Source organism: Cervus canadensis, chromosome 19 (assembly GCF_019320065.1).
Source record: "Cervus canadensis isolate Bull #8, Minnesota chromosome 19, ASM1932006v1, whole genome shotgun sequence".
In the NCBI taxonomy this organism is placed as follows: domain Eukaryota; kingdom Metazoa; phylum Chordata; class Mammalia; order Artiodactyla; family Cervidae; genus Cervus; species Cervus canadensis.
In genome coordinates this window covers 51929283-52051178 of record NC_057404.1, presented here as the reverse complement: position 1 = coordinate 52051178, position 121896 = coordinate 51929283, and the positions used below count along the sequence as shown (strand labels likewise).

Sequence of the window (121896 nt, the reverse complement as noted above, 5' to 3'; positions counted from 1 at the left end):
AGCAGTAGTGAGTGAACTCTCTGGTGCACACAAAAGCTTTTTTGACACATACTCTTGCCCTCTGAGTGTCCCCACAGAACCCTGTGCATATATTGACTATAGGTGCCGGTATTTTATAGTTACCTATATGTCCATGTCTCCCAACAGATCACAAGCTCCTTGAAGGAGACTGTCCTTATCATCTGTAAATTCCCCTGGTATCCAGCTTATTGTCTGGAAGAAGGTAACAACCACGGAATATCAAACAATTTCTACCCCTACCCCTTCACAGCAACTCCTAAGTTCTGGTGGATAAATATTCTTTCAATTCACTACAGACGTGTATTTCAGAGGAGGTACTTACCGTTTATAAATAACAATGGTCCACAAAATTTTCACAAGCAGCTGAACATTTTTTCATGTTAATTTCACTGCAAGTTTTATGTTCCATAATGTTTAATTATAATGTCTAATATACTTAATTGCTGGGCTTCCCAGGTGGCTGGGTGGTAAAAAAAAATCTGCCTGTCAATGCAGGAGACAAGACGCAAGAGAGGCGGGTTTAATCTGTGGGTCAGGAAGATCCCCTGGAGGAGGGAATGTCAACCTACTCCATATTCCTCCAGCATGCCTCAGAAACCCCACGGACAGAGGAGTCTGGTGAGCCACAGTCCATGGGGTGGCAAAGAGTTGGACATAACTTAGCGACGGAGCATGCAGGCATGTGAATCTAATAACAGGCAAAGCTGGGAGTAGGGCACTGAAGCAGGTCATCTGGGCATAAATATTCTCATAGTTTCGGCAGAAACAGGATATGGGCGGGAAAAAACCAAGAGGTTCGTCTTGTCTCAGCAGCACCTCGCCACTGCTGGTTCCTAGCAGCGCAGGACGGCAGGGGCAGGAACCAGATCACATGAAGGGATTTTTTTTTATTTTGTTTTTAATTGGAGTCCTCAGAGGATCCAGTGTGGTGGATTCCAGGACAGCTGCAGAAGGGTGCTGCATATCACAATATGGAGGGGGGGAGGTGGCAAATATGTGGTTGGGTAGGAGAGGTTCAGAGGTGACTCTTTTAAGGACAATACTCTCAAATCTTAGTTGATAAACATCAGTGGAAACTTTACCAGAAAATACCAACTGTTGTACTTAGGAATCTGAGAATGCCCCCAGATTGTAATACAAAGTGTCTACATCCTCAAGAAAGAATCTCCAGCTTTCTTCAGTCTTAATCATAAACCACTGCTTTAACCCAAACATTGCTTCCCTCCAATCCTGGACATCCAAACTCTGCTTCTATGTCAATGTGGAGGGATATTGAAACTTATGACTTGAGAGGAAAAATGATTGATGTCTTAATTCTCATTTGCATTTGACAAGATGATGACCAGTTATAGAAACACTTGCAGAGGTTTTTTTAAAAAAATAAATGAATAAATACCTTCATGAAAACTTTACTTTATTAGAGAATCTAGCCCAAGTGTGGAAAATTTAAAATCACTCTATTTACCAAAACTGGCTAACAATAAGCTTACTAAAAAAAAAAACAACAACAATGATCAGTAAATACCTACACTTAACATTCTTAATTATGGGACAGTTTTATGATCCATGTTGATGTATTTGTAAGGTAAATCCCTGTTTAATAATAATTAAAAAAAACATTCTCACATGTAACACAATGTTTTCACACTCATATACACATATAAAAGTTGGGAGACCTGTCTCAGAAACATGTTTATAATGGAGATACATAATATTGTGAAATAAAATCTGAATAAAAATTTTATTCCAACAACATTTCTCTATTTTTAAATCATGTTTATTGTTTAAGTTCTTATCACAGTGGAGATTAACTTATGCTTAATCATCCAGTGAATGCCTACTGTCAACTTCATCCAATTCCAAAAAAGCAAAATCAACTCAGTCATACACTCTAAGTCCTGTTGCCATCCCACCACTCATTGCCTGTGTTTTTCTTTCCCTTTAACGGCAATATTATAAGATTGTGAAAAGGTATAACTAATAGGCTTATATGTGTAATACCATTTCTTCAAGTATTCAGAGAACAATGTATTTGCCTGCATTGTACATTAGAAAACTACTTGTGGCATTATTTCTAGGTACAGGAGAGTGGCTCCTGGTGGGAGTGTGATGAAGTCGTATGTCATAGTGTATGACAAGGATTTACAGCATTCTAGAATTTTCACAACTCTTCCCATGTTAGTGAAAGTCATTAGGTAAATGCTGCAGTTTTCTACTTTCAGCTGTCAGACATAAGACTTCGAACTACAAATAAATAAAGCATACACTCAACATGTGCAGTGCAAATGCTAAGTAAACAGAATGACATGGAATGAAGTCCTAGATGCCAGTGAGTGCCCGGTTCAGTGGGGGGGTCCTGATTTTCTGATGTCTGCGACTTGCACCCCATTCTCAAATGAACACTGTCACTGTCCCACGGCAGCCACAATGGACCGCAGAGCCAGAGCAGAGGGGAGAGAGGTGGGGGGGGGGGGTAGGTGGGGCTCACTTTCACAAAGAAGTGGGACAGCTTCTCTGTCGCTTCTGTGTGCCACGGCAAGTTGGATTTGGTAACCAGATCTCAAACCTCTCAGACAAAGCAGGTACCGATATGGAGAAAAGCAAATGATCCAATGAAAAGAATGAAATGTTGGCACCGATATAACAGATTGTGTGGCCCAGACACCAAAAGGGGATGAAGAAGGTGGTTTTTTAGTTAAAACTTTGGAAATATCACATCTGAACATTCAAAAATTACATTATAGAAAAGTCATCAAACAACGGCCCTGTTTAAAGATGCCATATAGGCAGTAGTCTTCAGTACTTTGAACAAAAATTAGAGCTTTGTTGCTTTGTCTGAATTATATAGTTAAGATAATGTTAGTCGTTAAAATGAAATAGAAAAAAAAAAAACTATAAAATTCTCCCAGAGGCAAATTATTGGTAGGGGGGAAATAAAAATAAACTATGACAACAAATTTATACATTTACTTAATTGTACGTATTTTTCCCCCCAGAAGAATCCACAGTCGTTAAAAAAAAGAAAGAAAGAAAACAAACCTAAAAACCCAAAAGTACAAAAACAGGTGCCATTTATCTTTTGCGTTTTCTTCCTCTGCATTCACTTTTAAGTGGTACTGTTTCTGAGTCCCCATATATTAAGTTCTAGAAGAGAAACATCTGGATCCTAACTGTCTTTCTATTTCATTCTTAGATGTGCTGTACCGTCAACAAATCTAACAAGCAGCTGGCTGAAAGTCTGTCAGTTAGGAAACATACGCACACACAGACATACACACAGACACACACAGACAAACCTTCCTAAGAGAAAATAAACCATTCCTCATCTGGGACACACGTATATCAAGACTTAAAACTAAAGTCTGACATAGTCACTTAATTGATTTAAATAATTAAGGCTTCTAAAAGGTTCAGTGCCAAAACTACCTGTATCAGTATTCGAATAAAATACATTTTTGCATTTTAGGTTTGTGCTTTTTACAGCCATCTTAATCCCACAGAATTTCATTAATAAGATCAGATAAGGGAGTGTTAGAATTGTTTACTGAGGTTTGTAATTTAGTAGTTGTTAGACTAACTTGTAGCAATAAAAATTCAATGACGGGATCGATTTGTTACTATCAGGCGGGCTGCTGGCTCATTTCACCTTCTTTTCGTGTTTAATGTGGCCATTTCTTTTACACTTGCCATTGAGGATTCCATTATGGTAATGTCCGTTCACTGTGCTGTGCTTACTGCTTGACCACAGACTTTTGACTCTTCTGCAGATAAACTTTGTCACCCATGACAAGACGAAGTAAAGCAAGGCAGCACCAAGCAACAGCACGAAGACGATATCCAGGAGAAAATACTGACAGAAAGAGATCTGATGGACGGCGGCACGCAGGTGATGGGCTCCATCGTGGCGGAGAATGTAGTCGATCCAGTAGACAGTCCGGTTGACGGGGTGACCAGGTTGATCCTTGTGGATTTCTGAAAGCTTCTGAGCCCTCTGACGGTAGCTATGGATTGGAGGCAAGACACACATGTCATTTTCCATAAGAACATTACATTTTGAAAAACATTATACTTTTAAAGCCTTGATGTACTCCAATACTTTGGCCACTTGATGGAAAGAACCGACTCATTGGAAAAGACCCTCATGATGGGAAAGATTGAACGCAGGAGGAGAAGGGGATGACAGAGGATGAGATGGTTGGATGGCATCACCGACTCAATGGACATGAGTTTGAGCAAGCTCCAGGAGTTGGTGATGGACAGGGAAGCGTGGTGTGCCGCAGTCCATGAGGTCGCAAAGAGTTGGACATGACTGAGTGACTGAACTGAACTGATACTTTTTAAAAGGCTTCCCAGATAGTGCCAGTGGTAAGGAATATGCCTGCTAGAGCAGGTGGATGCAAGAGACATGGGTTCCATCCCTGGGTCGGGAAGATCCCCTGGAGAAGGAAATGGCAAGCCACTCCAGTATTCTTGCCTGAAGAATACCATGGACAGAGGAGCTGGGTGGGCTAAGTCCACGGGGTTGCAAAGAGACGGACACAACTGAGCATCTGAACACAGTTTTCAAAGGAAAGTTATAGAACACAGACAACGGGGTCCCCTACTCCGACACCTCGGATGATCAAATGTATTGCTCCAAGTGCCAAGAATTACAACCAAGACCCTGGATCCTCTAAGGGGTCAGTGCATAAAGGCTGCCTCTGAGCTCATATAGCAGCATAAAGAACCCCAGGGCACTTGAATTCAGTCTTTTACATAAAAGAAACATTATTTTATATGAAAGAGTTTTTCTTTATTGTGCATTGTTTCTGAGACTATAGCAATGTTTCTCAATCCAGTGTTAAGCTATGTTGTATCCTGGGTATAAAGAGGAAAAGCTCACACTCTTCCAGACATTAATGCCATTGGAAATGCAGGATCAATTAAATGTCACATAAAAATGGGACAACCTATGCTTTGTTTTAAAACTATGCAGGCCAACTCTCTACCGTTTGAGGCTCAGTTGTGAACTGGGTTAACTCAAGACACATCAAGAATTTAAGAAACAAAATAAGATAAAAGGTTCTGACCAAGTCATTCACCTGAGTAAATATATCTTGGCATTTCATTGATGCCCAGTGCTAGGGAAACCGAGCACCCGGCAGTATTAAGAGCACCTGTTTGGAAATCAGACAGTCCTGGTTCAAGTTCCCTACTCCAAAGCTGTGTAACTAGGGGTGTATTACTGAAGCTCTCTGAGTTTAAGTGCCTCATCTCTATAATGGAAATGAGGCAAATAGTGATATAAAGTTTTATGAGCATTAAAATGAGATAAAGGACACAAAAATTGACAAACTCTAGGGACCCAAAGGTTCCCATGGTAGTTTCTCCCCCAGTTTGGCAAACTTTGGTGGAATATTATTCGGGGTCATACATAGCTGGCCAAATGATTGCTATTTTTATTTTTCAAATGACATTACACACAGGAATCTAAAGGATATTTCTATATTTAGTTTATTGACGACCTGCTGGCAATTATCAGCTATTGACAATATGCTGTGGTAAATATAGTTTACCTGCTTTAATATTAGTTGAAACCTTACCTGGGATTATTGATAACTTTCACTAGGGCTTCATACAGCTCTCCTTCAGTTACCGTCTTCCATTCCAGCAGTATCCCCATGCCTTTGGCCTGTACCCGGGTCATAGTATCATAATGGTCTCCAAAGAGTGGGATTCCCACCACAGGCACACCATGATACATAGTTTCAAAAATGCTATTCAAACCACCATGGCTCAGGAAGGCTTTAATATTGGAATGCCCTAAAGAAGGATTAAAAAAGAAAACCACTTAGAATACTGTCTATTATCCTAGGAAGATGTTTTCCAGAAATTTCTTAAAAGTTGACATTATAATAAACATGCATTTCAGATATAAGATTTTTTAAAGACACAGTTTCACTGATTCCTACTCTGCGCCAATTACAATGTTTATTATAAGCAAAATTATCAGATTTGTATATATCAATTAAAAGCCATTTTAAGTAGCTAACATTTATAGCTTTAAGAAGTATATTACAATATCTTCTCTCAAAACACAAATACCAACTGCATTCAAATAGCCAGTAATTAATAAGAGGTCAATGAAAGCAAGGAATAACCAAAAATACCAGAGTATAACCACATTCTACTAAACGCAGACACCCACTCTGGCTACTCAAACATTTATCTATGTTAAAGTCAAACACACCCTGTAAAAAAAAAATGTAAAAATGTGAGGCTGGACTCCAGATGTCCAAGAAACATTTCTGTGCTATCCAAGGGGGAAGATTGCACAGTGCTCAGTATTCACAACATCCAAACCATGTCTGCAGGGTCTGCACTTCTCAATCTTAGGGTCCAACTCTACATTTTAGGAATAAAAACAAGCAGGGACAGATAAATACAAAAATTAGTTCTAAGAGACAGGACATCAGGTAACATCTGCTTGGCATGGAGATAAAAGAGATAATTTATCAAAGTTAGTGAGGTATTTCAAACTCCAGATCTCCCTGTGAGCAGAGAGACTTGCATAAAGAACATAAGACATAAAACACGGCACTTGAGATGGGTGTTAGATGGCCAGAGAGAGATTACAGCTTGCAAAACTACGAGCCTTTAAAGACATGTCACGTATGAACCTAGGTCTCAAAGGGGCGCCAGGACTCTCCACCCCCAACATCTAGCAGGCTGGTCACTTAGTCTCTGGCCCTGATCCGCAAGGGGCTTCTCAATTCAGCCCAACTAAGCAATCTGCCCTGGCAGTGGATTTCAAACTTTCTTTTCAGCAGTAGAACTCTCTTTCTTTGAGTGAAACCTGACCACCAGCAAGGTCAGCTGTGAAAAAGTAAAGAGAACTGGTGTGTGGAGGGCAAGGGGCATGCGCTGAGAGAGGAGGGGACACTGATTTGGTTCCTGCTTCTGTTCCTAGAGGAATCTTCTGAACATAGTTAGAAACCAGCAGAGGATCCACAGAGGTCATGGCTGGAGTTGAAAGGATGCTAATCTCAGTAAAGGCAGGGAGCTGAGATTCCGAGGAGCCTGGAGGAGATGGGAACTTGGGAGGCCCTGGGTGCGGCTGCACCTTGCTGTGTAGCCTCAGAGAAAAAAACGGCATGGAGCCAATTCTGATGATCCCAGATAGCAGCGTCTGCTGCTGCGGCGAGATGGCTGAGGGTCAAGATATGGAGATGTTTAAATTTCCTGCTTCCTTCCTACTTCCTATGGCATCTGACATCATAACAGTAAAGATAAGAAACAGAAAAAAATGCAAATATCAAAAAAGGTAAATTGTCTTTTTTCCCATCATTTTTATAATTTATAGAATAATATTTATAATAAACTAGATGAAAAGGAATTATTTATACTTGCTGTTTTATAGTTACAAAATTCAATTTGCAGGGTTTTAGAGGGTCCATTCGGCTTCTAAAAGATACTCTCTAAAAGTCTATTTTTAAGAATATAGCTTTCACCTACTTTCACATAATCTGTTAAGATTAGTACTACTGAACAAATAAATGAGTTGATATTGCCAAAATCAATAACATTTTTATAATTTCCTTAGGAAGTATTATCTTAAAGGATAACATGGCATTATGTTTTCCTAGAGATTTAATGAATAAAGCAAGTTACATTTTACATTTATCAAAGAGAATTAAATTGTTTAGATTCAAATCTTGAGATATGCATATAATTGTCATTTTAATTTTGAGTTGAGGATCAGAACCCCAATAAATAAATCAATCAAAAGAAATAAAGTGTTCAAAATTGCCCAGTGATTTAGGAGTAAATTTAGTCAGACGATTCAAATAAAGTTGAAATAAATTGACTGTTTTTTGGCTTTCTGCTTAACTGTGGTTTAAAACAAATGAGTAACTTCAGCTTTCTCTGGTTTCTTAGATACAGCTATAATAAAACTATAGGACAAACAAATTTTCACTGTTTTTAATTTGACTACTTTTAGCTGATCAATCTAGGTATAGCTTTACCCCTACTAGTTTATGTAGTGTTAAGTATATTTTTCAGAAAGTCAAAATTGTGACTGGTCTAACCATTTTAATTTATAGGCCTAAATGGTTACACTTTAAAATGATTTGCCAATAACTGGAGATCTGACTTGTTGATCTGAAATCTAGGACTTAGCACACAAGAGAATATAATGATTCTGTTATAAACCACACATATACTATCGAAGCCACTCAAGTGTAAAATTCACATTTACACAATTAAAATCAAAAAGCCAAGCAAGCACCCAGGGGTCACTGACTTACCCAGCAGGTCATTTTGCGGTAACCATTCTATGAGCCTGGTGTTGTTTCCCAGATTCTTTGGTTTGGTTCCAGAAAACCTGAAATGTATACCAGACAATGAATCTTTCAACAAATCAAACCTGACTCTTGGCATGAGCTGTCTGGTTAAACTTCTAGGTTTAAAATAAACGTTACATGATCTTTTGCTGATATTCTTAAGAGAGAAGCCATGCTTCAATAACAACAAACATTTTAGTTACTTTTTCACATTTTCATTGATTGAGGGACAATTACGAAACATTCTGGATTATACTGAGATCCATGTTCCTTCAGCAGTTCTCACAGAACTGCGGAAAACAGCAACCACATGGACCTCTGCTAGAAAGTCAACTTTCTACCAGCATCCAGAAGGTGAAAGAGGAAGGCAGGGACGGTCACCCCTAGCAGTCACCACTTCCCATCCGGACACCCAGAACCCGAGGACAGGCTCGAGAGCTAGGAGAAAGTAGGAAGTACTCCTCTGGCTGGGCCCCAGAGATGGTGCTGTGGGGTAAAGATGCAGGCTGTTTCCTGCCTTGGTCTCTGAAACACAAACCATAACAAGCTCATCAACTGAGCGAAAGGCACAAGGCTGCAATGGGCAGATACAGACTGGCCCAAATAATTAACAGCAGGGGCGCTTTCTGGGTTAAGCCTAACACAGGAAACCCAACATCCACTTCATAGCTTAGCCAGGAGGAAATGAAAAGTGTCAGTCCCTCAGTCGTATCAACTCTTCCTAACTCCCAGAGACTGTAGCCTCTGTCCATGGGATTCTCCAAGCAAAAACAGTGGAGTGGATTGCCATGCCCTTCTCCAAGGGATCTTCCTGACCCAGGGATTGAACCCGGGTCTCCCACATTGCAGGCAGATTCTTTCCCATCCGAGCCGCACCAGAAGTGGGAACTGATTCTCCCGCAGTCTGTACAAGGGAGAAAACCACATTCCTTACAGCATACGTGTAAAGGCTCGACAGTGTGGGGCTGACCTTGTTGACCTCTGTATCCCTAACGCTCAATGGTGGGGGCAGGCACTAAATAAAAACGCACTAAGTGAGCGCTCAGGGCCACGTCTAGACACTGGGTTAGAAATTCCAGAGACCAGACTGCCCCGCTGGTACAGTGGATTAAGAATCCGCTTGCCAATGTTGGGGACGTGGGTTCAATCCCTGGTCCGGGAAGACTCTGCATGCCCCGGAGCAGCTAAGCCCGTTCGCCGCAACTGCTGAGCCTATGTTCTCGAGCCCGGGACCCACAGTGAGCCCGCGTGCCACAACTACTGAAGCCCGTGTGCCCTAGAACTCATGGGCGCGCCCCAAAAACAGAAGCCCGCACAACGAGAAGCCCGAACACCACAACGAAGAGCTGCCCCCGCTCGCTGCAACTAGAGAATACCGGAGGGCAGCAACGCAGACCCAGCAAAACCAAAAATAAAAATAGGTAAATAATTCATTAAAAGAAAGAAATTCCAGAGACAGACATGTGTTGGCAGTGCCTCCCAAAAGAAGCGGGGTCTGTTTTGACCAGCACTAACGGGCAAGTCACGGTATTTTTAAAGGCCTGGTCTCTTGGATGAAAGGAATCGAAAGCATTTATAAACAAAGTGGGAGCCCAAAAGGTTCCATGAAATATTTTACCTATTTAATCATTCATCTATCAGTTTCTAATCTCATTCCAACACTGATTTGAAGGAATATATAGAAATGGCTTCTCTGGTGGCTCAGACAGTAAAGAAAATGCCTGCAATGCAGGAGACCTGGGTTTGATCCCTGGGTCGGGAAGATTCTCTGAAGAAGAGAATGGCAACCCACTCCACTATTCTTGTCTGGACAATCCCATGGACAGGGGAGCCTTGTGGGCTACAGTCCATGGGGCTGCAAAGAGTCGGACACAACTGAGCGACTAACCCACACACACATAGAAATGCATGCAATTAAAATGCATGCATCATTTTAAATGATGATAAATAACAGAAGGGTCCATGGGGTCGCAAACAGTCGGACACGACTGAGCGACTGAACGACAACAAAAGCAGGGTAACGTAAAAATGCACATCAACAAGGACACATCACTATGCACATATCTTCTTTTTATGCGATAGACTAGATGTCTCTATCCATCACAGAGTACTGTATAAATTAATCCCTAGATTTCAACACACTATGAAACAAAATGAAAAGTCAGGGCATCCTGCTGATGTTGCCAGGGTATCAGTGTGTTGTGGTTATTTATACCTGCGGACTAAGCAAGAGGATACAGAAAATCAGTGGTGAAGAAACAACCTATATTATTACTTTACCTCCAAATCACTTTTTGGGGCAATCTCCCCAGAGCTCCGGCCAGTTTGGTAGCAATGTCTTCTGACAGATACTTGACGCCAGCTCCAAAAGACACCAGGACAAAACCATGCTCATTAGCACCATTTACCCACCTTTGGAGATCCTGCAAGTCAAAACACGGCTGTTAATTTTATGAAGGAGTAATAGAGTTTATAATCAGTGTCACCACAGCTCTGTTCTTAAAAAGCATTCAGATAATTTTCTTAAACAACTAGAACCTAAAGAGGATATAATACTTTCCTTTAAATGCTTTTCTTTCAAATATTTCACCTGCTGATGCTAACTAAAATAAGGAGGACATATAGTTAATTTGGTAAGATTAATAAACAACAACAAAATATCAGCAATTAATGGCCTAAGATCTCAGACAGAACTAAAGAAAAAAATGAAACTTATGTTTAAAACATGGCTAGAGATAAATCTGTATGAGGATATACCTAAAAGATTAGACATAGGACAAAAATAAAAACTACTACTGCCACACCAATCCAGGGAGAAGCTCCAATACTCTGGCCACCTGATGCGAAGAGCTGACTCATTGGAAAAGGCCCTGATGCTGGGAAAGATTGAAGGCAAGAGAAGGGGACGACAGAAGGTGAGATGGTTGGATGGCATCACCGACTCCATGGACATGAGTGTGAGCAAGCTCCAGGAGTTGGTGATGGACAGGGAAGCCTGGCGTGGTGCAGTCCATAGGGTCACAAAGAGTCGGACACAACTGAGCGACTGAACTGAACTGATCTGAACGGAGGCTGATTTTACTTGGTCTAAGCTTGCTAATTTTCATTTCTGCAAAGTGTACTGTATTATATGACGGAGAAAGAGAAGGAATTAGCTGATAGGGGCACAGAACCATAGGCCTAAAAAGTTTTACTGTTTCTCTAATTATTTCTTCAAGTTCCACTCATACAGAACAGAAATCATATGTACTATATACAGAGGCATCCCAGGGTTCTGGAAATCTTTGAGCAGAAGCTTTCCCTTGTTGTGTGGAAAAACACTAAATTCTCAAACATGTCCATCTACAGCTAATAGATACAGGGCCATAGCAAATCTGACACTAAATAAGGAAACTGTCAAACTGCAGGAATTACATTTCATAGGAAGACACATTAACACCCTTCTGCCAGCATCACTGATTTGTGCTAAAGATGAAAGCAGTTTGTTTTAAGGAATACTACCCTGGCAGCATTTTATTCTGTAGGCACCAGCTTGTTTTTAGGGCACCCCTCTGACTAAGTCTTTTGTCACTGAGCTTCAGTTTCCCATATGAAAATCCATAAAGCCACAGTGCTTTGAAGAACACGTAATTCCACAGTAAGGAAAACAAATATCCTGCCCACTGGCAACACTTAGGCCCTATTACAGTCATGGAGACAGGGGACAGTCCCACGTTGCAGTCACAACAGGCAGCGTGAGCTGTCTCAGTTACGTCTTGCAGACCTGGGAGGTCTCTGGTTCAGGACGAAGAAGTTATTGAGATGACTGTGTCGTCTGGGCTCTTTCATGGCACACCACTTCCTGGCATAATTTGACTTGCAGCTGAGAGGTAAAAAGTACAGTATGAAGTACCATCACAATGGCATCACCATGGAGCTCAATACGAAGCATTTATCAGGAATGTTAGGCCTCTATATGTTCTGATTTTTCTCTGCTGTCTTTCCTGCCTCTCACTTAATGAGATCTGTGTTAACTGGCTCTATTACACTTTTTCTTAGCAGGGAAGAGGGGACTACATTTTATGCCCCAAATGAATTAGTGAATAGTGTCATTATATGACCAAGAATGAAGATGGAAAGGAAGTACATCCTTCCAGCTACTGAATGAGTAAAATAGGCTATCATTATTCGGAAAGGAAGAAAATCTTATCAAAATACCTCATTTTCCAGGAAACTCTACTTATTAATGAATATATAAAAGAAACAGAATATATCAACTGTAGATTAAAGCTTTTAACTTATATGCTACCACATTTATCAAGAATGTCACATGTGCCAAAAATTTAACAGTGAAATTTGAAGATTCAAAGTACGAAACACCATAAACTGATTCAGAATTTACATTTTATATACAGTCTCAAGCTAGAAGTACTTAGAACAAATATAAACATAGCACAGTAGAATGATCTGCATACATATGGTGTTTTCTCCCTATGGTTTGTCTTCAAATAATTTTTCACCAACTATCCAGTTCTCTAAAGCCAAAAATTTCAGGGCCAATGCTATTTACAAAATGTTTACATTCAAAAATACTAAACCTTATAGGAAAAATAACGCAAAAAAATAGAGGAAAACAACAGAATGGGGAAGACTAGAGATCTCATCAAGAAAATCAGAGATACCCAGGGAACATTTCATGCAAAGATGGGCACAATAAAGGACAGAAATGGTATGGACCCAACAGAAGCAGAAGATATTAAGAAGAGGTGGCAAGAATACACAGAAGAACTATAGAAAAAAGATCTTCATGACCCAGATAACCACAATGGTGTAGTAACTATGAACAAAGATAGTGGAAGTGATGGAATTCCAGTTGAGCTATTTCAAATCTTAAAAGATGATGCTGTGAAAGTGCTGCGCTCAATATGCCAGCAAATTTGGAAAACTCAGCAGTGGCCACAGGACTGGAAAAGGTCAGTTTTCATTCCAATCCCCAAGAAAGGCAATGACAAAGAATGCTCAAGTGAAGTGAAGTGTTAGTCACTCAGTCCTGTCTGACTTTTGTGACCCCATGGACTGTAGCCCACCAGGCTCCTCTGTCCATGGAATTCACTCATCTCACACACTAGCAAAGTAATGCTCAAAATTCTCCAAGCCAGGCTTCAACAGTACGTGAACCGTAAACTTCCAGATATTCAAGCTGGATTTAGAAAAGTCAGAGGAACCAGAGATCAAACTGACAATATCTGTTAGATCATAGAAAAAGCAAGACAGTTACAGAAAAATATTTACGTATGACTACGCCAAAGCCATTGACTATGTAGATCACCACAAACTGTGGAAAACTCTTAAAGAGGTGGGAATACCAGGATACCTTACCTGTCTCCTGAGAAATCTGTATGCAGGTAAAGAAGCAACTTAACCAGTTAGAACTGGATATGGAACAACAGACTGGTTCCAAACTGGGAAAGGAGTATGTCAAGGCTGTATATTGTAACCCTGCTTATTTAACTTAAATGCAGAGTACATCATGTGAAATACCAAACTGGATGAAGCACAAGCTGGAATCAAGATTGCTGGGAGAAATATCAATAACCTCAGATACAGAGATGACACTACCCTTATGGCAGAAAGCAAACAGGAACTAAAGAACCTCTTGATGAAAGTGGAAGAGGACAGTGAAAAAGTTGGCTTAAAACTCAACATTCAGTGTGTATGCCCAGAAGTGGGATTGCTGGGTCATATGGCAGTTCTATTTCCAGTTTTTTAAGAAATCTCCACACTGTTTTCCATAGCGGCTCTACTAGCTTGCATTCCCACCAACAGTGTAAGAGGGTTCCCTTTTCTCCACACCCTCTCCAGCATTTATTGCTTGTAGACTTTTGGATAGCAGCCATCCTGACTGGCGTGTAATGGTACCTCATTGTGGTTTTGATTTGCATTTCTCTAATAATGAGTGATGTTGAGCATCTTTTCATGTGTTTGTTAGCCATCTGTATGTCTTCTTTGGAGAAATGTCTGTTTAGTTCTTTGGCCCATTTTTTGATTGGGTCATTTATTTTTCTGGAATTGAGCTTCAGGAGTTGCTTGTATATTTTTGAGATTAATCCTTTGTCTGTTTCTTCATTTGCTATTATTTCTCCCAATCTGAGGGCTGTCTTTTCACCTTACTTATAGTTTCCTTTGTTGTGCAAAGCTTTTAAGTTTCACTGAGGAAACCAGATCTGAAAGAGACACATGCACCCAATGTTCATTGCAGCACTTGTTTATAATAGCCAGGACATGGAAGCAACCTAGATGCCCATCAGCAGATGATATGATAAGGAAGCTGTGGTACATATACACCATGGAATATTACTCAGCCATTAAAAAGAATTCATTTGAATCAGTCCTAATGAGATGGATGAAACTGGAGCCCATTATACAGAGTGAAGTAAGCCAGAAAGATAAAGAACATTACAGCATACTAACACATATATATGGAATTTAGAAAGATGGTAACGATAACCCTATATGCAAAACAGAAAAAGAGACACAGAAATACAGAACAGACTTTTGAACTCTGTGGGAGAATGTGAGGGTGGGATATTTCAAAAGAACAGCATGTATACTATCTATGGTGAAACAGATCCCCAGCCCAGGTGGGATGCATGAGCACAAGTGCTCGGGCCTGGTGCACTGGGAAGACCCAGAGAATCGGGTGGAGAGGGAGGTGGGAGGGGGGATCGGGATGGGGAATACGTGTAAATCTATGGCTGATTCATATCAATGTATGACAAAACCCACTGCAATGTTGTGAAGTAATTAGCCTCCAACTAATAAAAAATTAAAAAAAAAAAAACTATATGGATAAAAATATGTTCAAAAATGTGCCAGCAATAAAATTATATTGAATGTGAAAAAAAAAAAAAAAAACTCAACATTCAGAAAACTAAGATCATGGCATCCAGTCTCACCACTTCATGGCAAATAGATGGGGAAACAGTGGAAACTGTGACAGACTTTATTTTTCTGAGCTCCAAAATCACTGCAGATGGTGATTGCAGCCATGAAATTAAAAGACGCCCAACCTAGACAGCATATTAAAAAGCAGAGACATTACTTTGCCAATAAAGGTCCCGTCTAGTCCATCTAGGTTTTTCCAGCAGTCATGTATGGATGTGAGAGTTGGGACTATAAAGAAAGCTGAGGGTGGAAGAATTGATGCTTTTGAACTGTGGTGTTGGAGAAGACTCTTGAGAGTCCCTTGGACTGTAAGGAGATCCAACCAGTCCATCCTAAAGGAAATCGGTCCTGAATATTCATTGGAAGGACTGATGCTGAAGCTGAAACTCCAATACTTTGGGCCACCTGATGTGAAGAACTGACCCGCTAGAAAAGACCCTGATGATGGAAAAGATTGAAAGCAGGAAGAGAAGGGGACAACAGAGGATGAGATGGTTGGATGGCATCACCGACTTGATGCACATGAGTTTGAACAATCTCCAGGAGTTCCTGATGGACAGGGAAGCCTGGCATGCTGCAGTCCATGGGGTTGCAAAAAGTTGGACACAACTGAGCGACTAACTGATGGGAATAACATTATTTAATTTTTGTCTCCCAAGGACTTAGAAGGTCTTTAAGTTTCAACTGACTCTATGGATACATATAAAATTACAGATACTTCTTCAGTTGTTTGTTCTCTGTTTTGCTTGATACACAATGAAATCATAAACCTATTTTTCCAGCTTTTCCTATCATAGTCATTAGCCATAAGAAGAATATATTCAAGTATATTGTTTTTTTTTGGTATGTAAGGGACTAGAAAAACTTTTATTCATTATGGTTCACTCCCTCCAGGGGAAATACTCAGAAGTTTTAGAAGGTAATACTGCACTCCGCTTGCGATTTCCAGGTGGCATTAGTGGTACAGAACACTCTCGTCAAAACAGGAAACGTAAGAGCCACAGGTTCAATCCCTGGGTCAGGAGGATCCCCTGGAGAAGGGTGTGGCAACCCACTCCAGTATTCTTGCCTGGAGAATCCCATGGACAGAGGAGCCAGGCTGGCTACAGTCCATGGGGTCGCAAAGAGTCAGACCCAACTGAAGCAATTTACGTACATGCACCGACTGCCCTTGGCTTAATGTGGGGACCGAGGCCCAAGGTGGTTTCCCAAATCTCTGTCCTGAGCGGGAGGAGAAGAGGACAGTGAGAGATTGGAGTGGAGAGAGGGAGGGGCCAGGGCCACCTGGCCACCAGGGGATGGAACCCCTCCCCAAGGTCTCCAATCTGCCACATAAATTCAGAAAAGGTTTGGTGTGACTGATGTCCTACAAGTACGCAGAAGGGGTTGGGTTTGGGGTTTGACTGGCTCAGTGACCCTCAGGTAATATGAATGGATGCAGGAGCCAGACACTGAGGGGGTCTAGCATTTGCTCAGCTCATAGTGAAGACTATGGAACTGAAACGTCACTGAAAAGTGTGCTTAGGTTGCCAAAGAGCTCGGAGGCCAGGCAGCATCTTAACTCTATGTACACATACTGCATTTTCTAGAATTTAAGACCCCGTTGGTTATAACATGTATATTGTTTTAATAACAGTTCTTCACAAAACGCTCTCCACCCTTCATAATAAATGTAATCAATGTAAAAAAAATTCCAATTCCAGAAACTTTACCGTTATTAAAATTATAGATACTTTAGAATCCTCCTGCCTGTGGCAAACACTAACTTAAAAAACTGGACTAAAAAAAAAAACCCTCAAGATATCAACAAAAATAATACACATTTAAGAGTTAGAGTGAACTTATTAATAAAATATACAAGATCCACAGAAAGAAAACAAGAAAACTTTACTTAAGGGCAAAAAAGAAAATCTATTCAAATGGAGAGATGTAACATGGGCTGGGAAGGAACATCAATGTTATTAAGAGGCTGATCTTTTATAAAATTTAGTTCAATGCATCCTCAGCCTACATTCCAAAAGGATTGTTACAGAACTTAAAAATCTGAGCCTACAATTTATTTAGAAAAGAAAATGTATAAGAAAGGCCAAAAAAAAAAAGGCCAAAAAACTTTTGGAAAAACAAGAGTTTACCCTTCAGGATATTAAAATGCACTCTAGAATCTAGAAGCATCACAATGCATGTCTCCAGTATTAGGAGAAGAGAGATCCATGAGGTGGCAGACAAGATAGACTGCCTTGTGCATAGGGAGTCAGCATCTTTATCAGCATGGAAATGAGGCCTCCAGCCTCAGAAAAAATAGTGAGCTAGATCCTTCCGCTAAGACAAATCGGAGAAGGGTTAAAAAGTTAAATTAAATTAAAATAGATGAAGTACTTGAAAAAACCCCAAAGATAATTTTACTGTATTTGGATGGGGAAGGCCTTCCTGGGCCAGTCACATACCCCAGAAGTCATAAAGAAAAGATGGACAGATACGACCACAGAACAATAGCCATCTAGAGAATGGAAGACATTTTATCAATAAAAAGCCACAGAACCATAAGTAGATGCAGAGTATCTGTAACACGCAAAATAAAGAATTAATACGTAGGACAAAATAGTGAGGAAATGGGTAACCCACAAGAGCCCAGGGAACTCTGCCGGTGTCACCTGGCAGCCTGGACGGGAGCGAGGCTGGGGGCAAATGGACACGTGTGTGCGCAGGGCTGAGCCCCTCTGCTGGACACTGGAGGCTACCACAGCTTTGTTAACCGGCTATACTTCAAAACAGAATAAACAGGTAAAAAAATACATAAATAATGAGGAACACCCCACGCCAAACAACTTGAGAAAACACCTATTCCACAGAAGAACAGCTGACGGTATAACACAGACAGCTGCTTAGCCTCAGATGGAAAATCAGAGAAACACAAATTCAAGTCGCTTTCATCTCTTGTTCTCCAGCATTCTGTACAGTACTCTTAGCAGATGCTGCCAACGTAGCATCACTTTAACTTCAGAACTGAATGTGGCGTTTCTCTTTAAGTATTCTGGCTTTATAATTTCCTGTAAACTATTTTTTTTTTTTTTTTTTTGCCAGAAGGATAAATGCCTTCTCCTAAGTAGTCTCTGAGTTTATTCTCAAATTATTGAGCAAATGTTTCCCACTTTAAGACTATCTTTTAAATAGCTTTTCCTCATTTTAGTAATTTTATATTGTTTCTTTAATTTTTAACCTTTCCTCATCTAGATATATTTTTTTTGAGGAAAGAATGAGACTGGGATCCATTTAAACCAAATATCCAGCCTTTTCAACACTCCTAGGTATTTCACCTTGTTCTCATTTATTTGAAATGTCACCCTCTCAGTCAATTTCTAAATTCTATTTTTTTTTTTTTTTTGGCCATGCCTCATGACTTGTGGGATCTTAGTTCCCTGATCAGGGATTGAACCCACGCCCTCGGCAATGAGAGTGCAAAGTCCTAACCACTGGATTGCCAGAGAATTCTCTCTAAATTCTATTCTGTTCCACTGACCTATCCATCTATTTCTGTGCCTGTGTCAAAGAGTTGTACTTACTGGTACAAAACATTTTAATATTCGCACTGCTAAATTTCTTACTACTTTCCATGTAAGGACTTTGCTTTCAACGCATGCAATGCAGGAGACCCCAGTTCTATTCCTGGGTCAGGAAGATCTGCTGGAGAAGGGATAGGCAGCCCACTCCAGTATTTTTGGGATTCCCTTGTGGCTCAGCTGGTAAAGAATTCACCTGCAATGCAGGAGACCTGGGTTCGATCCCTGGGTTGGGAAGATCCCCTGGAGAAGGGAAAGGCTACTCACTCCAGTATTCTGGCCTGGAGAATCCCAGGAACTGTCACATGGAGTCCATGGGGTCTCAAAGAGTCGGACACGACTGAGCAACTTCCACTTTCACCATTTATTAGCAGTGCCACTTTCTCATGTATGTTATTGATATTTATGCATATATGTACAGCATAAACACATCATTTCACATATCCTATGAGTGTAGAAATGCATTCGGTCCCTTATACTTAACTGAGCAGGACTGCGGCTTCCTGGGTGGCACTAGTGGTAAAGAACCCCCCTGCCAATGCAGGAGATGTAGGAGGCTCGGGTTTGACCCCTGGGTCAGGAAGATCCCCTGGAAGAAGAAATGGCAACCCACTCCAGTATTCTTGCCTGGAGAACTCATGGATGGAGGAGCCTGGTGGGCTAAGGTCCACAGAGCCACAGAAAGTTGGGCATGACTGAAGTGACTTAGCAAACACACGGCCAGCACTGCATGCATGCAGCTCCACTAGATGGCAGGGCAGGAACAGAGCGTGGATGTGTGGGCTCTGCAAAGGCCCAAACCCACAGCCTATCTCTATGGTTTTTCCTGCTCATTTGTCCAGGGGAAGAACTCTGTGATTTCCACAATGTAAGTAAAAGCACAGTCCTCACAGTACTAGGTCAAGTACTGAGCAGAAAAAAGCAACAACAGTCACAGGTCTCACTATATTACCACGTGGTGGTTTAGTCGCTAAGTTGTGTCCAACTCTTGTGGCCCCATGGACTGGAGCCTGCCAGGCTCCTCTGTCCATGGGATGCTCCAGGCAAGAATACTGGAGTGAGTTGCCATTTCCTTCTCCAGCTATATTACCATGAATAATTACATTTCTATGCAATTTAACCAATTTAGATACATACTTGTATTTTGCTATAATTATAATATACAATATATTAGCTTTTGAAAAGACAACCTTACAATAAGAATAATCATTTTATCTTCCTGTAGCATTAAATAGGGAAGGTGTCTTAAACTCTTTGTGGAAAAGGGTAGCATGATAGGGAAACATGGATAATATATTTATCATATTCAAGTGCTACATATTTACATATTTGCTAGTTTTTTTTTTTAATAAAAGACCATTACTGCTACGCATGATGTTTTCTGGTATGGCCAGATTCTTTTCCCGAGAGTAATTATACACCACGTGCCTTGATTTGGTTGCCGGAAGAACAAGGCGACACAAAGAACATTGTCCTCGTGGAGTGCTGGTCGGGCGGGCGGGTACACAGCCTGGCCCGGGGAGACCGCAGGTGGGTGTGAAACAGGATGTACAAGAGAAGTACCAGAGTTACACTGAGGCAGCAAACGCTCCCAAAGTGTAAAAATTCCAGTAACTTCAAGTAATGTCTTGACATGGTGAATGTCGAGAAACGGAAGAGAGTGGACCAATGGAACACTCAAAGAAGGAGCAGAAAGCAGGTTCTGAGACTTCTAGAGAAGGCAGTCACTCAGTGACCCCCTTTTCACACAGTCAGGCCTCCTATCCAAAAACGAGAAACTACAGATGCAAAACACAGCCCAGTTCAGAAATGCAAAAGTAGATCTTTAAAGGATAATCACTTCAGAATCAAGGGAAGACTATCCAGTGCAAAGGTGGATGGTGCAGGCCCACCTCTCTCCTGTCTAGGGTTCACTGTGAGGACACAGGATGTGGAGAGACCCCCTCCTCCCCAGAGAAGTCTTTCACAGTTTCGACCCTGGGGACAGATGGGGCTGCCGAGGTGAGGACCAGATCTGTCCTGACGGCAGCCTATGACCCAAACCTACTCCCTTCTCCCCACAAAATAGAAGCCTTGAGAGGGGGCCAGTGCAGTGGAGACACCAGAAACACTGCATCCTTTGTCAGCCCCATGCATTCTGAGGCAAAGAATGCCTGGCCTGTGAGAGAATCCCACACAGAGATGGTGACGGGAGAAGAGGGGGGTGGGTGTTGGGACCTCTGTTCTCGTTTCCAACACCAGTATCAATAGCTCTCTTTTCCCATTTTCAAGGGCCTGATACAAAGAATGTTCCGATTGGGTCAGGTGGGCTGCACAGAACTGAAATACTCATTCTGCAAAATCCAGTACAGATAAGATAATACTGAACATTTCTAATATAAAATGTTTTAGAAACACCATGGGACATCAAACGTGATCATTTGACTGCTGCTAAGATAGTTAACCAAGACACAGTAAACAAAAAATAACAAAAAAATACCACCGAGGATACAGAAGATACCATTCAAAATGGAAATGCACCAACCATTGCTGTCACTGAATTAACTGGGAAAGCATTTGGTTTAAATCTCCAATTCCATGGTTTGCCATGTAATCTCCATCAAGTGTCTAGTCTCTCTGACACCCAGCTCTCTCTTCTCTAGAAGTTCTGATAATACTTCATAAGGACATTGGAAAGATTACATGAGATCAAATATATAAAAGTGCTTTGTCACATAAAAATCACAATGTCATTTTCCCAGAGCAGGAAGTCTGAAAAACAATATACAGATGGTGGACTGAAATGATTAGCTACACTGAGAAAAGGAAGAAAAAAAGTCATTTGCACGAACATATTTTCTCTCAATTATATTACTCTCCTCGTCATGTTTTTTATTCTTCAGAATAAAGCTTACTAAAACAAACACATAAACAAGAAATAACACAAACATGTTTTATATCTAGTTGTCAGTTTTTCAGAATATTCAAATGATTTCTGAGATGATCCAAAGAGGTTCTGTCACAACTAACCTGAAGAATCACCAATGTCAGTGACCAATGTCAAGGTGATGGTTCTATTAAAAACAAAACCCAAAAAAATCTCTCAGAAGATGCCTTCATTAGCACAGTGAACATCCAGGAGAATGAAATAGGCACCTAGAAGGGTGTATTCACTTCCACTGAGATTCTGCAGTATCTTTTTTCTTTCTCATAAGGCTTTTAAATTTTTGCCATTACAGTTACAATGAAAAGAAGTAAGCAAAATTTGAAACCCTGATTTGACTGTGAAGAGAGTTAAGTTTTCAAGGTTCTTAAGACCTTCAAGAAACCACACACAGTCAGGATGTCCCAAGGATGCGATTATGGCAAGGGATTCAGGCATTATGGAAAGTACTGGATGTCCTTTTTACTGATTGTAAAAAGATGAAAATCTCACCCCCCCAAAAAAAAATCAGCCCCCAAAATGACATCTAAATCTTTCTTATGTTACCAAAGGAAATTAAGAATGCAGAGGTTTGGGGAGAGATCCGAACATGCTGATCTGTAACTGACAAGGAGGATGGGGATGGGGGGGGGGGGATAAAGATGCAGGAAGGGGGGACACTTTTCCTTGCACATGTGAGTGTAATGTTCAGACCTGTGGTCCTGGAGCATTCTTTCCAAAACACTCTGCTGTCAACTAAATATTCACATTTCTGCTGGAAAAAAGGGGTGGGTGCAAGGCTATCAAATACTTGTTTGTTAAATAGTGTCCCAGCAAGTGAGGAGGGTTTCAGAGTCTATTCATGGATTCGGTAAATATTATTGAGTACCTGCTGTGTACCATACCTGGCATTCGTCCAGACATTTGAGACATATCAAAGAATAAATTTATGACAGAAAATTCCTATCAAGAGAGTTTACATTGCCAACAACATGGCCATAACCTAACTTCCTACCCTCGCCTCCATCAGGTTTCCACAACGCATCTACTCTTCACTCCTCAGACACAGCCTGCCCGGGGGTGCTGGCCATTTCCTCCTCAGCCCATAGTTACTGTCAAAGTCATGACAAAGGATGGGCTTCCCAGGCTGCACTAGTGGTGAAGGATCCGCCTGCCAGTGCAGGAGGCGCAGGGGTCGTGGTTCGATCCCTGGGTCGGGAAGATCCCCTGGAGGAGGGCAGGGCAACCCTCTCCAGTGTTCCAGCCTGGAGAAGCCCACTGACAGAGGAGCTGCGGGCGACAGCCCATGGGGTCACAGAGAGTCAGACACGACTGAAGTGACTCTGTGCTATCTTTTCTGTGAGATGTGCCATCTCCCAGGACACACAGCACACAGCTTGCAGTGTGTGAGTTTAGGCACAGGATTTTCTGTCTTGGGTTGTGAGACATAGTAGGTGCTCACTACTTATGTCTTTGAATAAATCAAGAAAGCCAGTAGTAACCTACAGCCTTCAAAGTATAAACAATAAATAGCTTTAATTTTTCATTCAGTAACACTGTCCCTCCCCTAGAATTTGAGCTAACAGAATGTTCAGTATTTTAAAATCAAGTTTAACTACATGTCCTGCCTCGAGAAAATAAAGGTGGGCTTGCCAGATGTGTACCTGTCTGCCTTCTTTTCTTCTTGGAAAAACAAAGTGAAACTTTCTTTGTGATAATCAGAATGCTATGCCACAAAGATCATGAACTCCTTATTGCCAAAATCAGACTTAAATTGAAGAAAGTAGGGAAAACCACTAGACCACTCAGGTATGACCTAAATCAAATCCCTTACGATTATACAGTGGAAGTGACAAATAGATTCAAGGGATTAGATCTGACAGACAGTGCCTGATGAACTATGGACAGAGGTTCGTGACATTGTACAGGAGGCAGGGATCATGACCATCCTCAAGAAAAAGAAATGCAAAAAGGCAAAATGGTTCTCTGAGGAGCCCTTACAAATAGCTGTGAAAAGAAGAGAAGTGAAAGGCAAAGGAGAAAAGGAAAGATATGCCCATTTGAGTGCAGAGTTCCAAACAACAGTAAGGAGAGATAAGAAAGCCTTCCTCAGTGATCAATGCAAAGAAAGAGGAAAACAATAGAATGGGAAGACTACAGATCTCTTCAAGAAAATTAGAGATACCAAGGGAATATTTCATGCAAAGATGGGCTCAATAAAGGACAGAAATGGTATGGACCTAACAGAAGCAGAAGATATTAAGAAGAGGTGGCAAGAATACAAAAGATCTTCACAACCCAGATAATCACTATGGTGTGATCATTCACCTAGAGAAAATTAGAGATACCAAGGGAATATTTCATGCAAAGATGGGCTCAATAAAGGACAGAAATGGTATGGACCTAACAGAAGCAGAAGATATTAAGAAGAGGTGGCAAGAATACAAAAGATCTTCACAACCCAGATAATCACTATGGTGTGATCATTCACCTAGAGCCAGACATCCTGGAATGCAAGGTCAAGTGGGCCTTACATAGCATCACTACAAATAAAGCTAGTGGAGGTGATGGAATTCCAGTTGAGCTATTTCAAATCCTAAAAGATGATGCTGTGAAAGTGCTGCACTTAATATGCCAGCAAATTTGGAAAACTCAGCAGTGGCCACATGAATGGAAAAGGCCAGTTTTCATTCCAATCCCAAAGAAAGGCAATGCCAAAGAATGCTCAGACTACGTATAATTGCACTCATCTCACACACTAGCAAAGTAATGCTTAAAATTTCCTAAGCCAGGCTTCAACAGTACGTGAACCGTGAAGTTCCAGATGTTCAAGCTGGATTTAGAAAAACCAGAGGAACCAGAGATCAAATTGCCAATATTCGTTGGATCATCGAAAAAGCAAGAGAGTTCCAGAAAACCATCTATTTCTGCTTTATTGACTATGCCAAAGCCTTTGTCTGTGTGGATCACAACAAACTGTGGAAAATTCTTCAAGAGATGGGAATACCAGACCACCTGACCTGCCTCTTGAGAAATCTGTATGCAGGTCAGGAAGGAACAGTTAGAACTGGACATGGAACAACAGACTGGTTCCAAATTGGGAAAGGAGTACATCAAGGCTGTATATTGTCACCCTGCTTATTTAACTTATATGCAGAGTTCATCATGAGAAATGCTGGGCTGGATGAAGCACAAGCTGGAATCAAGATTTCTAGGAGAAATATCAATAACCTCAGATATGCAGATAACATCATCCTTGTGGCAGAAAGTGAAGAATAACTAAAGATCCTCTTGATGAAAGTAAAAGAGAGGAGTGAAAAAGTCATGTATGGATGTGAGAGTTGGGACTATAAAGAAAGCTGAGCACCAAAGAAATATGCTTTTGAAATGTGGTGTTGAAGAGGACTCTTGAGAATCCCTTGGACAGCAAGGAGATCCAACCAGTCCATCCTAAAGGAAATCAGTCCTGAATATTCATTGGAAGGACTGACGCTGAAGCTGAAACTCCAATCCTTTGGCCAGCTGATGCAAAGAACTGACTCATTGGAAAAGACCCTGATGCTGGGAGGGATTGGGGGCAGGAGGAGAAGGGGACGACAGAGGACGAGATGGTTGGATGGCATCACCGACTCAATGGACATGAGTTTGAGTAAACTCCAGGAGTTTGTGATGGACAGGGAGGCCTGGCGTGCTGCAGACCATGGTGTTGCAAAGATTCGGACATGAGTGAGGGACTAAACTGAACTGACATGCCACAAAGACACAAGGAAGGAGGCAAAATTTATATCTAGTGTGAAGGCCAAGAATACTGGAGTAGGCAGCCTATTCCTTCTCCAGCAGATCTTCCCGACCCACGAATCAAACCGGGGCCTCTGGCATTGCAGGCAGATTCTTCCCTACTGAGCCATCAGGGAAGCTCCTAGTGTAAAGGAGAGGACGGGAAATGGCTATTGTAAAGTGAGATTCATATAGGAGAAGGTTATCCCAGGACATTTCAGAGGAGATGGGAGACAACCGTGAGGAGACTGGGAGGGGACAAGGTGAGGGTCTAAGGCTGAGAAGAGGAAGGAGGGGGTGCAGGCCAGTGTTTATTAGAACCAAACACTTAGTGAGGGGTTGGGAGAATGTGGGGCTAGCATGACTTTCATGTTTCTGGCTTGGAATAACTTTATAATCCACCAAGAGAAGTAACCTATAAGGAGAGGCAGATCTGGGGGTGAGGGGAAGAAGAAGAGTTTTTATTTGAACATAATGAACCTGAGATGTCTGTGTAATATACATGTGGAGCTATCTAGAAAGCAGGAGGAAACAGAAAACTTGGCTGCAGATACAGCTTTGGAGAGCACTTGGCTGCCTCAGGGGAAGCATGTCAGCATTATGGACAAATGGTGACCAGTGGCCTCGTTAAAGGTAAGTGAGAAACAGAGGTTCTGGGTCTCGAATACCTGACAGAATAAATTAGTTACATTTCTGCTCAGAGCACGGGTCAGAACGTGGTCCCATAGTTCAGTAAGCAGGAGGCAGAGAACCCACAGCACCCCACCCAGGGAACCCCACAAGAGGGCAGTTGGGCCCTAGAGTCAATCTGGTTCCTTCAGGGAGGATCCCAAAGCAAGTCAAAGGCATGGAATAACCATTACTCCCACTCCAGAACGAGTCCTCCTTCATCTGCTGGCTTTAATTCACTGGACGTTCCGGCTAGGCTCTCCAGACCCTCTTTCAAGCCGAGAAGCAACTGGGCTTACCTCTAAGTCACTGAACTCAGCGCTGATAAAGAAGGAAAAATGACTACCTGTTGAGCAAAACCAGCACCTGGGCTAAAAGGAGGTGACATAAAACAGAAGAAGGAGGCTGGAGAAAGGGAGTCCCCATCTATTTTTATTTTTCTTAGAATGATTTTCCATTGAGAAATTCCTGCATGAGATATCTGTATAATTCCCTGTGCTATCACAAAATATAGCTTAGGACCATAAGGAAATAGACATGGTGGCTCGCTGACAAGTATGTCTTTGCTATATACCTGAATTAAGATAAAACTGATTAAAATTCAAGGCAAGAGAAAAGTGAAATAGCATATAGCAAAAAGAAACAGGAAAAAGTTACCTAGAACCCGAGTATTCATTATTTACTTGTGCAAGAGAAGGATGGGATAGTTTTATTCCTTTTACAATCAAATTTTATTATAAATCCTAACTGCTCTCCAAAGTATTAACAAACCTGTAACTGCCTCACTGGGAAATACAAATAAAAAATTCTAGATGATCTAGTCATTTTTATTTTTTAAATTTAAACTTCCCTCCATCAATTTCAATATCTGATCAACACGTGCATGCATGCTAGGTTGCTTTAGATGTGTCCACCTCTTTGCGACCCTGTGGACAGTAAGCTCTAAGTCTCCTTTATCCATGGGATTTCCCAGGCAAGAATACTGGAGTGGGTTGCCATTTCCTACTCCAGGGGATCTTCCCAACCCAGGGATCGAACCTGCGTCTCTTGGGTCTCCTGCATTGGCAGGCAGATTCTTTACCACTGTGCTAACTTGGAAGCCCATGTGTTTTCTGAACCTCACTACTCCCCACCACAATGGGTCTGTATCCACACCCCTTGGTCTTGGGCAAGCTTGTGACTCTCCTGATCATCTGATATAGTAGAAGGTCAAAAAAAGGATACACATGCCACCTGCTTCTCTCTTGGAACATGGAACCTTGATAGTCAATCACCATTCTATAATAAATCCCCACCACATGGAGAGGCCACAAGTAGGTGTTCTAACAGCCTCAAGTAGGGTCTCAGCCACTCACCAGTACCAAGAGTCAAACATGTGACTGTCTGTACCTACAATGATGCCACCTTCTAGTTTTCAAGGTGTCTAGCTGAGGCCACAGAAAATGGAAGCACTGGAAAGCCCTTCCCACTATGTCCTTCCTGAATTCCTCATCTACAGCTTCTGTGGGCCAAATGAATGGTTGTTTAACTGTCACTAAGGTGACAGTTAAAGGTGTCCTTACACCTCCAATAACAGGAATGTCTCAACAGATCTTCATTTGGTTAGTTTTTCTCAAGAGTCGCAGGTGGATTCTAAAAACAGGGCTAAGAGATCCACATGAAGCTCCTAGCATAACATATTTTTCTCAGAAAAGACTGGGAGAATAGGGATTAACTGTCCATCACTGAATACCTACTCTGTGATTATCAACCCATCTAAAATTATTTCTAAGAAAAAGAGATAATGAATAAAGGTGGGGCCCAATAATAACAAAAGAACCTGATTCTGAGTCATGGACTTGTGGTACTCATCAATAGTTCAACTGAAAAAAAATATATTTACCTTGTATTTTTCCAAAGTAACCCTTACAGCCACATTCCCTTTTGATGTGTATCGATACTGACAAGGGTCTGCGTGGAGTGCCCTTAACTAACCTGCAGGCATATTCATGTCATCAATAATCAGATAACAGTTAAACCATTACTGATCACTTTCTATGCTCCATGTAACAGGGGCCCAGAATACAAAAGAGCAAGATATGGTTCTCTGCCCAGAACATCACAGTCCAGCACGGACTCGTGGACTTCATTCACTATCGTGAGACGACAGTGTTCATTCATTACATGAATACAGCCTTTGCCCCATGTCTTCCTTCCATGCAGGGGAAATGGAGACTCAAGAAATAATTTCAAAACATTCTTTTACATTAAATTTCTGTAAATTATAAGTTAGTTTTCTCTTCATTTTAGAGTTGACTTTCCAATGGAAGAGTGTGGCAATAAGCAATGAAAAGCTGTATGCTAACAGTTTCAGTAGAATGGGAAAGACCAGAGATCTCTTCAAGAAAATTAGAGATACCAAGGGAACATTTCATGCAAAGATGGGCACAATAAAGGACAGAAATGGTATGGAACTAACAGAAGCAGAAAATATTAAGAGGTGGCAAAAATACACAGAAAAACTATACAAAAAAGATCTTCACAACCCAGATAATCACTATGGTGTGATCACTCACCTAGAGCCAGGCATCCAGGAGTGTGAGGTCAAGTGGGCCTTAGGAAGCATCACTACAAACAAAGCTAGTGGAGGAGATGGAATTCCAGTTGAGCTATTTCAAATCCTAAAAGATGATGCTGTGAAAGTGCTGCACTTAATATGCCAGCAAATTTGGAAAACTCAGCAGTGGCCACAGGACTGGATAAGGTTGGTTTTCATTCCAATCCCAAAGAAAGGCAACAACAAAGAATGCTCAAACTATCTTATAATTGCACTCATCTCACAAGCTAGCAAAGTAATGCTCAAAATTCTCCAAGCCAGGCTTCAACAGCATGTGAACCGTGAAGTTCCAGATGTTCAAGCTGGATTTAGAAAAGGCAGAGGAATCAGAGATCAAATGGCAACATCAAACTGCCAGATTGTTATGGAACAAGAGATTTCCAGAAAAACATCTACTTCTGTTTTATTGACTATGCCAAAGCCTTTGACTGTGTGGATCACAACCAACCGTGGAAAATTCTTAAAGAGATGGGAATATCAGGCCACCTGACCTGCCTCTTGAGAAATCTGTATGCAGGTCAGGAAGCAACAGTTAGAACTGAACATGGAACAACAGACTGGTTCCAAATAGGGAAAGGAGTCAGATGACACCACCCTTATGGCAGAAAGCAAAGAGAAACTAAAGAGCCTCTTGATGAAAGTGAAAGAGGAGAGTGAAAAAGTTGGCTTAAAACTCAACATTCAGAAAACTAAGATCATGGCATCTGGTCCCATCACTTCATGGCAAATAGATGGGGAAACAGTGGAAACAGTGGCAGACTTTTATTTTTTCGGGCTCCAAAATCACTGCAGATGGTAACTGCAGCCATGAAATTAAAAGACACTTGCTCCTTGGGAGAAAAGCTATGACAAACCTAGACAGCATATTAAAAAGCAGAGACATTCTTTGCCAACAAAGGTCTGTCTAGTCAAAGCTATGGTTTTTCCAGTAGTCACATATGGATGTGAGAGTTGGAATATAAAGAAAGCTGAGAACCAAAGAATTGATGCTTTTGAACTGTGGTGTTGGAAAAGACTCTTGAGAGTCCCTTGGTCTGAAAGGAGATCCAACCAGTCCATCCTAAAGGAAATGAGTCCTGAATATTTAATGAAAGGACTGATGCTAAAGCTGAAACTCCAATACTTTGGCCACCTGATGTGAAGAACTGACTCATCTGAAAAGACCCTGATGCTGGAAAAGACTGAAGGCAGGAGGAGAAGGGGACGGCAGAGGATGAGATGGTTGGCTGGCATCACTGACTCAATGGACATGAGTTTGAGTAAACTCCGGGAGTTTGTGATGGACAGGGAGGCCTGGCGTGCTGTGGTCCATGGGGACACAAAGAATTGGACACGACTGAACAGTTGAACTGAACTGAACAGTTTCAAAACCAATTGGAAATATATTGATAGTTCAATAAAATACTATGTCAAAAAAATTCCTTGGAAACTAAAGAATCTCTCCCTAAATAAAAGAAAAAAATCTCTTTTTATGCTATTGTTAATACTGATATTAGTTTCTAGATTATAAACCTAATAAAAGAACAGTAAATGCAAAAACTAGCTAAAATCAGTCTAGTTCATTTCACTTGCAGCATAAATCATTCGATTAGATCCTTCCAGGTCAACGACAGTATCGGAGTGCACTGGAGGCAGCTCCTCCCAAATGCTTAAAGAAATAAATACGAAGCTAGACAAAGACCAACATATGCAATAAGCTGCAAGTAGTACCTATGGATATTTCCATTAACTCCTGTGTCTTCCCATGCTGACCATAAATGGTGCACATGGCCAGAAAGAAGGCAGGAGGAGTTTTTGGTTTACTTTTACTGTCAGCTTGGGGTAAGAGACTATACAGACTAGAAAACGAAAAACGGACCCACCTCTTTCCCTCCATCTCTCTCCCCCTGTAGATAATCTATTTCTATAACTCGTCAGGAAGTACATATCCGCCTATGCAACAAAGCCAATGACCCAGAAGGGCCTGGGCAACAGTGCGCTGATCCTCAGATGAGGAGGTGAGTCATCTCAGGGAAAGCATTTCTACCTGGGGCAAGAGCATGCAGAGCCACGGTAATAGTGACTGCCAGACTGTATAATCTTCCATGTATTTCCACGTACTACCCTACATAAAGACAGTTTACAAAATAAATCTCACTCTCTGCTTGGGTAGAGAACAGGAAGATCAGAATAAGATGAAAATCCTGCTGGGCCCAGCAAAGGCTATGCCAAAGAAGGAAAATCAAGGGCAAGTTGAGTGGGGTTGCTCTGCCCCTCAGCCTCCCTCCAGGCACTGCTCTGACAGAAGCACTCCCTCAGGTCAACTCTGTGGAACAAAAACTTGGATTGATCTGCTTGTCCAATTCACCAATGTCATGAGCTCCTTCAACTGATACAGTTAACTACTGGGCTTCTAGAGAAGCCTGCACTGGAAATATCTGAACAAGCAACTCCAAATTCCCTTTCTCACCAATTTTCTTTTTATCCTAATGCCTGGGCCCTCTCAAAACTTTTCTGCCCAACCTGAACCAGTATATTTTAAAAAGTCTTATACAAGTACTCTCCATTCAGGGCTCAAGTTCTCACTTTCTCTTAACTTTACCCATAAAAATCTTAAAATTGTCATTGACAATGCGAGGCCAATCTGTTTCTCACTTCTAACATTGAACCACATCAGATCATTCCATATTCTCTTAGCCTCTTCCACCCTGCCCACACTGGTAACTGGGTTTTCTGTTCTTGCTGCATCAAGGTACTTTGATTTATCCAAATTCAGCATATCTTTAAGCTATCACCTTCTACATCAATCTTTGATCTTGCCAAGTTTAAGAATTTATTCTTTATTTATCTTCTTTGATAGTGCTTTATATCTCTGGTATGGTACCGTTCACATCTGAACTTCTTATGAAATTATTTGTATATATATGTAATATCTTTTAGCAGACTATAAATTCCTTGAATATTAAAGTAACCAAAATAGTGTATTTCTCATAACTCATCTAAACTCAATAAACATTCATTGAATATATATCTATCTGATGAATTACATTATATTTTCATTACTGTTTTGCTAAATCAAACCCATGCAAACATCCATCAGCTTATAAATGGGTTTATTCTTAAGGTTCGTTTAGAAATTTTTTTCTGAAATCTATTCATTTTCACAAAATGCTATTGTTATAGGTGGTAATTTAGGATAATTGAAGTTGACTTCAGTACTTCAAAGATATTATGGATCAACTATTAATTTAAAAGACAGTTGGGAGATACCAAAAGAACCTAGCTGTGATGGATAACATTTTCCAATGGGAATTTTGGGACAACAAATTTACATTCTCTACTCCTATTCTGGGGCACCAGTGACTGATGGACTTGCTGTATCTGCTTTAAAAACAAATCATTTCTCTGTATATTTTAAAAGTATCTTAAAGAGTTTATGACTCTGAAATATGTTTGTAAGAGAGGGGATATGAAGGAAAAGCATAACAGCATTTTAGCAAGATAGCAGAAATGACGTATATATGGAAAATCAGCCAGTTCTTGTTTATAATTTTGGAACTGTCTCAAATTTTACATAAAATTAAAAGATGTGATACTTTTATCTTATAAAAGAAAAACATAACTAAAGAAAAGGGGTTAAGTAATACTTCTCTTAGATGTAGGTTCTCCTAGCATTCTCAACTGAGAAAAAATGGAAAGAATAAAGACTTACCAAATCTTTTAAGGCAAATTGTTCACATATTTTCCTGATATACATGATTTAGTTCACTATGTGACTCCAAAAGAAAATCTGTATGATGATTATCTACTAGAATGAAAAATTAGAAAAGGGGTAAGCAACTTTTCCCTCCAGATTAACAACTTCAAGGAAGTTTGCTGGCAGAGATCTCAACTATCTTATCTAAGATTGGGCAAACTGAGAACGGAAGTACAGAAGAAATGCTGAGTGAAGCAGAGATCAGATTTTTCCAGGATCAATCAAATAATATTATGATGAGTTCATCCTGGATTCCTATTACCTGACAGTTGATTCTGACTGAATAACCCTCAAAATAGGTGAAAAACCAACAACCAAAAGTCACAAAACAAAACTAACCAAACAAAAACACAAAGAAAGAAACTTTTTTCATGGAATTGGAGATCACAGTCATAGTATCAGACGAAGTATGACAAAAAAATGAGAATATACATATATTAATTTTGTACACCCATGGCTGATTCATGTCAATGTATGGCAAAAACCATTACAACATTGTAAAGTAATTAGCCTCCAATTAAAATAATTAATTAATTTAAAAAAATTACAACAAACTTAGGAAAGAAAAAGGATGAATTAACTTTAATTGTAAGTAGCAGCTGCATACAGACAGCTTCAAAGCATAGCATCCTTAATAAAAAGTAGTTCATACATAAGAGAAATGTGAATGTAGGGATATTACCAACAATTGTCATTTGTAATATTGCAATCTGCTCCAGGAGAAGATGTAAATAAGCTGATAAGAAAAAAGGATTTCAAGGCTGGCCAATTGCCAGTCACTTGGAAATAATACAACTCCAGAGGTAACTAATATGACCACATAGCCGGGTCACAGTGAAGAATTCAGCACCTGGGAGAAGAGGAACCAGTGGCCCCCATGCACATCAGGTCCTCGGGGCAAATGCAACCTCCAGCTCAGCCTGGGAGAGATCTCTGCAGGCCAGCCCAGTGAGGTTAGGAAAAAACAAACAACAACCAAACTCAGGACCCACTGGTCCAAAACACCGCTGCTTTTAATTAACAGTCCACCCATCACTTTAAGTCAGTGTTTACTGAATTTAAATACTCACATAAAAATCTGTACTTCTCAAAGTGAGGAAACACCCAGGTGTAGGAAAGAATACACACATCATAAAGCCATAAAATAAAGACAACATCCTGGAATGTTAATTTTAATCACAAATAATATTAAAGTTTTTTTTAAAAATAATAAAACAAATGAAGGTATAAGATTGTAGGAGAGACTGCTAGTTGCCTAGCAATATCTATTTTCTCAACTTCCTTAGTAACAATCCCCAGCTTTTAGCTGGGCATATTGTAGCCCAAGTAAAGAGGACACCTTTCAGCCTTAGCTGAAGCTGAGCAGGAACAGGTGAGCAGCCAATGTTCTGGACAATGAGATGTATGTGGAAGTAAGGGGCCTGCCAATGGCTGGATCCCTGCTGACCGCTCACAGTAGCCAACCTAGAGGTTCCTTTTTGTGACACAAAAATAAACTTCCATTGGGTCTATTTATTTGTCTTCTGCTTTTGCATTAAACTATAAATATAATTAGAATATAATTTTTAAGTAATCTAACTATGAAAAAGGCAAAATAGGAGACTTCAAATAAATGTCCATGCTTCTGGCTGACTGCACATGCTTTCCCAGCATCGCCCGGTGCACAAACTCGTGACTACGGCGTAGGTTTGAGAAATACTGCAGTACAAATGATTATAGAATGCTAATTCCTGGATCATTTGGGTTGCTTTAAAACCAGAATGTTCTACCTGTACTATATTATCAGTCTCTGGTACCACAGTGAACAGGAATTGCACCTGAAAATCAAACATCATGCCAGCATCACAAAGTCTGAACAGCTAAAACTCATGTCATCCTACTAAGCTATTTTACAACTGAAGAAACTGAAGAAAGACAGAAACCAACGGCAGGAAATCAGAAGCAAGCTGGAACTGAGTTCCAGCCTTAAGTTCCAGTGCTCTCTATTATAAAATCGTCGTACGGCCATTTATTCTATGAGACAATGCAAAGACTATTTTAAATTCCTCAGAAGAACAGTGTTATGTAAATCAAAGGTATTAATCCAGGTAATCCATAAAGAAATTTTTTTAATTGCTCAATGAAAAGATACAACGCTGTACTATGTCCTCCAAAACTGCATTTTATCTTCCCTTTTGCAGTGCAGTGGAAGGCAGTGAAAAACAGGAAATGGAAAAAAAAACAAAAAACAAAAAGAATTTTCATTTTGCTACTGGTAAACACTGTGTTTCTTATTTTTCACATTTAATTAGTTTTTTCTTTAATTTTTTTTTTGGCTTTAGTGCATACATATTAATCCACCTGAAGCACAGTCAATGAAGCTTTTTAAAATGTTCCAACTGCTTCTTCTTCATAAGAAAGGCAATGCCAAAAAATGTTCAAACTACCACTCAACTGCACTCATCTCACATGCTAGTAAAATAATGCTCAAAATTCTACAAGTGAGGCTCCAACACATGTGAACCAAGAGCTTGCAGATGTTCAAGCTGGTTTTAGAAAAGCCAGAGGAGCCAGAGACCAAATTGCCAACATCCCCTGCATCATTGAAAAAGCAAGAGAGTTTCAGAAAAACATCTACTTCAGCTTTATTGACTATGCCAAAGCCTTTGACTGTGTGGATCACAACCAACTGTGGAAAATTCTTAAAGAGATGGGAATATCAGACCACCTTACCTGCCTTCTAAGAAAACTGTATGTAGGTCAAGAAGCAACAGTTAGACCCAGACAGGGAACAATAGAGTGGTTCCAAATTGGGGAAGGAGTACGTCAAGGCTGTATATTGTTACTGTGCTTATTTAACTTATATGCAGAGTGCATCATATGAAATGCTGGGCTGGAGGAAGCACAAGCTGGAATCAAGACTGCAAGGAGAAATATCAATAATCTCAGATATGCAGATGACACCACCCTTATGGCAGAAAGCAAGAGGAACTAAAGAGCCTTTTGATGAAAGTGGAAGAGGAGAGTCAAAAAGCTGGCTTAAAACTCAACATTCAGAAAACTAAGATCATGGCATCTGGTCCCATCACTTCATGGCAAATAGATGGGGAAACAATGGAAACTGTGACAGACTTTACTTTCTTGGCCCCCAAAATCACTGCAGATGGTGATTGCAGCCATGAAATCAAGATGCTTGCTCCTTGGAAGAAAAGCTATGACAAACCTAGACAGCATATTAAAAAGCAGAGACATTGCTTTGCAAGCAAAGGTCCTTCTAGTCAAAGCCATGGTTTTTCCAGTAGCCATGTATGGGTCTGAGAGTTGGAGTATAAAGAAAGCTGAGCACTGATGAATTGATGCCTTTGAATTGTGGTGCTGGAGAAGACTCTTGAGAGTCCCTTGGTCTGCAAGGAGATCCAACCAGTCCGTCCTAAAGGAAATGAGTCCTGAATATTCATTGGAAGGACTGATGCTGAAGCTGAAGCTCCAATACTTTGGCCACCTGATGCGAAGAATGGACTCATTGGAAAAGACCCTGATGCTGGGAAAGATTGAAGGCGGGAGGAGAAGGGGACAACAGAGGAGGAGATGGTTGGATGGCATCACAACTCAATGGACATGAGTCTGAGTGAACTCCGGGAGTCGGTGATGGACAGGGAAGCCTAGTGTGCTGCAGTCCACAGGGTTGCAAAGAGTCAGACACAACTTAGGGACTCAAGTGATCGGAACTTCATAATAAAATTGGACTAAATACATGGCAAAATTGGACTAAAAGTTCACATATGTCAAATCTCAGTCGTGTGTCATAATGGAAAGATTAAAAGAAGACCTTTCCCCAAAACTGTTACATACAGCCTAAGTATTACCTTGGATTTGATTTGACTGAAAAGTATAAAGAATACAAAACAGGTTATCTGTGTGCCTGAAGATTCATGTAAGCATTCATGTTCATGACACCATCCTGCTTCCTCACCACAGATAGGAAGTGCATACTCTCCCTTTTCACATCCTGTCTTATATAATGAAGATAAATAAAGGGAATCAAACCAAGAAATGTTCTGTTCTAAATGCCCAGGTATAGAATAGGCAAAGGACTTTGGAAGAATAGTTAAATTCATTATATTTTAGATTTTTCATGGTAGAAAACTTCCCCAGTGGGCAAACCAGTGACACTGACCTGACGAAACTGTAATCATAAGTAAGAATGTTACACTCTGCATGACCTGGGCTATCTGCTTGTGTTCATGTGTCTCCCACAGTTCTGTCCTGTAATAAGCATGAAGATGAAATGAAATGGTGCCTGTAAATCACTCACCACCATGCCTCTTCATAGTAAGCCCACACCAAGTGACATCAACCAGTATTATTTTCAAGGAAACTTCGTAGTGAAATTCTTGATGTTTACTCCCATTCAAGACATTCTACAATGTGGTTTTCCTAATAATTTTGACCAATTCACAGACTTGTTAATTTAACTGCTCATTAAATTTAATTTAATTGCTCCTTAAGTTTTTTTCCTCTATACAGTCTGAATTCCTCCCACAAAGTCTCCTTTTTCACTTTCAATTCTTAAAGATGGTTAGCAAGCCTGTATCTCTGAGCCTCGTGTACTCTGCTCAGTTGCTCAGTCAAGTCCGACTCTTTGTGACCCCATGATCTGTAGCCCATCAGGCTCCTCTGTCCATGGGATTTCCCAGGCAAGAATACTGGAGTGGGTTGCCTCTTTCTTCTCCAGAGCCTTGTATACAGTGGGTGTTTTATAAATACTTAGTTACAGCAGAAGCTGAACATGACTTTAATGAGCTAATAACCACATTAGCAATATTAATATGTAAATATGTGTTAGTTGCTCAATCACTTCCAACTCTTTGTGACCTCATGGACTGTAGCCCACCAGGCTCCTCTGTCCATAGAATTCCCCAGCAAGAATACTGGAGTGGGTTGCCATTCCCTTCTCCAAGGGATCTTCCTGACCCAGGGATTGAACCTGAGTCTCCTACATTGCAGGCAGATTCTTTACCATCTGAGCCACCAGGAAAGCCCGTATGTATTATGTGTTAAGTCTCAACAACTAGTGGTTTTCATCTAAACAACTAACATAAAAGTTACAAATGCATTCACACATCCAATGGAGATTCACCGAGGACCTACTGTGTGTATGCCAAATACTGAGCTGTCAGAAGGAAATAAATTTGAATGATTGATTTGTTTCTGAAATGGTGCATTATTCTACAATAATGTCCCAAAGAAGCTATTTAAAGGTCAAGAAATATTAACCTCACTCAGGAAAATCTGATAACATTTTTTTCTAAGCCTTACAAGTACCTTTTTATCAGTACTGAATGGAATACCCAAAACTACTTCTACCTGTTATGATATGGCTTAAGACTTTCTTTGGCCCCCAAGAATTTTTCCATCTAATTGTGCCAACTGTAGTTAGGTGTTACCTACCGTACTTAGGAGCTTTATCACTCACCAATACGGTGTAACTATTAAAATTTAAACTTAACGTTTGCAGTGTTTGTTTCCATCCTCCGGAACACAAGTGCCTAACGGCCTAGAAGCGGCTTTCAATGCCACTGCCTTCATCCTGCATCCAGAACTGTTTTTACAACTTAATGTTTAAACCAAAAAGTCAGAGAGAATGTGACTGTGCATCTTAAGTACTGGGCCCTGCCATTTCACAGTTTTTACCTCGGACCTTAAGCCAAAATTTTACAAACCAAAACACCATTAAAAGAGAAAGAATGAAACCCAAGCTTCTCTGTTTTCCTTTTAAGCACCCCCGCCTCAAATTGATTTTCCATCTTGGAGGAAAAATAACCCTTTAAAGGGCTACTTGTTTCTAATTTTATTCTGATTAAAGCATGATGATTATCAGAGATCACATCTTATCTCAGAGGCACACATGTAATATGCAAAAGAAAAGCACTATATTTTTCATTAAAAATAATTTCTCCAAATGCAAGGGGAAAAATAGTGACTTTAGAGAATTTCATTCTATTAATTTTTTCTATCTTTTTGCAGGACTTTAAAACAGCATAAGTTTTTTTTTTTTAAATAAATACATTTTTCTCTTACAGCAACAGAAAGTCAAACAGCAAGCTTAGATTCTGTTGCTTACAAACTAAAGCAGCTGTGAGAAAAAGAAAAGAGAAATAAATAAAATGATGTTTTATTTACTGACTTGTTGAGTGCTAGTTTATTCAGCTGTCCATACTGGGTGAGTCATTACAGCTGCTCCTTCAACTGAAAATAGAGAAGTGGATTCAGGAAGCAAAATATTCATCGTCTAGTAAGTTGGTAAAAAGAATAGGTTTAATTAAAGAACCTCATATTGAAAAGAACACATCAATACAATTCTAACTAAAAATATAACAGAATATTTTCCTTACTATGGCATTAAATAATGTGTTTTACTTACTCTACTGCCCTATTTAAACTGCAAAACCTAAAACTATAAGGTAGACAGTTTCCCCTTTATATAGACGAAATACATGCCGGCTCAAAGTCCCAATATCTTGAAGATACAAATGGCTTAAAAAATTCCAACAAGGTTAGAGTAAGTTTTGAAAAAGTTCATGAATATTCTGCCAGCCACCAGTGTACCTGGTCTCACAATCCTATTTAAATCCATGGGGTCATGTTAATAACTGACACTACTCAGCGTAAAGGTAGCAGTAACCCTCATATAGATTACCTTATAAGACATAATGAGTCCACTTCCTCCTCTTATTGATGCTTATTTCCCTTTAATAGAAATTACCATACACTTAAAAACTATTAAATTTAATCTGATAACATTTCAAATTCACTTTTTAAATTATTAGTCATGTTGTAATATCTTTCCAGTGTACAGACGGATGGAAAATGACTACGAAGTTTTCCTTTTACTGTCAAATGCAAATGAAGATGAAAAGACTGATTTAACTAATGGAGAAATTGAGACCCTATAATTTCTTCAAGTTTAACTGCATCTATTTTAGGTTCACAAAAATCTAATAAAATTCCAGGTATGCAAGGCTGGTTCAAGATTAGGAAATAAAATAATTCATCACATCAACAGGCTAAAATAAAAAAAAAAATCACAATGAGGATATCAATATACGCAGTAAAAGACATTTGATAAAATCTAACACCCATTCATGATAAAATTAGAAATAGAGAAGTAAATAGAGAAATAGAGAAGTACCTTCTCAACTTGATGAAGAACAGCTATAGAACCCCATACAGTTAATATCACATTTAACTGAAAGAAACTAGAAGTTTTCTAACTAAGATCAGGAACAAGACAAGGATGTCTCCTCTCACCTCTCCCTTTCCACGTTGTATGGGAATGCAATGCTAAGAAAAGAAAAGGAAATAATCATATTGATTGGGAAGGAAGAAATAAAACTGTCTTTTTTCACAGATGACATCATGAATAGAAAATCCAAAAGAGTAACAATAAAATAAAAACTCCTTGGAACTAATAAGTAACTATATCAAAGTTTCAGGATACAAGGTTAATACACAAAAGCCAATCACTTTCCCATATACCCGCAATGAACAAGTGGAATTTGAAATTAAAAACAATATTTTTAAATTAGCATCTCCAAAAAATTCTTTGGCATAAATTTAACAAAATATATACAAGATCTAAATAAGAAAAAGTACGCACCTCTGATGAATGAAATCAAAAACCTAAAGAAACAGAGCAATACTGCATGTTCACAGACAGATAAGACTCAATATTTTGAAAATGTTAGCTATTCCCAACTTAATCTAGATTCAGTGAAATCCAATAAAAATTCCAGCAGGTTCTCTTGCGGACAGCAACAAACTGATTCTAAAGCTTATGCTGCTGTTGCTGCTGCTGGGTTGCTAAGTCGTGTCTGACTCTTTGCAACTCCATGGACTGTACCCCGCCAGGCTCCTCTGTCCATGGGGTTTTTCCAGGCAAGAGTACTGGAGTGGGTTGCCATTTCCTTCTCCAGGGCATCTTCCTGACCCAGGGATCGAACCGGGGTAAGTTCCCAAGACTTCCTTTAAAAGCTATAGTAATCAAGACAGCATGGTATCGGCAAAAGAATAGACCAATAGGTCAATGTAACAGAACAGACAACCCAAAACAGATGCACAAACTGCTCTTTGACGGAGGAGCAGAGGCAGTACAACAGCGCAAAGACATCCTCTTTACAAACGGTGCTAGCACAGCTGCGTATCCACACGCAAAAAGATGAACCGAGACACAGACCTTACACCACTGGCAAGAATTAATTAAAAAATGGATCACAAGCATAAATGTAAAGCACAGAAAAAAAAAAAAAACCTCCTAGATGATAATATAGGAGAAAACCTAGAAAACCTAGACAAACCTTTGGTGTATTGCTGACTTTTCAGATACAACAACAAAGATATGATCCATGAAAGAAAGAACTGATAAGTTGGACTTCATTTAAAATTAAAATCTTAACAGCTCTATGAAAAACAATTCCGAGAGAATGAGAAGATAAGCTGCAGCCTAAGAGAAAAAGGAGAAGACACATCTGATAAAGAAATGTTATCCAAAATATGCAGAGTTCTTAAAACTCAGTGATACAATGAACAATGAGATTTTAACATGCGACAAAGACCTGAACAGATACCCTACTAAAGAAGATACACAGATGGCAGAGAAGCGTTTGAAAAGACACTCCAATGTCTGTTCTGTACATCTGTGTCTCTTTTTCTGTCTTGCATATAGGGTTATCGGTACCATCTTTTTAAATTCCATATATATGCGTTAGTATACTGTATTGGCCTTTATCTTTCTGGACTCTGTGAGAAGACGAGCGTGGGATGTTCTGAGAGAACAGCATTGAAACGAGTATACTATCAAGGGTGGAACAGATCACCAGCCCAGGTTGGATGCATGAGACAAGTGCTCGGGGCTGGTGCACTGGGAAGACCCAGAAGGATGGGATGGGGAGGGAGGCAGGAGGGGGGGATCGGGATGGGGAGCACATGTAAATCCATGGCTGATTCATGTCAGTGTATGGCAAAAACCACTACAATATTGTAAAGTAATTAGCCTCCAACTAATAAAAATAAATGAAAAAAAAAAAAAAGACACTCCACATTACACTATCGAGGAAATACAAATTAAACTATGAGATACCACTACATGCTTATCACAAGCCTCCTCCAGGGGATCTTCCCAGCCCAGGGATCGAACCCAGGTCTGCCACATTGCAGGCAGATAGATTCTTTACCATCTGAGCCACCAGGCAAGTCCTTACCAAAAGCCAGATACTGACAATACCAAATCCTGACAAGGATGTGGAAACAAAAGGAACTCACATTCATTGCTGGTGAGAATGCAATGTGGTACAGCCACTTCGGAAGAGTTTGACAGTTTCTATTCCTACTATATGATCCAGCAACTGAACTCCTTGGTATTTACCTAAAAAAGCTGAAAGCAGATAACCACACAAAAATCTGCATATAAGCATTTATAGCAGCTTAATCATCATTCCCAAACTTGGAATCAAACAAGCTGTCTTTCCATAGGTAAATGAATAAACAAATGGTGGTATATGCAGCCAATGGAATATTATTCAGCATTAAAAAAGAAGTTAGCTGTCAAGTCATGAAAAGACATAAAAGAATATTAAATAAATATTCTCAAGTGAAAGAAGCCAATTTGAAAAGACTACATACTTCATGATTCCAACCATATGCCATTCTGGAAGAGGCAAAATGATAGAGACAGTAAAAAACGATCAGTGGTTGCTAGGACTTGGTGGGGAGGGTGACTAGGGGGAATGCATAGGATTTAGGGCAGTGAAACTATTCCGTATAACACTACAGTGATGAACACGCTTCATTATACATTTGCCAAAACCCACAGAACATGCAGCACCAAGAGTAAACCCTAAGGTAAACCGTGGACTGTGTGTGATGATGACGTGTCGAGGTGACACAGGTTCATCAGTTGATACAAATGTGCTACTCTGGTGGGGGATGTTGATAATGAGAGAGCAAGGGGTTTATGCAAATTCTCAATTTTGCTGTGAACCTAAAACTGTCTTTAAAAAAGGCAATAATATTTTTTCTCCACCCTCCTCTCTCATTTTCTATCAATCTACTTCAGTAATTAATCTCTCATTTTATAAATCAGTAAATACTGTCAAAATACTTGAGGTCTTACTCTCATTATAATACCAAACATATAAATGGACAGCGAGATCAAACTAGTCAATCCTCAAGGAAATCAACCCTGAATATTCATTGGAAGGACTGCTGCTGAAGCTGAAGATCCAATAATCTGGCCACCTGATGTGAAGAGCTGACTCATTAGGAAAGACCTTGATGCTGGGAAAGACTGAGGGCAGGAGGAGAAGGGGGTGACAGAGGATGAGATGGTTGGGTGGTGTCATTGACTCCATGGACGTGAGTGTGAGCAAACGCTGGGAGGTAGTGAAGGACAGGGAAGCCAGGGTGCTGCAGTCCATAAGGTCACAGAGTCGGACAAGACTTAGGAAATGAACACGTGAATAGAGGTATAACTAACCTCCACTGGGGGCTTCCCTCGTGGCTCAGGGGTAAAGAATCCGCTCGTCAGTGAGTAGACCTGGGTCCTATACCTGGGTCGGGATGATCCTCTGGAGAAGGAAACGGCAACCCACTCCAGTATTCTTGCCTGGAGAATGCCATGGGCAGAGGAGCCTTGCAGGCTACAGTCCACGGGGCCACAAAGAGTCAGACACAACTTAGTGACTAAAGAGCCACAACAACAATATCCACTGAGGTTTGTACACACCAAAGATTCTTTTTTTCTTCTTTTTAACTAACATTATATTATGAAAATTTTCTATACCAAATATTTTAGATAAGACATAGCTTTTTCATCACTCATATGAATTGGAATCCATGACTGGGTCATGGAGAACAGTCACCAGACCAAAATTTAATATAATCCAAATTCAAGTTTGCTTATAGCAATAGAAATAAAGTGAGATTGAACAAAGAGAGAAAGATTTCTTACATGGTCAGAAGAAAGGGAAGGAATAAACTGAAAATAATGCTGTATTTTAAAGAAGCATTATTACCTATGAATATAATCCCACTAACAGTGGGGTTTTGTGGTTCCTTTTTTAGTAACTAATTATCAGTTGACAATGATGCACTGCAAATTTTTAGCTCAAACTTCATCCTTAGCTCTCTCAAAGGCTATTAACTTAGCTTTTAAATTTAGAATTTTGCCTGTCATGTTTGAACACAGTGACAGTCAAACATTTACCAGAATTTCTCCACAGAAATTACTCTAAGCTTGACAACAATGATTGAAGGGCCAGAAAAATCAGGGTTTCATTTTTAAAGTAAGAATATCCTGTTCTTGGGGTGATATTTCCTAAAATACATCTTTGAATTAAATATAATCAAGAAGTATATGACTCTAAGATATCATACAGATAAATATATTTATATAATAAATAATTAACTTTAAAATTATTTTGAAAGATATTTTCTAATTTATTTTGGATGGCAGCTAGCAGCTACTGGAGTAAATAACTATAAATGTATTCATCCTGAAGAATGTTACAGATGTAGAAACCTGAGGAAAGTTTCTCTTCTAAGGAATACTCTTAGAAAATTGTCTGTCTCTTCAAATGAAAATGAGCAATCTATGAGATCAAAACAGTGAAAACCGAAGTGCAGCAAATGCCACATGAAAGCATAGTCAAGCATGTGTTTCAGGCATCCAGTAAAGCACCTGTCAGCTCCCTTCCAGTTCAGTGCTTACCTGTGACCCCCTTTGCTTCCCACCAGCTCTAAAGACAATGCTAGGCAACCAAGGAAAAATAAGTCTACATGTGCCAGGTATTTACAACTCATCATGCTTATTTTTACAATGGAATTATTTTTCCCATTTCATGGATAAAAAAGTTGAGGTTCAGAGAAATGAAATAACCTGCCCAATAAGCTAAGGCTAGTTAGGGAATCCGTGAGTAAAACATAGATTTGCCTAGCCTTAAAGCCCGTGTCCATTCCCGTACTGCTGGGCTCCTTATATCAGGTTCTATCAAGATGGTTTCCAAAAGGAAGGGTACTTGGATCTTACAGGGAAAGTCAAGGGACAATAAAATTTTTTTAAAAGGCAAAGCAAAGAGATGGTAAAGACGACAGAACCATTCTTCATTCCATATTAACAGGAGGCAGGCAGCCTTTCCTGGCACTTTCTGGCTGTACACCTCGGCATGACAGGGATCTGAAAGTCCTCGTTCAACAAGAAAGCCAGGACATCAGAATGCCAGAAGGTCAGGTTTGGGGATCAGCCTCTTCCAGTTTCCTTTAATGCGGGCCATGGTTCACACTACTTGACTATGACATTTAGAATAACATCTAACTCTCAATAAATATCTGCAGACAGAACTGATGAATGATGATACAAGTGAATGGAGTTGATACAGAAGGTGGCAGAGAGCTAGAGACTGCTGTCCCTTTACTTCCACTTAGGGTTTTCTTTGGATGGAAATCCCAATGGGCAATAAAACTGAGAGATTACATGTAAGACCCTTTGGAGATTTAGGGACTATGCTGTTTTACTCTGAATCCTTAGCATCTAATGGAGTATCCTGCACAAGGCAGGAGCTCAACAAATATTGCTCATTAAGTTGAGTGAACAAACGAAGGGCATAAGTATGAAGGACTGGGCATTTTTTTATAGGGATGAATAGTGTTCTCAGCTGAGATGCCCATCAGATTAGGCAAGTCTATGAGTCCTATAAATCCTGGGTGAGCCTGGGATGGAAGTTTGGGAAGATCTTCTGCAATGAGAGATGTCTAAGGATGGCAGCTGGACCCAAGCATGGCCGTGCTGGTGACAGCCAACCTGTAAAGCTTAGTGAAACTGAAAAATTACAAACAAGCAGCTAGTGGGAGGGAGGAACTTTCCAATCAGCAGAGAACACCCAGCATGAACCAAAGATCAGAATGACCTAAAATGTCAGCCACGGGGGTGGCAGAAGGAGGTCCTTGCTCCCTGCCAAATGAGATGAGTTTTAAAATGTGCCTCACACACGGTGACCTTCAATAAATTACTATGGAAAGCATGGCAGAGGAAGGAAAAGACGGACAGAAGGAAAGAAGGAGAGAGGGAAGGAGAAATGAAGGCCCCCAAATTTGCTACTCCTTAGAAAAAGCCTTAGTTCCAGGTTCCCAGAGGGTCTTATTAAGTCAGTGGTCTTACCCTGTAAGCATTTCCACAGCACAGATCTAGAAAATGACTGTGGACTATCCTTGGCACTTCCAAGTAACTAGAAAAAGGGCAATGGACTATCCTTGGGGCTTCCAATTGAAAAGCTCTTCATGGACACTATCTGCAATTCCTAAATTCTAATGCCACACTCTTTGGGCCCCTACCCATGTTTTCCATCATAGCACTTCCAAATGTCATTTAAGGTGATTAAAAGTTTAGTATCTGTCTTTCCATGGCACTTAAGTGCCCTGAGGGCACAAGCTCACTGCTAAATCTTCTATTCCCATGAGCTGACAAGGTCTCTGGATTTAAGAAAGTGCTGCATGCATATTTGTTAAATAAATGAATATTTATAATTTAATTTCTAAGTGCTAAGATCACAAAGATAAATGCTTTTTTTAGTGGTTTTACATGAATAAAGCAAGTACTGCATGTCATCCTATGTCTTTATCAGATATACTCTGTGGAAAAATTGATTTCAAGAAATGTGGCTGTTTTAAAATGCACAATATTATTCTGATAGAAGAGATATATGCAGCTACATATCTTAGCCTGTAATTTTAAAGATTAGTTTAGCCCAGGCTCTTTATTTTGCAAATGAATGTGCATGCTAAGTTGCTTTAGTTGTGTCTGACTCTGTGAGACCCTACTGGACTGTAGCCTGCCAGGTTCCTCTGTTCATTGGATTCTCCAGGCAAAAACACTGGAGTGGGTCGCCATGCCCTCCTCCAGGGCATCCTCCCAAGCCAGGGAGCGAACCCATATCTCTTCATTTCCTGCTTGGCAGGCAGGTTCTTTACCACTATCGCAACCTGGGAAGCCCTTGCAAATGAATACACTGGGCCTATCTTGATGAAGTATTCTGGATCCCTTAACCTAAATTAAAATACAGACTATCAAGCCTGTTGTGAATTTGCATCTTTCTGAGTATTTTCATTTACATGATAGCTAAAGCATATTGTTGATGGATGGACTCATAAAAGGTGCTAGGCACACTTATTCGTTGATTATACAGTGACTTCTATAACATATGAGCTCAATTATGTTTTTGCGTCACTATAACAGAGTGATGTCCTGGGTATGCAACACTAAATAGCCCAAGAGGGCTATGCTCTTGGAGTTATTTATATTCTTCTTCTAGTTATTCCGGAAGGGTATCCTTTCTCTATCAGATTATTTAATTGTTACTTTTCATGATTTTTAGCATGCCAACGTGAAAAAGTTATTTGCTTTTTTAATCTTCCAGAGTCTTAGAAATAAAATAATTAAGCTGTTTCAAAGGTATATAATTAGAATGAATTCACTATGAGGAAAGAAGGTCTAAAGGTATCTACTGTGAGTTGAGTACATGAATTTTAGTTCCTGGACATTTTGGCATTTACTGTGGCTTCCCAAATGTCTTTTTGACTGAGATTTTAGCTCCTGGTTTTCATCCAGATAAGCAATACTGCCAGAAAAAAGCCTGTTTGTTACTGAAGTTGGTAGGAGAAATGGCACTAAAACTCTGACCTTTGGGTCTCCACTAAACGTCCTCTGAAAAATGCAGCTCATCTTAATATAGGTTTTTTTTTTAATTCATAATGTATGGTTCCTACGTAATATCTCAATTATCTTTTACTTTTACATAATACTCTGTCATTTATAGAAAACAAATACTATTTCAACAGATCTTCAATGAACATTTTTTTGATACAGACAAAAACATTATTATCCCCCTCCTTTTACAAATAAGATAAGTGCAACTGGCAAGGTTGGGTGACAAGCCCCAAGATGACAAAGTTAGTAAGTGGCAGACATGGGACACCTCAGTCTCTCGAATCCCTGAAGCCTTCTGTTACTACAAGGACATGGGTTTGATAATGTGACTTACTGGAGTAGCACTAGTCTACACCAACTCACGGCAAACCACCACAAAAAACTAAGTCGGTATTTGTTGAACTTCAGAACTTTCCCAAATGCATGGATGTGTTTTCCACAAAATCTGTGCCACCTAAACGCTTTCAGTGCATTTAAATATTTTCTGCACATCTTAACTTCTCCACATATTATTTGTCTGGCTTATTTAATCCGTGGAATCTACAAGAGTGTTAAGCACCCATTATATAAGCACCATGTCAGACTCCACAACATTCCTATTACCCCTTAACTCACAAGGACTGTGAGATCTGATGCCATAAAAAGCTAAATTGCTGCCTTGCCAGCATAAGTTAGACCCTTTGAGAGTATAATCACCCATGGGAGTGGGTAATAAGAACTGGTATTAGGGACACCCAGGGTGCACCTCTCGTTTTCTGGAACCATTATCTTCCCCTTTTCCTAACCAAGCTAATTATGCTGCTGATACTGATTCTTCTGACAAATGCCTTACTGCCACTAGACCTTCGATTTCAGCATAAAATATTCACTACTCCTAGAAAGGTAATAGGTTAAATTGCTATCAGCCATTAACACAGCACTGAATAAATTAGTCCTCTACACTACAGCTAACTAACTGCACCTAAGGTCTGGAAACAAGGTGGCTTTAACAAAAGAAAAGGAGAAAGGGATTTGGGGGCACCGGGCAACCTGAGCATGATAAGGCTGACGGAAGGCGCTGCAGTGAGATTCAAGTCAGAGGCAAAGGGGCGGCAGGAGAAGGCCCGTGTCCTTAGCGGGGTGGGTGTCAGGCTGGGAGGGGCTGCTGCTGAAAGGGAGCAAGATAAGGAAAGTGAAGACCTGAGACAGGAGTGGAAAAGCCACATGCAAGCTTGACAGTCCTGACTAAGGCTGGCCGTATTTTACAGAAATTGCAGAGTACTGTGAAAGGGTGATATTGATAAAGCATTCCCAGCGGGTTAAAACATTTTGCTAAAGATCACCTACTTTCCATACTCGGCACAAATGCTTATTAATGAAAAGACTACTGCGTAAAGATCATTTATTTATGTTTCACAAACAAAAATGGTATTGTCTCAACTCCACTGGGTCCGCTTTGTCCAGTGTGATGTTCTAATTAGCAATTCTTAGCATGATTGAATGCTGAAGACACAGCTGTGTGAGGCTTCAGCTGGTAGGAACCAGCAGTGCCTAATACTGACTTTTAAAGAGAAAAACAAAAGTACTCAAATGCTGAATGTAAAACTTTTGAGGCCCTGTTCAGCTGAAAGAAGTAAAGTTATCAATAAAGGCACTGATTATGTACAACATGTGCGTAAAGCTAACAGCTATGTAATATTTTTCATCTCTGTTAAAAAGCTATTTGGACTAGAAGAAAAAATAAGCCTAGGCTAGGTAGCTGGTTTGGTTTGACCCATAAATAACATACTATATATGATTTCCGTTAAATCTTCATAATTTAAAAAATACTTTATTCCTAAGCAAGCCTAGAGGGTAACCTATATTCAAAAATTATTATAGGAAGCCCATATATTTTTTGATAAAAAATGAACTTTTCAGCATTCAACTAAAAATAAGTTGTACATAATAAAGTAGTAGATAAATAACTTCACTTTTTATCTTTACCCAACTTTAGTCCTCCTAACATCTAACACTTTTCTAAAAGAGTTTAAAACAATGGAGACTTTTCTATAAGAGAAAAGTGATCCAAACTGCACATCAGCATAAATTTCTACCCTTTACACCTGTAAAGATCCATTAAATAAACTTCATTTGAACTTTCAGTCATGAAGTAAGTTACTTTTAAAAAATCAACTGAAATAAGTTGCAAAAAAAAAAAAAAAGCTAATTTGGTTAGGCATTTTTAACAGAAAATAAGTTTGTGTTTCGTGCCTCAGATGATTAATTATTAATCTTATATGTATTTCTACATATAACTAACCCAAGTTTTCATGCATCTAAGTTTTGGCAGTAAAATGACCAAATTCCCTGATTTTACTACTCTACATAATATTCAACTAAGTATGAACTTTACCAAAATGAAATCAAGTTGCAAAGGCCTTCAGCATTTTCCTATCATTTCAATTTTTGCCTTTGAGAAGAATATTTTACAAAATCCATTCACAAATTATCATAAAAAAGCTAAAAGATATAATCTTTGAAGCAAGAAAAATCAAATTATGTGCATGGTTTGAGACATTCTAAAATTCTCCTTAAGATTTCAGTTCGGGAAAGAATCCTTCAATAAAAGTGGTAATTCAATCATATTCCCAAGGGAAAAAATGCATTCTGTGTATTATACAAAATAAAACCAAATGATTATTTGAATTTTATCAGTTTTTTAATTTTAAAAATTTAATCAGTGTTGAAAAACACAAAAATTATTTCTCTTAATAACTATTCTTTATGATTTACAAGAAAATCAAATTTCACCATATGTAAATTGTAAATTCAATCCTCTTCTGTACCTATGTCTCATCCATTCTCTGCAAGCCTACACTTTAATGATCTAAGACTTAAAATACACCTACAGAGAGGTCTGCTTGACTTTGATTCTGTCAACATTAATTCACCAAAAATAAAAATGTTTTAAGTTAAGAATGTAAGTCTGGATTTTAATGTATGTATGGTGCTCAAAGTGTTCTATTTCCCACCATCACTGAAGTGGAAGAAGACTTTAAAGACCAGGTCAGCCCTCATCCACTCACCCACCCACAGCTTGGTGATAAAGGAAGGGGCGCTCACCATGAGAAAGTGATCTCCCCAGGGCCTAGCTGGACGCTGGATATTCAGCTGACCTCTGACCCGGAAACATCCCTGCTGTCCATAGGACCAGTATACTTTATAGTGAGCTCTCTGTAACTCTGATTCCTCCATATCGGGCCATAAGAGGAACCACCCAGTTCAAACTCCTGTTGTTCACTCGTCAGCTGTATATATTCGTCTGATTCTGAGGGGTGCCCTTTCAACTGCACCAGTGGACTGATGCAGCAGACTCGAGGCTGATTGTTAGAGATGAGCACAAAAAGTACTTTGCTGCTATTATCTACTTGTTATTGTTGTTGTTAGGTCACTAAGTTATGTCCGACTCTTTGCGACCCCATGGACTCCAGCCCTCCAGGCTCCTCTGTCCATGGATTTCCCAGGCAAAGACACTGGAGTGGGTTGCCATTTCCTTCTCCAGGGGATCTTCCTGACTCAGGGACTGAACCCACATCTCCTGCATTGGCAGGCGGATTCTTTACCACTGAGTCATGGGGAAGCCCCAAAGAGATCGTAGGTTCTTATATATTGATTAAGCAATCATCTACTTAGCAACAACTAAAGCTGTCCAGTGATATACACCACCACGTGTATATGCCTCCAACTCACACATGGGAACACCTGATTTGGTAGCAATGATAACTGATGGACTTCCCTTCCAGAAACACCCATTCCTTGGATCCTAAAACACGGCTTTTTCTTGGTTATGCTTCACATCTCAGGTGATGACTTGTCAGAGTTCTTAGAGGTTCCTCTGTCTTTAACCAACCTCTACATGGTAGAGGCCCGGGGGCTCAAACCTAAGTCCTCTTCTCTTTCTACACCTCTCTGTTAGTAATCTCATTTATTCCCACCACCTCGGTACAGTCTGCTTGAAGATCATCCCCACATTTGAATAGCAAGCCTGGCCTTTCCTGTCAAATCCATGTTCAGAAAACCACAGGTTTCTCAAATTCAGTATGTCCCAAACGGAACAATGTGTTTTCCCTCAAAAATCTGTTCATTCCCTATTCTTTCCATCCAGCAAATGCCAACTACTGGTTATTTAAGCAGAAAACCTGGCTGTCTGAAAGTGTCCCCACTCAGACTCCCCACATTGGACCTTAGTTAATTCTACCTCCCAATGCACTTGGAATCATCTCTCTCTCACCACAAGCACATTCATCAACCCACCTCCTTCCTGAGCTACAGCAACATGCACTCAATTGGTCCTCCCGGCTTCTCTCTTTCTCTTCTAGAACACTATCTTCACAAAGCAACCAGAGGGAGTCTTGCTAAATGCAAACCCAATCAGGATTTAACTCATTTGGTGACATCCACTGGCTCAGATGGTAAAGAATCCGCCTGCCAATGCAGGAGACCCAGGTTTGATCCCTAGGTTGAGAAGATCCCCTGGAGGAGGGCATGGCAACCCACTCCAGTATTCTTGCCTGGAGCATCCCATGGACAGAGGACCCTGGTGGGCTACAGCCCATGGGGTCACGAAGAGTCAGAAGCAACTGAGCGACTAACACTTTGACTATTCAGTGAAATCTACACCCCTTGTAGTGACAGGCTCTTTGCTCACCTCTCCAAACCCAGCTGAACCACCTGGCCAAGCCTCAGGCCTTCAGCGCTTCAGGCTTACTGATCTTTCGAAGTGCGTCTCCCTACCTGGGGATAGGTGGGTCCCCTGCCGGGAAAGCTTTCCTCCCCATGGTTCCACCTTCTCCTGAGGCCCTACCCAGTCCCCCGAGAAGACTCCCTGTTCTCTATCATTGTGCCCCACTGGTTTCCTTGCTGGTAGTTCAGCATCAAAATATTATCCATCTACATCTTTACTAGTCATTTCTCCCCTTAGACTATAAGCAGCGCTTCATGAAGGTAAAAGAGGAGAGTGAAAAAAGTTGGCTTAAAACCCAACATTCAAAAACCTAAATTCATGGTATTCAGTACCATCACTTCATGCCAAATAGATGGGGAATAAAATGGCAACAGTGGCAGATTTTTTTTTTTTTTGGCCTCCAAAACCACTATGGACGGTGACTGCAGGCATGAAATTAAAAGATGCTTGCTCCTTGAAAGAAAAGTATGACAAACCTAGACAGTGTATTAAAAATCAGAAACATCACTTTGCCAACAAAAGTCCATATAGTCAAAGCTCTGGTTTTCCCGTAGTCATGTACAGATACGAGAACTGGACCATAAAGAAGGCTGAGCGCCAAAGAATAGATGCCTTTGAACTGTGGTGCTGGAGAAGACTCTCGAGAGTCCCTTGGATAGCAAGATCAAACCAGTCAATCCTAAAGGAAATAAACCCTGAATATTCATTGGAAGGACTGAGGCTGAAAATAAAGCTTCAACACGTTGGCCACCTAATGCAAGGGGACGACTCATTGGAAAAGACTCTGATGCTGGGAAAAATGGAGGGCAGGAGGAGAAGGGGGTGACAGAGGATGAGATGGTTGGATGGCATCACTGATTTAATGGACATGAGTTTGAGCTAACTCAGGGAGACAGTTAAGGACAGGGAAGCCTGGCGTGTTGCAGTCCATGGGGTTGCAAAGAGCTGGACATGACTTAGCGACTGAACAACAAGAAGCACAAATGAAGAAAGTATGATTTGCACTTAACATTGCTAACCTGGTGCCAGGCACATGCACTAAATATATAACTAAAGAGCTATCTCCTCTTTCTATGAGTGGCCATCCCTTTGTGTTTTGCATATCGTTTGCCCTGCCACACACAAGAAGTTCTCAATGGACTTTCCACTGAGAAAGAAAACTGTAAGCTGTTTTCACTGTTCCTCACACTGGGCTGACAATGGTAGGCAAGGAAACTAATTATTAGCCTCAGGATTTTAACAATATTTATCAAGCCATTTGAGCTGCTTTTTACTGATAAAAGCTCTGGCAATTTAACCATTTAAAAACATTTTATCCCAGTTTTGCTAAATAACCTGGGCAAATGCACCAGCTTTCACAACTTGAAATTATATTAATTCAAAATATATGTATAAGGGCCTATGCTCTGCAAAGCGCTGCAGAACTAGGTATGAAAGTGGGTGAGATATAAATGATCACTAAACTGGGAACCCTGTTCTCAGAGAATTTCTCCCACTACTCTTTCTGAAAGGTCTTCAGTTTTTCAGAACCTAGTGATTTTCTTAGAGATCCATGCAGCTGAAATCTTTTCAGATACTATCAAAAGGACTTTTCTCTAGATCTAATTGAGCATAAAGCAATTCAAAGCAGCAGACAATTATTAAGTAGTTACTATATTCAAAGAAGTATAAAATCAGGTCAGCTTACTTTGCCAGGTTTAGTCTTACTGTATCATGTATCTAGGGGGAAAAAGAGAGACACACATTGAGGGAAAATACTCATGACATTAAGTTTGCCCCTCTTGCGTTTGAACACCATAACTCTTCCAAAAGCCACTCTGACAAAAAGTCATCCATATGAGATAATCTAAGAAAATGACCGTTTTAACAGGCACTCTCCTGTTTCAGGTGGACAAACAGTTTTAGGAAAAAGGCAGACATGCTTTCTATCTCATGCCTCTCTCTCTCTCTCTCAGCACTTTCTAAAACAAATGCCCTGCTAAAAGGCTAATTAACTGACTGCATTTATACTGACAGAATCAGAAATCTTGACTCTCCTCCTAACAGTGATTCCTGTAACAGTGATAAATGGCGCTGTAAAATATACCTTGACAGAAAGCCGAAAGCCAACGGCGGAGGAATGTGCACCCCGTTCGGTCCCTGCAGTGTGCGGCTAGCAGCACTGGTGTTCAACTGTGCAGAAGGCCTCTTGGGCCGCACCTGCTTCATTCTCGGGGTTTAAAGAACAGGCCTCCCAGCACCAGCACGCAGGCTTCTGGTCTATAGGGTTTTATCCTTTTTCCCTTGGTGCCCGGCTCCCACCCCTGCGTACGGGCACTGGGAGCGCTCCTGCCACCCTCTTCCCTGTGCCCCGTGAAAGGAGGCTTAATCCACACTGTGCGGGGAGTTTTCTAGACTCTACGATTTCAGGGGAATAAGAGTATATTCTGGGTTAAGAAGGACTTGGAAAAGTCCACCCCACTACTTCAGTGCCAGTCTCTCTTTGGCTATCTGTCCTGTTTGCTTGCTACAAAAATACCCATTATAAAGCCACTCTTGGCCCAGGACAACACTGGGTTTATCAGGCAGGGACCAGTTCTGACTTATGTGCATGCTCAGGGTTTGCTGGTTTATAAGAGAGATGCCTTCAAAGTAAAAAGATAAAAATGATTGTCACAGTGTAAAAAATACAGCTATCCCTTGAACAACATGGGTTTGAACTACATGGATCCACTTATACACTGATTTTTTTCAATACTAAATACTACCATAGTACATGATCCACGCTGATCCATGTTAAATCCACAAATGAGGAACTCTGAATAAAGAGGAACTGTGTACACAGATACTACTATAAATTACACGTGGATTTTGAGGGCACAGAGGGTCAACATCCCGACCCCTGGGTTGTCAATGGTCAGCTGTATTTTCTGAATAAGCAAGCTAATATAAAGACTGACTCTAAAAACCAAACTCTCATTTTGTTGTATTTATAAGAGATATATTGACATATTATAAATACAAAAAAATGTTTGATAGGTAGTGAGAATTTACAGAATGCTATATAGTAAACAACACTCTACTTGTTACTAGATTTTGGACAAAAGATTGCACATAAAAGCTAAAAGTATCTTAGCACATGACTTCTTAGAATTTTAGAAAAAGGTGTTTGTGTAATATGACTTTAAAATCACAGCCTGCTTTGATCCAATGCTATATACAATCTCTGGCTAGGAGGCAGGTATTTATTTGTTTGGAGCGTCTCCTTAGGTCCGACAGGAATGAGAAGCACAGAGGAGGAGAAGGAACAAGGATGGAGCCCGCAGAACAGGGTTTGGAGTCGCTACTCCTCCATTTAAAGGACTGAAAAACCACAGATAACATCATGAGCTTAAAGAAGCCAGCATCTGGAAGCACCAGGAGGGCACTCCCTAACAGGACAAGCTTGTCAGCCTCTGCTGTTTCTTAAGGCTCGGATGTCTAATCCCATATAGTTCACATGCTCTTTTCCTTCTACTTCAGTGAGAAAGGATGAAGGAAAGGGAAATAAACATCCCCAAGATGGAGGCAGAAGGACCAAGGGCCAACCCCTGAAATGAGATGGGGTGATGCCAGACATGTCCTCCAACTCTGAAACCATTTTTCTATTTGCCAGGTGGAAGACAGCGGGTGAGAGTGATAAGTAACTAGTGCTCATCTTCAGTAATGAGAGTTAACAGAATAATAATAAGCACAAGAACTATCCCCACCAGGCATTGCACGGCTCTCATTCCCCGAAACACTCTGAAGTAAGCACTGCCATCCTCACTTTAAGGAGGCTGACACCCTCCCTCTCCAAGAGTCTTATTAAGGCCAAGATTAAAGCCCAGGGCCATTTGGCTGAAAAAGCCCATGTTTTTCCATCCGGCTACTTTGCCACAGCCCCTGGACATTTTGGTATAAAAAATTCTGTAAACAATACCATGAAATAGGTAGCTTGTCTCCAGAGCCACCACTTTCTCAGAAGCTCAGGCTCACTCAGTCCTTTGTGTCAAAATCTGCACTCAGGAATAGATCTGACAAACTCATGGACAGTAGCGATTTTCATTTCCAAACTAGAACTGTTTGGCTTGGAATGAGAGTATCTGTGAAAAATATTATTCTAAAAACTGGTGCAACTATTTAATTGTCAGAATTGCCATTTGTAAAAATGATCAGTTAAAAAATATTTTCCTTGATGTCGCCACTGTTTAACATCTAAATGAACAACTCTGCTGGGCATCTTAAAGCTTAAATACTCAACAGCAGAGGAAGAAAGGTGTTTAAAAATTATGTCAGAGTGCACATTCCATTATATTTGGGTCTCTAAAAGTATCAGGAAACTCTTGCAAGCCTAAAATACTTACAGAAGCAACTGATAAGCTATTGAAAACTACAGTGCTGCTTAGAAAACCACCGTATCAGTGAACTAAACAGTAACTTGTTGATAGTTGCAACACTGCCCAATTCACTTCCTGGATATATTCACTTAGTCAGGTAATCTGCTTTCTCACTACAAAATAAAGACAAAATATATGATCCACTTCTGCAAGAAGTATCTGCGACATTTTACATTAATGAATTACCGTGGTGGTGCAGAGTACTCTTTCACGCAGTTGTGTCCGACTCTTTGGTGAACCTATGAACCTAACTCACCAGGCTTCCCTGTTCATGGGATTTTTCCAGGCAAGGATACTGGAGTGGGTTGCCATTTTCTCCTCCAGGGGATCTTCCCAACCCAGGGACTGAACCTGTGTCTTCTGCATCTCCAATATTTGGCAGGTAAATTCTTTACCACTGAGCCACCTAGGAAGCCTATGAATTCCCATAGGGAATCTATTATTTATGCCCAAATATCATGCTGTGGTAAATCTTTCCTCTAAGAATTAGTAGTTGAAACTAAATCATCCATCTCTTCCAAATGTTATAGTTCTCAATCTTCTGATCCCTGCATAGCTACCAATATAGCACAGGAATAAAGACACCCTAAAAAATTATTTGTAAGTGATAGTATCCAAAATTAAGAACTATAAAATATATATAGAGAGAGAGAGAGAGCAAGAGATTAAATTATACTTACTTAAAAGAGGACAATTTAATCAATATAATACAATAGTTATCATCCTATGTCTAGCTTTATATTTCAATAAATAATTTATAAGCAACATACTATTTAAATAGCCTTCAGTTCAGTTCAGTCGCTCAGTCATGTCTGACTCTTTGTGACCCATGGACTTCAGCACGCCAGGCTTCCCTGTCCATCTCCATGATTTTCCATATTTGCTGCAACCCTGGATCAGTCTGTTAGCCCCAGGGACTGTGGTCCCATAACTCAGTCTAGACATTCATTCACTCTTGGGGAAGTCAGCTTTCCATTTCCATATGTAATAGTAAGAAAACGCTTCTAGGTGACTCAAAGAAAACTACACGTAAAAAGCCACTGTTTTGTTCCTCAGTTTTATTCTTCTCATAACCTGATCTGCTCACAAGTGGGTTAATCTAATGAATCTGTTGCACAATGTCTCTTTCCCCCGCCCAAACCTTTCTCTGTGAGGAAGTTCTGGCAAATGACAAAATGAACAACAGTGAGTATCTCATGACCCTGTCCTTGCTCTCTGGCTCTTTCTTATCTCTGTTCATCTTTTTATCTTATCTGTATCTCTCCCCAGGACTGTTTCCCTAATTTTAAAAAAATGTCTGTACAAATGGTGCAATGAAAATGCCTTTCATACCCCTAGCCTGGCAATAAAGCCCCTCTGCAGTCCAACCAAATGAGGGTCATACCCTCCCAAGCCATCTTAACACAGCAATAGTGCCTGAGCACTGTTGGCCCTGTCCACGTGCATCTGGAACACAGTAGGGATCATTTAGCTCACCAACTGGGTAGTGAACAATGAGGTGATCGCCTTTTCTCAATATCAGTATCATTAAGTAGCTATCTTAATTCATTACAATAACCTGGAATGTCAGGTTACTTAATGGCTTCAATGGCATCTGAACATAAATTTGGAATAAACAAATAATGGTTATAATATTAACAATACTGTTATACTAACTGAATCACCTATTTTTTGGCAACTATTTCTATTTGATGCATTTCGCTTAATTTTAAACAGTTATTGAATGACTATCATTTTCCAGCCACTCAGGGTACAAAGGTTATCCACCTGTCCACCCTTTAAGGCATCCACACCCTAGTAGGGGAGAAAAACATGTGAAAAACCAATAATTAAGATACAATCTGTTAGGTGAAATGATAGTTCAGGGCTGTAGAAGCTGAAAAGTGGCAGAGAGCAGCAGCTTAGCAGGGCTAGACCACTTTCTGCCAATGGGAAATCATCTAAAAATTATCACCTCAAACCTGTGAATTTTAATAATCAAAAGACTCCCTAAGTAAATATACGATTCTTTGGTAGTAGTATTGTTATTACTTCCTAGTCAAACTACTAAAAGCTATAGTCACCCCCTACTAGATGTTATTATTTATTTCATCCACATTTAATACTTGAAGGATCTAGTCAAATGTGGAACTATTTACAGACTTCCTTCCTGGAGGAAGTAAACCTTTAAAAAAAAAAATTGTTCCTATGTTCTCTACCACACTGTAATGATAGAGATAAGCCACAATATGGATACAGTCCACTCTAAACCTCTTCCTCTAAAGGGCATTACTCCTATTGTAGACTGCTGCTGCTAAGTCGCTTCAGTACTATCCGACTCTCTGCGACCCCACAGACGGCAGCCCACCAGGCTCCCCCGTCCCTGGGATTCTCCAGGCAAGAACACTGGAGTGGGTTGCCATGTCCTTCTCCGATGCATGAAAGTGAAAAGTGAAAGTGAAGACACTCAGTCGTGTCCGACTCTCAGCGACCCCATGGACTGCAGCCTACCAGGCTCCTCCGTCCACGGGATTTTCTAGGCAAGAGGACTGGAGTGGGGTGCCATGGGTCTTGTTAAAATGTTTGACCACACGCTCCTTTCAATTAACTTAAGAAAATATCCCACACTCACAAAGAACTAAAGGAGCGATACAGATCAAAGATACGGTCCAAACGCGAAGTGGTGAGAAATTCACTTGGAATCACCACTGAATGAGGAGATCCAGGTAAGCTCCGCGGAAATGGCGGGATCTCTTACAAGTCCTGGAGAGGTATTCCCGCTCCAGGGGCTCGAACCTGCAGACTGCAGAGCAGGGGAACCCCGTGCCTACCGCGTACCCAAGTGCAGCCAGTCCCTCAGCAGAGGTCCCCCAGCCCCTCCAGCAGCCGCGGGCAGCGCTGGCCACACGCGGGGTCGTGCTAGCCAGGCCAGGCCCCGAGGCCACCCCGACTCCCGCCGGTGCCCCCCAAGGAAGCCGCCCGGCGGCTGGCACTCCGCCTCACCGCGACTCCCTGCCCGTACCGCCTGCAGGCAGTCGGCAGTAAACAGTGTGATGAGTCAGGCACAAACGTTTAGAAATCATACTCTTATGAGTGCAGACAATTTCTTCACTCTACACCAAGACAACATTTTGTAATCAAAAGGATTTGGATTTTGGCTGATTTCTATCATTAAACCTCTGAAACACAAATGTAAGTCTCTCAGTCACGCACGACTCTCTGCAATCCACTGACCGTAGCCCGCCAGGCTCCTCTGTCCACTGGTTTTCCTAGGCAAGAATACTGGAGTGGCTTGCCATTTCTTTCTCCAAGGATGGGTACAGATGGTGTGATCTGACTCCCATATTAAGTCCTCACAATCTTTGAGCTATCAAATAAAGATTAGTGAAATTGTCTCTGCATAGTTTTGAATACATTATGCTTCGTCGCTCAGTCGTGTCCAACTCTTTGCAAGCCCGAGGACTGTAGCCCGCCAGGCTCCTCTGTCCACCGGCTTCTCCAGGCAAGAATACTGGAGCGGGCTGCCATGCCCTTCTCCAGAGGAACTTCCCGACCCACAGACTGAACCCAGGTCTCCTGCACTGCAGGCAGATTCTTTATGGGATGAGCTACAGGGAAGTTCCTTGAATAAGCTATAAATGCGTAAATGAGTTAACGAGAGATACAGGCATCTTGACAAAATATCTAATTCATGGCAAAACAATCCATGTTTCACCTGGCTTTGTGGCCTGGATGAGACACTCAAATTCTTTTAATCTCATATGTGACAAATGAATGGGTCACTTCCTGTATTTTGAGGTGGAAAAGTGCAGCTGAACTAGATGCTCTCTAGAGTTTCTTTAGGCTCAAACATTGTGAACGCTTCGGAAAAATGTCCTTTAGACATTTTTCTCTACCTTTTTATCCCAGGTTGTGAAAAGAAATCTCACTGTCAAATCATTTCTAGACATCTGGAAAACTTAATCCCCTGCCAGTGTAAGACACCAAGGCAGTTAACAGTTAAGCCGTTATTAGTGAATCGTGTGTTCTAAGAGGCCACTCGCTGGTCTCTGTTATCTTACCATCACAACTATGACCTGTAAATAATACAGGCATTTCAGAAACTCATTAACTTTTAGTATGCTGAGGTACAGTTTATTTTATCAAATCTACTAGAGAAATCTCAATAGAAAGGCACGTGTTCCAAAGCACATAAAACCTCACTAGGGTAGGGAATATATGAATGAATAAGATCCACCATTCTTCAAAATTCTCCCTATTGAAGAACTTTGTAAATGGAACACTGAAGTGAAAATGGCCCTTCACACTTTATAACCTCACAGATTTTCAATGATAATGATATACTTATCCCTCATGCTTCAATGGGTAAAGAACCTGCATGAATGCAGGAGACACAGGAGAAATGGGTTTGATCCTTGGGTTGGAAAGATCTCCTGGAGGAGGAAATGGCAACCCACTCCAATATTCTTGTCTGGAGAATCCCAGCAATAGAGGAGTCTGATGGGCCATAGTCCAACAGGATGCAAAAAGTCAGACACAACTGAGCACACACGCACAATATACTTATTTAGGTTCACATACATAACACATACTCATGCCAGATGGGATATTTCTGAGTGTGGCATCTAACTGTCAGAGCCAAAGCAATAATTGTAGATAAGGAGCACATATTCAAAAGAATAACTACAAAATGTCCAGAGAGGGGAAAAAAGAACAGGCCCACAAAGTGGGTCAAACCAGTGCCAAACTAGAAATCATGGCATCTCAGAAAACATCCTGGGTAATAACATTATAGGAAGTTCCAAAAACCAGGCAAAAGCTGCTTTTAAAGTAAAACAAAGTATACAGTAACCCAGTTTATCCACATGGTGTATGTTCCAAGACCCCTGGTGGATCCTTGAAATCTTGAATAATACTGAACCCTATATATATACCATGCTCTTTCCTATACATACCTACGATGAAGTTTAATTTTCAAATAAGGCACAGTAGGGTATCAAAAATCATAACTAAAAATAAAATAGATCACAATACACTGCAAGAGACATTATGTGATGTGGTTTCTCTCAATATCTTATTGGGCTCTTACTCTCCCTTCTTGTGATGACATGAGATGAGACATGATCAGATGGAGTAAGGTGAGTAACACAGGCATTACAATACAGAGCCGTGATGACACCATTGGTTGGAGGTCAGAAGCGGACCACGTGGATGGATGGGGATTCGGGGCAGCGTGGAGCAGGACCAAGCTGGACCATGTAAGATATCACACTTCACTACTCAAAACAATGTACAATTTAAAACTCACAAATCGTTGATTTATGGAATGTTCCAATTAATATTTTCATACTATGGTCGATGGAGGAAAACTCAGCTGCAGAAAAGGAGGGGCTACTGTAATGAAACCACAAGGACCCATGCTATTTTACTAAGCATGCAATGGTGTTCTGTGCTTATAGTTCAAGCTGCTACAGTACAGGAAAAATGAACATCAATAATTCCTTCTTCCGTATAACCAGGGGAGACAGTATTCAAACAAAAATTCAAAGGGAACAGGCAAAATGGCAGAGCTCTGGTTGGGAAAAGATGAAGACTTGAGGGGAGCAGGGCTGATATGCCTGACATCAGGAATGGCTCAGTTCAGGTAGAGAGAAACTTGCTTCCGGGACTTTTAGAAGCTATTTCTGAAGTTTGATTTTAGATACTTTTAGGAAGGGGGTAATACATCACACAGTGACTCTGAAAGAGACTAATCAAATTTTCAAAGTGGGCTTGATAATGGCTGAGACAGCCTGAGATTAACCTTTATCCTTCACAGCTGACATCAGAAAGAACCACCACTCTCTCTCACATTCTTCACCAGCGGCAATCTAGGGTTTATGGGTCAAAGATCTGGCAAGTTCTATTTCTTCATGTTACATGAAATATATAAAGTGTTATTTATTAAATATGTTTCTAATGGAGGTGTGAGAGGAATCTACAGGCTATATATTCCAATCACCTTATTTTCCCATGAGAAAATTCTGCCCAGAGATTGCGCTTATCTGACACCTATAGGAGAAAATCTAGACTGACTCTTCATCAAGACTCTGGCAGATTTCTTTAAATGTAGTGACCAGCATTAGAAATGAAGACTTTGACTATTGTTGTGAGTGGCTGCTTTAAGAATTTGAAGAGTAGAAACGGCTGCAGTAGACAAAAACAGTACAGGCCCTACACTTCTGATAAATGCCATCAGAGGTTGAGTTTGAATCCAGAGTCAACCTGAGGCTAGAAATCCCCCTACAACAGATATGCAATATGGCTCCTACAGGTTTTTTATCTACAGGTTTTGAGATACCTAATTGAAAAAAAAAAAAAAAGCCAAACTAGGATGAAGAATAGAACCCAACTGTATTTGCTGATAGCTCAGCCAGAAAGAAGAAATTAGGTTTGACTCAGAGACTAAACAGGTTTTGTTTAAATGTAATTAATTCCATCTTTGACATGAAATCACAGTGAGGCATGATGTCTTTAAATAATTTTACTAACTTTAAATCAGCATCCGAGTCTGATGGAAGTTACTACCTCATTTTCATTGTTGGACATAAACTTTAAGTGGTCACGACTGCTGAAAGAATCACTACTAACATTGTTCTACTTATTTGAGTTCACAGGACCTAACCTGGATGCAGAGACTTGTGCTTGTGCTTTCTGGGGGAGATCAGAAGGAGCTCTGCATTTAATTGAAAGTGAAATCACTTACGCTCATTAAAACAAACTATCTAACTCCATTCTTCTCAGAGTCATAACTTAATAAAAAATCTACTTCTCAGACAGTCTACTGACCATATGGCACAGTGGCCTCTTGGTGTTACGGAAATGCTCATTCAAAGCAGGAATGCGTTCCAGAGGAGTGGGGCACCCACAAATAAAGGGACCTTGGCAGGCTCTGTGTCTTAACCACTTTTTAGAATAGCAGCTAGTATCCAGCAATACCCAATCCCCGCTCTTCTAAAAATCCAAGCTGACAAATGGACATTTATATTAAGAAAAGATTACCAAGGAGTTCAGCAAACCTTACTTCTGGTAGCGGGCCGGCCGGCTTGGTTAGGATTCCTCCTACATAAACCACATTAGGCAGGGTGGGTCTCGGGAACTCCAGGGCTACGTCTGTACACAGCATCCACAAGCTGGACCCATGGACCAAGTCATACATGGACTTCCCCGGCAACAGGTTGTACTTCTGCATGATCCTTTCATATTTGGGAAGAACCAGAAAGCTGATCCCTATTCTGGAAATGAGGTAAACGCCGGTGTTTTTCATCCTTTGCAGCAGGTTCATGTGGTCTGTGAGGAGTGAGTTAAACTCTGGGACGTAAGCCAAGGGGGCAGGAGCGCCCACTTCAGCAGGATACCAAAGGCCGGTTGAAAATACAGCATATTTAACCCCCAAGAGATGAGCTATCACAAATCCACACATGTCATTAGGGTCGACCAGCAGCAGGTCAAACTTCTCCTTTTTTAGACCCTGAATCAGGGCGTGGTTGCCAACCATCATGTCACAGTTCTTGGTATAGTGATCCAGTATGTCAAACAGTTCGACTGCTGTCAATCTCCCAGAGAAAATATTCCGCATTTTGGACTGCAGGAAAGCATCCGAGGTGGTACTGTTAAAGATCCCTGGGTAGCGCTGGAGGCTGTAGTGATTAGATGGCGCGATGTCTCTGCCTTCAGAGAGGAGGAACACTGTGTGGTGGCCTCTCTCGTGCAAGGCCGAGGCTAGTGTCTTGAAAATGTACATATGGCTTTCAAACATAATTGGCGGCACGATGATGATTTTGGCAGCCTTGGCTATCCCAACAGCACTCCACAGGAGCATGAAATACGGAGTGTAAGACTTCATAGCTGAAATGACAACCAGAAAACTACTTAAAACAGACTGCAATCCTCACCATTCAAAACCATCACAAAGGTGCTTTTTCACAGGATCTGATGATCCAGTACTTTGCCTAAGGATGGCTTTAAAAAATTATCCCAGTATATGTCCTGTCTCTTCATTTCTGAAAGGTGTCTCTTAAAATACAGAATTGACAGAAAGACTGGCATAAACTGAAATAGATTTAAAATGTATCAGCTTTGGAACAACAATAGAGAACTCATCTTTTTTTTTTTTTTTTAATTTGAAATGAAACCTGTAAGACTAAATTTGAAAAAAGATCTCTCTTCTTTGAATAAGAGCTATAAGCCATCTATGAAACATTTGTTTATCTTTTAAGGGAACATCAATGTTAATCCCAGGAAGAAGAGCCAAGGCTTCTTTTTTGGGGTATCATCAGTCTCTATGTCTCTTTTTAAATCATTTTATCACAGCAGTAACACTCCCCAATTATGACTAAAGCATACCAAAGAAAGATTATGTATCAGAAAATCATTCTTTCAAGTAGTAATTCTATAGAAAATATGTTTTCCCATAGGAGAAAAAAATGACCTTTAGTGTGACTTTCTCCTTTATCTAAATACCCTTAAGTATCCTGGCCAACTCTGTTTATGTAATTTATATCAATTTGCTGACTCATTTCAGGGCATTATCTAAAAGAGAAACCTTTAATACAAAAGTTCAAGAGGGTTAACTGGATCTCAGTAAATCCTTGTGAAAGAGATGGCTGATGAGTGACTATGTCCTTGACTATACCTCCCATGTTGTACTTGTTAACTCAGGTGCAAAGGACAAGTGCACAGGATGGCTAATCTTTCTTCTGCTCTTCTGCTTTAATAAAGTATATACAACTGTTAGAGTCACCTTCTACCATTTTTTAAGAAATATCTATGTGGGCCACTGAATATGGAAACTTGCCCTACCTACCCAATATAATTTACACTTGGATTCTAAATTAGCCTCCAAATAGGGAAAGACCTAAACAATAATTACCCATGAGAACTGGACTTTTCTACTTCAAAGAACAACTCAAAATAGATTTATATGCAATCACCAAATCAATATGTGTTTACCCATCATATATTAACCATCCTGCTTATACAAATTCCTGTTTAAACAACTATACCTTCTCAACATTCAAACACTGCAAGAAACCTAAAAAAAAAGAAGAAATCAATAGCAGCAAATGATAGATTCTTCCAATACCAAAATTAAATTATAAAATATATTCCCAGATGCTTTTCAAACCAATTCCAAATGATACAATATCATTAAGTTATCATTACTATAACAGTAAACTGAAGTAACATGTGTTATAAACATATGAAAGCTTATGTTAAATGTTGCCTGAATTAATGTGAGACCTTTAAAAAAATAATTTGGAGCAAACACTGTTTCTATAGCAATGAAGTTTATTCTATAATTACAATGTCAATGAAAGAAGAAAATTAAGTAGCCAATCTTGGAGCAAACCTTCCAGGCCTTTATTCTGTGTTCTCTCTCCAAATGTGCCTCTCTGGTGTAGCCTTCTGCCAATGGTGGTGGTGGTTTAGTTGCTAAGTTGCGTCTAACTCTCGTGACCCATGGACTGCAGGCCATCAGGCTCCTCTGTCCATGGGCTTTCCCAGGCAAGAATACTGGAGTGGGTTGCCATTTCCTTCTCTAGCTTATTTTCCCAACCCAGGGATCACATCCGGTCCTCCTGCATTGCAGGCAGATTCTTTTCCAACTGAGCCACCAGTGAACCCCAGCCTTCTGCCCTTGCCAAGGAAGAAAAGAATTAGGAATTTTAAGTAGACAAGTTATTAATTCTAAGAATGAGAACTATGCAGAAAAGTTATTTCGGCTGAACTGCCCATTGCTGTGACTAATAGTGCCTGCTGGCAAGTCCAAGAAGACCAACATCATGATGGACCAACGTTAGGCAACTGCTCTGCCAATTGTATTTCGCATTTAGCTGAGCAGACGGTGAGCATACTCAGCTCCTTCAGCTGTAGTTATAACTGTTACTTTAACATAAATCACTAAGAAACAAAAGATAACAGTAGGGAAACAAATGCTTTCACTGCATTTCTTAATTTTTTTCTTTTAGTATTTTAGTAATTACTGCAAAGTAAAAAGAAATCACACAAAATGACTGTTTAATCACAACTGCTTATGTTCTAGAACCACACTGTCCAACAGAACTACCTGTGATGACGAAAATGTTCCATCTCCTTACCATCCAATATGGTAGCCTCTAGTGAGCAATTCCAATGTGATTAGTGTGACTAGGGAACTTCTAAACTAGTATTGTACTGAATGTGTGTGTGTGTTAGTCACTTAGTCATAGCCAACTCTTTGCAGCCTCACGGATTGTAGCCCAGCAGGCTCTTCTGTCCATGGGATTTCCCAGGCAAGAATACTTTAGTGGATAGCCATTCCCTTCTCCAAGGGCTCTTTCTGACCCAGAAATTGAACCTGGGTCTCCTGCACTGCAGGCAGATATTTGACCATCTCAGCCACCAGTGGCTGTCATCTAACAAAATGAGGTTAGAAAAGGTACATAGATTCTGCACATGTAAATTATAAAACTATTAAGAAATACCAATATTCATATGATAAAATATCTTCTAAAAATAATGCTACTAGGTCATCATATGTCTTCATGAAAAAGAAATGATTACCTCAAAGAAGCATCACTTGAACAAGTGCGTTATTCACTATTAAAATACAAAGTTAATTATGAAGCATTACAACAGCATTTAAATCTCATAAACATCACCGTTATGGATAACAGAATGACTAACACAACTACCAATAAATAGTATGATCCTTGCTAGTCCAGAAGAATCACAATGTATCAGTTGAAAAGTTGGACTTCATTAATATTAAAATCTTCTTCTCTGAGAAGATAACGTCAAGAGAATGAAAAGATAAGCAACAGACTAGAAGAAACATTTGCAAAATATATATATAAAAAAGGATTGCTACCAAAACATGTAAGGAAGGAACTCAAATCTCAACAATAAAAAAACAAACAACCTGATTTAAAAGGGGTTAAAGATCTTAACAGACATCTCACCAAAGAAAATACAGACATGAAGTAAACAGATGAGAAGATGCTCCACATCATATGTCACTGCTGCTGCTGCTGCTAAGTTGCTTCAGTCGTGTCCGACTCTGTGCGACCCCATAGGCGGCAGCCCACCAGGCTCCCCCATCCCTAGGATTCTCCAGGCAAGAACACTGGAGTGGGTTGCCATCTCCTTCTCCAACGCAGGAAAGTGAAAAGTGAAAGTGAAGTCGCTCAGTCGTGTCTGACTCTTAGCGACCCCAAGGACAGTAGCCTACCAGGCTCCTCCATCCATGGGATTTTCCAGGCAAGGGTACTGGAGTGGGGTGCCATTGCCTTCTCCCTCATATGTCATGAGGGCAATGCAAACTAAAACAATAATGAGGACTTCCTTGGTGACTCAGTGGTAAAGAATCTGCCTGCCAATGCAGGAGATGTGGGGTCAATCCTGGTCCGAGAAGATCAGAACAACTAAGGCCGTGCATCACAACTATTGAGCCCTTGCTCCGGAGCCCAGGAGCCACAACAAATGAAGCCCTAATAGCCTGTGCCTCCCAACAGGAGAGGCGATCCCAATAAGAAGCCCGCACACCACAGCTAGAGAGCAGCGCCGCTCGCCACAACTAGAGCAAAGTCCATGCAGCAACGAGAACCCAGCACTGCCAAAAATAAATAAATAACTAAAATTATAAAAAAAAAAATAAAGCAACTATACTGCAATAAAAAAATAATGATACCACTATACATCTATTAAAGTGGTCAATATCCAGAACACTGACAACACCAAATGCTGGAGAGGGTGTGGAACAACAGGAATGTTCATACATTGCTGGTGGAGATGCAAAATAGTACAGACACTTTGGAAGACAAATCGGAGGCTTCTTATAAACTAAACATACTCTTACCATGTGACCCAGCAATTGTGCTCCTTGGCATTTACAGAAGAAAGATGAAAACAGAAGTCTGCACAAAAATCTGCACATGAATGTTTATAACAGCTTTATTTATAATTGACTAAACTTGGGGGTATCCAAGTACAGCACCTAAAGTTAGTTGAATAAATAAAAAAAACTGTGGTACATCGCTATGGTGGAATATTACTCAGCACTAAAAAGAAATGAGCTATCAAGCCATGAAAAGAGAAGGAAGAAATTAAAATGTATATTTACTAAATGAAATAAGCCTATCTGAAAAGGCTACATACGGTATGATTCCAATTATATAACCTTCTGTAAAAGGCAAATCTATGGAGACAGTAAAGATATTGGTCACTGCCGATGGTTGCAAAGGAGGGAAAGATGAACAGGTGGAGCACAGAGGATCTTCAGGGCAGTGAAATTATTCTGTAAGACTCTACAGTGGTGTGTAAGTGTCATTACACATTTACCCAAACCCAGAGACTATCCAAACCCCAAGGGTGAACCCTGTGAAGCAGGGCTCCCCAAGCCCCGGGCCGAGGACTGGTACCAGTCCATGGCCTGATAGGGACCGGGCCACACAGCAGGAGGGGAGCGGCGGACCGGTGAGCAAGTGAAGCCTCACCTGCTGCTCCCCATCGCACACATAACCACCTGAATCATTTCTCCCCACCCTCAGTCCCTGAAAAAATGTCTTCCACGAAACCAGCGCCTGGTGCCAAGAAGGCTGGGGACCACTGCTCTAAGTATGGACTTGAAGGGATGCTAATGTACAGGTTCACTGATCATTAAGAACGGGTCACTGAGGTGCAAGATGTTGACAGTGGAGGACGGTATGCACCAATGTAAGGGGAGGATATGGGGGCTCTGTGTACTTCCTGCTGTGAACCCAAAACTGCTCTAAAAAGTAAGGTTTATTATTTTAGGGAACAATGTAAAGCAGCCTGAAAAAATGAAAAGAAAATCAACCAATTTAAAAAGAGGGATGTGGATGCATCAAATGTAATGTAAACATAATTAAAGGGCAAATTATACCGTAGAAAAACAACCTGCAACATACATAATAGACATTTAACCTCTATAAGCGTTTTCATGAAGCCACTGTTTAAGGCAGGAGAAGACTGCTACTAATTGCAGACATTTGCAGATACGTTAAATCTCCAACAGTTGGAAACTGGTTAAAATAAACTGTGATTCATTCATACAATAGCCCCTAAAATAATCTTGTAAAAGAATATTTAATGGCATGAAAAGACATTCAAGATTTACTGTTGATTAAAAATGAGGTTACTAAGCATGATTATGTAATGGGCTCACACTTAGCTGCTCAGCCGTGTCCTACTCTGCCACTCCATGGACCGTAGCCCACCAGGCTCCTCTGTCCATAGGATTTTCCAGGCAAGAATGCTGGAGTGGGTTGCCATTTCCTCCTCCAGGGGATCTTCCTGACGCAGGGATCAAACCCAAGTCTCTTGAATCGCAGGCAAATTCTTTACTGCTGAGCCATTGGGGAAGCCCGCCATGTGAACTATCACTTTATATAAGATATATACATATAAATACCATACACAGTAGTGATACGCACAAACAGCAGCATTTTTTTCTGGATAGTACAAATTATTAGAGATTTTAATTTAACTTTTTCTATGTTGGTCACCTTACTCTTCTCTTAATAAAAATAATCAGTGTCATTTTTAAATAATGTGATAAGAAAGATCTCATTCACAGTAACAATAAAGTACATAAAATACCTTTAAAGTTAACTAAGAAACATATATGTTGGTTATTCTAAGTAAGGCAAGTTTTTCCCTAAAGATATACATGAAAGGAATACTAAGTGTACCACAGTACCATATTATTTTAATGGAACACAATATTCTAAAAAAGTCAATCCTTTCCATAAGATAAATAGACTGAATAAAGTCATCTCAAAATTCCAATGGATGGCTTTGTTTTGTCTGGAATTTGACCAAACTATATCCATGTTTACTTGAAAAGGGAGATTTCACTTTTGAAAATGAAACAATGACGACTTGGGACAGAAAGGTAAATATTCTGTAATTAAAACACTATCTGGGCCTCTCCTTCAGGGTCAGCCCACCCTCATGCCTCAGGGATGTACCATCTTTTGTTGACCAAATAAAATTCTGAGCTGTAACTGAGCTGTTAAAAAAAAAAGAAACAAATATATATATATAATATATACATATATTATATATATATAGAGTACGTATATACATAATGGAATAGTACTCTGCCATAAGAGAAACACAAAATAATGCCATTTGCAGCAACATGCATATAACTAGACATTATCATACTAAGTGAAGTAAATCGGAAAGACAAATACCATATGATATTATTCATATATAGAATTTAAATTTTGATACCAAGGAACCTACCTACAAAGCAGAAACAGACTCACACACATAGAGAACAGATCTGTGGTCCCCAAGGGGAGGGGTGGTGGGAGGGATGGAATGGGAGGCTGGGGTTAGCAGATGTAAGCTATTACATACTGAACGATAAACAAGGTCCTACTGTATAGCACAGGAATTTATATTTAATATCCTGAGATAACTACAATGGAAAAGAATATGTAAAAGAATGTGTGTGTGTGTACATATATATATATATATATAAAAAATTGAATCACTTTCTGTACAGCAGAAATTAGTACAATGTTGTAAATCAACTATACTTCAATTAAAAATTAAAAAAAAAACAAACGCTATGGAACTCGTAGTTGGACGAGTTCAAGAATCTTAATTCAAATCAATGGTAGCCTGTAAGAATTTCTTGAATATAACATGAGAAAAAGGAAGTACCACAATTAAATGAAGAAAGAACGCACTCCCTGTGAAGTGTTATAAAATGGCTCTATATTGGAGAAAGAAAATCACTAAAATTTTTACCTTAGACTTTCCCCAAAGTAAATTAGACTGAAGAGTGTCAAAAAAATTTTTTTTCTAATAAAGTCATTAAGAGTGTTGAGCCTTAAATGATATCTGGAAGGAAAAACATAATTCTGAGTATAAAGCAAAGGGGAAAAAAAGCCACTATTATTAGATTTTATTATTCTATCATTAACTATTTTTGGAACGTTTAAAACATCTGGAGCAGAGGCTTCCAGTCCAGGACGGCTAAGTGAACACAGGTGTCTCTAGTCCTTTCTTCCTAAAGTGCCTTTGGAATGACAGTAAAGTCTATTAAATGGAATGAATACCCCAAATCCCCGAGAACAGACATGAAGAAGTGAGGCGTGGGCAAGACGACCGTCAACAGTGGAATGGAGTGTGGACACTGTTTGTGTCAGTAATTTGAGAAACGCTTATTGAGGGATACAAAAGGATGAAAGACGTCGCAGCCCAAAACACACAGAGGAGGCTGCAGCAGAGGTGAAAATTGCTTCCAGATGGCTGAGAGCTGAAGAGGACGCTCTAAGAGCAAGAGCAGGGGGCAGAGCAGGAGATGATGGGGAAGCGCTCTCAGGGAAAAGCAGGGGATGGTGCATTTACCCCCAAAGTAAAAACGAAGGCCAGTTCTCCAGAAAAGTGGACCATCTGCCTAACGAGGAGTTAGAACTGGTGACCTAGGGTGAAGCCCTCCTAATGCTGGCCTGTGGAGGTGGCAGAGGGCTCCTCACCCGTGTACCCCAGAGGCAGCGCCAGGCGCTAGACATGCCACCCCGCCACATGCAGTCTGGACGCAGCCTCCCAGTTAGTCTTAAGGAGCTCAAAACTTGCTGAATGACTGAAAAAAATGAGGCTTTTTCCTTCATGAAATTAGCAAGGATGTCATTTTTAAAGATAAGGCTCAGTCCCTGCAAAGGTACAAAGTAGTTAAATGCAGTTGGCAAAAATGTGCTTCCTGCTCAGAGCTCCAACTCTCTGTGACCTTATGAACTGTAGCCCGCCAGGCTCCTCTGTCCATGGCATTTCCCAGGAAAGAATACTGGAGTGGGCTGCCATTTCCTTCTCCAGGGGACCTTCTCAACCCAGGGATTGAACCCATGTCTCCTGCACTGTCAGGCAAATTTTTTACTACTCAGTTCAGTTCAGTCGCTCAGTCGTGTCCAACTCTTTGCGACCCCATGAATCACAGCACGCCAGGCCTCCCTGTCCATCACCAACTCCCGGAGTTTACTCAAACTCATGTCCATTGAGTCAGTGATGCCATCCAACCATCTCATCCTCTGTTGTCCCCTTCTCCTCCTACCTTCAAACTTTCCCAGCATCTGGGTCTTTTCAAGTGAGTCAGCTCTTCACATCAGGTGGCCAAAGTACTAGAGTTTCAGCTTCAGCATCAGTCCTTCCAATGAGTATTCAGGACTGATCTCCTTTAGGATGGACTGGTTGGATCTCCTTGCAGTCCAAGGGACTCTCAAGAGTCTTCTCCAACACCACAGTTCAAAAGCATCAATTCTTTGGTGCTCAGCTTTCTTTATAGTCCAACTCACATCCATACATGACTACTGGAAAAACCATAGCCTTGGCTAGATGGACCTTTGTTGGCAAAGTAATGTCTCTGCTTTTTAATATGCTATCTAGGTTGGTCATAACTTTCCTTCCAAGGAGTAAGCGTCTTTTAATTTCATGGCTGTAGTCACTATCTGCAGTGATTCTGGAGCCCAAAAATTAAAGTCTGCCACTGTTTCCACTGTTTCCCCATCTATTTGCCAAGAAGTGATGGGACTAGATGCCATAATCTTAGTTTTCTGAATGTTAAGCTTTAAGCCAACTTTTTCACTCTCCTCTTTCACTTTCATCAAGAGGCTCTTTAGTTCCTCTTCGCTTTCTGCTGTAAGGATGGTGTCATCTGCATATCTGAGGTTATTGATATTTCTCCTGGCAATCTTGACTCCAGCTTGTGCTTCCTCCAGCCCAGCGTTTCTCATGATGTACTCTGCATGTAAGTTAAATAAGCAGGGTGACAATATACAGCTTTGATGTACTCTGTTTACTATTTGGAACCAGTCTGTTGTTTCAGGTCCAGTTCTAACTGTTGCTTCCTGACCTGCATACAGATTTCCCAAGAGGCAGGTCAGGCAATCTGGTATTCCCATCTTTTTCAGAATTTTCCACAGTTTATTGTGATCCACACAGTCAAAGTCTTTGGCATAGTCAATAAAGCAGAAGTAGATATTTTTCTGGAGCTCTCTTTCTTTTTCGATGATCCAATAGATGTAGGTAATTTGATCTCTGGTTCCTCTGCCTTTTCCAAAACCAGCTTGAACATCTGGAAGTTCACGGTTCACGTACTGTTGAAGCCTGGCTTGGAGAATGTTGAGCATTATTTTATTAGCGTGTGAGATGAGTGCAATTGTGTGGTAGTTTGAGCATTCTTTGGCATTGCCTTTCTTTGGGATTGGAATGAAAACTGACTTTTTCCAGTCCTGTAATACTAGTGCCATGTAAAAATGTAAATCGGCACAAATGTTCTGAAAAACAACTGCCGCATTATTTTACATTTATGAAATGATCCTAAATCAGAATTGCCAACACGCATCTACAGAGATATTCTCTGCATTCACTTCTGATAGCTAACAGCCAGAAACCACTAAGAAGCCAGCAGCAAAGGACTGATGAAAGCATAGTGCATTTACAGAGGGATGGGATGGGGTGGGAGGTAGGACGGAGGTTCAAGAGGGAGGAGACAGATGCATACCTATGGCTCATTCATGCTGATTTATGGCAGAAACCATCACAGTTTTGTAAAGCAAGTATCCTTCAATTAAAAATAAATTAATTTGAAAAAGTATAGCATATTTTACTATGGAAAACTCTAGCACCATCAAAAACCATGCTTTCAGAAACAATTTTAATTTGAGAAAATGCTTATAACATAAGAAAGCAAGAAACACAATGTGATATATATTTTTATATATATATATATATGGACTTTCCAGGTATTGCAGTGGTAAAGAATCTGTCTGCCAATGCAGGAGATGAAAGAGACACGGGTTCAATCCCTGGGTTGGGAAGATCCCCTGGAATAGGAAATGGCAACGCACTGGAGTATCCTTGCCTAGAAAATACCATGGACAGAGGAACCAGGCATGCTACAGTCCATGGAGTCACAAGGAGTTGGACACGACTGAGCACACACATACACATATGTATATAAACATAAAATGATTATAGGGCTTCCCTGGTGACTCAGAAGGTGAAGGATCTGCCTGCCGTGCAGGAGACCTAAGTTCGATTCCTTGGTCGGGAAGATCCCCTGGAGAAGAGAATGGTAACCTACTCCAGTATTCTCGCCTGGAGAATTCCATGAACAGAGGAGCTCGGTGGGCAATGAGGTCCATGGGGTCAGAAAGAATCAGACACAACTGAGCAACAACCACTTTTACTTTCACTTTCAAAATGATTATAGTAACAACAAAGTAAATACCAAAACTCTTATCAGTAGTCAATTCGGATTGCCAGATTGAGTGATTTTGTCTTACTTTCTTAGTTATATATTTCCAGACTTCTGAAGGTTTCTACCAAAAATACATTGTTTTTATAACACACTCATTCAACATACATGCCACTTGAGCATGTCTTACTCTCATTTTCCCCTTGGAGAGTCAAGTGTCTTAAAACATCAGTCTCTATTTATTGGGCCCCACTTATTTCCCAAATGATTACAGTCTGCCACTGACTCCACCCCAGCTCTGCCGGATCACTCATTGTCGAGGGCACTAAATACCTTCTACATGTGTACTCAGTTGCTCAGCTGTGTCCAAATTCTTTGTGACTCCATGGACTGTAGTCTGCCAGGCTCCTCTGTCCGTGAAATTTTTCAAGCAAGAATACCGGGTTGCCATTTCCCCTTCCAGGGAATCTTCCCGAACCAGGGATAGAAACCTCATCTCCCATGTCTCCTGGGTGGGCAGGCAGATTCTTTATCACTGCACCACCAGGGAAGCCAAAATATCTCCTAATATTCACTGAAATACCTTTTTTCCCCAGTACTTATCTGACTGGACTTCTCTTTCACATGAGATACTACTGATCCCTGACCAGCTCCGAATTTTCTCTTGGCTTCTGAGATGCAACTATTACTTGACTGTACCACCCTGCCAGAATACTGATGAAAATCCCAAATTCATAGTCTTTAAACAAATTCTCAATCCCCAACCCAGGGATGGAACCCAGGTCTACCACACTGCAGGCAAATTATTTACCATCTGAGCCACGAGGGAAGCCCCGATAGACAAGAGTTTGAGCAAACTCTTGGAGAGAGTGAAGAAGAGGAGTCTGGTGTGCTGCAGTCCACGGGGTCACAAAGAGTTGGACACGACTTAGTGACTGAACACAACAAACCAAATTTCCTGTTGCCTAGCAATCCACCCTTCCTTCTTTACATAAAATTTTTTATATAAAAATTATTTCTAGGGCCATATTCAAGATAAGAAACAGTGCTAGTCTTAGTAAATGTGCCCACCCCTCACCATATGAAAACCATCCAACATTTAAGTATGAATTAATTTGGGCAAAGCAACAAGAATATCTGGGTGTACCTATATGTGTGTGTCAGTCGCTCAGCTGTGTCCAACTCTTTGTGACCCCATGGACTGTAGCCCATCAGGCTCCTCTGCCCATGGAATTCTCCTACATGTTGCCTCTACAAGACACTCATTTGCAAAAGTGATCCCTGCAAGGCCCCATAAATGTTTGTAAACCCTTTAAGAGTACCAGAAAAGATTAATTATCAATAGCTATCTTTTATTCCTGTTCCTAAGCAACAATGGTTAGTAAAGGCAGAAATTCAACACCCCATCATACCACTAAGACTTTAAAAGATAAGCAAGAGACTTTATGAATCCAGATAGATCCCATTTTCTCAAATATCAGAGCGTAACACCATGCTAGACCTCCAGCAACCTTTCTATTTCCATCTACTTATTTAAAAAGAAAAAAGGAGGGTGTGTCACTTTGGACCACCACTTGAAAGAATCATTTCTCTGTTTTGTTTTTTTTTTCTGTTTAAAGTTGAATCATTAATAACTCTGAACTAAACATACACGAGGATGAATTATATAGGAAAAATATATTAAAAACACAAAACAAAATTAGAACTCAGGTTTTGACCGCCTACTATCCCAGCAGCTCAGCAATTTATAGTCTAACATTCTAAACAAGAATTAATCAAAATCTTTTAGTGATAAAGGAAAAACAGGGCTAATGGGAAATTCTATTTAAAAAAACAAAGTGAGTGATTTGGTCCTCAAAACAGATCATATAGTCTAGTAAGCTGCATAGCAGAATTTCTTCATGCTTTTATGTTTCCTTGGCATTGAAGATTATGTGGATGGCAATAAGAAGAGAAAATATGTCAATCATGACTGCCACCACAGGTTGACCTTGGTACTATATGAAATACTGTTGAGTAATTTCACCTCTCTTCTAAGCACCTTCTACAAGTTAAGCCTCAGAAAATGCCATCCAGTAAAACAAAAATAAGAAAAATAAATCCAGCAAAGTAAAAACTAATTGGGGATCATTAATAGTGCTTTTAAATAAATGCAAATTTATTTTAAAAATCTATTTTCCTGTAGCATAACTTAAGTTCCCAAAGGGCAGAAATTGTAGTAGAAGTTGACAACTGTTTTATCCCTATGGCGTGACCATGTGGCGCTCAATAAAGATTTATTAAATGAAAGACTGTGCTTGTGATTCTGAACCAGGATACATAGCTGGATCACATACACCTCCACCAATGGACTCTTTTTCTTCCTTTAATCTGAAATGAATGAACTTGTAATTATACCTGTTGCCTTATTTCTGAACAAAATTCTAAATCAAAAGCTTTGCCCGAGGCACTGGAGTTAGCTACCCACTTCAATTACGAAGAGAATTTCTAGGCTAATGGGTACTGCAATTGGAAAAAGTTATCAAGTCAAAGAATAGATTTCATTACAGCTTTTCCTTAAGGCTAGGGGTCTCTTTTTCATGTTATTTGTTAACTTCGTACACATTCACAGCAATGTTGTAGTGGCCAAGAAAATGACCATTTATTAAATAATCACAATATGAAAGGAAACTGGATGCCATAAATAGGCATATAAGAGATAGCCATGGCATATATTTTTCTTCTCTTTTCTAGTAATGGAATCCTCTACTTTAGCTTGGCTCATAGCCAAAAAGACTAAAGCCATTTCCCAGCCTCTCTAGGAGCTAGTTTAGCCACAAAAGTTAGTTCTAGTAAACAGGATGGGACAGAAGCAGAGCAGTATGTGCAATTTCTCATTTACGCCCTCAGAGCTTTCACTTTTGGTCTTTTGCCCAATGGAATGAGGACTTGGTAATGATTAACATCCTGGACCATAGGACAGAAGCACAAACCAGGAAACGTGTCGGAACAAAGACAGTTAGCACTGTGCCACCAGAGCATCGGCCCTGTCTGTTCTGCCCACTGTAACCACCATCCACAAAGAAACTCCTGATACCTTTCTGAAGTCATTGTTATTTGCAGACTGTTTCCAGCAGTAGGGTGACCAACCATCCCAGAACTGAGGGCATTTCCAGGATGTGGGACTTTCAGCGCTAAAACTGGGAATGTCCTGGGCAAACCGGAAGGAGCTGGTCATGACACAGCTTGAAACCTACATCTTAACATAAAACTCAGTAAACAGCAGCTTGTAAAGATAGTTGTACTGTGTACTATGTACCTTCTCTGCATCACAGGCTTTATGAGCGTTATCTCATTTTATACTGAGATAAGGACAAAAATAGTCATTCCCATTTACAGATGAGGAGAATAAGACTGAGACAAGAAATTACCTAGTATATTGCAGAGCTTCATATCCATTTTTAATCCACTTTCATCCCACCATTCGAAGACAGGAAGAAAGCGAAGCTGAAAAAACATATTGTGACTGTGGACAAACTGGGGGAATACTCAGCTTTATTGCTATAGAGTTGTTAAAACAGTCCAGGTTTGAACATTTCTCTCTCATATGTAAACAATATTTTGTGTTCTGAAGTCAATTATGACCATCTATTACAGACTGGTTCCACATAGGAAAAAGAGTACATCAAGAGTGTACATTGTCAACCTGCTTATTTAACTTATATGCAGAGTACATCACGAGAAACGCTGGGCTGGATGAAGCACAAGCTGGAATCAAGATTGCCAGGAGAAATATCAATAACCTCAGATATGCAGATAACACCATCCTTACAGCAGAAAGCAAAGAAGAACTAAAGAACCTCTTGATGAAAGTGAAAGAGGAGAGTGAAAAAGTTGGCTTAAAGTTCAACATACAGAAAACTAAGATCACGGCATCCGGTCCCATCACTTCATGGGAAATAGATGGGGAAACAGTGGAAACAGTGGCAGACTTTATATTTTTGGGCTCCAAAATCACTGCAGATGGTGACTACAGCCATGAAATTAAAAGACGCTTACTCCTTGGAAGCAAAGTTATGACCAACCTAGACAGCATATTAAAAAGCAGAGACATTACTTTGCCAACAAAGGTCCGTCTAGTCAAGGCTATGGTTTTTCCAGTAGTCATGTATGGATGTGAGAGTTGAACTACAAAGAAAGCTGAGTGCCAAAAATTGATGATTTGAACTGTGGTGTTGGAGAAGACTCTTGAGAGTCCCTTGGACTGCAAGGAGATCCAACCAGTCCATCCTAAAGGAAATCAGTCCTGAATACTCATTGGAAGGACTGATGCTGAAGCTGAAATTCCAATACTTTGGCCACCTGATGCGTAGAGCTGATTCATTTAAAAGACCCTGATGCTGGGAAAGACTGAAGGCGGGAGGAGAAAGGGATGGCAAGGGATGAGATGGTTGGATGGCATCACTGACTCAATGGACATGAGTTTGAGTAAACTCCGGGAGTTGGTGATGGACAGGGAGGCCTGGAGTGCTGCAGTTCATGGGGTCACAAAGAGTCAGACACGACTGAGTGACTGAACTGAACTGAACTGATTTGCAAGTAAACTACTAAAGCAAGGAGACTCCTAAAATCACACTGTGAAATGGGAACACCATGACTTGGGGTGGGGGCTAGTGGGGAGATAATTCAGAAAATTAAGGTCACTTACTCTTGGTTAATGTTCCCTCCCACCCCCACCACACACCTCCCAAAGATAAAGCAGTGATCTGGTGACAATCTGGCATCTTTAATTAATTAAGAGTGCAATCTGGGTGAAAATCCTATATATGGTTGGCAACCTCATAAAGAGAGGTAATTTTCAGATTTCCAAAGTCTGCTACTTTATCTAATTCATAGTTTTGATTCATTCAGAAAAATTAAAGACATTTATTTGTCTGGACACACACAGCTCAACTAGAGAAATGCAAACTACTCAAGGAAATAAAACATTGGCAATACCATTCAAAAAAATCAAGTCTGCCCTTGGGACTCTGATGAGCACCACAGGGGTAGAGCGGAAACCTCCTCTTGAAGGGGAAGTCATAAGGAATGCTTTTGTGGTCCTTTATCGTTCTTGTGGCTGTTACAGCACTCCAAGCTGGCTGCACTCACCACTTTCCTACACTGCCAGTGCCTGCAGTTCTCTCTTTGCAGACATCTACAGTACAGGTGGGGGAGCTGTCACGAGAAACTCAATGCTGTTCGCTTATCAGTGACAGCTGGCCCAGAGGCACCTGGGATCCTTCTCTGAAATCATCAGGTGGGAAAGTAAGATTAAAAACAACAAGAAAATAGAAAAGAAAAACAGGGTAATACAGATACCAACAGACATGGCACTCAGTACCTAGTATAATATATGTATTCAATGCTCAATGATGGCAATTAAATTTAACTATATTAAACACAAATTCAATCCCCTAATGAAACGATTCTCAAAATGTTTGCATCCAAATGAAACACCTACTGGGCTAACTAAAAATGTAGATTTCACAACCTTTTCAACACACAGGCTATTATGAAGTCTGGGAGAAATCCCCAAATCTGCCAATTGTAAGATGCCCTGGGGATTTTCACGAATTCAGCCATCAGATTGACAGACAAGGATCTCACACTTAATCCTTATTTGCAATAAGAGATACACAAGTGATGCAGTGGATGTGTGGATCTGAAATCTAAAGATCGGATAAAGCTCAACTCTCCTGGGGATGTGAAAAAGAACAAGGCCCATCCCCTGTTCCTGAGGAACCCAGAATAAACAAATAAATACTTTCCAAATATTTTAAATGTCTCGTGATAAAGTGCCTGCAATATCTCAGGAACACATGGATACAGTTTTAGTAATTTATAAGGACATGCCTTATAAAAGGACATGTACCTTTCAATTTTCATTAAGTTTAATATCACATATTCTACTTCCCCATTACTACTGAATTACACAAATTATAATTTGAAATATTAGTTTATTAGTAAAGTATTTCAATGTCACTTTAGATATATAATTTAAATAAATGTCAACATGTATTTAAAAGTTTGGTGTTTTGGATATGTGTCATATTTGAGTAACCTGATTGTCTTTTCAGGTAGTTCACATTTAAAGTTGTTTATATTATGATACTAAAATTGTTATAAGTGACCCTATCATGATGTCCCTACAATTAAAGGAAAAAATACACACACACATACACACACACAGGGCAAGCAACAATGGATGCCCAAATCCACAGTCTTGGTGATTTAGGCCATGTCATTTAATTTCTCTGCACCTAATTTCCTTCACCTGCCAGTGAAGATATTAAATTAGATGGTCTGGAAAATCACTCATAGTCTAAAACTTATTGAAAAATGAGGTTAAGACTAGGCTTAATGAGATTGAAATGATTTGAATCATAAAAATAGTTAAGACCAGATCAATGGATGCTGAGGAAAAAACAAAGAAGAATGAAATTTATCCTGACTTTAAACTTTATGTTCTAGAGGATCTTTACTGTGAAGACAAATTTCATAGGGATACTGTTAAGATGCAATTATGCTTCAGCACGTCTGGTGTGGGGCCCCAGATGATTTATCTCTGACAAGCTCTCTGGTGACACGAGATGCTACAGGTATGTGCAGTGCACGGTGAGCAAGCAAGGATGTAAAGACAAGAGGCAGAGTGAAGAGGAATAAACATGTAACCTACTGGAAAACAAATTATTTTTTAATCACACACAAAACACAATTTGCTTGAAACAATTAAGGATTGGAGGAGCCTGGTAGGCTGCAGTCCATGGGGTCGCGAAGAGTCGGATACGACTGGTGACTTCACTTTCCCTTTTCACTTTCTTTTTTTTTTTTTCCCCCCTTTTCACTTTCATGCATTGGAGAAGGCAACCCACTCCAGTGTTCTTGCCTGGAGAATCCCAGGGACGGCGGAGCCTGGTGGGCTGCCGTCTATGGGGTCACACAGAGTCGGACACGACTGAAGCGACTTAGCAGCAGCAGCAGCAACCTAATATACATTATTTTTTTTAAGGAACTGATATGGGTGGGAGGGAGCCAATCTTCCATAACAGGGTGACCCTCCAGTGGCTCTCAGATGTGAATGCACATTATAGTCCCAGGAGAGCCCATGAAAACTAGAGACACCTGAAAACTGCCACCCCCAACCTACATCAATTAGAATTTCTGGAGACGAGGCCTACCCAGGTCTTAGCATCTTTTGTTTTCTTTTTAACACTCCCCAGGGGATTATGCTATTGCAAACCACTGGGTTACATTTACACAAAGTCACAGTAAAATACACAAAAGTAAACTAATCCAACCCACTTTCTTTAGTTAATTTTTAATTGGAAAGTAATTGCTTTATAATATTGTGTTGGTGTCTGCCATGTACCAGGATGAATCAGTCATGGGCATACACAGGCCCCTCCCTCCAGAGCCTCCCTCCGACCTCACACCCATCCCACCACTCTAGATTGGCACAGAGCTTTGGGCTCCCTGTGTCATAGAGCAAATTCCCACCAGCTATCTATTTTAAATATGGTAATATATATGTTTCAGCGACACTCTCAATTCGTCCCACCCTCTCCTTCACCTACAGTGGCCACAAGGGTGTGTTCTACGTCTGCGTCTCCATCGTTGCCCTGCAAATAGGTTCATCGGTACCATCTTTCTAGATTCCATATATATACGTTAATAGATACTTTTCTCTTTCTGACTCACTTCACTCTGTATAATAGGCTCTAGGTTCATCTACCTCATTAGAACTGACTCAGATGCATTCCTTTTTATGGCTGAGTAATATTCCATTGTGTATATGTTCTGCAACTTCTTTATCCACTCATCTGTCAATAGACATCTAGGTTGCTTCCATGTCCTAGCTATTGTAAACGGGGCTGCAATGAACATTGGGGCACGCATGTCTTTTTCAATTATCGTTTCCCCAGGGTATAAGCCTAATAGAGGGATTGGTGTGTCATATGGTAGCTTTATTTCTAGTTTTTTTAAGGAATTTCCATACTACTCTCCATAACGGCGATATCAATTTACATTCCCACCAACCCATTTTCTGTTGTTTTTTTTTTAATAAACTGAGGAGCTTGTGTGTGTGTGTATGTGTATGTACATGTGTGTGCTGGCAGAACTAAGAATACTTGACTATTCATAAATAACTAATTAGTATATAAAATACAATATCATGAATTTAGGTTATAAAAACTAGCCAGGAAGTGTTAAGCAGGAAAACATTTTGAAATTCATATTGGATTTTTCTTTTGTCCCTAAAATGACTAGAAATTTGTCATTACATGAGAAAATTGGAAACGATTATATTTATTATCATAGATCAGCGGTTCTCAAACTTTAGCAAGCAACAGAATCATTTGAAGAACTCGTTGTAACAGACTTAGAGGCCTGTCCACAGTTTCTGTTTCCAGAGATCTGGGATGCACATCTGACAAATTTTCAGGTGATGTTTCCAGTGGCCCAAAGATCATTTTGAGAATCATTAACAGAGAAGAAAGCTTGCACTCTCACACATACACACAGATGCAGCGGGGGTATCTTTTGCTGCTAGGTTGGCACAGTCATCTCTGCTTCTGTATCATGCGCTCAACACTCAGCCAGCAATAAGGAAACGCTCTGTTCTGACGCTGATCTCATCCTTAAACAAATGAGAAAAGCTTCACATATCATACAACTGGTTCTGTGTGAGGCTGTAAGTTCTGATAGGTATTTGCTTTCCTAAAAAGACTGACGTTTGATTCATGTTTTAAAATGTTTCATTAGGGCTTTTATTAACTCTCATTCACTGGGATTTTAATTAGCAGAATACCACAGTCAATATGGAGGAAATTCAGATCAAGTTTTCATTTCCTGCCACAATGGGACAAAATCACACGTGGGGGAAGATAGCTTTTCAATACACCATCACCTAGAGAATCTTAAAGTTTCAGAAATGTACTAGGTTCACAAGAGATCATGGGATTTTTTTCTCCTACTTATTAATAATATCCTTTCTTTAATATCACTAGTTTAAGTAAATTGTAAACATTATCTACATTAACATTATTAAGAGTCAAAAGATAAATCCCCATTGATATTTTTAACATGTTTTCAAATAAAAAATCTCTGACCAAATATAACCAAAAAAACAATTTAAAATAACTCTGGATATTTCCCTATTTAATTCCTTGAAAGTCCTGGAGAGTGAGCAAATAACACATTTCCCAACTGTAGTCTCATAAAATGCTAGTGAAGTCAAAGAGAAGTTTGTTATTGAGTATCAGATAAAACTGCAAAGTTGTATTAGTCCCCAGACGAGGAAGATTTCGGTAGGTTCTACAGAAACACAGAATGCATTCTCTGAGAGTGAAAATGTAACTTTGTGGCTTCTAAGCATCTAGGATTAGACCTGACTTTCAACAGAATGAAGCAAGGCCAGAGAAGGCTTTTGTATATCACTGCCATTGTTGACAGCCTTGTAAACATAAATATGCTTAAACATTGGTACTTAATACATTTGTTATGAAATGATGCCAAATATGTTTTTTAAATATGTATTTCATATTTTATAAAATAAATCAAAGTCCCAATTTCAAAACTAAAGATAACTGAGTCCAAACCCTTTCATTTGTAGAGAAAGGAACAAGGTCTCAGGCAGTGGTTGCCAAGCATCACTTGGCTAGTTCCTAGTTACTCATTGGCAGAGTCGGAACTAGCACTCAGGTTTCCTGGGTCCTAATTCAGTATCTCTTACCTGTACCATAAAAAGATTCTCCGAAGTTGCCACTGCCACATGTCAGATAATAGGCTTTTTAAAAAAAAATTCTGGGGTACACAAAGCAAATCAGCAATATTCAAAAAGCCTTTCAATGTTATACTAGATTTAAAAGAAACGCTGTGTATTTTGGCTCTAAGGCAGGAGACATCTAACACATAATAGGCTGCTTGTGAATGAATGGCTGGATCAATTCTTCTCTGTTACAGACGCTCATCTCACAAACCTCCTGGAATTCAATATGTCTGGTTCAAAATGTCTCTCCCCTTCCGTGATCTTGTGAGCCTAGGGATATAGGAATAGGGCTGCATTTGCTTAGTATCAAAATGGCAAGCTGAGTGATCTTTACTGGTAAAAATACTGATGAGAAAGCATAAAGCATCTGGGCTTATACAGAGGCTGGGTAACTGCTATACAGGATGATTTGAATAAAATGACCAGATCCTACTCTAAAATGGGCAGACTCCACCGCCCTCCCCTCTCCACACACACCTCTATCCCTGGCAGTTTGTAAGCCGATCACTGGGATCACTCTCCTGAGCTCACCACAAAGGCAAGGACATCATCTTCAGAAAGGAAGACAATGTAAGCGGACAGAAAGAAAGAGTGGGACAGCAAAAAGAAGATGCATGACAGCCAGAGGACTTCGTTTCTGCATGTTTTTCATTATTTAGAAATTTGAACAAAAAGCACATTCTATTCTCAGGCATATGCTCAGTGCAAGTGAAAGTCACTCAGTCGTGTCCAACTCTTTGAGACCACAATCCATGGAATTCTCCAGGCCAGAACACTGGAATGGGTAGACTTTCCCTTCTCCAGGGGATCTTCCCAACCCTGGGATCGAACCCAGGTCTCCTACATTGCAGGCAGATTCTTTACCAGCTGAGCCACAAGGGAAGCCTATATGCTCAGATAAAGTCTAACTGATCAAAACAAAATTACTTCTTAAAGCTCACATGAATTATTTAAAACTGGCAAATAACAGAGTCAGGCATCAGCCCTTATTAACAGTCTTACTTAACCTGTCAATTTCCTTTTTTGTTGTTTCTGAGGAGATTTCTTAAGATCTAGTCTTATTCCTATTCCTACTCCTACTGCCCTGCCCATAATGACATGAAGAGGAGACACTTTAAACCAGAAACTTTTGTATGAGGGAAAAGAACTCAGCCTGTGCTTCTGGTTAATTGATATAAAAGGTCTTATCAGGGGGTCAGCGAGAGAGGAAACAATTTGATTGCTTCAAGTCAGAGCTTTTTAGTATGTGTAATCATTTTCTCCAACTACTGTTTCTTGACATCAGATGTCTGACTTGGTTGTGTCTGACTCTTTGTGAGCCATGGACTGTAGCCCACCAGGCTCCTCTGTCTATGGGATTTCCCAGGAAAGGAGACTGGAGTGGGGTGCCATGTCCACCTCCAGAAGATCTTCCTGACCCAAGGATCCAACCTGGGTCTCCTGCATCGCAGGCAGACTCTTTACCATCTGAGCCACCACAGAAGTCCATATTCAAATATAAATACAAATTAAAAACTAAATACACTTACTTATCTATGTCATTATTTCTTCTTATTAGTCTTTCCTAAAATTAGCTGTGAATGTACTTCCATCCATTAGAAGCCCCAGGTAAATTTTAAAAGAAAAATCTACCAAACCATTATATATTTTATAATAAAGAGTTCAAAGACCTATAATATGATCTTTCTACAGACCAAACCTTTTTTTTTGCTGTCATAACTAAATGATACAGCAGTTTATGCAGAACAGTTCATTTACAGAGAAAGAGAATGTTTCTAGTTTGAATGATGTGGTTTTTTTTTAAAAAAACAGGAAAAAAGTATCAATATACATACAGCATTTTAGGGAATTGACCTCCTTTCCTGCTCTGAGTCACAGAAGGTATCATTCAACCATGTTTAAATATCTTATCTCTGATTAGTATGTTTGTCCAAGGCCTTATGGGGAAACCCAGAGTGAAAGTCCACCCTCCAACTGCACATACTCTTCTCAGAGGGAGAATGAACATAACCAAGTGTTCAACTATCACAGCCAAATACAGAAATGAAAGTCAAAGGGAAGTAATAGAAACTGGGACACAACAGTCTGAGTTGGGACTTGAGTATGGAAACCATGAAGGACGACAGTTTGCAAGCAGAGCTGTTCAGGTGCAGGATATCCTGAAGCCAGAGACCCAGGTTCGATCCCTGGGTAGGGATCCCCCGGAGAAGGGAATGGCAATCCACTCCAGTATTCTTGCCTGGAAAATTCCATGGACAGAGGAGCCTGGTGGGCTACATCCATGGAGTCACAAAGAGTCAGACACTACTGAGTGACTAACGCTACTGGACAGGCAATGCTCGGGGACGGAATGAGTAAAAAATGATAGAATGTACAAGTAAGCAATTTGCAAGGTACAAAAAAGCTGTATGAACGTAAGATTTTACTACTGCTCAAAGGAAGTGAGTATTTCCAACATAAAGGTAGTGTCCAAGATGGTAGCTGCATCTGCCCACCAATGTTCCCAGTAAACCTCAGCCCCTGAGCCACTGGTGTTCCTTCTTTTGAATGTGAAGGATCACAGGCATTGGTTTTAATTAAACTCATGCTCAGATCAATACTATGGTTTCCTGCTACGATGCTCCAGGTTCACACAAAGCCCACATAGGCCAAGGAAGCACTCATTCTCTTCTGCTTTTTTTTTTTTTCCTTCCCCTCCAACATAGCCTCCTGTCCCACTCTCCATCTTGCTCTAATTCCGTTTCTTATCTACTTCTCCTTCCAGTTTCTCTTCTGATCACTTTAGCTCCTTTAAGGTATTAACATAGTCTCACAAATGCCACTGAAGTATTTTCAAAACCAGGAAAAAACAGTCAGTGATTAGCATTAATATTCCTTAAAATAGCTTCACCCTTGACTTTATGCACAAATTTCGCTGCCACCCCTGGCTCCCCCCGCCCCTTTCTAAACAGACAGGCAAACCTGTCTGACTAGTTTTCCTCTAAGCCCAGCTCTCCCAATTGGACGACAGTACAAATGAACCACAGGTTCAGCAGCACAAATGCAAAGGCTATGTAAAGCACATGGCCTTCAGGAGGAGAAGCCACAGCTAAGGGTATGTGCCACCCACCCAGTCTCAGGGAAGCTCTCTCAAAGCGGGAAGGCAACATCACTGAAGGGCTCACTCTACCGCTAGTTAAAAAAAAAAAATCCTGTTATGCATTCTCTTCTGAACAAGGGATATTACAATGTGGTTACGACTAAGAATCAGATTAAGCCTTCATCTTACAAGTTTTTTAAGATGGCCGATATGACCATATTATTTACAGTGTGGTACAGAGGTGTCCTCACGGTTTGTTGCTGTTGTGTGTGTTCGCTCAAGTCCATTAGGAAAGTTTGAGTTTGCAGAGCAGATTAATCAGAATGAGATTTTTTTTAGAGAGAGATGTACTTTGAAATTGCTTGGGGTGTGTGTGTGTTAGTTGCCCAGTTGTGTCCGACTCTGCGACCCCACAGACTGTAACCTGCCAGGCTCCTCTCTCCATGGAGTTTTCATGGCAAGAATACTGGAGTGGATTGTATTTCCTGTTCCAGAGGATCTTCCCGATGCAGGGATCGAACCCATAAATCCTACATCTCCCTCATTGGCAGGCAGATTCTTTACCACTGAACCATCAGGGAATCTGAGATTGTTTTAAATGGGTACACTTTAAATATGATATGCTTTAAAATAATTGTCCATATTTTTTTGGACTGTCAACTATTTCAAACATGAAAAGGTATAAAGATTAATATAAAAAAATCTGTATACCTATCACCTGAATTTTAAGAGTTTAAATTCTGCCTTACTTTCGTTACCATCTTTCTAAATTCCATATACATGCCTTACTTTCAAGTGTTTTGAAATTTTTAAATTCTATAAATATGATTCAAGTTATAAAAACTAAATTTTATATAACTTTTCAGGAACATATTATAAAAAACAAGGCATATCTGCACACTTGATTCCATTGCTTAAAATTTTTCTTAATCCATGAGAACATTTTGTTTAAGCTAAAACATCTCACGTGGAGTAAAATCAGCCCCATGGTTATTATTAAAGCAAGTTATGGCCAATATACAGCTAAAAAAGTATAACTTGGTGTCTTGAAAACGTTTCAAGTATTAAATTTCTTTAAACCTAACTGAAAGGTGTGAAGTGATTTTACACACGTTTGTATTCATAATATTCTCAAATCAGGCAAACATTTACCAAAGCAATTACAATATAAATTTATTTAGTGAAAGGGAATACCTCTAGGTGCATTTCTGTTATCTCAATCAAGTCAAGGGAAGTTACACCTTCAATACAGTGATTGTTTCCATTATTAAAAATTCAGACAAACAGAAGAGAGTTATTAGCAAAATACACAGTATCTCTGAAATGTTCCTAACCACATATTCTTTCTACCTAATCCAAATGTTCTACTACTTACAGCCAGAGACTGAGAACTGACCCGGCTGTCCTATACACCCTGCCATTCACAAACCCAAAAGTTCCATTTTCACTTGGGCTCTGAACCCCTGAATGCTGACCTCATGTCTAAGTCAATTTCAATGTGGCATCTGTCATTTCTGTAAGGGAGTCCTGAACGGGACAGTACAGAGTTCAAAGTTGAGTTTGTGAATGTACAATACAGAACTTTCAGAAGTCTTTGAAAATCACCTGCATAGGCCACTATGGTTTGCAAGAGCAGGACCATACACTGACGGAGTTAGCACAACAGACCAGAACTGAACTCCAAAACACAGAGGTCCCAACAACAAAAATGTAGGTAAAGAATTCCAGGGCAAGAAGGTCATCACAGGTGAAAAACTACATACATAATAGACTTCAGTTCATCTTAAAAACACTGAACATTTAATTTCATTTTACTCAAAAAACATTTATTGGGTGTCCCCAAAACAATGTACTATTCTACATGCTATATAAACAAATGATAAGGAGTAAATATTGATAAGTGTGTTTTGAAACAGACTTAATTTGAACTAAAAAAGAATAATAGATAATTAATTAATCACCAATATGCCTAACAATCACTTAGTAAACAGTATGCACTACATTATTGTTGATTGGTTCCCAAACCAGTTCATATATGTAATTTTTTTTTTCAAAATACCCACTAAATACATGGTAAAGAAATACATATACATATTAAAATAGAAATCTAATTTCAGATGTTTCTAATATAGAGCACTACTTCATCCAAATAGAAAAAATCCTAAGGAAAAAAGTAGATATTTTAAAATATTACTATGGTCAGCTCAATTTTTTAAGAAATCTACAAATCAGTCCTTCCTCTACTACACAGGTTAATACCTGCTTTCCACAATGTTGATTTTTAAGCCACCATTTGACATGGAAGCGCCTTCTGAATCAAACATTAAATTTCTTGCTTTAATGCCACCTATCTTTTTTGTTTGTTTTTGTTTTCAGAGTCTTTTAAAATGAATAATCTTTGGCCTTACTGGATTACCTGAGAAATTAGAACTCACTTAAATTCACTTAAATATCAAGAAACTTTAAAGAGAATGTTAAAAATGTTTATGATTTGATTACCAGATGCTTTCAAAAAGCAGCAAAGTTGCTATGGACCCTGCAGGCTGGTGGGAGCATGACCTTCCCTGAGGACGCTGACTTCTCTCCAGAGCTCCTGACCCAACCCCACCCACACCCCTTCAGGAACAGGTTCCAAAGTTCTCTCTTCTCCCTTCAAAATTTTCAATTGCCCCTATTGTACTGGCTTCTTCCCCAAAGGTTATAAATATAATCACATTTCCATTGTAAAGTGAAAGAGTATTCACTCAGCCGGGTCTGGTTCTTTGTGACTCCAGGCCGGTAGCCCCCAGGCTCCTCTGTCCATGGGATTCTCCAGGCAGGAATGCTGGAGTGGGTTGCCATGCGCTTCTCCAGCGGATCTCCCAAGGGACTGAACCCTGGTTTCCGGCATTACAGGCAGATTCTTTACCATCTGAGCCACCAGGGAAGCCCCTTTAAATAGATCTCTTAATCAACCTCCCTAAACCTTGAAAAAGAGTACTGCTAAAAGCAATAGTATCTACAGACCGCTCAACCACCAAATCCAAGTTCTGCTTCCATAAAGGGCTTTCCTGGTGGCTCAGATGGTAAACAACTGGCCTGCAATGCAGGAGACCTGGGTTCGATTCCTGGGTCAGGAAGAGTCCCTGGAGAATCTTCCTGCAGCCCACTCCAGTATTCTTGCCTGGAAAATCTCATGGACAAAGGAACCTGGGGGGCCACAGTCCATGGAATCGCAAAGAGTCCGACATGACTGAGCTTTCCATAAAATCAGCTAGCACTTATTGAACACAAATCAGTAACCTTCCAGTCACTGAGCTTGATTTACCTCATTTGATCCTCACAGTAGCCCTGGGAAGTCACACTTTGATCTTCATTATGTAAATGAGGAAACGGAACTAAGCTCTGAATTCAAGGTCACAGATATAGTCAGGGGCAGAACCAGGACTGTCTAATACCCCCCTATCTTAGTACTCAGCTTCTAATATCTTGAAATTCTTCCTTCCTTCAGCTGCTAAAAACAACTTTCCCTTAATTTTCCTCCCAACTTGCATTTTACCTTCTCTTTCTTTACTACTCCCTATATCTTTACCAACTCTTAGATTTTAGGATCTCCCCAGGCCTCTAATTCCCTCTTACTCTCTGAACCTGCCCTAGAAGATCCACTGACTTCCTTTGTTTTGGCAACAACCTGTATGTTGAAAATGGCTAAAGTAGTTCATCCATTCACCCACCCATTTACATACCTACCTATCCAGCCAGAAGACTCTTGACAGCCCCTTGGACTGCAAGATCAAACCAGTCAATCCTAAAGGAAATCAATCCTGAATATTCACTAGAAGGACTTATGCTGAAGCTGAAGTTCCAATACTTTGGCCACCTGATATGAAGAGCTGACTAATTAGAAAATACCCTAATGCTGGGAAAGATTGAAGGCTGGAAGAGAAGGGGACGACAGAGGATAAGATGGTTGGATGGCATCACCGACACAATGGACATGAGTTTGAGCAAGCTCCAGGAGATGGTGAAGGACAGGGAAGCCTGGTGTGCTGCAGTCCATGGGGTCACAAAGAGTCAGACATGGCTGAGTGACTGAACAACAACAAATGCAGCCCAGACCTCTCAGCTCCGAACTTCTGTGCAATGATCCATTGGACACTCATTTCCAGCTGGATTTTCTATAAGCACTTCTTATTCTACATTTCCAAAACTGAACCCTACCATCCTTGGTCCTCGAACCTGCTTCTCCTTTAAAGTCCCTATCCTGTCCTCCCATACCACCCGCCATCTAACCAGTCATCTAATCCAAGAGATCATACTGTGTGACCACGCCCTTCTCACCGCCACCATATTGGTGTAAGGTCCTCAACTTCTCTTAACAAGATCACCTCAATACCTTCTGACTTGTTATTCTTGTCTCCCACCTCAGATCAATCCTGCTAGACAGCTGTGAGAGCTGTCTTTTCATCATTCTTTAGTTTAAAACAACACTGAGGAGAAAATGGTCTATGCATCTTAGGATGACAAACAGTCTTCCATGATCTTGCCCTTAACTGGTTACCTTCTGACTACCTTATCTGGTTAACCTCTGCTGTTACCTTCCCTATGAAGCCTCTCTAGTGTTCTGTCCCCATGGAGAACTAGCCACGTCCAAATGCCTATTCAGGGAGCTTTGGGTACCTCTATCACAACACTCTCAGAACATACAGCACTATATTAAAACTATATTGAAACTAACTTGTTTTCTGTCTATCTAATTCTCTTAAACCCAGAGTCCTCCCATGGTCTTTATGTCTGCATATCCCCAGTGGACAAGACCACAGTGCCCAACGCATAGTGTGTATTTAATAAGCATTTATTGAAAGTAATAAGTATTCATTGAAAAAAAGAAGGATGTTTGTAAAATGCTTTAGATTAGGAAGATATGATTACCACTGTTTTCAAGACTAACTAAAACAACTTTATTCAAATTCATTTGATTATGCAGCCCCTCTGTACATGGGTATGCAAAACAGTATTGAAATGATTCACCCAGCTTCAAGTATGGGAACCAGGATTATCAAATCACACTTTTTACTCCTGGCTTTCAGAGAAGAGAAATATTGTCAACATTGTGAACAGCTAGTCAATGTCAGTGGCAGGAAGTAGGATGTAAAATATCATCATATAAGTATCCTTACACAAAGATAACCTGGGGCTACCATAAGAAAAGTAAACTCTTATTAAAGGGTTACTGCGATTTCTCAGAAAAGCAAAGATCTTCCAGAAGACTGAATGTCTGAAATTAAGACACCCTTGTAAAGATCTCATACACAAATTTTCTATTAAAAAAACACTTTAAATCCACTTATATAGAAGCTACCAGTCTAGGAACCTCAGCAACTGAGCTTGCTATATAGCCCAGAAACAGAGGATGAGAACAGCATCTATCTGTCACAAATCACACAGGCTTTATACTTGAGCAATAGCCCACATCATTTCAGGAGAAAAAAAAAAAAAGACAACAGATAATACAGCAGCAGGGCCTGCTTACAGTCTGACAGCAGGAGAAAGTGATAGCTGATAATAGAAAGAAGACCCAGAAAAACCACAAAACAAAAAAAAGAGAGAAAGAGAATAGTACTTATGTCTCCATTCTAGTATTTCAACTGGGCAGGCTGAGACCATTTACCATAAACAAAAACAGCTCTATACACCTCAAGGAATAGCGCTATTCAATTCTTTATGAATTCATGTTCATAAAGACAATTCAACAAAAAATTTAGCTTACATCCTGGGGACCAACTAAGAGGGGAACATTTAGACACTGCTTATTTTAATAGCTAAATATTTAAAGTTTCAGTAATGAATGGTGTGAGGGGTCAGCTATTTAGTAAATGTGCTTATGTAAATAAGCAAAAATCCAGATGGTGTCAAATAAATGAGGTTTCATTACATATTGCAAAAACAATCCAAAGTGTCTTACTCTCGGTGTACTTTGGAAACTTACTGTGAATTAAACAGCATCAAGTCAATATTATCTGATAAACAGGTATATAAAAACCTTGAAAAGGAGTCTAAGAATTGACAGTGTGGTTATTTTGCTCCTTTGCCATCAATATTTACATAGTAAAAAAGCTGATGGTTATTTATAAGATACCATGAAATGTTTTAAGTAATTTAAGTCAAATGTGAACTATCAAACTCTTAACACACAAAAAAAGACTTTACAAAAGACAAATTCTGTTATAAGTATTTTTATTTACTTCATTGCTTTACTTATTCTAATATGTGCACCAGGCATTAACACCATAAGCATAAAGCTCTGGAAACTTTAGATATAAGAGTTTGATCTCTATAGTAGTATTATCTATAGCAGTATCATCAAGAGAAAGTCACAAGTACAGTTTTTACTCAATTACACCCAAGCTACTAATATACTATCAAGCTATTACTAAATGTCAGGGCACTATGCTTCAACTGTAGTTTTTAAACACTCCTAGAGCAGTAAATCACAAAACACAATTTTACCTTGTGGGTGGCAGGCAAAACAAATAATACTCCAGTGTTTTTTTCTGGAATTATCTACAATAGTTGAACAGAGACATTCCAAAAGCAAACCTCAAACTGGCTGGAGATATGTTTCTATAGAAGAAAACTAGTCCACTGTTTCTCTGAGACAGAAGAAAACACAGACTGATTTATGATCTGATCCAATGAATGCAAAGTGCGGATTCCCTCACTATACAATATTGATGTGCGTGACTCTACAATTAATTTAAAAATCTCCAGGGAATAAAAGTGATTACTTCTAATACTATTAAAATACCATTTAAAAGCACTTTCCCTCCTTTCTTCAAGTGGCATTTTTTTTTTCTGGGAATAAGTGGAAATAAAGCACACCAATTACACCAATTCTGAGTGGAGATGTTTTTCTTTGAACACGAAATTATCAGATATAGAAACAACAGCACACTTGGCATCTAGCCAAACTACCACATCTTCATGTCATTAATCTTGAAAAACTCATTATACAAGATGACAGCCTGAGGGAAACGGAAGGTTCAGGGTAGCGTTTTTTCTACCTTTTCTGGATAGAATCCACCTGAAATAAAAGGCTGCCTCTATCACTAACACTGATTCATAACAGAGGTGACTCTTGGGTCATGCCTAGTTGAAAATGAAAATGCTACCCACTCCTCACTCTTGTGATACGCCCTCTTCCCCTTGAGGATGACTAGTTAACACAGCCCAGCCTACTGAGATAGTCTGCAGACTTTCACAAGTTCTCTCACTTATTCCCTCCTCGCCCCCAGAGTTGCTTTCAGGTGATGGGAACCAGCATACAGGTAGAGAGGTGGTCCTTTCTCAAGGAAGTGCTGCAGAGTGGCACGTTCCGGTACTCAACTTCATAAACCCTCAATTAAACCAGTGAATTTACACAAACAGACTGAATAAACCCCTCTCCACCCGTGACCGTCCTTCTGCCGGGTCGCACGACTTAATCTTGCGCCCCCCTGTGCGGTTTGCCCGGTACAACTCCCAACCGCAGATCCCAGGCCCCCTGGCCGCTCCTCCGATCCATGGAAGGCGCCCTACTTCCTGCAGCGCGTCCTTTCTCTCGACTCCTCTCTCACCCGCACACGCTTCCCTGGAGCAAGGGCACGCCATATGGTCCCCGCATCCGCGCGGAGACCCGGCCACTACTGTCCATTCCCCAGGGTCGCACAGGCCAGCGGACACTGAGAGGTCCCTGGGTCGGAGCGCGTGCAGCCCCCAGCCACGCCCTGCCCCCAGCGCGCCCAGGTCTAGCTCCCCCTCAAGGAGAGGACGAAGTAGAGGAGAGTTGGAGAGTTTCCGAAGAAGCACCTCCCGGGGCCCCCATCCCTGGCTGGCAGCGGGCTGTGGCCTTGGGGTTCGGCGGTGCCCATCCCTCCAGGGTCAAGTGCAAAGTCCTTGGCCAGATCCGTGCCGGGTTATGCCCTCTCAGCCTGCAGGCGCGAACGCGAGAGGACCCTCAGTCGAGGGCCATATGGGAGGGAAGGGCGCACAGGCGCGGCTGAGGCAGCTTGGAAAGCTCCCCTTCACACCCCTCCGCCCAGCTCGCGGTCTTCCTCCCCACCCACCCCCAACCTTTAACTCCCTCAGCCCAACCCCAACTGCACTTTCGGATCCCTAACCCCCAGCCCGGGATCGCAGCCATCCGCCCAGCACTCACCTCCGGGATCAAACAACGCCCCTCTCCTCTGGCCAACCCGCCCCCCTTCCGCCCGCTGCGACCGCGTGGTCCGTCCGCTTACCTCGGCTCTTGGCTGCTGCGCGTGAGCTTGAGTGTGTCTCCGCCGCGTAATTGTATCCGGGGACAGAAGGGACCCGTGTTTGTGTACCGGATCAGGTGTCGCCGCCTTCGGTGGCTAGGGGTCGTGAGGGAGGCTGCAGAGTTAGCGCGTCAGCTTAGGACGGACTTTCTGGACTCGGAATTGATGGCAAAGCTTTAACCGTGCCCTCCCTCGGGCCCGCAGCGCGCCTGCTCCTCCGCGGCTCCCCGCAGGCGGCCGGGCCCCCCCAGCAGCCGCGCCCCGCCCCGCGCGCTGCGAGCTGCGCCGGAGTGCGCCCCTCACCTCCCGCGCCTGGCTCCGCAGGGCACGACGCGGGCCGCCACGCGCTCAGCCTCGCGTTACACGCCTGGGGCTGCGAGCGCCTCCTGCTCCCGCGGCCGGGGCATGGATGCCGACGCGCCTTCGTGCCGCGCGCTCGCGGACTGAGCGAAGCGCGGAGTCCTGGGACCGGGATGCTCGCGGGCGGGCTGGGGCGCGCGAGCCGTCGGGCGCCGGAGCTGCGAACCCTGGGACTGGCACGTGGCCCCGCCCCCGGCCCCCGCGAGGCGTGCCCTATGCCCTCGCGGCCACCTCCCGACTGGTCCCCGTGCCCGCCTTTTCCGTCACACCAGCGCCGCTCGAATCTGCGTGGTGTGGTGGGAGCGCGCCTGCCCTAACTGCGCGCCTGCCCAGCCTGCTAGTCTGCCTCCTTCCCGAACTCCCGAAGCCACTAAAAAGTTGAACTTTTGCTAGGAGGTGAAGGAGATAAGTGAAGGAAAGGGCGTGGGGGTTGCTTAGGTGATCAGCCACCTTTCTTGTAAGTTAGAAAGGGTTTAGAAAAGGCGAGTTTGGGAATCTTGGAGAAAGGGAATTGGGTTGCTGCGCTTGGAACATCCCTCCTCGCAGACTCGTGCTGAAAAGAGCTATTTATGCTTTGCTTGGTTAAGTCTGTGGCGACTTTATCCTGACTGATCGGTGTTTGCCAGCAGCAGATCTTTGCCAAGTTGGCGTCCAGGCCAGAAAGCCAGGAAGCAGCTTTGCATACCCAGGCCTGCTGTGGTACCTCACCTTCCCTCCCCTCTTCCTCAGTCAGAGGCCAAGGACCTTTAAGAGTCTGATCTTAGAGTGCTGTCCTCCTGGGAACCTGGAAAATCTAATAATTGTTCGCTTTTCCTCTGAGCGAGATTGGCTATGTATTCAATGTGTATATATACGACAGAGCTTTCAGAAAAGCTAAAAATCATGTAGGGTGTAAGCTGCAGAAGGCAAGATGCCGCCCCTGCACATAAACGTTTTACGTTTAAACGCCAAACACGGGAATTTTAAAAAATGCCAAGTCAAGCCGTTCTTTGCTTGCTCCAAACCGAATTTCAGAAATAGGTTGGGACTTTGTGCCCTTAGAAAAGAAAACGGAAATTATGTTTTATTGTGCATAGTATTACTTAACATTAAAGGGAGGAAAGAAAAAAAAAAACCAAAACCAAAGCTAACATACACTGCTATTAGCATTTTATTTATGTTTCTATGTTTAAGTACCAGGGTCCAAAGTCCATATTTTAAAGAATGTTCACTGATAGACTTCTAAACGTGGGTTTCAAAAAAGATGTGTTTACCTTCTTTGCAGATTAGAAATTTGGAATATTGTGAAAACACAGGGGATATTTTTTCAGCCTTTGTACCTGACCAAAGGAGATCACTGACCTCTATAATCATTTTCTATTTAATTTCATTAGAGAAACCTAAAATGTAAACACGGACAACAATCCGACATAAGAGAATTTAAGCATTTACTTTAAAATTTATTCCACTCTCAACTGTCAAGCTTTAAGAAATTGTTCAAGCAGTTGCAAGCTACTTTTTGGATAATGCATTTGTAAATTCTTGGTCAAAAAAAGATTACTAGAAATTAAGCAAAAATACTCAATTTTATTTTATGAAAAAAATTTAAAAATTTGTGTCACAATCCTTTGCTTGATAAAGTCATGTAAACTGACTGTCAAGTAACATTTTTGTCAGACTTTTGGAAAGAAAATGTGTTGCTCTAGTATGTGGGAATATATATATATATATATATATATCTCCATGTTTGTGTTTCTTTGTTTTCTCCGTTGCCTACCACACTCTTTATATAATAATATAATAATTTTATATAATGATTATTGAGTTTCTCTGCACACAAAGGACATCCCATAACCTAAAATACATTAAGTCAGTCATTGTACAAATACTTGAATTGCATTTTTGGAGCTTGAAATTATTCAAAAAAAATCAATGAGTCTCTTTCTCTCCTTTTTAAGGATCTACCAGCATTTAACACTTAATATTATTGACTGAATAGCTGGATAAAGTAAATGATGAAAGCATTTGCTACTTCTCTTGAAGGATGAATGCATATTTCTCATATTTAATCCATTTTCCAAGTTCCCATCCAGATTCACATGAAATTCCGCCCATTAGCTTTAGTTTATAGAATGTTGAATAGCACATCTGTAGTAAATAAGTTCCAGCCGCCCTGAAGTATGATATTAAAACTCCCTCATTATTTCAGTGGACCAAGTGTATTAGTATACTCAGTTGTTCATGTTTTTTTAATGTTAATTATTTTAATGATATTAAAATTCCCTCATTATTTCAGTAGACCAAGTCTATCAGTATACTCAGTTGTTAATTTTTTTAATGTTAATTTTTTTTCATGATTCTTCAACCATTTGGGTCCATATGATTTTATTGGGAGATTAAAAAAAATAACTTATGAGGGATGCTAGCTTAGCCTGGTGATTATTAACCATGAACTATGGAATTTGAATCAGTTTTGAATGGTACAGTTTTATATCATTTGTCCTTGTAATGTAGACCATATGATATAGATTATAAAAGAATGGAATTAAGTTTAATCATGGGGTGAAATATGATGGCTGTACATTCCAACACTCCCTTGCTAATTGTCCCAAATATCTGAATATATCACAGTGGGGTATCATATGAGTGAAAACATCACTGACTTCGCAAATTAGATGCTTGAGCTCTGCTGAGTTCCTGAGAAATGTGACTATGTATTTTAGAGCTCTAAGGCACTCAGAGAGTCTGAAGGTACATAAAAACTCTTTAGGCTTAATTTGATCCTGCACTCCATAATATTATTAATAATAATGATTATTATGGTTTCTACTTGAGTTTCTAAAGTGTAATTTCAGGCACAATGTGAAGTTAACAAGAGTGATCTCATGTAATCCTCATAAAAATCCTGGAGGTAGATACTATCATTTTCCCTGTGGAAGGTAGAGTAGCAGAACATTGGGGAGTCAAACATGCAAGCTCACAGAGGGAAACTGACAAAACTGGGAATTGAATTCTGAGTCAAAGACCATGCCCTGAGTTGCTATGTCTACTCAGATGATCTCATAGTGCGGTTTTAAGACTTGGTTGGAGAAAATGTTGAGGTACATAAAGGCAGCCTGGCCATTTGGGGAAATCTCAGAATTCAAAAAACCGGTAAACCCAGTCTGTCTTGCTGCATCTTCTGTTTTACCCCAAAACAGCTGCTAATAGGCAATCACACTACAAACATACCTAGTGAGAGAGACTTAATTTTCTGTGTATCTACTTTAAAATTGTGGCCATTATTTTGTTTAATTCCTATTTCCTATGGACTCAACTTGCTGTAAAAACGCTAAACCGGAGGGCAAACAGAATGAAGATCATGCAGAGTCCATATGATAAAAACAGGCACACTATCACATCTTCACCTTCTCCTTTTGGCTCTTTCCTTTCTCATCATCTCTTATTTTCTTGCAAATATCTGCTTCCTGCTTTCAGGTTTAACTATACAGTCTACTTAGTGTCATATCCCACATTTAAAATATGTACATTTTTTTCATTTTTTATAAGCTTAATACATGCAATTTTCATCTTAATTCTGTTTTATTATGCATTATAGGCTTCTTTAAAAAATGCTGATCTGAGGGTCAAATTGTAACAAAGAATGATTGGAGGAACAGAGATTTCTAGAACTGTGGAAGTCATGGGGAACTTCTATTCTCATAAAAAAATATATCTTTAAATTGTCTAAAGGAATATCCGATATATAGGGCAAGTCAAAAAAAAAAAAGCTTATACTTTTAGTAATTTTGGTTACATGATAGACATCGTGTAACTTATTCTGTATGTCCTTATTTATTTATTGTTTATTCTATGTCTTTCTAAAGCAGTATTTATTTTCATGAGTAGAAAATGCCTTCAATAAAACTTTGCTTTCTCATCTATGTTTATTGTTGTTTTAGTTGTTCAGTTGTATCTGACTCTTTTGCGAGCCCATGAACTCTGTGCATAGGACTCCCCAGGCAAGAATACTGGAGTGGGTTGCCATTTCCTTCTCCACGGGATCCTCCTGACCCAGGGATCGAACCCACATCTCCTGCATCAGCAGGTGGGTTCTTTACTACTGAGCCACCAGGGAAGCCCCCTCTAATCTATACCAGTCAGTTAAAATCTTTTGAAATAATTTCTAACACTTCGTGATAAACTCTGTTCAAAGTTAGTTGTGGAAAATGTATGGAGACAGAATATCTCTTTTAAGGCCTTTGGCCTTTCAGAACTGAGAAGTTTGCTATTCTGTATTCCGATGGAGCCCTGTACTGAGTCTCTGTCAGTTACACCAACCAAGATTTAAGAGAGCGAATTGGGTGGTACTACATGACAGCAAAGCTAAGCCCATGCCACAGCAGCTTCCTTCCCCATTCATCTTGCAGGCATTAGTTTTTACAGCCATTCTGAATATGTCTAAAATATATCCCCCTGGTACCATGGTCTGTGAGCTTCCCAAAGTAAACATTAATTTACTTGCCTAGTCAACTTGCATTTATTGAGAGAGTTAAAGATCCCCAGAATCAACATTTTTTTTAGGATTATATCCTCTGCCTTTTAACATAAAGAACCAATTATTTTCAGAAAAGAAATAAGGGACTTGCCCTGGCAGATTGATATAAGCAATATTTTGTGACCCTTATTTCATACGGTTATCTTCAAATCATGGTGTTTAAATTGTCACTTTCTCAGGTCAGGCTTTAACTTCCAGGTGAAACTATTAAGTATATTTTTGTTCATAAGTGTCAGCCCTAAGTCTAACTCTCCCAAGGTCTGCAAAGAAAGACGGTTTCTGTATCAATGAAAAACAAGAAGCACTAAGGACTTTTCCTCTAGTGTTCAGATCATTACCTTATAGTGTGTATTTTATTTTATGTTTGGAATCCTGTTCTGAGTATCTCTTTTTTTGCCTTATTTTTCATTCATTGCCTCCCTTACTTTTGTATCATAAAGAACTGTAGTGTAATAAATTGTCTGATGAAGTATCCCATACAAAGCCAGGTAGGAAAGAACCTAGTCACTGACAGTGCTATTTCTATAGTGTGAAGATATCAAGATTGTGTGGGTCTTTCCAGAGTATAATTGGAAATTGAGGTTGTTGCTGTAAAGCAGATATAGACCACTTTTAAAATTGTTTTTAAAATGTGATGGCAAAGTTTTAAATGCCCCCAGTTGTATTGACCAATTCCCTATCCTTTCACACTAAAAATAATCCTCTCCATCAAACCATCTTCCCCAAGTCATTTAGCTAAATACTTCCTTACCATTAAAACACACCAAGGTTTCAAAAACCCGTCCTAACCCTGATAATGTAAACATTTTTGATGGGGTAAGTTGGCTTTGTATGTTTATGCTTTTGCAAAACCTCTCTGTTACAAACAAAAACTTACACCTGATAGAATATAAAAGGATAAAATAGTTGATAGACATAGAGGAAGTAAGGAGCAAGGTGAACATCTTCCTGAGCTAGGGAAGAACAGAAATGCCAAGCAGAGAGCCAAGCTGGGGCCAAGAGTTGTGTTTTCTGGGACCGGACATCGATGGTGCTTTGGGAGCTGAAGGTGCTTGTAGTAAATACACTCCAGGGTGACCCATGATTCTCACCTCCTGACATCATGCTGTCTATAATTCTTTCCCTTTGTGTATGGGTGGGACCTTGACTTGCTTCTGGTCCCTATAATATAGCAAAGAATGTGAAAGTTGCTCAGTCGTGTCCACTCTTTGCGACCCCATGGACTATACAGTCCATGGAATTCTGCAGGCCAGAATACTTGAGTGGGTAGCCTTTCCCTTCTCCAGGGGATCTTCCCAACCCAGGGATAGAACCCAGGTCTCCTGCATTGCAGGCAGATTCTTTACCATCTGAGCCACAAGGCAAGCCCATAAGTGGCGAATGTAAAGTGATTTTTAAAATGTAGTTAAGGTCCCAAATCTGGTGACGTTGAATTAATCAAAAGGGAGATTATTCTCTGTGTGTATGACTTTAAGGGTATCAGGAGAAAACTCTTAAAAGAAGTAGAAGGTCCTTCTTGAGAGGAGAGACCCTCCCTGCAAACTTGATGAAATAACCGGCCACGTGGAGGAAATCCTTGTGGCAAACAGCTGAGGGCAGCTTCGCGGCCCTTCAAGGACTTCCAGCCAACAGCCAGCAAGGAGCCAGGGTCCTCAGTCATATGGCTGCGGGGAATGAGCTGTGCAAACAACCTAATGCCCCCATCTTTTTTTAACGCAGTCTAAAGAAACTGATTGTACCTGTTTATTTATTTTAGATTATTTTAATTGGAGTATAGTTGCTTTTGAATGCACTTTAAAGTCGTCTTCCCCAGCCAGAAGGCCACCTGGCCAAGGCACCTGATGTATAGCCTTGAGAATCCCTGGTCATAAAGCCCCAGGTAATTGGTACTCACATTCCTGACCCACGACTGTTAGATAATAAGTGTCTTGTTTCAGTCTGCTGAGTTTGTGGTCATGTGTGATCCAGCAATAGATAACTAATATAGTACTGAATGAAATCTGAATGGATGGAATGAATGAATGGAATCTGAATGAAAGGCTGAAAACCTGGCTACATAGAAAACGATAGCTAAAGCGGGTGTGGACTCCAAACTAGGAATCAAATCAAGCTGCTCAATAACTCTAGTTGCATAAAGTTTGTACCCCCAATATCTCCCCAGAGCAAGAACCTTAAATTGCTGTTATCAAACTTGGTTCTGGATTGGTGGTTCAGGAGTGCCAGGTGAAGGCAATCACAGGCGCCTGAAAACTTATAGACAAGAAAGGCTGGACCAGGGGAAAAAGCTGTCCTTCTCCAGTCAAGATAAAATGTATACTAAAGTCACAGGAAGAACTCTAAAGTTAAGAAAAGCAAACAAACAAAAACCTTGGTGCTCCAAGCATGGATTCTTTGTAAATTATATTAATTACATTATATTTTAATATTAATTTTATGGAATTACTTGACAAACCTTTTAAAATCAAAATTATAAATTCATTTCGAATTTATAAGGCAAAAACATCTCAAGAAAAGTTTGAACATGAAAAAGGAAAAGAAATCTTGAAAGCTCATTGTGAGGAATACATTCTACACATTTGTGAAGAGAAATTAGTAAATCTAAGGATTGTTCTGAGAAATTCAGGATGGAGGAGAGACACACAGACACATATAACGTGCATAGCAACATTAAGAGTCCGGGGGAATATATTAACTCAATTTTACATGTAACTGGAGTTTCAGAAGAAAAGAAAGGAGGGACAATCAAAAGAAATAAAAAATAATATAGCTCAGATTTTTCAAAAAACTGAAGAAAATAGATTCTCAGATCTTAATCCTTAACTGATATCTGATTGTTACTAAACAGAGCAAATAGAACCTGGCAGAAGAGACAACTTAAGCAGTGACTGAATACTGAAGAGGTTTTGAAAAATTCTCATGTACGATCCACAAAATTATAAATAAATACAGAAATGTATATTCTAGAAATTCTTCAGTCTTATTTTCAAAGCTTACAACCCCAGTTTAATCAGGAATAACACATTAGTAATCATCATGAAGTAACCTCCAACAGAGGGACATTCTACAAAATACTTGGCATTTCTCAAAACTATAAAGGTCTTGGAAAAAATAACCTAAGAAACTACTATAGTAGAGAGGAGCCTATGAAACTATCATGATTAAATATAAGGTGTGCTGGATAGAGTCCTGAAACAGAAGAAGGACATTAGATAAAAAACAAGAAAATTTTAAAAGATTTCAGTTTTATTATTTTAAAGATTAATTTTGATGTGAATCATTTTTAAAGCCTCTATTGAATTTTTTACAGTATTGTTTCTGTTTTATGTTTTGGTTTTTTGGCCACAGGCATGTGGTATCTCAGCTGACCAGGGATCAAAGCTGCACCTGCTTCATTGGAAGGTGAAGTCTTAACCACTGGACCATCAAGGAAGTACCTCAATTTTATTTTGATCACCAGCTAGATTGAGAATTATTCAATTATTTTATTGTTTTATAGTACAAATGAGAAAACTGAGGCAAGTTGATTGTAGGCATTTGTATAGTTCTAGTAATTTTATAGATAATAGAATGTTTAAAATTATTATAAATTGTAATTACAAGTTTCTATGAAATATCTTAGATTAACCTTGATTTGAATTCTGTAGTTAAAATGAAACAGTAGCAATATAATAATTGTAGCTAATTACAACAGATGCATATTATCCTTTTTTAGGGGTGTTGGCACTCAAGAAAATTATTCTAAAGTCCATCTGAAAGAATGGACATAGGAGAATATCCATACGTGAAAACTAATAACCTTTAAGTGTATTGCACAGAGCTCTGCTGATGTTCATTTTAATCATATGTGTGGTGGTGGTTTAGTTGATGTCATGTCCAATTCTTTACGACCCCATGGACTGTAGCCCGCCAGGCTCCTCTGTCCATGGGATTTCCCAGGCAAGAATACTAGAGTAGGGTGCCATTTCCTTCTCCAGGGGATCTTCCCAGCTGAGGGATCAAACCTGCAGACTTGCATGTCCTGCATTGCAGGCAGGTTCTTTCACCACTGAGCAACCAGGCAAAACTTAATCATAGGTATAAAGCTGAATTTATGTCCTTTAGGATTGACTGGCTTGATCTCCTTGCTGTCCAAAGAACTCTACAAGAGTCTTCTCTAGCACCACAGTCCAAAAGCATTAGTTCTTTGCTGCTCAGCCTTCTTTATGGTCCAACTCTCGCATCTGTACATGACTACCGGAAACACCATAGCTTTGACTATACAGACTTTGCAAAGTGACATTGCTGCTTTTAATACACTGTCTAGGTTTGTCATAGCTTTTCCTCCAAGGATAAGTGGCTTTTACTTTCATGGCTGCAATCACTGTCCTCAATGATTTTAGAGCCCAAGAAAATAAAATCTGTCACTTCTTTCACTTTTTCCCTACCTATTTGTCATGAAGTGATAGAACTGGATACCATGATCTTAGTTTTTTGAATGTTCAGTTTTAAGCCAACTTTTTCACTCTCTTCTTTCACCCTCATCAAGAGGCTCTTCAGTTTCTCTTCACTACCATTAGAGTGGTATCATCTTCAGGACTACATATATATATATATATATATATATATATATATATAAACACATCACTCTGGATGTGTCAAAGTGATGTATTTTTATCACAAGGGCCCCCCACCCCGCCCAGTTCATGCCTTTCTTCAAATTGCTTAACACAATACATTTAATACCATATAAATGTATGAAGAACTGGAAACCATACTAAATTGTATATCCCTGAGGAACTGTTCTTTACTCCTACATTTCTCAAAAAGGATGCTTGGCACATGCTTATTATTTATTGATTTAATCTGGAAGGGGAGAAAAGTGTGTTCTCTTGGCCGTCTATTTGTGTGACCGTAAAAATAACTTTCCCTTTCTGAGTCTTTTTTTCTCATTTGATTATTGAACAATGTATGGTTATTCTGTGTATCCTATAATCAGTGTCATTTTGCATGTGTGTACTCTCTACTGAAATTAAGGCATCAAGAATCTCTGTGTTTTCCAATTATTCTCCCTGGAGTGAGTTTCTCCTCAAAACACACATACACACATATATAGAGACATTTACATATCATTATCCTTTCCCTATTGATAGAGAATATTATAAAAATAGTCTGATGACTCTAAATAAAGTTTGAGTACACAAAATGTAAGGATTATCATTATTTCTTATTTGTATGTGGATGCATTCTTCTATTTAATGCTAATTTCATGCAAGGTACTTTCCCCCCAGAGAACACTAGACAGCTTTGAAATCATTGTTTCACTAATCATTTGTAGAATTCTTAGAGGTAGTTGATGATAAACATCACATGTATTTTGTAAAGAAATAATGGTCTAGCACAAGGTATGACTTATTAGCTCAAAGATCATTAAAGGCATATCTGCAAGGGAACTAAGAGATCTAGGTTTTCTGGCTAATGAGATTGTACAACAAATAACATCATATATGAAAACTAAAAACAAAAAATTATCTTTTATAATCAAGGTATTGTTTCGGCTGTAGAAAGAAGTCAGGATGTCTAGGGTCATTTCACATTAAAACAATAACTCCACCAAGATGTTCATAGCAATAGTTCTTTAATCTCTGTCACGCAATGGATGTACAGTCAAAACCAGGGACCAAGAAGGAAAAAAGTGTGATGCAACAGCCTTGGATGCATCACTGTATCACTGTTGTGTGTAGAAATACAGAGCTATCCATACATAGATGGCTCAGACAGTATAAAGAATCTGCCCACAATGCAAGAGACCTGGGTTCCATCCCTTGGTTGGGAAGATCTCCTGGAGAAGGGTAAGGCAACACATTCAGTATTCTTGCCTGGAGAATTCCATGGACGGAGGAGCCTGGCGGGCTACAGTCCATGCAGTTGCAGAGTCAGACACAACTGAGCAACTAACAGTTTCACTTTTTCATATATAATAGAATTCTGAAAGAATAATGTAGCATATATATAATAGAGATATAAACTGGATTATTATTAAATGGATTAACAGAATACAATCCACTTCCTTTCCCAGTTTGTAATTCTATTCTAGTATGTCAAGATACTCAGTTAATAATTCAAGGCCCCAATGGAAAAGTAAAAGTGAAAGTCACTCAGTTGTGTCCAACTCTTTGCAACCCCATGGACTATACAGTCTATGGAATTCTCCAGGCTAGAATACTGGGGCCTTTCCCTTCTCCATGGGATCTTCCCAACCCAGGGATCAAACCCAGGTCTCCTGCATTGCAGGTGGATTCTTTACCAGCTGAGCCACCAGGGAAACATAAGAATACTGGAGTGGGTAGTCTATCTCTTCTCCAGTGGATCTCCCCAACCCTGAACCAGGGTCTCCTGCATTGCAGGCATACCTTCTGAGCTATCAGGGTGGATACTAATCTCACCAGACAGACCCTGAGCCATAACAGTACAAAACCATAGACCTGTACTGTCTAACAAATATATATTGAGTTTTATTTACTCAGCACTGCACTAAATTCTCTAGAAAGACTGAATAAAATATATGGCATTGTCTTAAACCTTTCAAGATACAGGATTAAACATTTTCACTGTGCAATGATCTCATTATGTTCCAAATGCTAGCTTTTCCATTGGTGTAAAATCTTTTGCTTGTAAGTTCTTTATTTTTAACTTTATAAAGTATATGGAGTGCCATGTTCCCTGCAGACTTTCCTAGCTAACATACTCAGGCCTCAGGTTTCTCTTCCTTAGAGAACATGCTCTGAGACTTTATTGAGGTTCGTTACCCATCTCTGTCATATCCCTATACTTCCCCTCTCCTGGCCTTTATGCTACTTTATTGTAATTGTTCAGCTATCTCTGTCGTCTGCTAAACTGTAAATTCTACAATGACGGGGACATGGCACATAATGGGAAGCTTACAAATTAATGAATGACAGTAGATACACATTCAGAATCTTACTTCTCTAAATATGCATATTAATTTCCAGGTGCATGCATGATCAATCACTTCAGTTGTGCCCAACTCTTTGTGACCCCATGGACTGTAATCTGCTAGGCTCCTCTGTCCATGGGATTTTTCCAGCAAGAATACTGGAGTGGGTTGCCATGCCCTCCTCCAGGGGATCTTCCCAACTCACGGAAAGAACCTGCATCTCCTGTATCTCCTGCATTGCAAGCAGATTATTTACCGCTGAGCCACAATGGAAGCCCAATTTCCAGGTATGTTACTACAAACACAAGCCTTTCCAGGTATTGAAGACTCATAAACCATTGAAAACCACTGATCTGTAGTGTAAGTTAGAAGTTTTTACTTGGAATATACCATTATATATCTTGCTATATAATACAAATAAAATTTGTAATAGCTAACATTTGTCACATACTCATCTGTGCTTGTATGATAAGCAGCTAACCTCATTTTTTAATTCACTTCTCACAATAGTTCCTAGATGTTAACAGTGTTCTTGTTTTAAACCTAGGGCAAATTAATTTATCAAGTATAAGGAACCAAAGATCACATAGCTATTGAGTGAAGGGGCCAGGAACCAAATTAGGGCAACCTACCTGTCTCCTCTCATCTACCATGCAACACTTAATGCTGTGCTTTTTTTAATTTATTCTTTAATTGGAGGAAAGTTGCTTTACAATGTTGTGTTGGTTTCTGCCATACAACAAGGCGATTCAGCCTTAATTATACATTTATCACCTCTTTCCTGAGCCTCCCTGCCCTCCCCCCACCCCACCCTTCTAGGCCATATTTGCAGGGCAGGAATGGAGACATCGATATAAAGAATAGACTGATGGACACAGTGGGGGAAGAGAGTGGGATGAATGGAGAAAGTAGCAGAGACAAACATATGCTGCCGTGTGTAAAACAGAGCTGGTGAGAAGTTGATATATTCCACACTGAGCCCACCCTGTCATTATGCTTCTCCCACCAGTTATTAACTTATCTCTCGATCTTCCTTCCCTGTGCTTCGTGATTCTCAGGCCAAGAAGCCATCTTTCTGTTTCTCCAGCTGGATCTGTGTTAATCTCTGTCAAGAAAGGTGTGTGAGGGTGACTGGAAGGTTGGAGGAAGGGAAATGTATTTTCCTGTTTTCTGTGGGATTTCTACAGGCTTCTTGTCTGCTTGTATGTGCTATGGACTTTCAGTTCAGTTCAGTTGCAAGGTTGTGTCCAACTTTTGCGACCCCGTGGACTGAAGCATGCCAGGCTTTCCTGTCCATCACCACCTCCTGGAGTTTGCTCAAACTCATGTCCATTGAGTCGGTGATGCCATCCAGCCGTCTCATCCTCTGTCATCCTCTGCTCCTGCCTTCAATTTTGCCCAGCATCAGGGTCTTTTCAAATGAATCAGTCCTTCACATCAGGTGGCCAGAGTATTGGAGCTTCAGCTTCAGCATCAGTCCTTCCAATGAATATGCAGGACTCATTTCCTTTAGGATTGACAGGTGTGATCTTCTTGCAGTCCAAGGGACTCTCAAGAGTCTTCTTCAACACCACAGTTCAAAAGCATCAATTCTTCGGCACTCAGCTTTCTTTATGGTCCAACTCTCACATCCATCTATGACTACTGGAAAAACCATAGCTTTGACTAGATGGACCTTTGTCGGCAAAGTAATGTCTCTGCTTTTTAATATGCTGCCTAGGTTGGTCATAGCTTTTCTTCCAAGGAGCAAGTGTCTTTTAATTTCATGGCTGCAGTCACCATCTGCAGTGATTTTAGAGCCCAAGAAAATAAAGTCTATCAGTGTTTCCACTGTTTCCCCATCTATTTGCCATGAAGTGATGGGACCGGATGCCATGATCTTAGTTTTCTGAATGTTGAGTTTTAAGCCAGTTTTTTCACTCTCCTCTTTCACTTTCATCAAGAGGTTCTTTAGGCCTGGGCTTAGCCTTGAAGGTTTCTCACTCCAATGGAAGTACATTCTCTATCTGCATGAAAATCCAGTTTGTAATTGTCCAACTTAATGAACTAGGTTCATTAAGCCCCTCTCCCCAGAGATCCTGGTCCCATGCTCATGAGGTCCTTTCCTCTATGGTTCTAAATTTCAATAACTTTGTCTCTTTTTCCCCCTAGTACATATTAGAGATGAGGGCTGCTTCCAGTACTTGCAAACTCTAAGAAATTTAGAATTCTACTTCCTGTAACTTAAATAACAACTTTACACTTATGTAACATTCAAGCTTCTGTCCTGACTGAAACTTGACCTGTACAAGGTCATATGTACAGTTATTAATTGATGGCCAGGACTAGACTGAATATGCAGTTCCTGCACTGCCCGCATTCTGGCAGGGTAGACTGAGGTTAAACAAGTGGGTACTCTATGAAAAGTATGTAATTTGGGGTTGCTTATTTCTGAGGGTTTTTTGAGGGGGCCTTTGGTGGAAATAATAAAATACCTCTTAATGTACAACTGGATGGTAAAGAATCAAAACTTTTAGTTTTTTTTCTAGGAAATGAATTTATTATCTCAATCAAGTTTGTGTTACACAGAAACTTTGCAAGATTAAGGAGCTACAAAGTGACAATGTCTTGATAACCCTTGTTTGCTGTTGTTTAGTCACTAAGTCCTATCTGACTTTTTATGACCCCATGGACTGTAGTCTGCCCTGCTCCTCCATCCATGGTATTTCTCAGGCAAGAATACTGGAGTGGGGTGCCATTTCCTTCTCCAGGGATCGAATATGCATCTCCTGCATTGACAGGCAGATTCCTTACTGCTAAGCTTACTTTACCAGGGAAGCCCACTGACATCCTTACTTTCCCTGATTTTAGGTCGTGTTCCAAAACCTAAGTGTCTCTATATAGTTAAGTATATTTGCTGAGTTGTTTTCAGCCACTAAGTTGTGTCTGACTCTGCAGTCCCTTAGGCTGTAGCCCACCAGGCTCCTCTGTCATCCACTATCTCCCAGATTTTGCTCATGTCCATTGAGTCAGTGATAGTGATACTATCTAACCATCTCTCTCATCCCTTCCTTTTTTCCCCTCAGTCTTTCCCAGCATCAGGGTCTTTTTAAAGTTGGCTCTTTGCATCAGGTGGCCAAATGACTGGCTTTAAGCACTCTGCCTTCTTTATGGTCCAACTCTCACATCCATTTATGATGGAAAAACCCTAGCTTTGACTATCTGCACCTTTGTCAGCAAAGTGATGTCTCTGCTTTTTAATATGGTATCTAAGTTTCTCATAGCTTTTCTTCCAAGGAGCAGGTGTCTTTTATTTTTTTTATTTAGTTTTTTTTTTTTTTAGGTGTCTTTTAATTTTGTGGCTGAAGACACTGTCTGCAGCGATTTTGGTGCCCAAGAAAATAAAATCTGTCACTGCTTCCAGTTTTCCCCCTTCTGTTTGCCATGAAGTGATGGGACCAGATGCCATGATCTTGATTTTTTGTATGTTGAGTTTAAAGTCATCTTTTTCACTTTTGTCTTTTGCTTTCACCAAGAGGTGCTTTAGTTTCTCCTCGCTTTCTGCCATTAGGTTGGTATCATCTACATGTATGAGGTTGCTGATATTTCTCCAGACAATCTTGATTCCAGATTGTGATTCATCCAGCCCGGGTTTTCACATGATGTACTCTGTATATAATGCAATTTCATTGACTCATGAGTCATATTTACCTTTCGTATGTACAGTTCTCACAACCCACACACCAAACACTTTGAAAAGCTTTCTTTAGTATTACTAGAGCGTAGCTTAGTTTGACTGTGGGAAAGGTGCTCTGACTAGAGGAAATGAGAGCAGGGTATTATTTGCCTCTTGTACTCCCATAATTCATTGTCTTCTCTTGCTCTTCATGCCATGCGGGCGTGTTCAGTTGCTGAGTTGTGTCTGACTCTTTGCTATCCCATGCCAGGCAAGTTTTAATCCTGTAGTCTGCAACTTTTGCTGTACCCAGACATCACCCAGGAGGCTTAGATGCAAATTTCTGAGTTGTTAAGTGTACAGATTTTTGAACTGCACCTTACCAGATTCATTCAAGAGGTCTGGAGTGAAAGCCCACTTGGTCATGATGTATGATCTTTTTAATATATTGTTGGATTCTATTTGCTAGAATTTTGTTGAGGATTTTTGCATCTATGTTCATTAGTGATATTGGCTTAAAGTTTTCTTTTTTGTGGCTTCTTTGTCTGCTTTTGGTATTATGGTGGTCTCAGAGAATGAGTTTGAGAGTTTATCTTCCTCTGCAATTTTTTGGAAGAGTTTGAGTAGGATAGGTGTTAGCTGTTCTCTAAATTTTTGGCAGAATTCAGCTGTGAAGCCATCTAGTCCTGGGCTTTTGTTTGTTGGAAGATTTTTTATTACAGTTTCGATTTCTGTGCTTGTGATGGGTCTGTTAAGATTTTCTATTTCTTCCTGGTTCAGTTTTGGAAGGTTATACTTTTCTAAGAATTTGTCCATTTCTTCCAAGTTGTCCATTTTATTGGCAAATAGTTGCTGATAATAGTCTCTTATGATCCTTTGTATTTCTATGTTGTCTGTTGTGATATCTCCATTTTCATTTCTAATTTTGTTAATTTGATTCTTCTCCCTTTTTTTCTTGATGAGTCTAGCTAATGGTGTGTCTATTTTATTTATCTTCTCAAAGAACCAGCTCTTAGTTTTGTTAATTTTTGCTATAGTCTCCTTTGTTTCTTTTTCAATTATTTCTGGTCTGATTTTTATGATTTCTTTCCTTCTACTAACTTTGGGGTTCTTCATGTCTTCTTTTTATAGTTGCTTTAAGTGTAAATTTAGGTTAGTTATTTAATGTTGCTCTTATTTCTTGAGGTAAGCTTGTATTGCTATGAACATTCCTCTTAGCACTGCTTTTACTGAATCCCATAGGTTTTGGGTTGTAATGTCTTCATTTTCATTTGTTTCTATGCATATTTTGATTTCTACCATGATCTGTTGGTTATTCAGAAGTATGCTGTTTAGCTTCCATATGTTTGTATTTTTAATAGGTTTTTTTTTTCCCCTGCAGTTGACATCTAATCTTACTGCATTGAGATTAGAAAAGATGCTTGAAATGATTTCAATTTCTTTTAATTTATCAAGGCTAGATTTATGACCCAGGATGTTATCTCTCCTGGAAAATGTTCTGCACACCCTTGAGGAAAAGGTGAAATTCATTTTTGGGGGGTGAAATGTCCTATAGATATTAATTAGGTATGACTAGCCATACATCATGACCAAATGGGCTTTATCCCAGCATTGCAAGGATTCTTCAATATTCGCAAATCAATCAATGTGATACACCACATTAACAAACTGAAAGCTAAAAACCATATAATTATCTCAATAGATGCAAAGAGAGCCTTTGATGAAATTCAGCACCCATTTATGGTAAAAATTATCCAGAAAGCAAGCATAGAAGGAACATACCTTAATATAATAAAAAGCACATATGATACACCCACAGCAAACATTATCCTCAATGGTGAAAGATTGAAAGCATTTCCCCTAAAGTCAGGAACAAGACAAGGGTGCCCAGTCTCACCACGGCTATTCAACATAGTTTTGGAAGTTTTAGCCACAGCATTCAGAGAAGAAAAAGAAATAAAAGGAAACCAGATTGGAAAAGAAAGAAGTAAAACTCTCACTGCAGATGACATGATTCTCTATATAGAAAACCCTAAAGACATCACCAGAAAATTACTAAAGCTAATCAATAAATATAATAAAGTTGCAGGATGTAAAATTAGTACACAGAAATCCCTTGCATTCCTATACACTAACAATGAGAAAACAGAAAGAGAAATTAAGGAAACAATCCCATTCACCATTGCAATGAAAAGAATAAAATACTTAGGAATAAATTTACTAAAGAAACAAAAGACCTATATATAGAAAACTATAAAACACTGATTCAAGAAATCAAAGATGACACAGATAGATGGAGAAATATACCATGTTCTTGGGTTGGAAGAATCGATATAGTGAAAATGGGTATGCTACCCAAAGCAATCTATAGATTCAATGCAATCCTTATCAAGCTTCCAATGGTATTTTTCACAGAACTAGAACAAATAATTTCACACTTTGTATGGAATCACACAAAAAAATCTCGAGTAGCCAAAGTAATCTTGATAAAGAATAATGGAAACAGGAATCAACCTGCCTGACTTCAGACTATATTACAAAGCTGCAGTGATCAAGACAGTATGGTACTGGCACAAGGACAGAAATATAGATCAACGGAACAAAATAAAAACCCCAAAGATGAATCCATACATCTATGGACACCTTATCTTTGACAAAGGAGGCAAAACTATACCATGGAGAAAAGACAATCTCTAACAAGTGGCAATGGGAAAACCGGTCAACCACCTGTAAAAGAATGAAACTAGAACACTTTCTAACACTATACACAAAAATAAACTCAAAATGGATTAAAGATCTAAATGTAAGACCAGAAACTATAAAACTTCTAAAGGAAGACATCGGCAGAACACGCTCTGACCTAAATAACAGCAAGATCCCCTATGATCCACCTCCCAGAGTAATGGAAATAAAAGCAAAAATAAACAAATAGGACCTAATTAAACTTAAAAGCTTTTGCACAATGAAGGAAACTATAAGCAAGGTGAAAAGACAGCCTTCAGAATGGGAGAAAATAATAGCAAATGAAGCAACTGATAAAGAATTAATCTCAAAAATATATAAGCAGCTCAATACTAGAAAAATAAATGACCCAATAAAGAAATGGGCCAAAGAACTAAACAGACTTTCTCCAAGAAGACATACAGGTGGCTAACAAACACATGAAAAGATGCTCAACATCACTCATTATCAGAGAAATGCAAATCAAAACCACAATGAGGTGCCATCTCACACCCATCAGAATGGCTGCTAGCAAAAAGTCTACAAACAATAAATGCCGGAGAGGGTGTGGAGAAAAGGGAACCCTCTTACACTGTTGGTGGGAATGCAAACTAGTACAGCCACTATGGAGAACAGTGTGGCGATTCCTTGAAAAACTAGAAATAAAACTGCCATATGACCCAGCAATCCCACTGCTGGGCACACACACTGAGGAAACCAGAATTGAAAGAGACACATGTACGCCAATGTTCATCACAGCACTGTTAACATTAGCTAGGACATGGAAGCAACCTAAATGTCCATCAGCAGATGAATGGATAAGAAAGTTGTGGTACATATACACTATGGAATATTACTCAACTACTAAAAAAGAATGCATTTGAGTCAGTTCTAATAAGGTGGATTAAACTGGAGCCTATTATACAAAGTGAAGTAAGTAAATCAGAAAGAAAAACACCAATACAGTATATTAACACATATATGTGGAATTTAGAAAGATGGTAAAGATGACCCTATATGTGAGACAGCAAAAGAGACACAGATATAAAGAACAGACTTTTGGACCTTGTGGGAGAAGGTAAGGATGGGATGATTTGAGAGAATAGCATTAAAACATGTATATTACCATATGTGAAATAGATGACCAGTCCAAGTTTGATGCATGAAACAAGGTACTCAAAGCTGGTGCACTGGGACAACCCAGAGGGATGGGATGGGGAGGAAGGTAGGAGGGGTTTGGGGATGGGGGTCACATGTACACCCATGGCTGATTCATGTCAATATATGGCAAAAACCACCATTACAATAGCTTATTGTAAAGTTGTTAGCCTCCAGTTAAAATAAATTAATTTAAAAAAAGAAAAAAGTCTGGGGTGTGGCTCACTACATTTTTAAGAACAACTACTAGTTGGGAATTGCTGATGCAAAAGAGTCTTGCTGCAAATGTTAGCTAGGTGCACTGGAGTGAGAGTGAACCAGAAAAGTGTGATATGGATCCAGGATCTGGAACACAATGTAAAGTAAACCCACATGGATTCTGAAAGCATCTTGGGAAGATGATCATCTGAAGTTCTACACACTTACCTGATGATTAGGGAACTTTAGGGAACTTTGTGAAGCAGATCCTTCCTGGCTTTACCTCCTAAGGCAGTGGTTCACAACTTCTCCTGCTCTATAGAATCACCTGGGGGAATATTTAAAAGTCCAGATATCTAGGTTGCACAAAATCTCTAGGGCTTAGCCCAAGCCTGAGTATTTGTTCTTGGAATATAACTGACATCAGTTTCAGGTGGACAACACAATGAATCAATATTTGTTGTTGTTCTTGTGGAATGATCACCACAATAAGTCTACTTAACAACCATCAACATGCATAGTTAACAAACGCTGATTTTCTTGTGAAGATAACTTTTAAGGTTTACTCTCTCAGCAACTTTTAATATATGATTTGCTGTTTTGTTGTTTAGTCACTAAGTTGCATCCAACTCTTTTGTGACCCCATGGACTGTAGCCCACCAGGCTCCTCTGTCCATGTGATTTCCCAGGCAAGAATACAATATGGTACTATTAACTATAGTCACCGTGCTGTACATTCCATCCTCATGACTTACTGATTTTATAACTGGAAGTTTGTACCTTTTGACCTGCTTCACCCATTTCAACTCACTCCCTACTCTGGACTTAGATAACTGTCAATCTGTTCTTTGTATCTATGAGTTGTTTTTCATTTGTTTGTTTAGATTCCACATATAAGTGAGATCATATGGTATTTGCCTTCATCTGTCTGACTTATTTCATAGGCATGAGTATTTTTTAAAGCTCCCCAGTGATTTCAATGTGCAGCCAAGGTTGGAGTGATTAGAGAATGATCCCAGAAGTTAGGGATGGTGATCAAGAATCAGTATTTTTTGCAAAAACTACAGGTGGTTCTTATGAAGACAAAGTTTGAAAGTTATTAAATTTGATATACAAGGATATATTTCAAGTTATTTAAAGAATAGCCATGCATACGTGACTAACTTCATAATATATATTTCATAATATACATAAAGTTTCTCTTATTTGTCATTGATTCTGCCATTTCTTAGTTCAACATGCCTGCCTTTAGTTGCAGTTGATGACTGCTTTAAACACACACACTGTAGCATTATCACCCTTATATTGTGAAATAAGGACTAAACACACAGATGACAAGTTATTACCTTAATAAGATTGATTGTTTCTTGACTAATGTGCTGAAATATTATTTCCTTATGTGTTTTAGGGTATGGCATTAAAATTGCTTTTCCTGGAAAACTTAACACTGATTTCTATCAACTCCTTTAAAAGTCAGAGTGGAGGAACTTGTTCCCAAGGAGAAAAGTTCCACCCCACCTTCCAGAGACATAAACTGGAACACAATATATGTCCCTCTGAGTATAGCAGAACGGAGGTTATGTCTTAAACTGGAACCAAGCAGGCAGAAGGTTACTTATTAAAATATCTCAATGATATCCTACAAAACAGACACCAGGGTAGCACCATGGCTTGAGTCCATGAAACCTTGACTATGGTTTCCTCCATCGTGTTATACAACCATTTCACAGAGCCATAAGACCTCAACTCTGAGCTGGACGGCAGAGACCTCCAGTGTAGTCTAACTGCCCTGTTTGAAAGGAAAGGAAAATGATGAACAAAAAAAAAATGAACTGATTTGCCTCAAGTCAACACCACTAGTTAATGCCTGGTTTCCATGTCTCCTGAGTGGAAGCCCAGAGCTCTTAAATGCCCCAGATGCTGTGTTCTCTAAATTAGTCACCTTTAGACTACCTGTTATTAAACACTCTAAACTCTAGTAATTTAGGGAGATCTAACACTCTTCCTCATTCACCTCTGAGGAGTGAAAAACAAGCAATATTCTCCTAGGAAGATGGAGCTTTGACTGTGATTCAATAAGCCTCTGTATAGTGACTTTTCAATGGATTTTCTATCTTTCCATTCCCTTGAGTCTTTTAGAGGTAAGAAAAAGGCCTGAGTCAGGAAGATAATTACATGTGCAATTTATTAAACTGTGTTGTAGCCTTTAAAGAGATTTCATTTTCTTTTGACCCTTGTTTCCTTATATCTCCCTCATCTTACTTCTACTGTAGCCACTATGATGTTAACACTTCATGAACAGGGTATGTGTTCCTGGAAATGGCCTGTTTTTCATTTAGGTCAGAATTTCTCCAACTGGTGTGTATTCTTTGACTTCCTAGAATTCTCTATGTGAAATCAGAATTAATTTGAGTGCATTCTGTAACTTTTGGAAGACAATCTGTGATTTTAGTGTTCACACTTGAGTTTGTGTTCACAGGTGTGTTCTCACCAAATGAAGGCCAGGTAACAGCATAAACTGCTTTAGGAAGGAAAGTTTTTCATTAGTTTAAATTTTAAAATGTGGGAGAATTGAGTCATTACAGACCACACAGTAGGATAGACCCCATGGCAGTCAGACTCTATTGTAATTGGTAATCTGTTGGTTTGGACCTCCTTTTTGTGCAAAGGCTCCTCTGCCCTCCATTGCCTACCAGAATTTGCTTAAATTCATGTCCATTGAGTCAGTGATGTTATCTAAGCATTGCATTCTCTTTTTCACCTTCAATCTTCCCCAGTATCAGGGTCCTTTCCAATGAGTTGTCTCTTTGCATCAGCCCACTTTGGCCGTCTTTGGCTCAGGTGACCAAAATATTAGAGCTTCAGCTTCAGCATCAGTCTTTCCAATGAATATTCAGGTTTGCTTTCTTTAGGATTGATTGACTGGTTTGATCTCGTTTGGGTGTTAAATTTAAGCAAATTAAGGAGGAGGGCTGAGCTGAAGTTTTAAGACTAAAATAATTTCAGAGGAGTTGCTATTGAGGAATTAATAGACTTATCTATGAATTGTTCTCTAAATTTACCAGATTAAAAGGATCAACCTTAATATTATTTTAAAAGCAAGTTTTCATTGGAGGGTGTTTCTTTGGGTCTGGGTTGGGATTCTAAAATTTTTAACAAGCCTCTAGAGAGGTCTTGTAACTACCAGGTGTGGGAAACTAGACACCACAGAGAGAGGAAGTTAACTAAGAGTAAGTAAGAAGATTGGAAGATAAAGGCTAGACTCAGGTCAAGGGGTGAAAGGAATGGGAGGAGAGTACAGTCAGAAATGTTGATCCCTGCATTGCAGGCTGAATAGGAATAGGAATGAAGCCAAGAAGGAAGAATACACTTGCACCAGGAAGAAAGAGTAAAGGGTTATTTATTGGTTCTAAAAAAATAACGAGGGTGTGTCCTCTGGTAGACTAAAAAAGCAACTTGTTATAGTAAAAGATTTCAGAGATCATGGTTTCAGTAGCAGAGTAGATTCTGAATTTGTGTTGACATGAATGTCATGGAAAATGGCGTAATAGTTTTTCTGGCTTTACTTCCTTCAAATTCATGATCAATAATGCTGCCAAGGAACTCTTCTTAAAATGAAAAGTAAGACCTTTTTTTCTGTGGCATCAAATACTTTCTTTCTCCTTAGTGTCCAAGATAATCCCTAAACTCTTAACACAGTATTTAGGATGCTTCTTTATTACCTGCAAATATTTCATAACATTAAACATCTTACTGCTTGTACATCCTTGAAAACACTTCATTCATTCATGTTATGCCTTTGATGGTGTGGTTTCCTCTGCCAGGTCTACCTGGAAAAATGACAAATGCTTTTTTGTTTTGTAAAATCTGAATAGGGAGGTTTTGATAAAATACTCCTCCTTCCTATACCCAACACACATGGCTCATCTTTTCCTTTGCTAGCCTAACTTTGTACCATGTATGTGCTTTTGTTGTTGATCTTAACATTAGGGTAAGGGTTACAAACCAAACACCTGCAGAAGGTGTGCATTCAACATATATGCCAGAAATAGATAGGATGAAAGACACTTCATGCCAAGGTAGTTGTAACTAAGTATAATGCCTACAAGTTAAACTGCTCTTTTAAACATTGTTGGAAAAAGCAAGAAAGTTCCCAAAAAACATCTATTTCTGCTTTATTGACTATGCCAAAGCCTTTGACTGTGTGGATCACAATAAACTGTGGAAAATTCTTAAAGAGATGGGAATACAATACCATCTGACCTGTCTCTTGAGAAACCTGTATGCAGTTCAGGAAGCAACACTTAGAGCTGGACATGGAACAACAGACTGGTTCCAAATAGGAAAAGGAGTACGTCAAAGCTGTATATTGTCACCCTGCTTATTTAACTTATATGCAGAGTACATCATGAGAGACGCTGGGCTGGAAGAAGCACAAGCTGGAATCAAGATTGCCAGGAGGAATATCAATAACCTCAGATATGCAGATGATACCACCCTTATGGCAGAAAGTGAAGAGGAACTAAAAAGCCTCTTGATGAAAGTGAAAGAGGAGAGTGAAAAAGTTGGCTTAAAGCTCAACATTCAAAAAACTAAGATCATGGCATCTGGTCCCATCACTTCATGGCAAATAGATGGGGAAACAGTGGAAACAGTGTCAGACTTTATTTTTTGGGCCCCAAAATCACTGCAGTTGGTTATTGCAGCCATGAAATTAAGAGATGCTTACTCCTTGGAAGGAAAGTTATGACCAACCTAGATAGCATATTAAAAAGCAGAGACATTACTTTGCCAAAAAAGGTCTGTCTAATCAAAGCTATGGTTTTTCCAGTAGTCATGTATGGATGTGAGAGTTGGACAGTGAAGAAAGCTGAGTGCCAAAGAATTGATGCTTTTGAACTGTGGTACTGGAGAAGACTCTTGAGAGTCCCTTGGACTGCAAGAAGATCCAATCAGTCCATCCTAAAGAGATCAGTCCTGGGTGTTCATTGGAAGGACTGATGTTGAAGGTGAAACTCCAATACTTTGGCTACCTCATGTGAAGAGTTGACTCACTGGAAAAGACCCTAATGCTGGGAAGGATTGGGGGCAGGAGGAGCAAAGGATGACAGAGGATGAGATGGCTGGATGGCATCACTGACTCGATGGACATGGGTTTGCGTAAACTCCGGGAGTTGGTGATGGACAAGAAGGCCTGGTGTGCTGCAGTTCATTGGGTCGCAAAGAGTCGGACACGACTGAGTGACTGAACTGAACTGGTATAACCAAGCAAACAAAACACATCCAAAGACATAGTCTTTTGCTACACAGGTCATAGCGGTTATGAAATGAGAGGTCTGTATTGAGAAGCAGCAAATAAAAGTAATTTCAGTTTCAGGTGGAAGGAAATGGCATGTATGAATACAGTGACATGATTCATTCACTGTGGCATTTTAGGATAACAATGCCTCAACAGATTTCCTGTTGTGTGTGTCTCTTACTCAAAGAGGTGCAAGGAAAGCTAGTGATACAGAATGACTACCCACCAAGGAGATGAAAGAGTGACCTTTGAACTGGGGCGTAGAATCTTATGGAGTCCAGATGACAGTTTGTTGGCTCTCCCATCATATTGGCCTTTACACTGTCTGAAAAAGACTATGCATTTCCCCCCAAAGTTATAAAGCATCCTCTGTGATTATAAAGCATCTCAGTATGTGGATTCTTTGGAGTCAGCCTAGAAGAGAGACCTTTAGGAGAGTGTCTACGCAAGCCGGTCTTGCAAGAATATTTTAGCCACGTCAGCAAAAGACAACTTTATCTTCTGATAACTCACAAATGTCTATCTCCAACCAAAATTTCTCACATGAACTTCAAAGATAGGGATCCAGCCTCTTCTCAAATATTTCTTAGACGATGCTGTAGGCATTTAAAACTTAATATGCTTAAAACTGAATCTCATTTCTCTCTTCATCACCAAAAACAAAGGCAAAATACTGCTTTACTTCACGATTCACATAGCATCAGAAACCTATGTGTCATCTTGGAGGACTTCATTCTAATCCCCATTCTTATCTAACCAATCACCAAGCTTTATCAATTTCTCTTCCAAACTCTCTTTTACTTCCACTCCCAGAATTATAATTTCAGTAGGCTCAGGTAACTAACAGACTGAGTCTGCTCTTTTCCAATCTCTTTTTTTCCATTATGGTCTAAGTGATCTTTCTGAAATGCAAACAGTAACTTAAAGCTCTTTATCTCCTACTACTCTTAGAATGAAGTTGCCATTCTTGCTCAGTCGCTTCAGTCATGTCCGACTTTTTGTGACCCTATGGACTATAGCCTGCCAGGCTCTTCTGTCCATGGGGTTCTCCAGGTAAGAATACTACTGTGGGTTGCCATGCCATCCTCCAGGGGATCTTCCTGACCCAGGTATCAAATGTGCATCTCTTGCAACTCCTGTATGTCAGGTAGATTTTTTACCAGCTGGGCTACTAGAGAAACCCCAGGAAGAAAGTTAAGAACTTAATTTGGCCAAGAAAGCCCTGCTTAATTTGTCTCCTGGCTACCTTTTCTGTTATTCCTTCCTTCACCTCTCAGCCATTTGTTGATTCAACAAATACTGAGTACAGTAGCCAGGACACAGAAGCAATCTA

General features: G+C 40.1%; 1 protein-coding gene across 1 annotated transcript; it reads right to left on the bottom strand.

The window, feature by feature from the left end:
- Positions 1-1418: 1418 nt before the first annotated feature.
- UGT8 (UDP glycosyltransferase 8) lies at positions 1419-96264 on the bottom strand. Its single transcript, XM_043438821.1, has 6 exons — positions 95705-96264; positions 63388-64211; positions 10626-10768; positions 8310-8386; positions 5604-5823; positions 1419-4022 (listed from the first exon to the last, which is right to left on the bottom strand). Exons 2-6 carry the CDS (start codon positions 64207-64209, stop codon positions 3659-3661), a joined length of 1626 nt encoding a protein of 541 aa, XP_043294756.1. The 5' UTR covers positions 64210-64211; positions 95705-96264; the 3' UTR covers positions 1419-3658.
- Positions 96265-121896: the final 25632 nt, after the last annotated feature.

Bases quoted from the DNA above. Each gene is read 5' to 3' on its own strand.
- UGT8 (XM_043438821.1), bottom strand. From the start codon at position 64,209: ATGAAGTCTTACACTCCGTATTTCATGCTCCTGTGGAGTGCTGTTGGG. The intron at 8,387-10,625 runs GTAAAGTAATAA...TATACATTTCAG, and splicing joins CCCCAAAAAGTGATTTGGAG to GTTTTCTGGAACCAAACCAA. The intron at 5,824-8,309 runs GTAAGTCAGTGA...ATCCTTCTTTAG, and splicing joins ACCGCAAAATGACCTGCTGG to GGCATTCCAATATTAAAGCC.